Source organism: Anopheles marshallii, chromosome 2 (genome assembly GCF_943734725.1).
Source record: "Anopheles marshallii chromosome 2, idAnoMarsDA_429_01, whole genome shotgun sequence".
NCBI classification, from domain to species: domain Eukaryota; kingdom Metazoa; phylum Arthropoda; class Insecta; order Diptera; family Culicidae; genus Anopheles; species Anopheles marshallii.
Window position 1 is genome coordinate 15,114,949 of NC_071326.1, and position 144,179 is coordinate 15,259,127.

General features: G+C 43.8%; 7 protein-coding genes across 7 annotated transcripts; 5 read left to right on the forward strand and 2 right to left on the reverse strand.

The window, feature by feature from the left end:
* Positions 1-5,069: 5,069 nt before the first annotated feature.
* LOC128719424 (uncharacterized) lies at positions 5,070-56,226 on the reverse strand. The gene is made up of 7 exons (XM_053813049.1): positions 56,050-56,226; positions 23,783-23,904; positions 8,618-8,816; positions 8,416-8,501; positions 8,208-8,337; positions 7,995-8,120; positions 5,070-7,916 (listed from the first exon to the last, which is right to left on the reverse strand). The coding sequence occupies exons 1-7, from the start codon at positions 56,224-56,226 to the stop codon at positions 5,070-5,072; spliced, it is 3,687 nt and encodes a 1,228-aa protein (XP_053669024.1).
* A 6,791-nt stretch (positions 56,227-63,017) lies between these two features.
* Positions 63,018-63,441, reverse strand: LOC128707589 (39S ribosomal protein L55, mitochondrial). The gene is made up of 2 exons (XM_053802546.1): positions 63,247-63,441; positions 63,018-63,164 (listed from the first exon to the last, which is right to left on the reverse strand). Exons 1-2 carry the CDS (start codon positions 63,439-63,441, stop codon positions 63,018-63,020), a joined length of 342 nt encoding a protein of 113 aa, XP_053658521.1.
* Positions 63,442-64,275: 834 nt separating this feature from the next.
* On the forward strand, positions 64,276-65,596 carry LOC128715987 (uncharacterized). The gene is made up of 3 exons (XM_053810911.1): positions 64,276-64,525; positions 64,601-65,469; positions 65,543-65,596. Exons 1-3 carry the CDS (start codon positions 64,276-64,278, stop codon positions 65,594-65,596), a joined length of 1,173 nt encoding a protein of 390 aa, XP_053666886.1.
* Positions 65,597-73,554: 7,958 nt separating this feature from the next.
* Positions 73,555-75,080, forward strand: LOC128715998 (cystinosin homolog). Its single transcript, XM_053810922.1, has 4 exons — positions 73,555-74,274; positions 74,348-74,636; positions 74,728-74,830; positions 74,990-75,080. Exons 1-4 carry the CDS (start codon positions 73,555-73,557, stop codon positions 75,078-75,080), a joined length of 1,203 nt encoding a protein of 400 aa, XP_053666897.1.
* An 814-nt stretch (positions 75,081-75,894) lies between these two features.
* On the forward strand, positions 75,895-77,222 carry LOC128716008 (cystinosin homolog). Its single transcript, XM_053810935.1, has 3 exons — positions 75,895-76,882; positions 76,949-77,051; positions 77,135-77,222. Exons 1-3 carry the CDS (start codon positions 75,895-75,897, stop codon positions 77,220-77,222), a joined length of 1,179 nt encoding a protein of 392 aa, XP_053666910.1.
* Positions 77,223-85,408: 8,186 nt separating this feature from the next.
* LOC128710499 (G protein-coupled receptor kinase 2) lies at positions 85,409-127,637 on the forward strand. Its single transcript, XM_053805554.1, has 11 exons — positions 85,409-85,460; positions 103,024-103,119; positions 108,710-108,830; positions 114,494-114,807; positions 114,981-115,080; positions 122,877-122,982; positions 126,181-126,370; positions 126,446-126,694; positions 126,774-127,135; positions 127,210-127,473; positions 127,536-127,637. Exons 1-11 carry the CDS (start codon positions 85,409-85,411, stop codon positions 127,635-127,637), a joined length of 1,956 nt encoding a protein of 651 aa, XP_053661529.1.
* Positions 127,638-133,742: 6,105 nt separating this feature from the next.
* On the forward strand, positions 133,743-135,593 carry LOC128719747 (lysyl oxidase homolog 2B-like). The gene is made up of 2 exons (XM_053813377.1): positions 133,743-133,950; positions 134,245-135,593. Exons 1-2 carry the CDS (start codon positions 133,743-133,745, stop codon positions 135,591-135,593), a joined length of 1,557 nt encoding a protein of 518 aa, XP_053669352.1.
* The last annotated feature ends 8,586 nt before the right edge of the window (positions 135,594-144,179 follow it).

Below are 144,179 nucleotides of genomic sequence, written 5' to 3' on the forward strand. Positions count from 1 at the left end.
AGCCCTGTCACAAATCCCTCCACCACTGCACCAAACTCTCCCCTTGGCCGGGGACACACGGACGGCTAAAACGGAAACACTCACAAATACGCACTTTCGCATACACAACGCACGGCCGCAAACACGCGCACAGTGGAATTTCACCCGAACTGCTTCAACTATTTTTCTTCGGCTCTGGTGGCGCGTGGTTTTCACCTGTAGCACACTTCGATTCGTTTGGTTTCCCGTGTGTGTGTGTGTGTGTTGCTTTCTGGCTGGAAGATCAGCGGTTAGATTTCATCTTCTGCACGTTGTTCTGTGGCGATGGAACACTTCCAGACACGTATACACGCTTGGGGCTTCAGCACAACACCGTGCTGTGCCACTGCTTGTTAGCGACGAGCACTGCTTTACGACAAAACGACCGCACCGGACGGCGGATCATCAACGAATGGCGCGAACCCGTGCGTTGAAACTTTCTATTCTGTATGATCCATTTCTCCTTCTCCTTCCTGTCCGTGGTATGTCTGTTTGCGCTTGCTGGCTTCGTGCAGCATCAAGTCAAGCAGCAGCAGGGGAGGTTTTGTTTACATGTGCTACCGTAGTCAAGGGTGTCGAACAAAGCAAGCTTTTTATTGGGTTTTTACTTAAAAAGTACTTTTAATCACTATCTAAACTTTATGACAACAGTTGGTATTATTGCACGTGAAGAGGTTAATATTTTTGTTTTAATTTTAACGTTTATATTCCATTATACCGTCATATTACAAACCAATGGTTGTGATTAAACAAGGCAAACAAATATCAGTATGTATGTATGTCTGTCAGTATGTAACTAAACATATTTTTAACGTCGATTTTATATAAAAACGCGCATTATTTGAACCACACGCAAAGAAACAACTCGAATATTGCTCGATTTACCTTCAGCTGTTCGTAGCGTTACGGGTATAACGTATTAGCCATGACACACTAACGCCAAACACGTGGTGCAAAGCGTTACCAGTGCGGAAGGCAAAACTTTTTTGTGTTTTATGGTGATTTTTACAATCTCCATAAGCTCAATAAAAATGATTTCATGCTTGTGATTATTTTTCTTTAAGAGAAAACCATGATTTGGGGTGGCTGTATTTTTTACTGAAATGTATATTATTTCAAGAAAATGTTAAAATAAATTATGGAATAATCCAAACAACCTTACTTCAAAAATTTGGCACCCAAAAATGAGAAAATATTGTGATAGAGGGCACTTAAGATAAGTACTTTAATGCCCGATTTTAAATCTGTAAAAACTAGAAAATTTAAAGTTTATGACTAAAGAGCGAATGTCAGATGTACATAACGTGATGCATATGACATAAAATATAGCAGTAACATATTACCTAGTAAAACAGAAAGAAATTTATTTGCTCGAAAATATTTCACCAAGCCCTGTAACATAAGTAACATACACTGTTTGTGGAAAACTTCATGAAGTTTTAAACTTAATCAATGCTCCGATCTTCGTACGGTGGCGGATACTAATGTTCCAAAGCTAGTTATGTAAAACATTTAAAGTTTGCACTTTGCTCTCTAATTTTCGCACTTTGAGGTAAGTGATATTTATGATCCTTTAACCGCCCAACAATGGAATGAAAACACTCCAAGTTTTTTAAAGATGCTCACTGTGTTTTGATGGTGTTTGCAATCTTTCTTTCAAAGTTCATCGCTTATGCTTCGAATAAATCTTTCGCGTAACAAGCGACAGTGATAAGTTCTTCCCTCCATCGGCGAAGGCTCTGGCATCGCGAAACTCCAAGTGGTTTATTTTGTATGTTGTAAATTGTTTTTTCTCATGTAAAATTTGTACCCATTTTCAAAACCATGCTGTCATTTCATCATCTCGTATATAAATCCACTAAGTCATCCACCAATCCACCGCTTATGAAAAATAATAATAAAACACACCTGTTTAACTGTTTGTTTGTTTGTTTTTTTTTCACTAATGTTTATTAACATTCTGTTCATTTTTTTCCATTTGACACAGTTTGCAACCCTTGTTCAACGTTTTGAACATCGAAAAATTGAATGATTTCCATCACGGACTGTCTGTCGCGCTGCTTTTTCCTATTTCGTTTGATTTTGTTACCAATAAGGTGGCTTTATCGGCAGGTCGACACCTGCACCAATGGTTGGTTCTAATTGTTTTGTTGTGTACTCGTTGCCCGCCCCTTTTCAATTGGTACGTTAATAATTACGTTCAAATATATAATAAATTTATATATGTATAGTTCTATATACAAGCGATACATTTGGAACGAGGTTCGGTAGGGGTGCAGGAAACTTTCCTTCACTTTGCACCCAATATTGCAACACAGTTGTGTATAACGCTTTGTGACAAATTTTGCTCCTGGCCGGTTTTGCACAGTTCGTTTCAAACACATCTACCTCCGTTCCTTGCCTAACCCCTGCATACGTGACCTCCTTTCAGGTGGTAGAAGAAGAAAACATTATATCTGTGTTTTACATTTACTAGAGTTAAACCTGTCCTGGTAAGGGTACCTAAGAAACGTCAAATAACAGTTTGCTCTTTTATATAAACGAACAGCGTGTTGTACTACGGTGTGACACCGCTTCTATGCAGTATGAATATATACCTACGCACGGTTTGTTTTTGTTGTCTGGATGGATCAAAATTTGAAGACCGCACGGACACGTTTTTCAAACCAACACGAATTAGTTCACTAGGTGTGCAGCAACTCGACGCAAATCGTTCCATGCAACAGGTTAAAAGGATCGAGAAACTGAATTCGCTCGTCCGTGTGGGGTTTGTGTTTGAGTTTCTTCTGTTACAAACGGCACCGAACGACACGCTGCGGTGATAAATATAATGTACGGTAATACTTGCTGACTTTCCTGATGATTGTAAAGGGGTTGTTTGTGTGGTTTAAAACTTAGTACGCACTGTAATGGGGCGCACGTACACTTTCTAACTGAACTATTTACACAGCACATACACACAGTAAACAAACCCTAAGCATGATTAAACCAACGCATTAAAGAATACGGGGGCGTAAGATGCATTAATTTGCACAGTTGCTAGTCAAGAAAGCGCGCATGCGCTTTAACGCAAGGAAAAAGTGTAATCACTTTGTAGTGGCATAGAGGTATACTAGTGTGACAGAAGGGTAGCAATAAATAATCTCATCCCGGAACCGTGGCACAATATGTTCTGCCATAAGTAAAAAAACCAGTCAGAACAAATGCCCACTAAAACAGTGGCACTGCACTGTACCAGAGGGCGCGAACACCCTACAGCATACGCACAGCACGTTCACTGCGTACTATTTATAAACACGGTGTATTCTGCAAACTAATTAACACTAACTTATTGTACTTGTAACAAAACTAATCCCTATACAACTATACGTAGCTAAATCAGTATATTGCAAACATGCCCATCTTTACTAGCTGGTAAAAGGAAATAAAAGAAGGAAAAGAATACTTGTACGATATTGGTTGGCGAAGGTTTCGCCTTCGCAATGCTGGAGAATAAGAGAACTAGCAGCAAAAGGTTGCTTTGGAGGTAGCAAATGGATTAGTGGCGTACGATATGATAAAATAGATACTTCCCGATACGATACTGTGTGTCTCTTCAACTTGTTTGCGTAAAATCGCCTATCGCTTTCGTTAGTGTGCGTTGTGGAAATTGCAACAACACCGAAGCACCTATACTGAATAAGGAAGACCTAAGTATGCCCATGGCTACTAACGAAAACTGATAGTCGTAGGTGGTTATGCGTGTGTGTGTGTAGTGTTAGTAAACGCATACAATGGAGAATGGGAGGAACAGACGGGCCCTTTCGTACCACGGTACAAATGTGTGTAGATCGCATTTTTTGGCATTATTTCTTCTGCACAGCTGTGTTGTTGCTACATCCTATCATTCAGTCCTTTCATCAGGAGATATCCGAAAAAGAAAAACAAAATCAACGACCTTTACAACATCTCACAATGTACAAGTCGTGTATCGTCACCTTTTACAACCTTCAGCTTCGACCACATCTGATTCTTATGTCTTTTCTACTTCGCTCCATGTACATTGTGTGGGGTTTTCCCCTACACGTTCTGTGTACTACAATAATGATTAATTGCTTTTGTTAAAAAATGGACGTCAAAAAGTTTACGAATTGATTCACTCTTTCAGACATTGGCCTTTCAGACTTTGCTACTAGATCCTGGGGTACATCCTTCACGCATCCCGCATTATAGTTGCCCTATGTTTCGCTGTTTCGTTAACGGATTGTGTCTTTGTCTGTTTAAGTATGTGTTTGCTGTTAAGGTTGTACGTTAAACGCCTCTTCTATAGATAGTATGTTTGGCAAAATGATTACTTCATGTAGTTCTGCTACATACCGGAACTAGATCGTTCAACGCTTTCTTGATTACTTCCTCCATTACCTTAGGGGCACTTTGTTCACCACTGACGGTATGTTAGAAGATGGAAGTTTTGCATCTTGGAGAAGGAGTGGCACCGGCAGCATGAAGCCCGTTGTGCCGACACTGTGGGATCGTATTTGCACCTACGACAATAACGACTACAGCGTCCTTGGACTTCTCCCGATCCAGGCTCTATTACACGTTAATTAGCTATTGCTCATAATTGGCTATTGCACAGGGAGGGATGCCCGGAAGGCAAGTGTGGCCCGATGGCGCGGTGCAAAATTGAAATATATATATATATAACCTTTACTACATGCTCTCTTCGCTTCAACAATACGGGTTTTTGTTTGACACATCCAATCAGGTTCTACGTTAGAATTGTTTGGCGCATTTGTTTGCATTTCGATCTGTGTTTGATGAATTTATATGCTTTTGTTTTACCTCGTCACTGACGGTTAGGACGGAGAAACGTACATAACAACATATCGTTTTTTTCTAGCTGCTAATTTTATCTAACCGTCTTTTTTGAACGCATGTTACGTAGGTAAGTAGTTCCATAGTACTACTGTTATTACTACTTTGCAATACCACTTTGTTAGAGCTAATCTGCTTGCCTAATTGCTATTTACCAACGGCTGCCAACGACCACCGTTCCGTATCCCTTTTCTCTACTTATCTATTATGGTTAACCCGTTCATGTTGCTGCCGGAAGCGGTACAATTATTACTGCTACCGGCACTGCTGACACTGCTGTTGCTGATGCTGCTCGTCAGTGGGACTCCATTAGCCGTGGCGACCGTTGCGGCCACACTGCTGCTCTGCTGTTTTAGCTTATCGAACAGCTGCAACTTCGAGCGAACGTTTCCCTCGCAGATGTTGTTTAACCGAATTTGGGGAGCGTTTGCAACAGCTCCAGAAGCTTGCTGCTTGCGTTCCAGCTCCAAACAGAAAGCTTCATATTCGAAGCGCTGCTTCAGTTCGGCCTGTGATAGTTTTGTGTTCGCAGCGGCAGCAGTGATCACCGTTGAGGTGCCCGCATGAGTTCGCCCACTATCGCTAACTGTTCCGTTTGGTGTTGCTGTTGGTGTGTTTGCCGATGCCGTTGCTGTGGCACCGTTCGTTACCGTAGCGCTCAACGCGATACAGGATGGTGTAGTCGTTCCCGTCGAATAGGCCGCACTAGGACGATGGTAATGATGGTGATGGTGATGATGATGCTGCAGATGTACCGAGCTGCCCGCACCACCGCAGTGACTCCCGGAGGCGGACGCGCCCAGCTGAAGCGAATCAGGTACAGTGAATGGTTTAAAGGTTTGCCCCTTACGCTCGAAGTACTCGACGATCTTGGCGATCTGGGCCGAGCGTGTGTTGGGCATGTTCGTGCATGAACGATCATCCCACAGCAGCGAGTCCGAACCGGCCAGGCTGCTGATATCGTCCGAGCTATCGGTGAAAATCGATGACGAACGGTTTTTACAGTACAGCAGCTGATTCGTGAACTGGTTCTTCTGGATCATGCTGCTAATTTCCGAATCAAGCGCTAAACGATTAATCAAACCCATATCTATCGAACGTGCATCGATGTCTACGTTGCTCAGTACGTGATGGTGCCGGCTGTGCAGCTGATGATGCACCGGATGTAAATGATGCAGGTGATGGTGATGGTTGAAACGTTTGCGTATTGAATCCGACAGCTCCAAATCGTCCATGCTTCTCAGGGAACTGACCGTGGTCGAGCTGTCGTCGAAGAACAGTATGCTTGAGCTATCGTTCAACGTCTGGTTGGACATCAGACCTGTCAAGCCGTCGGCAGGCGTTCCGCTCGATGCTGTACCAGGTCCTCCACTGGGAAGCGTCGTAGCTCCGGCGTATATGCAACGACACATGGACAATCGGTCGGTCGATTCGAAGTGCGCTATCTGCTCCAAGCAGCAGCAGGGAGAAGATTTGTACGTTCCAAAGTCTTCATTGAGACAAGAGAAAAATCCACTTTCGGTAGATCCTCGCCTGGTGAGAATACGTGGCGTCTCCAACACTCCTTCTCCTTCCGGACAAACATCCTTCCCGCTGGGATCTATCGTACTCGGTTCACTGTTGATGGTTGTACCAGCAGTGGCGTTTAGTAGTCTATCTTCACCATTTCGCTGCTCGACATCATGTTTCTGCCTAACAACCACAACCTCCTCCTCCTCCTCCTCCTCTTCTTCATCCTCCAGCTGGGTTGACTCTCCATCACAGCTTGCACCATCCTGACCTTCTTCCGTGCCACTGTCCCCGTTGTTACTGCCACACAAATGAACCAAATTGCCACCAGTGCTGCTGCCAGGGGCTTTCATACTTTTACCAGCTACATTAGACTCCTCCTCATTCAGTTCCAATTCCTCATCTGCCGGATCCTCCGATACGATGGAAGGCATTATGGGTTTAACACTACCGTTGGACATTTTCTTGCCAGTTGTTAAATTGACCGTATTTGCGGACGCCGCAGCACCGATACCGTTCATTGCGTTCGCCGTCTTCGCCGACGGCACCGCGCTGTTACTCGCTACTTCAGTCTCAATTTGGCCACTCTTGTACAGTGGATGACTAGAGAGTTCGGTGAAGCTGGCTCGATACTTTCGCACGTTTCCGAGCGACACTTTGCGGTACTCGTTCGCTAACGCACCACCGGCCGTGTGTTCGTCGTCCTCCTCGCCATACTCCTTGCGCGGTGAGGTGGGCGAGTTGGGCAAACTTTTCGGTTGACCCTCGCCATTGCCACCGCCCAAGCTGGAACCGCTCGAGCTTGCCAAACCAACGCAGCTTCGACCATCGCGCGCATTGCGCACGATCTGGTTTTGCACCGAGTTCCAGGCCCGAAAGTATGGGGCCGATATTTCGAAGCAGGAACTAAACAAATCACCCGAACTGTACGTCGTAACGGCTGGCTTGGGTCCGAGTATCTTTTTGACGCCCTTCAACTGCGACAGCGCACTGAACGGGTTCGCTTTCGTACCGGCACCCTGTTCCGTTTTCGCGCGCGGTTTGTACTGCGAATCCTTGAGCAGCATCGTTTCCGCGACCTTCCGGAGCGTTTGGTTTGAGTAGGTGGGCGTTTCGGGAATTGCTGGTTCGGCCGGCCGAACTACCGAGTTGCCCCGCTGGTACATATGATAACGCGCCTTATCACTCGGCGTCGTGTGCGGTGGAAATACGATCACGTTCTCCGACAGTGAACGCCGATGGTGCAGCGGGTTTTGGGAATATTCGCCACTGCCCGACGGTGTAGTAGATGTGCTGCTGCCCGCCGAACTGTTTTCACTCACTGCCGGCACCGGTTCGGAACTACTGCTGGTCGAACCGTTCAACCCGTTCACACCAACACCGTTCGAGATCGCGCTTCCGTTAGCTATGTTCATGCGATAGTGTGCCTGTTGCTGCTGCTGCAGATGGTTGTAGCTATCCTCGCACACATCCGACAGCAAGGTGCACTTTTTTACACACTCCGTGAACGTTGGTCGACTCTTTGGATCATACTGGAAGGCAAAGAAGGAACAGCGAACATTAGGCTTATTAGTAATGGATCTTCAAAAGCTAAAGGCATCTTTACTTACAGTACAACAGTAGAAGGCCAGTCTTAAAAACGCTGGTGGCGTATCGTTCGGACACACATCAGCAAAAGCAATGTAGTCCAAACCGAACGTATCAGTTCTGGGCATGATGTCCGGATCTGCCTCAATCTGTGGGACAGCGAAATGAAGTTCAATCGTTAGCAGGATGATGGGCAATTTATGTTTTGTTTTACAACGATATTGAACAATATTTACCCGAGCTATTAATTCACACAAGATTATTCCATAGGAGAATACATCACTGGTTTGATCGTACCACTGTCCTTTGAGACACTCCGGACTCATCCAGTACGGTGAGCCAACAGTGTCAAGGCGAGGTTTACCACTGGAAGGATAAAAACAGTAGACATTAAATGAGATTATTGGAAATAATTGTCGTTGCTGTCACTACCACGATACCAACCACTTTCGGGGGATGTTAGCTGCTAGCCCAAAATCTCCGACCACTGCATCGAACATTCCATCCGGTAACCGTTTCACAAGCACGTTCTACAAAGTATAGATATACACAACAGAAAGAAACATGATTGATATCCAGTTTCGTTACAGATCGATCAAAGAATCAATTTAGCCAACCAGTGGAGAATTGACAACAAACAACATACCTTGCTTGTGAGATCGCGATGAAAGATACCGACATCGTGCACGTACTGCATTCCACGAGCTATCCCCAATGCGATTCTTATCTTCCAGAGCGCCGGTAGGTACTGTGTCTTGTTCGCGATCAGCTGCTCCAGCGAACCGTCCTCGATGTACTCTGTGAGGGCGTGTAACTGTCCTTCCTGCACGCAAACGCCCATAAACCTGATGACGGGAAGAAGAATGTGTGTGGTTAGAAGCATGATCATACGACATACCTCACTTAACATATGGATTATCTAATGAAACATTTTGATAATCTCCCAGTAATATATTTGGCAATTAATCACACCTTGTCCGAACGCTTACATAGCATTGCCCAATCAAATAATCTAAACAGAAAGTCTTTAAATATGGACTATTCGTTAACCGAATCGGTGAAACATACATAAAACATTAAAAATCAACATTTTATAACGCTTGATCGCAAACGCAAAGAAAGTGTTCGGCCGGAAGCGGAACTAAGCGCGCGTCACTTATTGATTAAATGGGTTCGATCAGCGTGATCTGATTGTTTTTCTTGGTGAATTCGCCATAACGAACAAAGCCGCATTATCTCGGGCCACTTACGCCATACGTCGAACGGGAGACACAAGAAGAAATCAAAAAAAACCTTCCACCAATCATTTTCGGCACAAATGAAGCGAATTTTCCAAACAGCCGTACTCACGCGATCCCTTCAGGGCACATTTGGTTGGTCTCGCCTTTTGTCAGGTTTGACCAGTACGCGGGTTACATAACACTCCAAAGCGCCCGTCCGTCAATTGTGGACTTCATTAATCAGGGTGTCGTTTCGGAAGCAAAACAAAAAAACGAACACGACTCTGCTAAACTGCGGAAAAGTGAAAATTTTTAACGACGTTATAGGAGATGAACGGGCAACGGGCTTAATGTTTAAACAATCGCATCGTTTTTTATTGACGATAGGTTTTTGGTGCCTTCATTTGGTTTTACAATGGTTTCTCAATCGCATAATAAAGATTATGTCCATTTTTTTCCTATCGAGGTGGATTGGTACCTTTATATAATATAGTATTACAAAGAAACCCGAAGAACAACATTATGGTGTACGTTTTATGACACTGTGCCTCTGCTGCAACGGAAACCACTTTGAACAATGTTAGCGGTATTTGCAGTAGAGTACCATAAACACCACACCAAGAGAACGATCGACAGACGAGTCGTAATCGCGTCGTCTTCTCGACGAGATGTTTCCCACTGTTTTACACCACCGACCGTTTAGCCGGACGGTTGCAGACCCGATCTATTTCAACCCTTTGCTGGGAATTTAAAGAATCTGTGTTACTTAACGGATTCTCCGCTGACCTCCGTGCGAATTTGTACTCCAGTCGGTCGGGAAGCGGCCGGTCCCAACGGTCAACGAACGTCCGTCGAACATTTTCCCTGCCAACGCTCCCTGTGTTGCTCGTCTAACAACAATAGCAATGTCAGCTGCTTCCGACTTTCGCTCACTGCTGATGCTGCTGATCGTTCGTAAACAATGGAGCGTTGCACGTACGTCATCTTCCTGCCGCTCTGATATGGGAAGTATTAAAGTTTTCTCAGCAAATAGCAACAGCACCAGAAGCAAACAACATCCGGTCTATTTACGCCGCCGGAAGTCACACCTCGGCATCGACGCTACCCGAAGACACAAAAAATATCATCTTCTTTTCCTTGCGCACCACCAACTAAACACGGTCTTCGTCAGAGTTAAGTTAAACTACATAACAATGGACATACGCCAGCTGTGAGACGTCGTGGCGATCATGATGGTGCGAAGGTCAGCGTGAGTTTTCGGGGCGGGAGAAAAAAAAATCTCAACCCTTTTTTCGTCACTGTCCGCTAGTGTATAAGTAGCATATTTTAACACATTCCGTCATGACCGAATTATGTTGTCGTTGAACTTCCTCGACAGTGGGGTACTGGGATCCCATCGTTTCGGAAGCCCTTGCCATGCCGGTAGGAAGGGAAGCAGGCCAAATTTATTCCGAAAAAAGTAACATCCCAAATATGGTATCGCCCCTCATCTGGGTCAAGGGAACCTCCGCGCATGTCGAGATGAAATATGGCGCCAGCAAGACACCCTCCAGCGCAAAGCCACTGATCGGTTAGCTTTATGAGTCGTTGATCGTGTTCGATCACATTTTCTCACCGTGCTGGGAACTATACGCGTTAAAAAATTATGTTCAAGTAGAGGCAGATGAAGCATGCGATCAGACTCTTTGATCCTTTTCATAAAGATCGCCCATGTTTCCTCGTCGGAACTTCCAATTCAAGTTCTCAACTAAGTTCCCAAAAAAATTTAACACTTCTTGAAACAATATTCGTAAAATTTGTAACGGCACACCCGTTCCAACAGCAGGTCAGTAGCAAAAGATCGGTAATAACTTGTTTTGCAGCTCCCAGTTACTGCATCGGGCTAGCACATGTGATACCGTGATTGAATAAACACGTCACAGCTGCTTCCGCAATTCCAAATATGAGGTGCTTCGTGCACACTGCACCACATTAGAGCTTCGTGGCAATCATACCTGATGCTGCTGCCCAAGTCCATCCATCACTGGAGCACAGCGCACACTTCCTGATCGTCTGTGAATGTTTGCAAAGACACACACACACACACACAGGGCACACAATCCGGAACAACCCCGGAAAACGGTCGGTCGGTCTACGCCATACGTACGTGCGCACAAGGCAAACTGGTTTTATTTTCCGAAACATCTGCGGAAATCGCAACATCTTGGTGCCAGCGACGACCATTTTTCCGCACCCGCAAGTCGATAGGGTCTTCGGCTTTCGGTAGGAAAACTGGTCATGTTCGTGACTTCGTGACATGATTCACAATTGCCATCGGTGGAAATGTGCTAACCGAGTGCCGCTTTCGCTTTTGTTTTGTTTTTTTTTTTCTTGTGAAAACTGGAAATCTCTGATTATGCGGTATGTTTGATACGCCGCTTTTCTTTCCTAACATTAGAATTTTAGATGAGCACTAGCGATCGTTTAAAGCAGTTTTGTTTTCGAACGAAAAAAAATCCCCATCACAGTTAAAGTATTTACGAATTCATTGGCCAATAGTTGGTTTGCTGTGTACATAAGTATTTACATCCAACACTTCCCCATCACGAAGATTGCTGCCGGCCTACACGATTAGCATTAGTCTCTGAAGCTTACCGACAAGTGTTTCCTTGCCCACGCCTTACTTACCTTTGGCCAAAACTTGCCTCCCGCCTCCCGCTATACGGTATTCTTCCGCATGCGGAAGAAAAGGAGAATAATCCGTCTAGGCAATGCACGATTCTAGCGAAAATCTAGGTAATGCGGTAGTGGCAATTTACACCATTCTCCAATTTCCACCGCTTACACGCGGAAGCATCGAAACTTTGTTTTGGTAATTGGTGGCGGTACAGCGCTACGAGTGCGCCCTCGAGAAACGTGCCTCGAGAGCCTGTTGAACGCTCTCAGAACATATTTCGCGCCACACACTGCGTTTACGCTGGACACAAGTGCTTGTACGCCACGTGTTTTCTGTTCACCTCAAGTGTCCAGTGCTGTAGGTAGGATTGTGCAAGAAAGCAACATGACGAGACCAAGTTCTAACATTTCCATCCAAACGACCGGACGTGTGGGAAACAGTAATTGGACGGAGTGGATTGTGCGTTGGTGATAATTGATACAATTAAGTTATTTGAGCTTGAGGTATGGGAAATAACAATTATTGGCAACACTAGGGAAGATGATCCAGTAAAAGATCATTTGTGATCAATAGGAAACAATCAATGGGTAGGATTAATACATAAAGCAAATATACACTCGTTTACGCGATAATTCATAGTTGTTTCAAAATGTTTAAAATTGCGAAACTTTTAATACTTATTAGAGAACTGTTTGACGTAGTTGGTACGAAAATGAAGTTAGAACTATTATTGCGCTTGATCAAGTATATCATATCCGATAAAAAACCCAACCGGATTATTCCCTCGTACACATGAGTAAGTATCCAGCTACAAGTAAATAATGTAAAAGAAAGCCTTATATGGCGAGCCCTTGAAGTTGTTGTGACACAAAAGAAGAGAAAATCAAGTGTAACAAAATTCCTGACGTTCATGATTCTTAATCAATAGATCTTAAACTCGTACTGGGCGAAGTTGAATTAGATTTATCTAAATCTCATATCTGAATTGAGGTTTGAGTTAATGATGAATTAATTAATGATTCTGAAGCCCTGTTATGAGGCTTCACGAATTTGGAAGTTTGCTCAACTTATACCAATACATGGCTAGAAATCTTCCCCATTCCAGTTGAAAGCTCTCACGCAAGGAAAGACAAATGCAAAAGCCCACACGAGTCCATAATGCTCATGTGTCAACAGTGTAAATTATCGTCCGACGTTTGAGAGCCATGATATGGACCATTATACAGCATCCTAACATATTATTGAGGTTCCTTCCAACCCTTCGGCTACATACGAGCAATCAGTTACATTAGCACATCGCGTAGCATAATAAGTACATTTCGGCCCACACAGCGCACCTCTCGGAAGGCACCTCTGGCACATTCGACTTTCTATCTTTTCTTCCCATTTTCTTCGGCCACCCGTTCCCTACACCTCAGTTGACCACCCAGCCGGCTGGGATTTTCGGTCAGTTGTGTCGGTTGGCCCAGATCGAGCGAGCCCCCGCCTGATGCTGACGATCCTCCCTGCATGGCGCATCAACGCAGCATCATTCGAGCGCAGGTGTTGATGAGATAATTAGAGTGCATTTCTTCTGTGCCCACGCCGTGATGATGGCGGGAAGGAGAGATGTAGCGAGATAAAGAGAAGGTGGAACTATTTCGACATATCGTTCGTTGGCTCTTATGTCGGTCGGAGGCTTTTTTTTTGGCTGTGCCTTTTAAGAAAGACTACCGAAACGGCAATGGTAAAAAGGAGCCAAAGAAACCATCGTGATGCTGCCCTTGTTTTTTGGGGGCCGGTGACGCATCGGCAAACCTGGCCGGTATGCAACAACGATATGTGTTAATGTTGGCATTTTTTTGCTACTTAAGCTTTTGTTATTGTTTGCCATTTGCTTTTTTTTGAGCGCGAGCGCGCTTAAAATCCCTCTCATTAGGGGGAAATGACGCGATGAAAATGACACAAATTGGGTCAGAAGGCTCGCCGTCGTACCGTTTGTTGGTCACGGTCTCCCGGAAGTGGGTCCCGCGAAATGTTTCTGGCCGAAAATACGCAATTCGCCTTTTTGTCATGTTTGTGCTTCATTCAAGCATATAACCAGTGAACCAAACCTAACCAAGCGTTGTTGTCCTTTCTTTATGGACCGCGAAACATGGTCGGCGGCCAATGAAAGCTTTTTGCTTGAAGATTTTCCTTCCCTATCCAGTCCGAGTCTGACCGGCTCGAGCTCGTTTCCTCTTGGTGTTTCCTTGGTGTTCCTTGGCCGATTACGCCGAAGGCGGTCAACCGGTTTTTCTTCCCATTGCCTTTATTTTCCGCTGGTCAGGCTGCTTCCCCACCCTATCGAAGCATCTTTTCCGCCCGATGAGGCATTTCTTTTCCACGCCATCGGGTTCGGGGGCGACTATGGTATTATGGCCATCGCAGTGCCGACAAGCACCGGTTAGTTGGCAGGGCAAAGTTATGCGGTTTTGCGATGGATTACATCGCATCATGCAGTGCTCCCGCGCCGTTCGCGTAACCTCCCTGCAGCACGCTGATGGCAGACCAGCCCGTCGACATAATCGAACGAAACAAAGTAGATATATAGTAGGTGTCATTGTGGAGCCGGTACTAAAAGTGTGGAGGAGCGCATCGAAACACGCCAACCGAGTCCTAATCACTGCACTTTATTGCGGTTGGTTACACCGTTGCAGCCAAACAACCATAATGCTCAGGTTGATGTAATCGAGATCCAATGACGCTTGCCGTTCGTCAGGGCCCTAGCGGTGGTAAGCAGGAAGCGATAATTTTCCCGATTCGGTACGAGGAACTACAATTTGTTCGCTTCGGGTCGTGTCTATATGATATATTTCTGCACTGAATGAACATTTATTTTGGTCTAATTAATCATTCTATATCATTAGACCAAAATAAATGTTCATTATAGACCATTACAAGACACTTTAAAAAAACCTTGAAAATTCATAAGAGAATTCAGAAGCTATTGTAGAATTGTTAGATTGGAGTATGTATGCAGAAGAAAGCGCATACACTCAACAGTAAGTTAAAATAAGTTTACTAAAATATCTTTAAGTTCACATTATTATGGAGCGTAGAAAATATACTCAGTACCAACTGACATGTTGTCAAAATTTACCAGGAACTAACAGCTGAGACATGTTGTAGGAGAAGATACTAGGACCTAATACTTTAAATGACGATCATTTTATTCGGTGACAAATTATTAAAAGTTGTAAAAGCGGTTATCCACCTAAATTTTGTAAGTATTTTGACTATAAAACTTTAACTTATGAAGGAGTAAATTTTGTCAACAGCTCTAAGGAATGCTAATGCTCTAAGGAACTTTCAAGTCCCTCGGTTCCAGAGTTTTCGAGTAATTATGAGTGCTGCTTGCAGAATTTACATTTTCGAAGAGGTAAACTAACTCTTTGGGACTTTTTCTTTTACTTAGTAATCAAGACTTAAACTAGAGCATCAAGAAAATTAAAAAATATATGGTATTTCCTCGAAAATACAGCGCTAAATGCAGTAAACGATATAATTTTGAAAATAACTTCAACAGTCAAAGCAAATGCGCGTATTTCAGAAAAAAAATCCAGCACAACACAATCTCCAAAGCAGGCTCACCGCCGACAACGAAAGCAAATAAATGCAATGCTCCACTTATTTACCCGCCCTGATTCGGTACGCCGCATTACGCTTACCGGTTTTCCAGAACTAATCCCTTCTTTTATTGTTTTAAATAATGCCTTTAATCCACCCAAAAACCCGACCCAACCCAATTGCATACCAAAACCCATTCGAATTGTTATGGCGCACAGTTCGGATTTCATCTCGAGACGTTCCGCCCGAACGGTCCCATTCGTTGGCAGCGCCCTTGCAACGGAGCCGGCCGCGGAGGGTTTTCTCCCCCATTATTCAAATGATGCTTGTTTATCGCTCCATTTTCTTACAAATGTTCCGCGGCTCCACGTTTATCCAACCGTGATCGTATTGATTGAGATTTGAAGGTAAACCAAACCTCGGTTGGTTTGGTTGAAAGATCGATTTTTCCCCATTTTTGCAACCAAAAACACAATCAAATGATGCTTTAATTTCTGTGGAATTTCCACTGCTTCATGCATGTATCGCTGCAGCAACCCAACCTGTTGTTTTGCTGTATCTATTGAATGAATCAAATTTGTACATCGGCACATTGCTGCCAATTGCACGAATCCCCGTTACACAATCACGTTTCCTGCACCTTTCCCATCCGGTAAATGGCTGACAAAACCGCGGCAGCTCGCGGCCATCGAGACTGCATTGAATGTTATAATCTCGTTAGCCGAGAAACCGCTTCATTCCTTTCCTGAGGCGATTATTATTGCTTGCCTGAGGGTATCAGGCATCAGGCTACCCATAAAGCTCATCATTTCGTGTGAAGCGTATCTGTGGCTGATGGATGAAGGTCTGCGGGAGAAATTTCATCCGTTAGGCCGAAAATTAGGCACGTGACACGCCGGCGACTATGCTGGCGTTCATGTCTGTCAACCGCAAGCGCAACCCTAATCTTCTCCAGGAGCAAAGCGCAACAAAGTGCGCCTGATCAGCTCTCGGGCGCCTACTTTCCTTCCGAGATGCTCGTGAAAGCGGAAGGAACCGTTATGGTCGGTGTGTTGGTACAAGGGAAATATGTTGCGTCGTTCGAGTGTGCTTTCGGACGCGGCAAGCTTGGGGATAGCGTACGAAAGTACCGGTTCAGGTGCGGAGAGAACTGTCTCCCATTGATGCCTCAGGGACATCGTGGTGCTGATTTCGCCCCGATTGTCCAAACGGTGCCGATCGTATGTTGATTGCCAGACGAACATCATTTTCCCATCATTCTCGCGCTGAAAGCTATCAGCTAATGATTTATGGCCCCACAAAACTCCCGTAAGCTGCCAACTTGCGATCTTAAATCGATTGGTGGTCAATTGGTGTTCGGTTTTGGAATGCTTCTCTACCGCAAGTTGAACGAAGCAGTAGACAACCGTAATTGGTGCTTCAGGTGATCCTCTATGGTGGCAGTTATTTGGGTTATTTTTCTCGATCGATGAAAGCTATTTCTCCGCAACATTGGATAAACGATTGCAGTGATACAGTGAGTAGTTTTGAAGAATTTTCCAGAACGATGATCGCGATTTAAGTCGTCGAACCTGGCGCCAACGAAGTGTGAAACGTTTCAAGAATTCCTATTGATGACTTGTTCTCAAAGGCGACACCCAGTAGACATTCAGACGCAATCAATTAGTACAGAACGTCTCCAGTACCGTTCCATCATGCTTGGTGACCTTTCTTCACTTACCCTGCAACCATCATTTGACCAATTGAGGTCGATCATGAGATCTAAACGATCTTGAGCGTGTGTCCATATTGGGTTCCCCGTGTTGTTACCACGTCGGTTGCAAAACCGTTGCCGTACGCTTGATCCATGACCGCTACTTCAACCGGTGCGATGAAGAATAAGGGATGACATGGTGAAGGTGAAGCAAGTCGCTACGCAAGGGAGTAAATTATTTACCCAAGTGTGCAATTAAAGCAAGCAAACACGAGCAAGTGTCAATGGGAGACACTACGAAACGCTATCTCTACGGAAATGGAGCAGCAGCTTCGAAAAGCGGCAATAAAACCAATGGCGATCAACATCAAATCAATGATTCGGTTTCGCTTTTTTCTAGCCTTTAAAGCGTTCAGAAAAAAAGAAACTATTTTAGAAACGGTACAACAACATAAAGGCAAGCGTATTGTGATTGCATGATTTAAATTTTATGCGATGTTGTTTTGCTTATTCAAGAGATGGTAAAGCGTTTTTTTTTCACCCTAAGCAACATCGACAGGTTTGACACACGTCACGAGTGAATGCAAATCCGCTAAACGTGTTGCGAATTCTCAACATAAATATGCACACACCTACGATCCGCACATTTCACCCGATTCGATCCAACATCTTGTACCGGTAACAAAGCAGATCAGGTTGCTTTCCAAAAACAAATTTCACTTTCGATGCGCAAACGGTTTCGATTTTATTTCCCTACCGCGGCAGCGACACATGAAACGTGTTGCTCATGTATGCTAAATCACCAATCCCTTGCCGCTAGTCGGTGGGATCGATACGAAAGACACAAATGGAGCAATGTCCAACGGCTTTTGTCGAACATCGGCGAGAGGCCGCGAACGCGCTTCCATCCGAGCGCTGTGTCGCTGGTGGTGATCGTTTTTGTATCAGCTGTCCGACTGGCAACGATCAAAAGCGATGCTACGCGACGAAATACCGGTTCCGGGTGACCGTACACTATCCGCTTCCGTGCAACGGCCACGAAGACGACGAGATAGCTTCAATGTTTGGCAGATTGTAGTTTTTATGTTCTCGCGATTATGTTTTATGCTTACTGCTTCTTTAAGTCTTGATCACCCGTTTTACTGCCAAAACATGGCCACATTTACGCGCTGTGGCGAGCAAATAAAAGCACCAGCTGATGGAAAGCAGCACGGCAGCAGGATGTACGAAGACATGCCTTTTGCCTTGTGTGTTGTGAAGTAGCTTGAATCTGTCTTATGCAATGAACCATACTGACCGGCGTAAGGCGAGAAACATTATGCCCATATTTTCGTTGCTGATTGCATCGAAGTTTGCTACATGCAGTATCGATGCATTTCCGGGCACGAAAACTACCCACCCGAGGGGTACGAGCGCACAAATGAAAGTGATCGCACAATATTTGGGAGGGTTTTTTTAATTGTTGCCTTCCAGTAACGATTTTGCATCACGTGAGTACGCTTATCTGGCGATACCCCGCGTAAACAAATTTGCGGTTGTAGGGTGAGCGAGAGGCGTTATGCATTCGCATGGCAATAACGAGTTTTAAGCAGCGATATTAAAATGCCGAAAAGCGAAAGTTAAACAGTCGATCAAAATAATGAATTATTGTTGCGGCGGGAAAGGTAAATCCACCCGGCAAACATAACAATAACGAACCATTTCGACTGTTTATTATGATCTTATCGCGTATTTCCATGGGTACACGCGAGATAAGGCACCGTATGTTCCTGGGTTAGGGTACCTAATTAGCCAAATTGAACCAACAACATTACGACAAATATAGCCCTCGCGCGATCATTATTATAATGATATGAACGCCAAATTATAGGGCGAAATGGCAGGAATGTATACGGTCCGCGGAAAAAAAACATATAAATAAAAGCCAGTAACCGAATTATTCACATTTTTCCTGCTCCCAAAATAGCGTACAGGTTGTTCGAATCGGTTCCAAAAATAGCTCCCAAACAGTCACCCACGTATATTTTCGGCAGCGAGAAAAGAAGTACACAAAACCATCACAAAATGTAGTTGAAAAGTAAAAAAAAAGAAAACAAACGTCAAACCAATTCAATTTTCACGCTGAAAGCAATAACAACGTCTGGTGAAAAGGTGAAAAACACGCATATGTTTCTGGTCGAAACCTCTTCGAAACCGTCGGCAGATGATTCAATGTGATATGTTTGTATACCAAGGGGTCGTTATAATAACGGGCCCCACGCCGATTCCGCAGAACCATGGCGAAGGCAACAAAACGATCGCAAAATTGAAATGGTTGTTACAAAGCGTTCAATCTTGTACATCCAAATGGACATGGCCAAACGCGAAGATTTAACGTTTGAATAATTGATACTAACGGTTACAAACCGATGGGGATGACAGTGGAAGAAAAATGATTTCACTGTTGTTTAAACAACCACATTTCGAAGCAGATTTAAGGACGTCCTCCAACATTAAGCAGCGCAATAAGGGACCCGCGTGCATCATATAAATAGCTTCCGAGGAAACTCATCTCGACAAATTCCAGAAAGCCGGATAAAAATCTTCCTTATTATAATATTAATTAATTACAGTTTGTGCACTGCTATTCTTTATTACTATTGGAGTCTTTGCTCGGCTTTTGAAGTATTTCTTGCTGCAATAAAAACCATTCAAACTCGAAAGGAAATTTTCTTCTACACCCAATTGGGGGTGGGTGGATGACGACCACGATCGCTGCAGTTCTAGATCACGCCGTCACAAACGAGCACACCTCCTGCAACGAAGCCTTTTGCGCTCGCCGTAACCTTCAGCAAGTTCATAGACCCACGCCGTGAAAATCTCAACCACCCACCCTCCCCCCGAGGCGCCGACTTGCAGCAAAGTTAGTTGGTGGCAACATTGACTGCTACTGCCCTACTGGTACTCGTGCGCAAACGAAACATAACATCGCTCATCGGCTACAGTTGGCAAGCTCTGCCGTATCTTCGCCCCACGAAAGAGACTCTCTTTCGCCTCCTACAATCTGTGCCGAGCGGTCTCCTCATCAAGTGCAAACCTAATCGAAAGGTACGAAGGGGAAACAAACGCCTAAGCGTAAAAATAACAACACAGCCAGCCAGTACCCGCCCGCTCGCCAAATGTAAACGTGATCATTTACGCACCCTCGTACCGTTTGGACCACCACCCATCACCCGTTGCTTGGGGTCTTTGTTTTACGATCTGCGATACTGCGATACTGTATGTTAAGCGGGTCTTTAACTTCGTCTGTTGTACCTCAGCGAACAAGCAGGGGCGCTACAAGCGGCAAACACGTTTGCAGCTCGTGACGATCAAGTGCAGTCGGTGCAAAACAAACTGTCAATGATCGTAACATAGCTGCGATGGGATGCAGGCATTTTCGAGTAAAGCTGGGTAAAGTTGGAGCCTTTGCTGGACTCTCTTCAGGCTGAATTAGAATGTGTCCGTATGTTTGTTCAAAATAAGAGATTTCTCGATTGGCACGTTGCGTTGCGTTGGAGCAAACATTTAAAATGTACTCCAGAAATCCAGTAGAAGGGGTAAGAAATGGAATACCTGAAAAATTATAAAAATTTTCGAGAATATACAAAATTAATGTTTAATGTTTTCATTAAAAAAAAACTTCAAAAAATATATCTAAACATACAAAGACAAGAAGAACAATCAATAGGACTTCAAAAGTACATTGCAAAAGCATAAAAAACCCAACTCTTTGGAGACAACGATCAGTATATTGAAGATGAAGCAAGCAAGAAAATTGGAAAGAAAATTCGAGAAGAAGCACAAGGTGCGTTGGCCGAATGAGCCGACGAGTGTACGGAGTGCTTTCACTCTCGTTTCTTAATTTCCTTCCATGTTGATCCGACGCACACCCGCTAAAGATCGGGTGGCATCCAACCGAGGCGCGAACTCTCGCTTGATGCCACGCCACGTTCATCAGGCGTCTCCTCTGCCAAGGCTGTCCGAGTTTGTGTGTGTGAGTGTGTTTGCAAACTGTTGTATAAAGGTGTTTTCAGGTTTTTCATCACCATTTTTTCTCCCTACCTTTCATATGATTTCATTTGTTTTGATTTCATTACAGCGGCAGTGCGCGCTGCTCGATGCATACTGAACATGCATTGCTTCGAGAGATAAATTTCTCCACCTTTTGTGGCGATGCCAGCAGCAAACAGCAATGGCTGTTGCAAATCGAAGGCAATGTTTACCGATTCGGGAGCAATTGTATGTAGGAGAGGCAACACACAAAAAAGGAATACAGCAGCAGGAACGCAAACAAACAGAGGAAAAAAAAAACGCCGAACGAAGTGAAAGACCCATTGCAGTTAAGAGTGACTGCAAGAGTCGCTTAACGTCTCTGGACCATTGCAACAAACTAAGAGTACTTTGCGTATCGTCACAAAAAACGGTGTGTGAAAACAGCGTACAAAACAAAAGCAAACAGACGATCGTTCTACCCTCGCACCTTTCACCGTGTAGCTCCTGGATGGAGAAACTGAACACTCATTCCAGCGGTCCATATTAAAGATTGCAATTAAATAAACAAAACAATGTTCGGCGGCGTTCAGCGGGCTGTGTGGCTGTTTTGCGGGAATCATGAAAACGCTCTGCATAGATGCCCGCTGCTCACACGGCCATTTCCGGCTTAGGGTTTACGAAGATGAATAAATTACCGCAAAACACACAACACTCACCGATCGCGCGAGCATAACAGAACGAAGTATCAAGGCCAGCCAATGCACGAAACACAAAAAGACTGTACAGCAGTTACCCACAAAACGCTCGGCTTCAACGCTGAATAGTTTATGCGCAGGGGACAACAACAGGAGTCGGATGTTGAGCAGCAATAATTCATTAGCTTCACAGGGTAAATGGATTTAAAATACCACACATTCACCAGAACCCTTGTTCTAAAACTCTAAAGTTTTTAAACATTATTTTAAAACATTATACTTGTAACATTGGGCATAAAAAAATATTTAATCCACACTGAAACCATCTTTATCGTTGGGAAAATCTCCCCCAAAAGACGCTGGTATCGGACGAATTGTCTTGCCCACTCGAACCATTGCTGAGCAAACGAAAACTCGTTCAAACCGTAGGCCTACCAGTTTCCGTACACCCATGCCAACGTTCAGCATTGGGCGTCTTTTCCGCATCGTATAGGGCCACCGACCCTTGAACTTTATGTGCCCTCCAATGTGCCGGGGAAGCGAGCCGTGTGCTCGGTACTCGCGATCGCGTTTTCCACGCCAATGTGAAAATGGATGCTTTGGTGCTCGTGTGTGCGACTGAGCTACCCATACACAACAATAAATCTTCCCGCTAGGAGCTCATGCCACGGACCCGCGTGCCACAATCCGGTGCACCGAAACGTACGTGAGATTCGGTTTCTCTTTTTTCGGTCTTTTCTTCCGCCTGCTTGTTGTTAAGTGTTTTCAGTTCAGTGCTAAGAGTTCAGATATTTAACTCTAATTAAATATATAACATAGAAAACTAACAGCATGTACAACATTATTTTGAAAATATTAACATATCCAAGATATTCCAAAAAATCCCAATTGCCATTTAGAACACTAATGTTTGTGAAATGCTTAATTTTGAGTCCATTACCTGTTTGAAGCTGAGCAAAACATTTCCAAGCATATAAAGGTGCCGTATGCATTTAAATGCCAACCCTTTGTAGACAAATTGACCAATTATTTTCAAAACCAGTTCAAGATCACACCAATTGAAAACGACTCATGCAGAGAAACAGTTTCATTTTACTTTCGTTGCGAATATTGATTTTCCCGACAGCATGCTATTCACAATCAAAATGCGATTACACCGTCAATCACGACATTCCATGCCATCATAAGTGCGCGTAAAGGATTTGTGGAATGCAAGGTATGCCACCTCGCCCACAACGGAGCAAATGGTAAACCAACCACCAGCCAGACAATCGGTGGAGGTTCAGCCTTGTAAACACAGACGAACACCCTCGTCTAGACGATGAAGGAAGGATGCATTTCTGTGCGCGTTCGTGTTAACGTGTAATTTTTACTCGCCCATGTGTTTGCTTCCATGTCGCGATATCGGCGAGCCCCTTTTTTCACCTGATGCTAGAATAATAAGGAGGTAGTGGGGGTGGGGGTGGACAAACCCTTCTCCAAGCCGGAAGTTCATATCAACGTAAATCCATTTCTTCCAACTCAGGCACCGCAAGAGTCAACAGCCAGTAGGCAAACCAGCAACCGATTCCCGGGCATTCCCTCGCCATAACGTCCATCCTTATATCAACATCGATAGAATCGTCAAGATGTTGGTCTGTACACCCAGTAGAAGGTAAACGAACGGATGGTGTAGGAAAACACGGCTAGAAATTGCATTGACCCTACGGTCGCTCCGTGAGACTGGAATGGGAAATGGCTTTTTAAATCAATTACACTGCACACCCATTCTTTCGACAGCTTCCCACAGGTGCCGCTCACTTCCGGTCGGTACTACTCCAGACAACATTGACTAGACGCTCTTTAAGGTCGTTTTGCAGCGGTGTAGTAACTTAAGGCCTCGGTGAATGAATGGACGAAGAAGCGTTCGATGAATGCAACGGTATGGATCCATCGTGTCACTTACCTCAGGATGTTCGGGTGGGACAGTTTGTTCAACAGCTGAACTTCGCGCAACATGTTGGGTCGGTTGGCACGCCGTTGATTCATCTTCAGCACCATTACGTCACCGGTAGTCCGATGTGTCACCTGGTTGAAAAAATTATGCAAAAAAGAGAACAAACAAATAAATTGAGGTAATTAGTGTATGGGAGTACATACAAACATTACAACAAACAATCTAGTAAGAAGCGTTCAAACGTACAAAGCCATCGGTACACTCTGCCGTTTAAGATGGAGGCTTACGGGTGAAATAATAACTGCCTCCAGGGGTGGCAATTAGACCAACGTGACCAAAGAGGAGCACTGTTGAATGTTGTTTCACATAATGCAGATAACGTTCTCGTGCACTAGCCTGTTGGAGATGTCCGGCAAGCGAGCGACCAACTAACTGCATAATAAGCGTTTTCAGAGATGGCAATTTACCTTTTATCTGAATGACGTCAGGCCGGGTTGTGTAAATATGTTTTTGCATTGTTTTTTTTTCGGTTAAATCACGTTTATCATTAGTGTGTGATAGCTTAATCTCGAGCAAAAGCGAATGTAGCTTAAAGTCATCTGTCTCATGACACATTTGGAATTCCTGACGAGTTAAGAAATCCCACACACAAACAAACTCGTTCCCAACCAACAATAATAAATGAAACCCCATTTATGGGACTCGTAATGGTACCCTTTTTGCCATTTTCTACTTAACGTCATGTACTCCGATTAGTGGAAGGAATTTATTTCTACTTCTTATCTTATCCTATTCGATTGGAGCTATTATCGATTGCTTTTTTCATTTGCAAAATGTCTATGTAAACTGATACGACCAACGTTCTAGATCGTTCCAAAGAAACTGCTGTAAAGATAGAAAAATGTGTCAATGACGAGACTCTCTTCAATGCGAGTTGCTCAGTAAATACGAGTTGACAAGGATATCAAACGCCTGTGTAACGCTTTCAATTGCTATGTAAATCCATCAACGAAGCACATTTTCCATATTGTAATTAGATCTTCTTCAGGAGATGAGATCTTCAGATGGGGAAAAAGACTTATAGAGACAATGATAATTTTATTCTATTATTTCGGAAAGTGGTGCCTTTAAGTTTACTGCTATATGAGCTTCGGCTCTAGGTCTATGCAAATTCAATTACTGACAATTATTGTTATAACCAAACAACATGCGCGTCACGACATCACGCTAAGGCAATAATAGTATAATTTATTCCAGTCTTTTTGTCAAAGATACAAATAAACCGTGTACCGCACAACAGTTCATAACATCATAAACTTGTATCTTTTTTATAAACGAGTGCAGATAAAATACACAGATTCGTGCCAGTCATCCAACGTCAATGTTTGGTAAATAAATTGAACCGTTTTGCATCAAACTGAGACTCGCAAACGACCTTTTGTTGCGACTCTTACCAATTACACATCGCAGCACTGTTCGCAATCGGCATCAAAACAATTCGTTAACCGATCATTAACACCACAACGAGAGCAACTAATTGATCACCTCGTGAGGATGAACGTATCGTTACGATTCCGTTCGCGATCGCTGGGAGCGCTGCGGTGTAGAGAAAGTCCCCGAATCTGCACCATGGCGAGACACTCTTCGAAAACACTACACCGTGAGCCTTTGATGAAGCGACCCACACGATAAGATGCTCCGGGTGGCAGCTGTTGAGTATGGGCAGCCAACGTGACACGCCCGCCTTCACAGATCGCAACACCGAGCGTAGGCCGCATGTCCACACACCTTCCCGCTGAGCACGTGCGGCGGAAAACGAGATGATAAGAAAGTGAACCATAAATTCCCTCCGCAACGACTTCTGGAGACTGCCCACGACGATAATGCCGGTGTACGATCGAGGTGAGTCTTGCACTAATTGGCTCGCTCACAACAGCGGTTTCGGTGACTTCCCACTCAATCATGGTATAAGGCTTATCTTAATAGTTCCCCATTTCCCTCACACCAACTTTGCATCCCTTTTGAAGCGTGAATGTAAATCGCTCGTTTAGTGCAGGCAAATGGCGATTCGAGGGTTTTTTTTTGCGCGACATCATCTAGCCGAGCGTACTGTGAACTGTAATCTTCGCTAGCTGTCACATTAATAATTGCCAGTTGTGAGAGCATCACGATAGAGCGTTTTCCACCTGCTATGCAACCGATCGGAGCGAGCATTGCGGCGTAATTTTCACGCATTTGGTTTTGGTAAATGGTCACCATTCCTGATCTTGATCATCACAGGTCTCTGGTAGGCACAAGCATAGCCACCAACCATCCAACAGCCGCACCGTGCCATCGCTGGGGAGCCGTTCGAAAAGAAAGCTTTTGGTGGTGCATAATTTATGCGCCTCGCCAGCTGATGAAAATAACACGAAGAAAGCATTTGGTGGTGGTTGTTGTTGTTGTTTTTTTTCTTGAATTAAGGTTGGCTGAAGTGGCGGGAGATTATTTTTCCGATAACATCTATCCACTCTCTCACGTGTCTAGCGTTTGCCGCACAAACTTCACGGCCCGGTTGATTGTCTTGATCAAAATTGGGCGAGAGTTGGCCAGTGGCCGTGAATCTCGTGCGCGTTCACGGTTGCCTAGAAAGGAAAATTAAGCCTCCCCTACCTGCGATGCTCCGATGGCAGGTGAATGATCATTGGAATGGGGGGGGGGGGATTATTCGGAGGTTCATGAACCCTGCGGCTGAGCGATTCGCATGGTTGCAGTCGTAATGACTATTCCAGTGATAGATTTTAAATGTGATTATTTTGAATATAATTCCAATAAGGATTCATTTCTTCAACCAACCTTTTGTTACCAGCTTGTCCTGAGCGGTCCTTAAGAGGCCGTACAACTTCTATTTAGCACGAACTACCTCTTCTAACGTGCTGTAGATCATGTACCCCATAAATCGTGTATTTCCATCATATTACTTGAGTATCCGTGGACGTTGTTTTTTGTAACAACCTGCCCTTTCACGATTAAACATAATCGTTATCGTAACGCGCACAGCCAAATATCTATAATTAAACCGCAATCCTAACCTAATTTATACGCTAATAGTTACCGATCATTTACACAACATTACCGGGTGACATCCTCCATTGCTCCGTTCGACAATCACCACAAGGCAATGTAAAAAAAACCGTTTTCCATCGTCCAACCACCGGTAAACAACAATTTCCGCCCATTGCCAACCGGCGCGTTCGCGAGCCGGTAAAAGTAAGGCGAGAAAAAATAATAAAATCACAAACGCATCGATGACAGTTACCGAAAACCGGAAGCGAACACGATCCGGTCCGTGTACGTCCAACCAATCAATCAACACGCTCGTTCCCTGGGGTGCCAAGATCGATACGCCCTGTGGCGAGATGGCGTACCGTTGAAGGGCAACTGTATGGAACACGGCATCGCGTACCAGGTGCCGGTGTTTGGCGTGGTACGGGCTGCGGGAACCTTATTCAATCCCAATTTCCGACCCTGTATAGCGCTAATCGACTTCCGCCTCAGCAACCAGATAGTGTGAGGTTGCGATGGGCAAAGCAGCGATTAATTCTGCGACACGCAAGATACAGTGCGCCTCTTTCTGTTGTTTCGACTAATCTTTCTAACGCACATGAGAGGCTTTTCTTCCGTCGGTGTCAGCTAGCTTCGTTTCCCATCGGTTGGAATGCGATAAATTGTGGTCGAAACCGGAGGGGAGGATAAAACAAAATAAATCAAATAAAACAAAAGCACGCTCGTCACCCTTTCAAAAAATACTTTTCCTTTTACCAAGAAAAAATAGTCAACAGTAACGGCTTTCGAAAAAAGTGGTGCTAGGCATGAAATTTTCATCTAATTTGCAACAAAATCGAGCAAAAAAGGAAATGTACTTTAAATGTACCCACCCATAAGAGTCGCTTGCCACTCCACATGAGAGTGGCTTTAGGTAAAATATGCATCTGTACCAAAAAGCTTCAATTTCGATTGATTGCACCCTGAAGTTGATGGGGGGATGCAGTTGGCACTTTCGATTTTAACGTGCCGCGGAATGTGACATTGTGCCTGCATTATGTTGTTACTTTTCTTTTGCGATTTTACTCCTCTATTTAATCAAAATCCATTTTCTTCTTCGCGGTAAATGCATAGAGAAAGTAGCAAACAAAAAAAATAATAAGAGCAGTCAGAGCATCCTGCCGCGATGGTTCAGGTGAATGTGAAGGGAGCACAATCGAGCGCAGCTTATGTCACTTTAAGTGAGGTGAATTTTCTCTCAGCTCTAACCCAGGCCCGAATATTTGCTTGTGCGTTTTTTTGCGGTTTCCTGTTGCATGTCTACGTACACCGTCTGGGAACTGGTTTTCTACCGTCAGGTTCGAAATTGTTTGGACATTTCCTTCCGCTAGCAGGATGCGACACGCCGAAAGCTGTTGCCAAAAATCGAAAGTGAACGCACCGGTAAGTGGATCGCTAATTGGTCGCATAATGGGCGTGCCGCCCAATTGTTGTGCCGCGGGTTGCTTGGTCTGCGAACACTGCGCCCCAAAAGCCATTTGGTGTTTGCATATTTCGCGAGTAATAAAGGAAGCAATCGAATTTGAGCGTTTACAAAAGAAAAACGAATAGGTCAATTAAATGAAGGAAAATTTTGGTTTTCTACCCACTTGCAGGCACGTGTCAAACATGAACCACTAATGGCATTGCACTGGTCGAAACCGATTCCTATCACGTCAACCATCGGAGACTATTGTTAACAGTTAATTGTTGAGTTGTGATGCTGCAACAGCGATTATCGACCGATCGGAAAGGGACCCTCAAACGTAAGGGGAGACCTCCAATCACTTAATCATAACTTGTTTGCCCTCGCTTTGCCGTTTCCATCGGTCCGTTCCATCCTATTTTCCCTGTAGTCGCTACCCACACTAATTAATTCGATTGCTTACGAAATGATGGATGGAGCAGTGGATGTGTAAAAAAAAAGTGAAGCCTCCACGCAAAACAGACTATTGTTTCAACATCAATCTTTTTACGAGTGGTGAGTCTATAAACATCGATCTTGGGAAAACACAGATTTCATCCTAATCACTGCACTGAATGTGTGAATGTGATGCGAACGTATCGATACCCAGCACAATGCTTACGAAAGCACAATTGGTCTGAACTTTGTTAATTTAAACATTTTCAATGCATCTATAATTTGTAACTTTTAACGCTGTGCTAATGATTACGGCGGGGATGGAACTAAACCGGCCAAACAATACCATAAAATGATGAAACTATTGTGTTTGCTGATGTTCCAGTAGTCGATACAAATGCTGCAACAATATACAGGTTTGACGATAACATGGCACTAGAAAGGAACTAAATTTTAATATAAGATACTGCATTAAACGTGCAAAATCTTGTTTAAAATCTTCTTATTCTCTTCTCATTGAAGTAATGTGTATGAGAATTGGTTGACAGATGAAGTAGAATTGTCGGAACTAAAGGAGCATATTCACTGAAGTTGGAAGGTTTTTATCCCCACCTAAAAAGTTCGAAATTCGATAGTAAAACTGTAGTTCTCTAATTGTAAATCTGACATTCAAAAGATAAAAAAATAACCGTTAAATTAAAGTACAAAGTTTAATTATTTCTTACATCACTGACCAAAGATTCCATATCGCGATGACAGGTTGGATCAATCAAACCAACACAAACGCATCGTAACGGCAACTGAACTATCGATACCACCGATGCGACCTCGAACAAAACGCAACATGCATTTTGCGCCAATGGGGTCATGAGTGCAGGCTCGCGAACTGACAATGTGCCACGTTCATGCCCATGCATCGTTTCGTCTGCGTGCGTAACGAAGACGCACACTACGATGGAATGTGCGTACTTATTCGTGGTGTATCGTTGGCCGCCTTACCGCCTGCGACGAGCCGCCTTCAGTTCCTCGCGCCATGTGACACTTTGTGGTCACCGCCCGATTAGCGGCAGCTGTCGCGAATGTAAGAAGCCGGATGAGTTAGACAGGCTATAGAGACGGTAGGTTTAATCGACGGAATCCGCCCCGGCGCCGTTACGCATTACCTTCAAGGGCGAAGGCGTCGGGCGTCGATCAAATCCGACGGATGCGCTTATGAGGCACGGTGAGGCTTCTTCATTCCCCATTAACTTAACCACCCCCAAACCAGATCCGCCGATAAAACGTCAATCCGAACCCGGCTAATGATGTAATGATGCAATCGAAGCAAGCGAATCGAGTTGATTCTCGACAGTTCTCGGCTGTTTCTGTAAGGGGCTTCCAAGCGAAAGCGTCATTTGCGGTTTTGCTTTGTTGGCGTAAAGTAGAGAACCCATCATTGGCATGACGGTTTTTGCCGTGCTGTCCCTATTCTAGCACTTTGGAACAGAACTCCTTGGACGAGCTCTTTCGCACTGAAGGCATTCTGGTTGCAATCCGTACTCTTGAGTGAGGGTTTTGATCTAAACAAGCTCTTTGGATATCATCTTCAACAAAACCTTTGCAATGTATGCTTTCCGAAAGCTAAAAGCGTGGGAGCTCTCGTTCGAGCTTTGTGCAGATTTGTAACACTTTTACCGTGCCGAATTTACAGTGTCCCACCCAATCCACGAAAGCCTGCCTCGCGGGAAATATATGCATGTCGTTTACTTTAACCATCTTGCTTCCCATTACGTTCCAGTCGGATGGGCCGTTTTCTTTTCCGCGTCGAGCAGTTTGTTTGCTTTTTGCTTATATTTTTATCCATGCTTTCTGGGCTATGCACATACACACACACACAGAGAGCCGCTCGCACGCGCCCATTTTCGGGGAACGCGAGGAAAATTTATGTTTTTCTTTAACGCTCGTGAAAATCCACTCATCGGAAATCATCGGAAAGTCCCATGGCGTTTTGGATGGGATCCATAACCAGCATGGCGGAGAGATAGACAGCGAGCAAACGCCCGAGAACCGTGTAAGCGAGCGCAGCAGTGGGTCAGTGTGTCGATGGATGTTACATTTTCCTTCATTCTCATTCGCTCTCCTAGCTCCGGAACATACCCCTCTACGTTCGGCCAGTGTGTGAGGATAAGAAAACCAAAACATGCCATGCTTTCACGACGCACGGGGGTGATTGATCACGTCCCACATGCACAACCCGGATGACCGCGGGAATGTAGCAAGAATGTCGGCAGGCAAATCGTACCCGCCCATCAGCCGTGCCGGGCGGTGCCGGGCGTTGCGTAAGTTTATGCAACGGGAGCACGCCGGGTAGTTTTATTTTTCACGCCAGGATGGCCATCCCTTCCGGTCACGCTAGGGCACGGCTTATCGAGTCGGTCACAGATTTTGTCTGGGTATATGCTACTATTTGGGGATTAGCATGGGGATGATATTCGATGCGCTTTCATTCTCTCTTGCGGTGCGGTGACCAACGCATAGTGTCCCTTTTCACTTTGCTCTAGTTTTTCGGTGAAAACATAACGCAACCAGGCGAAGCTGCACGCAATACTGGGGCACAGTGTGGACGGAAACAGTTTTTGCTTTTAACTTAATTATTTTTTCTGTCTAATATTACTTCAGATTTAATTATTCATGCTGTTATAATTATTATAATTTAAGTTAAAGTTGCTTGACTGTAATCTTCATACATTAATCAGTTACAAGTACGTTTGTCCCAGTGATCTTCCATCTATCCATAATAGATATCCAGAAGTTGAATAAGATGAATCTCAACATTTTTTGGTTAGCATAATACACATGTTCAGCAGTATACATAAGCAATAACACATGTTTGATGTCTTAAGTTGCTCCAGATGTTCTGGCAAGAAATGATCAATGATCAAAGACTAACTTGAATTTCTCAATATGCTACAATTTAAGCCACAACCGTGTATTTTGTGCAACAAAAAGTAATGAAAATCCTTTTAAAGTATTACGAAGAGCATCCATATTTCAAAGTGATCAAACATCGACCTATCTCAGACAAGAAAAGAAAAGACAATATTTTAATACAAACACCACAGTACAAGTACAAACAGCGTTCCCTCAACGTTCCCTAAAACCGTGCACAGAAAAACACCATCTGTACTACGCGACTGCAACGATTTATTTTTCCAACCCAACTACGCTTCTGTCCTTGATGGAATGCAATCGCGCGCCGCGATGATGAAGACTTCAAACTAAAAAAAACCTCCGCCTGCACTCAGTCACTTGGTAAAAGCGTACATAAACACAGCCGGTGTAGAAAAGCCGCCTACCCGTGGCATAAATAGCACCGCATGTAGGACACACGAGCCATCGCACCCGTAGGTTCAGACCGGCAATTTCATCTTTCTTCATCCGTCGACGGCATGCTGACATCTCCATATACCTGCACGATTCTCCAGCCCATCTGGCAAAAATGGGCGCGTATAGCGAAGTGCCCTACGGGTAATCTGATTTTCTGCTCATCTCGCTGCACGTTTGTGTCACGGTTGGAGTTTACCTTGCATTGTATGAACGCGGCACAGCCTCATTGTGCTGAACCGGGGCAAAATCGGGCACGGATCCCCTGCGCATGTCGTCATCTTCCACGCGTGCGTTTCACGGACAATCTTAATCCGTCTCGAATCACTACCGTTTGCTTTCGGTTCTTTCTGTCTGAAACCGAAGAGGGAGGGAACAGATGCTATTTTTAAACACTGCATCTCTCCAACTGGTGCACAGAATCTGCAGCCGACGCGCATCCGTCACGGGCTCGTCCAAGAATTCTTCCCATTTTCCCTTCGTATAGTAAAATTGTAACAATATGGTAATAATCTTCAAGGCAACATATAGTCATGTTTTTTTCCCATTCACATAACGATCAACCATTTCCGTGATCTATGATCATGGAAACTAAAACTAATCCACCCAAATTTCATGATACTTATTCATCTCTCATCCAAATCCAATCTTTTGGAAATTTGATCGTTAACTGTACCAATGTCTCTAAACGGTTAGGGCGTGGCTGCTTTATTGGATGTTATTAAGCCGAAAGCATGTCACAAACGCACCAATAATACACCTCCAGCATCGTTTCCTCATCATTGCGATCGTTAAAGTCGGCAAGGAAAAGATGTTGACAAAATTGTAAGGTTGGGTTTACCGTTGAAGCCATTATTTTTTCAAGAAGGAAAGCCAACACAGGAAACAAAGTTACGAGTAGGAACAAGAAATAGTATCACTAATCTTTACAAATGATCGTTCAGAAAATTGTTGCCGAATATTCACTTAACCTACCAGGAAATTTCGAATAGCGGTGACTGCAAACACAAGCGTAAACTACCTTTAATAGCAAGTCTTTAGTGAATTGTTGAAAATTTAAATTTCAAGAAAATAAACATTTCGTGCAACTGATTTCAAAAGAAACTAATTTCACATGAATTCAATTTTACTTTCAACCCTACAGCAATGCAAGCCCCGAATTAGCAATTGATTACAATAATCACCAACCAACCTCGCAACGCCTTGGTCTCTCTATTTTTTATCCAATTTTCCCTTCAATTTTCCCGCACGCTACGCATGAACCGTACGCAAATCAGACGCAAATTAACATTCCCCGATTGCCGATTGACATTCTTGCCGATACGATGCGGTGAAGTAATTTTACCTCCCGCCAAGGTAAAATGATGTCACATGCCGCACGCCCTCCGCCCTGCACACCACCGTATCGGTGGTGTGCTTGATCACCAAGGCCTAGATCATGGTGGCGGCGGGGGCGACGGCAGTGGTGACACTATCCCTTCCCAGAGTGGGTGAGAAACTGGTTCCCTTACGCCATCGGTAAAGCCTCCCAAGAAGCAACATGACACCGGCTGTAGATGGAGTGTCGAGCGCAAAAAAAAGAACACTTCTCCGGGAAGAAGGAAGGAGTACTCTCAGCCCTGTAGTGGTTGCATTAAAACCATCGGGGATCACCCTGGTAACATACCCTTTTTTGCCCTCGGTAAGATAGTTCGTCCGCATGAGCGACAATTGTGGAATTTCATCATTTCGTAATCGCAACCCCAGGAATATACATCTCTTGCCATGCTCTTTCTTGCAATAAACACATCTTATCATATGGCACAACTGTGTGCACCAAGAATGCCTTCTAGAAGATCAATTTAGGGTAACTTGTCGAAAATAAAATAAAACGTAAAAGCCAGCCTCCGAACAACGAGTTGCCACGGTTTCGAAAATAGCAGTTGAGAACTGAAACACACATCCGCCGGTAACCTTGACGGAATAGCTTCACGATTGCCTTCGTTGCTTTTCCTTTCGTTCGCAAAGATGTGTGCGCATGTCGCATATCCGAGAGTTGCGAAAGTTACACTTGAACCCTTTGGCTACGCGACTACTGACGAATCCAATTCCCACGCTCGATTTACGCCCATGCCCGCAGAGGATAGGGCACGCCACACTGCTTAATGTCGATTCAATTGACGGTAAACGATTGCATCTCCGGTTGGGTCCCCCGTTTTTTACACATAACAGGGGCCCCCGCGCTGCAACGGAACAGGGTGTGCGTGAGGATGGAGACGATTGCTGTTGAATTCCTGCGCCATATTCGGTGGCCCAGGGATGGTCGCGCATGAATGAGCATTATTTCATTAGTGTAGCGTTTGGGCCCCCTGCCCATGGCGGCGACATTAACATGGCGGCCCTGACGGTCTCTACTGATACTGGAGTGCGTATGCGTGAGTCAGCGTGATTGTCACAATGTCCTCATCCGTCATGCAAACTGGAAAACACACACAAAATTGTCCGCGTCACTAATGGAAGCTTGAAGCGAACGAAAATGAAAGCATCGAAAGGTTTGGTGACCATATCGACCATACGCCGCTTGCCCACCACTTCTCGGTTGCGTTTGTAATCCATCACTCAGACGTCTATGGGCTTCCAAAATGGAGCAACGCAACTGCGCCCCGAAAAAGAAAAAAAGAAACACACATCTTCTAAATCAGTTTGAGTGGCCTTCTGCCACCATATACAATGGCTCCAATGAATTATGCTGAAGGAACATCAAGTCCCCTTTTGTCAAAGATGCCTTCGCTACCTCTACTTCTGCTAGCTTTTTACCACCGGATGACTTCCTTGCCACGACAAATTGGCTTCTATTAACCATCGTTGTCGAGGTAACATATCTTGTGTGCATCATTCGAAGTACTCGTCCGCGTCACAACATAGCACGGGAGCAATCACCATCTACCATACCGGAAAATTGGCAAAGGACCGTTACTCGGTCAGCACTCGCACTTGAATAATGTCTGCTCTCTGCTGCTTCGATGGCAGAGCAACAGAGACATTCCGATCGGTTACACGGTTAGGCGTCGGGATAGCCAAGTTGCCGGAAAATGTAGAGCACCGCAGAAGACAGCGCAAAAAAAACTCCACCGTGCAAACACACAAACCGAAGAGCTAAGGCTCGCTTGTTCGAGGGTGCACTTGTGTGGTCCTCGCCTCCCGCAGTTCACCGCAATCTCCTCGTTGAGGGAATAATTCGCAAACCTTAGCGTAAATTCCACCGAACCGAAAAAGCAACGCAAGTAAACGAACGGCGTATTCCTCGCGGAGAAAACGAAACTGGAGCGATGGTTATGAGGTGATGCACTTTCCGTGTCGAACCACACACAGCTACACGCTCCCGGGGGCTGCCCTGCCGGCAGAGCAATCTGGCGACTGTGCGAATTTTTGATCGCCCCGAAACGATTCCCCACTGCCAACCCGCGTGATGTCGATACTGCGGGATGCTTGAGAGACCGGATACTATGGAAGATGCTTTCCCAGTAAATTCGGAGCTAACGGGAGTACACCCGAGCACGTTGCGCTACGGTGAAGTATCATTAGGCGTACCTTTTCAAAACGTGTAATTAAAAAGTGAGTAAAGAAATGGAAAACAGCGCAAAGGAAAGCAAAATCAAGAAAACATGAGTCGATTGTAGGCAAATTTATAATTTGTAGTTTAATGTATAGCAATAATGGCTAATATATATCACAAACGTTTCCCTATCGTGGGGTCTGTTGTGAGAAAAGTTAGAAAGCTGAAGTTTGAAGACGACATCTTTCAAACAATCGATCGGTCCACAAATGTTGGTATGATATAATGTTATACGATCGTACCGAAGAAATTTTGTTGAAGAACTTAAGTGAAAATAACTTTTAAAATCTAATTATGTTCTAACAAATCTAAAACAAATGATCACTTAGAACAAATGTTCAGTGATAGTTGTTTTCTGACACTTTTCTAGAATATATTAAACATATGCTAACCTTGTCAAACAAGTCACAATTTCAAGTCAAACAATTTGGACATGAGAAGAAATCCCTCTAAGCCAAGGTCCATAGAATATACTGATCTCGCAATAAGAGCGCTCTGGCAATTTTTAGAATAACAACGAAAAATAAAATGACGGATGGGAGTCTGGTATACACAATGTCTAGAAGATGTTAAATCTACAGTAGAGATTTCTCCGAAAAACATATTACCAACCAAGGTCACCTATCAGTTTAGCAGAATTAAAATTACGATTGCGTAGCGCGAAACCTTATTATTCAACAGACGTTGATCTCTTCTTAAACGCACAAACTAACTTCTATTTTTCTTGAGAGAGTTTGTGGAAACTTATCAGCAAAAGTTGAAGAAAAAAAAAAGGATTAAAAAAGGGTATTTGAGTCTGCTTAATTTGACAGTGTAACATCAAATTTGTGCAATGTTTGTCCAGAACTAACAAAACATAACTTCTGTATTCAATTCCATCTATCTTGTCTAGGTAAAAGTAGAAAAATATACAAACAAATTAAAGAAGCTTTGCTACTGATGACGAAAAGTGACCTGGTATGCATCACAAACCACTCTAAACATTAAACATAAAAACATGACACGCATTCGCCATCGGCTGCCTAATAATGTACAGCACAGTGGACGTATAAATAAATAAACATTTCCGCACAAACCGTCTTTTAAAGTGACCAACGGGGGCCAATTTGAGAGTCACAAAATCAATACAAAACACTCCGGCAGCTAACACTTCACTTTATGGATGCGATATACGCCTGAGCGGAGGAAAGGCAAACACCCATTAAAGTGCATTTGCTGGGCCGGTGGCAAACATTTACCAGCAAGCCGGAGACAACGACACAAAGGTGACCCACATGGGTGGATTGTCTACCGTGCGATATCGGTATGGCCCTACCGATTGCTTTGCGACAAATCGTCCGTACAACTCAATTAAACGATAACCTTCTTCTTTAAAAACAAACTGCCGCTGAAACCTGTTAGAAAAAAGCTACTAATTAGGAAGGTTTTTTATTTCAATTAAATAAATACATAATTTGTACACCATATCTTAACTTCCATCTAATGGTTATGAACTTAATTTTAATACACTGAGCTGTTTCAACGTTTCAAACGCATAAATGTAAAGCACTAATTAGTGTAACACCTAACCGATTGCATAAACATGACCACATAGCTTTTCACCCGCTTTAAGCGCACGCATGCTGCCGTTCGCTTTTCCGCCGCTGTAACCCAAAGCCCTTTTGGTGGTTGCGTTTTTGTTTTCGGCAAATGAAGAAATTGATCAAAGCCTTAACTGGTGCGGGAAAACCTAAACGGGAAACCTTTCTCCTTTCGTGCGTGCGTGGGGTAGGAAAAATGGGCACAAAAGCGAAATGGACGAGTTGGCAAACTAAGGCAAATGGAAAGAAAAACTAACTCCCCGAAACGACTCATTGACACCGGCAAACGAACAAACAAACAAACAAACTAACTAACTAACCAACCACAACCGAGCGGTGGGCCACCTCGCCTCGGTCAATCGCACTCCGGGCAAATACGTAACACTGCAACCGCAAAACTTATTATGACAATCGCACCGGGTGCGCGCTTTTACTTCCACCTGTGTGGCTGAGTCTTTGAACTTTCGTACTGATTCATTGAAAATATCTTCCCCCGGGGGAGGTGGAGTGTGTGTGTGAATAAAACTAGCAAATAATTAAACGAGCACATTAGATTAGGAGGAGCTTAACCAATGCTACACGTTGGGGGAAACAAAACAATGACGGAGTGGCATAAACGCAGAGGTAACGATAACAAACAACTGTAGCTACAATGTAACATGATTTAGCACAAAACAGAGAATGCAATTTTCCGATCAATATTTCACGAGTTCTTGCTTTCAATTTGCAAGCTCATCCCAATCACTAAAATCTTTCCTCAATCGACATGAGATATTTTTGGGGAGGAGGAAAATCACTTCTACGGATTTGTTGTTATTTGTCTTTAATTGCATAAATAACCTTGCCCACGAGTGCCTCTACGGTGTTGTTTTGGTAGCGGCGTCGGGCTTCACACGACAGGACCGGTCCAAAATCCCATCCGGACCAATCCTCCGTAGCAAGGCCTCACTCCCCAGTTGCATGGTTAAAATAAGTCTAGTAAACCGGACATAGCAGGCTATGATCTAGTAGGTTGTTACGCCAAGAACAGAGAGAATCTTGCTCTCACTGCTCAGAACCTCTGCCTCAAGTAGAAAAGCAAAGGACTTTGTATATATAATAAATGATTATAAACTAAATTCACTCTGATACTGATAGATGACAAATTAATATCTGCGCAGTACTTCTGAAAATTGCTTGATCGATTTAAGGAAAAAAAATCTAGGATTAGTTTATTTTACATTAACAAATCACTTTGAATAACTCCTGAATATATTCTACTTTAAAATAAGACTTATGTGTAAACATTTAAAAATTAACGATATTTTTTCTATTTCGTGCGAGTCCAATATCTCACTATTACTAAACGAATACAATAAAACACTATTTTATTGTGTCATAAAATATATTCCCTCCTATTAATGGGTGTTACATGATGGTTTGCACGTTGGACGAAAGATAAGAAGACGTCTAATACACGATAACTTCAAGTGGTAATTCCCTTCAAAAAGCTCCCTTCATTTTTCATGGTTAGCTAGATAACAGTCCCAGGCAAAAGACACTCTCGATCAAGGTGGTGAAGGTGAAAAAGATCACCGAACTAAATGCGATTATGTGAGTGACACAGGCGCACACAAAAGACGTCCGATTGAGTGGATAGAAAGGTTTGCTAATCGGGCTGGAACCTTTGAAATCCTTGCGCGGGAGATTACGTGCCGCGGTCATCGGATGAGTTCGCTCTTAACATTCGAAGCTATTTCCACAAACTCCACGTGACGGCTCGATGTTAAGACCCGATTGCTCGTTTATCTGACCAACGGTGACGACCCAATTGACTTCAAGCGTTGCTGTACGCTTCGGAGCAGAGAGATGTGTGGTACACACAAGGAAAACCCAAAACCTTCCGTGATGAGACAAACGTTTGACACTAGATAATAGATAATTTACAGCCGAAAAAGATGAAAAAGTGTGACAACGTACGGTCGGACACGTATCAAACCAACGGTAATAAAAAAATGTAATAAATGTAAATGCATAATGTAAATTAAACTCAATAAGCAGTTACATGAATACGCGCTTTGGGTGAGCCGCGTTGACCCTCTCAAATACCCACCATAAAACATGATTTATCTTCATTTTGTTAGCTGATGCAGTGTCGAAAATGTTTATTCGCTAGTAAAGGCTTTATATGTTAGCGTTTCCACAGAGGAGGAGATTGCACAACAAAGAATCAAAACACTGGGTTTCATTAGTCACTGCGCTGCGGTACCGAGCACCATCGAGTCACGTAACAAGTGGACATGTCATATCTCTTTTAACATCTTCAAAAATATTCTGCCCACCCCCCTTAGCCAAGAATGAGATCGCCCACCGGAATTTTAGCTCGAGCGGTTCTACGGTTTCTACGCCATCACCGTCACAGAGAGCGGAGTGTTAATTGCTAAATTCTTGAACACACTCCAACTGTCAGTCAAAGTGGGTTTTTTTGCTGTTGTTTTTTTCTTGCCTTGGTTACATTCATTCATGCACCAGTTAAAAGTACCGTGTGCACCCCTGGTGTCATTAATCCATGCAGTATTAGACGGTTTCAGAGCTACAGAATTTCTCCGCCACTGCAATTGCAACAAGCACTAGAATTAATCGGTCCCCTCCTTTTTGAAACAAGATGAAACACATTTCTCGTGGTTTTTTTTTTCTCGCACAGAGGGTTTATTAGCATCACCGCATCCGATTGGCTTGAACCGGCTATAGGCGATAAATTTTAACGTCCTATTTTAGAATTGAGCAACGTGGATCACTGTACATGAACGTTCTGGGATTTCCACTTGAGTCAGAGCTTCTCAGAGCGTCGATCGATCGTGGTGCAATCGAATGAAAAGCAATAGCGTGTCCAATACTGTCCCAAGTACAGGATTATATGCTTCTTCTGTGGTTCCGCGAATTCCACCGAGAGTCTCACCATCTTAAAGCGATGTTGTTTTCCCCTTATTTCGCTACCATCATCAAGAAAAGGGGAAAGCGCTCGGGACGGTGCACTACATTGCACGTTGAAAACGGTACCATGCAAGGTGTTTGAAAGCAACGAAATGACCAAACGTGCGGTGGACACTAACTGGTGGTGTCCCCATAGTTCACTGTAGTACCACCCCAACACATGCACGTTGGTGGCAAACGCATCGCTGATCACTCGTTCGGGCGCATCGAAACCGCACACACGTCAGACCTTCTGCGCAACAGCACACATAACATGCAAACAAATGCATGCGAAGAGTTCCCGCCGTAGAGTGGAGGTTTTGATGTCTTCCTGGGTCTTCCAACTATTGATTATGCCCCAAGACGCACATGTTTCCTGCTTTCACCTCCAACATCTATCATGGATCGATAATCGTCTCGTAATGATTGCTGTTTTTATTTCATTTTATTTTCTATACTTTGATGGCTTAAGAAAAAAGTACCCAGCGAATACTAAATTCTTGGAGAAATCTGCACCGCCACCAACTTTGTACTTTACTTTCCAAGTCACATGCGTGAGATCAGTTATGCAATGTCTCCAAGATGTAACAAGACTGAAGAAGTAGTAGCATTTCCCAGATCTTCGAAAGCTCTTTCTTTTCATTTACTGCGTTGTCCATTTTGTCTGCTACCTAAAAAAAAAGGCAAAGTGACCAACAAGTGACCGGGTCCCCTGCTGCCCAATGCCCAACCATCGGCGGACGAGTGATGCGAGTGCTTGGTGCAAAGAAAAATTTTCCCAAATCATAAGCGATTGCGCAAGACCACCAGCTAAAGATGGCCGCATTACTGGCACTGGCTTGTTCCGGCGCGGTTGCCATAATTTAAGGGGCAGGGAATGACATGGAAAACCCATTTTCCGTCCATTTCTCCATCAAACGCTTTTAATGAATATGACCGCCTTCAATCGACCGTCGCGGTGTATTGGTGGAATCGCAGTATCGCCCTTTTCTTACCGCCCGGGATGCTCTGGGAAACTTGCCAATTCTTCAATCCATCGTCACCGTCAAACGGCTTCCAATCTGTTTCGTGTGAAACACTTACCCGGCTAAAAAAACGAGCAACACGCCGAGTTAGCAACCGGCATGCAACTGCAAACCCAGTCTGCATTTATGATGATACTTAATATTTTTTTCGCTTTGTTTTGCACCCTTTCGCGGCAATCCACGGCTAATGGTAGCGTAAATCGTATAAATGTGGAATTAGTTTATGGACGCACCATACACATTTTCGGCGAAGATGGGTTTGGCAGCAAATATCTCGGGCAACAAAGCAACAACACCCACACGTCGGTGGAGATGAATCACGGACATCATCACCGACACCGTTCATACAGTTTGGGACGGGCGCGAAGATGTTCCTAAAATAACGCACCGCTGGCTAGGGGTCGGAATGGAAAGGCGCAGAATGGAATATTGTGCAAAAACAAAACAAAAAATCCGTACTGCTTTGCTTTTATTTTAACCAAATAAACATCCACTCAGCCTCAGCCGTTACATTTTGTTTTCATACATCGTGTTGATGCGATTTTTATGTGCTGCCAAACATCCAATGGCATTAACATCTTGAACCGTTCGCTTATGTAAGTATCGGTCGATGAAGATAAGGGTAAGATATTCCTTTCCAAAGGAGTTGCATTGTAAACTATTTCTTCCACTATTCGCAAAATAATGTCTCAGGGGCTAGTGGTCAGAATCTAGTAGATTATTAAACACAAAGCGTCTTTCCACCATCAACACCTGTACGGCTCACTTAAAAAAAAAACATTACTAATGGCCACCTAGACGACCGTGACTGACAAACGCCAATTATTTGCCGTCAAAATGTTGACAATCGTGAAAGACTTTTACCCACGAGAAGTATTTTCGTGCCCTTCCCAACCGCTAGCAAATATCGACGTTGCGATTGGGACCAACCTGGTTTTGTGCCGACTGTACCACATCTGGGACCATCTCTCCCCAAGAATGTGACTGATTTCTGCACCACACGCTACCGACAAACGGTTCGGTCCGAGGGCAAAGTCACGACCAGGTGGACTGTCATAACCCAATTACTCAACGTCGACAAACTTGCTCACTTTCGTGCAGTTTACGCTGTTCCTTGTTAAGCAGGTCATTTTGTGCCAACTTGTACGACTTCTGGCATCGCGGTTCACCTGTTCGGGACTTCCTAGTAAGAGGTTAGGTTTTCGTCTGCAACGGACAAGATTGCTTTTGTCCCTGTCAGTGCCTTCAGAACGTAGCAGAGGGAGTAAAAAACACAATCCATTCTGTCCGAACCACCGGCAGCCCGTTATATCACGTGGCGGAAGGATAATAAATGTAAAACTCAATTTCCGTCATGATAGACTGCGGTCTACACGAACACCGAAAATCACGAACGCGAACGAAACTAATGGAATAATGTTATGTAAACAAAGGTGAAGTAAATTCGGGTTTTAAGCCGTTTTTTGAAGACTTAACTAAAAGCCCACTTTGTCTAGAATTTTGAAGCGGAAACCAGTGAACTGCTTCCATTCTCGATAGATCAAACATGTGTGATAATAGCGATAAGCATATTAAAGCTTTAAAATATTATTGTAATTAGATTAAATTTCATGTTTATTTCCTGAATAACACGGAAGGAAAACCAGAATGTAATGTAAAGGAAAAACAAAAGTAAAAATGAAAAAAAGTGTAATCATACACAAATTATATGAGAAAACAACATAACATTGAAAGGAATACCCAAAACAGAAAAGAAAACAGTAGATAAATAAAATGACAAATATACTTTAAAAACTAAAATTTATTCTCAAAGTGTGAGTCAATCTAGTATAATAAGAGTAAAAACCAGAAAAAAAACAGAAAAGAATAAATGAATTGATTGGAATTGGAGTTTTATCGTGTAATTCCGTTGTTAAAGATGAGCATTTTACAATAATGTTCAGTTTAGTAACATAAACATAATGCCCAGGAATGCATTTATACCATCTGGTTTTAAAACGCTTCCAAAGACGATCTTCCGGAGATAAGACCACGAAGCAAACTGTAATCATTTCCCCTCCCAAAACAGCGGAATGTGCATAGCGTTCGTTAGGAGGCAAGCACCAAACGCTTACAGCAGCTTCCGGTTAACGAAAAACGCGAGCAAGAATGGACCTGTACTGTTCAATAGCTCAACCAAACGTCAATGACCGTGCCCGGTTTAATCAAGGTACGAAAAAATAAAAACGAAAACACAATTCCCCAACCCAAACATTTCACGTACGCAATCAAGGTGATGAAGACGAACGACGTGCGAAACAATGCGAACACCGCGTCATTGTGTCATGTGCTCGATGGCACGTGACGTCCGAACTTCCAGTGCTGATGTGAAGCACTTCCTCGTTGGTGGATGCAATGATGGTGTCGTGTTTTGCATGAGTTGACCCACTCGACTCCAACTCCATACCCTCGGATGTCGAGTTGACTGCAACTCCACGCGTGCAGGGTTATTCTGACACGCGCCCAAACACCTTCCCGGGCGGCATAATCTCACGTTCGGCTAGTGATAAAGATCATGCTATCGTCAGCGTGGGCCGTCTAAAGACCTTATGACCCAAGAACCTAAAGCGTTTTTGTTTGTTGTCTTTTATGAGTAAATTAACACCAACGCTTCTTCCTCAAAGTATTTCCTTTACAATTCCGCATTTAATGGCGATAGGAGAAAAAAGACACCCTCCCAAGTTTGTGCTCTCGCAATCAATCGCCCCTCACGCCATTAGAATGGGAACACTTTGTTTCAAGTTTCTTAATTCCCGCAGGGTGATGCTAGTTGTCTGAATTTAAAAAAAACATAAACAGAATCAATAACGAAACCATTCAAGCGTTACACATCGACCGGTTGCATTCGATTGTTTGGTAGGCCTTGTTCTGACTGTCGATTCTGATGCGATCTATTTCTGCTTCGACTCCCGCTTACATACAGCGCCTTCCCAACGCATTCAAGGGGTGCTGTGCGCGAACCGGGATTAATGGCCGTTGCTGTATCGGGAACACATAAACAACGACCACACCCTCGCATGATGCACTTTTGCACCGCGCATGTAAAGAAGAGCAATCGGTCCGACCCGGTCGGCAAATGTTTTATTGCGACACCTCACGGGTAAACGTGCAGGCAGCTACTTATTCGACGGCGGTTGGTACGTATATTTGGCGCCCTCGCTGGGCGCCAATGGGTGCTGCGCCCGTGATGATGGACGGTTTGAAATTTATGGGCATTACAATGTGCGCGAAAAGGGCACGGCCCAGGCGCCCCAAAACAATGCCACGATGCAACGACACCACCGAAAGAAACATAAATCTTTAACGCATTGCGATTTATTTCTTGCGAGTAAATTGGAATTTTGTATACTAATATCAGAGCATTGACACTCTTAGCCATAAGCATGAAAAGCTCACAATATACACTTCCACGTCTGTTATCGGATCGTTTGATAGCATGCAAAAAGTCAAGCGCACACTGCTAACAGATGGCATTGTTATCGCAGATCTTGAATCGGAAAGACAACCAACATTAGCTAATGATTCGATCACATGATATGAACAGTGGCGAACAATTTGCAATACATTCCGATACGCATTCACTTCGCTCGTGTGCCAACCACGTTGGATCGCATAATCGAATAACGAAAAAAAAAACCGAATGGCGAAAAGAAAAAAAGGAATTCGATCAAAAATCATGATCGCAATTGAGTATCGGGAGATTCCGTACTGCTCTCGTTTAATTTTCTGACCGTTTGCAAACCATTTTTGCAACAGCTGCTACATCACCGATTGTCTCGCACCGATTGTCGTGTGGTGCTTGTGCCCGGCAGCAGCAGGGATCGCAACATTTAATTACCCCACGCGATCGGGCGCGCACGCTCTTGCCCCATCGATTAGTTTGCATTAGTACACCGGTCGCGGACTCTATCCTCTTCCCGAGGTTGATTGCGGACGGGCACAAGAGTGAAGTGAAACGGCCAAACGCATCGCAGACTTGGCGTACACTTTCGGCCTCCCGGCACCGGGGCACCCGATAGCGATCATAAGGTTTTACCAATGGCGTTAACACTTTCGATTTAATCACACGCGGCTATGATGCGATTAATTACACGCTTTGCTTTTGGCACATGTTTTGGTCACCGCTCATCCACACACCTCGCGGGAACTCGCAGCCACCGTCGGAAATCGCCTACATTCCGAACGGCGAGTGATCGCCCGGTGGTCCGCAGCCGCATCAGTGGACCGCTAGTAAAGAAAGTAGCTGTGAGCCAATTATTATTTTTGCGTGTTCTGTTACTACCGACCACCAAACAGATGCCTGAAGGTTGGAGAGAAAGGTATGGAATTGGGATTTCTCACGGGAATGTTTCGCAAAAAAAAGTCTGCAAATCTAATTTGCTTTATATGGTTAGATGCAAGACTATTACATATGCAATAAACAGGAGAATTCTTTACATTAATTACGGTTCTGTTGGTTTCGTCGACGTATTTACTCAATCACCTTCAATAGAAGTGCTCTCTGCGATGCGCTATTCGCGCCTAAATAGTGATCCTCTACGTTAATCACTTCCATGACCCATAAAAACAAATAACGCTGAGATAAAGCAACAGTATTTGATGAACATAATAACGTATGGAATAAATAGGCTAACTAACAGATACAGGGTTTGAAGTCATGGTGTATAAGACGCTGTTTTGCTCACTGGTTATGGAGGGAAACCCTTCCAATAATTAATAACTTCTACTCTTTGGAATTAGACAAACTCCTGAATGATTCAGGTGCATTTTACCTTTGCAGCGCTATATTCTTTCAAAAAGCACAAGCTCTACCTCAGAAGCGCAAACCATTGCAAAGTCACAAATCAATTAGACGCCTCAGTTTACTATTATTTGGCGGATGTCGCCAGTGCAACCGCCTCATGGTGCATCACAAACAGACGTCAGATGGAGGGTACATCCAGACCCCAATTGCACAACCGCAACTACTGAGGTCGATTGCATCCGAGACATGATTACGCTCGTCTAACGGTTGTGGAAAGATCGCTGGATCGCAGGATAAACTGCACACACATGACGAATGCGGTTGAATGCACTGCACTGCATCTTGAAACACCCCACACATTGCTGCACAGCAAATGCACTTGTCTCTCGGTGTGAAATGCTGTCTCCCAGGTAGTGAACGCCCCCGAAACGAGTTCCACTAAAAGATTAATCTTCAGCAGCGAGTAACCTGATTCGGTTTACGTAATTTGAAGGTTATTGCACACCGCTACACTGCACATTGGCAAAAGAAAAGTATGCAGCAGAAAAAGGAAAAAAATCCGCGATTCTCGCGGTTTGCGAGGCCTTTTCCGCTAACCCTTCGAATCGAGCTGAAGGTCAGCCGGCTTCGTGGCTCATTCATACTGATCAGGCAGAAGGGAACGCTTCGTCCATTAACTAGACGATCAATAAATCTCTGATGGTTCGTAATTGACGCAAGTTGCTGCTGCTGATGATGATGATGATGATAATAGCACCAGCTCAACTATACCTGCAAGATACTGCCAACTTCTTAAGATCTTCCTTCCTGCCCTCGTATAATCCAACTGTACCGTTCCAACAAGTGACTGATTCAACCTGCATTTCCGAAGCAGGAGAAATGAATGGAGAGAAAGCCTAGATAGATTTTTTTTCCTTTTGCTTTGATTGTTTTTTTTTCCAATTTGGTTTTATCTTCCACCATTAATGCAAGCGAGCCACTTACAACGATATACTACGGTATGTTTTAGGTACCTCCGTGTGCACGAGATGAGCTTGAAGGTTTTGGGGAAATTCGGGATCTTCGCTTTACGCAATCACAATTGCCAGTATTGATCAGCTTCGATGGAGGTTTCTTAAAGAAATCTTACACGTATCTGTTTCTGGGTCAGTAGCGTTGCATGTTGCGATCATTACTACTCAAACAACAGTTTGACCCGTATTCTAGCTGCATCATCAGTATGGAGTTTGACACAGATTCTCAGATACTCTAAACATAGATCATATATAGATCAGGTTCATCACAAGATCACTGTTGAGGAAACGAGTTTAATACTAGCATATTGCTGTTTTGTACTGTACTACGTATTACTTCACCGAAATAATTATTTATTCTCGCTGTATATTCCACAATACACCTTTATCAAATGCAATCGTTACATCTCGGAAACAACGAAAGATCAAAACATCATATCATTTTATTGGAACTCTCATAAAGCGTTGTCAATTGAGCTAATTGGAAAACCAAACATTGGCCCTCGTAACATTTGATCGTGGCAGATCACGTGATAGCGTTACGAATAAGAACGATGACAACGAACAAACACGAGGTGGACCCCTTTTTTTGCTCTCCATAAATGCAACACGCAACCGTACGATAAAGGCAGTTCTCGATGCACAGAATATTTACCTTTTACGATCACTCGCTCTAGGAATTGCACCGTGATCTCTTACTGAGTACTCCCTCCTGATCGCATCTACACTTCTCTTCCAGTGCTGCAGACTAATGGGCAACAGTCGCTGGATAATCTTGCACATTTGGAGCATCAAGCATTGCTAAACTTCCGATCACGACTTTGCGACTTGCGCGATCGCACACGATACGTGCGGCACGATCGTTCTCCTCCAAGGTCTCCACGGTCCGGCGTTGGGTACGGCGATCAAACGGCGAGACTTTGATGTCATTCGAGCTCAATGACCCTGTACGGGCGGTGTAGCACCCGATCAAGTTCACGACCAGCCTGGCGTTCTTTCCTCTAATCTCAGCTTTATAAATAACATTCTAACAAAGGTGGAGCTTCTGAAGGGCTAAACGTAACTAGACATTACAGCAAAGGCACAGTTTCACGCGGAGGGGAGTTTCAAATGCAAAGATGGGGTAAACACTACCGCCTGCAACGGAAGTGGAAGTAAACAAAACCACTAACTGGGCGTGTGGGTACAGATTGCTTTTGGACGAGCCACCCTACGGCAGGTACCCCACCCCATGTTGCATAAATTAATTCCCTCGCGAAGCGTACACGATCATTCGCCGCACACTCAGCATACCTAATCGAGCCGCAACTGGTCGCACTCCACCAGGCTTGTGGATGGAAAATGTCACCAACATCTATGGTCCGTCCTGACGGACTGCTCTAACAGGCAGTGTAGTTGTGAGCCGGCTAACCATTGCTTTCGCTCTCCTTTGCCCGGTAGAGATGCCGTCACTGATTATGGCTGCCAGTGCATTTATCAAACCTTGTGCGGCGATGCACTTCAATTAAGATGGTGCGCGCATTGCACTTCCCCGGTGTAGATGATTGAGGCCGACGGTAACTGAAGGACGCCGTGATCAATATCTCTCGGCTGTAGGCCGGTGTTCCAGATGAAATCCATCCTTCAATCACCGCTTTTGACTGGTGTTGTTTTCTTTTCCTTTTCTCTGCTGTTTTTAACCACAGCGCAAATTATATCATGCAAAGCAAATCGAAGAGCACATGGCGTAACTTCCGTTCGTCCAATTAAACGTGTAGTAAATGGGGAGAATATGACGAAGATATACAAAACATGAAGGTATCTTTGGCTAAGGAAGGAAAACATCAAGGACTCATAGGAACTTAATCTTTTCCAGTTCAAACGTGATGATGATTTAAATGATTTATAGTTATAGCTCTAATCAATCTATGCTAATATTAAGACTTCACATCTGGTGTAGTATTATTATAAAATAGGTTTTATGGACTAGAAAATATTACTAAATTACAATATTAAACCATATTTATTTGAAAAAAGGTCGCAGTAATTATCTTTCACAAAACAGGAAGAATGTGGTGCGTTAACCATTTAAATCCTAATTGTTTTACGACCACTTATCGTGTCTACACCGTTATCAGCAACAAACATCACCCATTTTCGTGCGCAGCGATTATGCGATCTCATTTAACATTGTACAACGCAGCAAACAACATGGGAACAGTTTCTAGTGGTTTAGGCTTATCGGGAGCCATCCTCATCCAATTCGTTAAATATCACCTTCTGGGGTTATTCTTGCTAAGGCCATAACTCGGACATCACTCAAGAGCAGAATGAAACTGAGGCTCTTTTTCTGCTTTTTGACGATCGTTTAGGAGTAACAACTTGATGGGGCATATGCATGCCATATGAAGTAGCCGAATCGGATGTGGTGCCGGTCCACTCATGTTGAAGACCGGCCGCTTAAGCTCAAAGTCACCAAAATATTGCATACAACAACTAATCGCCATTACAAATCCGTCTCACAAATGTGTCGCCATACAAGTCGGCAGCACAAAAGAAGTCAATGAACTGGCAAGCACTTGCCGATTGGACATTTTTTCGTAACCAAAATCCAAAGCGATCATTGGTGGTTTTCCTTGGTTCCAAATTTCCCGCAATGCAGTTCCAACACCCGTGCACGATCTGTGAGAAATCAATTTGTCCATTAATTTAATTTTATGCACCCCCGTGGGCCGACAACAGGCGGAGAAATTAAGGGTTCCATTTTCGAAGCATAATTGCATCGCGCCGTACCAAAACCTTCCGCCGCTACATTCGGTGCCGAAACGTGCATTAAAGGGTCCGACTGCCGGTTGTAAATAAATCGTTCAAAGTTTCACATTTTCCGATTTGGCTTCCTAACGTGCAACGATGCAACGGGCCAGAAAATTCGGGTGGAAGTGGTGGGGGAAGGTTGCGCACAGACCCATTTCGCCTCCTAATGATGTTCGAGAGCATAATAACGCATTGTTTTGCATCGGTATCCACCGAAAAGGTGCTGCGCGGATGCGATCGGAATCGCGCGCTGGGGCTTGTGTGTCGTATTTTTGCCCTCACCCCCTCTTTCTGTTGAGAAAGTGAATGAAAAATGATCTTCACACACACACACACACACACATAGCTCGGGAAAAACTATTCCAATAATGATCCGATATCGTTAAAATCGTCGCTACGGCAGGAATTATTGCAGCGAAAGTTTTCGGCATTTCATCAAGCCAAGTCCCGGGATGTGCGAATGTGAGGTTAAAAATTAACGAAAGTAAAACTAAACCTGCGTCGAAACGGAATGGCACTTATTTATAAGCCTCGGTTAACATTAATCACTTTTTTTTTCGGCGCCACATATATGATAATGTTGTTGCGTTTTGCACTTTCTTTTAAATACTAATTATGTGTAGTGCAATAATAAAAAAAATCGTTGGAAAATCGTTCACATCCGCGGAAAGTTTCTAAAGTTTTTATCAGAGGTTTACGATTTTTGCACCCTTTGTCTATTAGTTATTATGAGCTTCTTATCCATTCAAATGGGTCGTCATGCAATCGTTCGCAAAACGTTTTGCGATAAGAAAAAAAAACAATTTATTGTAAATCGTCAGTCTCAGTTATTCCAACAAGTCCTTAAATTGATCTTATTTCCTTACAAGCGTTCAACTTCTGCTCTTTTAAATCAGAAGATCTCTGATAACAACACTTGTCGATCTTGCCATTTCATTGACGGGTCATCAAAAGTGGATTAAGAATGCTAACGATTACAGCCCTAGTCTCGCACGTGATACATTCGATTTAGCAACGGCCATTATGGACGATTTGTTGATCAGTTACAACAATCGTTCCCCAATTCGAACCGTAATCTTACATAAACAAAGGGGGCCCACTGGCAACTCTTTTTTTGCTGTTTTGCTGCCATTTTCTTGTTTATTGATTATCCACTAATAAACCGATTTCGTCGATGTTGCAAGTGAGACAGCGACGCACGGTGCGGCGCGGTACGGTATACAGCGCCACGCAGCTGAATTAAATTATTGTGCTTAATTATATTCGCTGCTAAAAGCGAACCGGCGCGAGCCTTTTGCGGTGAAAGGAGCACAATCAACTTTTCTCACCTCGTGCACGCCCCGCGCGTATGATGCGCGTGAGAAAGGGCTTTATTTCGCGAGTTTTGCGTAAGCGGCAACGTGCCAAAATGCCGGCACACGCACGCACATGTTCGGCGCACGGCGGGAATTTGGGCATCTCTGCATACCCCTTCCCCAGCACCCGACATTGGAAGGATGGTCCGATGGGTGGGCTATGATAGACAACAAGTGCCATGATTTTTTTTTATATTTTAAAAGGAGGAAAAGCCACCGAATGTGCGGTTTGTGCGATTGACAGAAGAAAGAGTGCCCATTACTTTCACTTTTTTGGCTACGGTCCCAAAAAAAAACACATTCTGTTCCGACCAAAACAACGCACATCGCCGATTGCGATGTTGTCATGGCGTGTTAATTTGTGTAACAAAACGTGCGTACATCGTCAGCAGGACATTACCTTTTGAGATAAGTGATGCTCGCTATTTTGCTGTTCCCGGTTGTGCAAACAAAAGGGGGCAACTTTGCGGGGCAAATATGTCACATTAATCATTGTTGCACATGAAGAAGGGCGTGCGAAAATAGCCCAATCGAAACCGAACACAAACACTCCACCCTGAGTGCTCGTGATGGCAGCTGATAAGAGCACCGCATCCAGAAGGTGGCAGTCATGTGGTCGAATTGTTTTCCTCACCTGACAGTAATATGACTTGGCTATTCGTAGGACAATAAAAAAAAATATATAATGATAACTACTGCTCGTTACAGTGGATTTTATATTGGTAAACAGAAAAAATAAGGTCTTCATTCCTTGGCAGATGACATCGACATCGTCGAACGAACATCTGCGGCGGTGCGCGAAGCGTACACCCGACTGAAATGTGTAGCTTTAAGGATTGGATTGAGGATCAATGCAACGAAGACAAAGTAAGTGTTTGCCGGAGGCTCTTACCATGATAGGGCTCGGCTGGGGAGCAGACTATTAGTGACGATGTTGAGGTTGTAGAGAAGTTCTGCGCTATCTTCGTACGATCGGTGGGAAATTATGATGGGAAAACGTGCATACTATGGGCTTCACAAACTTATAACATCCATACATACATCCATCCATACATCCATAACAACAACAAATGCAGCATGTATCGTACACTGATGCGTCCGGTAGTCCTCTATGGTCATGAATCTTGGACAGAACCTGCGGAGGACGCCAACGTTCTCGCCATTTTCGAGCGACAGGTGCTATGGACTATATTTTGAGGTATTTGTGAGCAGGGCGTGTGGAGAAGGAGAATGAGCCAGGACGTAGCTGAGCTGGTTGGCGAAGCAGACATCCTGACGGTGGCAAAGGCCGGAAGGATACGATGGTTTGGGCACGTGATGAGGATGCCGGATTCATGCCTCACCAGGAAGGTACTCGCCAGCGACTCGTTCGGCATAAGGCACAGATGAACGCAGCGAGTTCGTTGGCTGGATCAAGTGGAGTTGGACCTGTCAGAGATTGGGTGCAGGGGGGTGGAGGAGTGCAGCCCTGGACCGAGTTTTCTAAAATGTTTAATCACAATTGGGATCGAGGTCGATCGAGTTAAAAATTAATACACCAACAATGCATTGCAATTGAAACGAACAGTGTCCCCAATAGCCCACACGTCTCAATATAATCAATGATCGCGGATTTTACTCATCATTTTCACCGATTTTTTTTTTGTCTTCGTCTAAACTATATCTACTTTTTGGGCATAATTTGGAACAAACAAACGAAACAAAAAAAACACAAGCGCAGCTTCCATTTGCCTGGCACATTTGATGTGTGAACACCGTTTTCAAACGAATCATTTCCCAACGGCTAATGATGTATCATTGTATCAAGAGCAAACGAAAAAAAAACTCGTAAACACCAATCAAATGCCCTTAATGGGGGAAATGTGCAAGTAAAGTATGCATTTCTGCTCTGCTCCCTGATAGTACAGCGGCAAGATGAGAGCCGATGGTAATAAAAAAAAGGTGCATATATTTTGGAAAGCGTCCATCCGACTTTCTACAACATTTAAATGATGAGCCGACAGAAATGATTTCCTAAGGACGCCGACATTATTACCATTTTGCCGAGACGTGCTATTTCATGCACGGAGTCATCTTTTTCGCTTTTTAGTTATTAAAATTCCCTTTGCCACCTTCCCTACTGCACGTATCACGCGCGCATGTGTGTGTGTGTACTTCATCTTTAACAAGACTTCCGGACGATAAAAGTGTTCCCCTTATTTCGATCATCCGAATCAAGCACAATTGTTGTTGGGAAAAAAGGAGCGCACAGCAACCGAAAATCCAATCAACACTGACCCGCTAAAACATCTCACAAGCGGCGTGAAAGCGGCCAGATAGAAGAACCGAACCCTTCGATCGGCCAGAGTTCGATCGGATCGGTCGCTGAAGCGATTGGGGAAATCTGAGCCGCAGCAAATTACACACACCTTAAGCTCAATAGGCAGATACGTTTAATATTTCAATTAGGTATCGTACAAATTATTGGCATGGTGCGTGGAAAATTCGGAGCACAACACCGTTCTCCCAGCGGGGAGCGAAGTTTATTCGATGTACGGTGGAAGTAATTGAATTGGAAACGACTTTCGCTCGAATTTTACTACCGCTCCCCATCAACCACCATACTCCAGGGGGAGAAGAAAAACGGTACACACCAAATTAATCAACCTGTTCGTTGACAAACGAAATGGAAACAACGAGCACCGCAACTCAAAAAGCGAGTTGTGTGTGTCGCGATTTTTGGAGCTTGTAGTTTTCTTCCTTGTTTTTTTTTACTGCCAAAAAAAAACTCCTCAACGTTACCCAACACCAACCCCAGGGTCCGAACATAAAAACGCACCCCAAACCGGTGCACTGAGCATGACCACCCCGGGGAGTTCACATCTTGGGCACCTAACGCCGCGTGAAAAGTAGATCGATTTTCGCAACACCAACTAAACAGCAACCAAATACAGCCTCCACTTTCGCCATTAGGCGCTGTGCGCTGCACGCTTTTGCGCGGTGTGCAATTGCTCCAGCGGCTTCGATTTGCCTATTTGCGTCCAATTTCGGTCAATTTTCGGGCTCCCCGTATAATCGGGAAAATCAGCATAAATTCACGCGCCGGGAAATTACCGCTGCTGGTGCGGAAAGGAAAAGTTGTTTTCTTGGAAACGAACTAAACATTTAAAATATTCATTTACCTTCAGCAGGTGTTACGTGAAAGTATGGTGTACGTAGGTAGATTGGCCCGGGTGGTAAGGTGATAGTCGAAATTGTCACCTAATGTTGTGGATCATCGGAAAAGGGGCTGATTTTTGACTCTTTAGAATACAGAGAACAATTCTAAACATTCCTACTTTTTTGTTGAACTCTGCGAAACTTTAAAGTTACTTTGCATTCGTCGAGATCGGCTGCCTCAGTTATCTAAGGCTAGATAAAATTAACAACAACTTGCCTTCACCAATGCTAGACATCTGATTTCATGTATTCTGCAGGCAAAGATTAGTTGTTTTGCCCAGTAAACAAGCAAATATTGCACACATGTATTGTAATTACCAGAATTGCTTTCAAATTCTTTAAGATTTCCCTTACTTTAAGACCTTGCTCAGAAATATTGAAGATCTCGCTCATTAATTTTATGATGTTTTTTAATTAGAATATCGACGACCTGTTCAATCATTTACTGCACAGGGTGTTCGAGGGACTTACGATAAGACAAATAATAAATAAACACATTATGACATCATCAACATCATAATTGTGGTTTTTAGTTTAAAATATTCACGTGAAAATTAAAGTTTCAAGTTGAAATTTTTCTGTACTATCTCTAAGATGTTTATAAGATATATCAGGACCACTAATGTACTACTATCTCAAAGACAGATCCAATCAGATAGATGATCAGACTCATTGATCAATGCCCTCGCGATCAGTTGCCAGTCTCATACCCGATTAATGGTTTTATTTTAAAAAAAATTACCAAATATTTGTATTTTTTCGATTTATCTTTTTCAAAACACACCCCTAAAACGATGCACCTGATACCACGGTGGTGCAGAAACGCAAGAAACAAGGGACAAAAGGGAAGGGAGCAAAAAAAAAGTGAAATGTAGCATCCCTTCCAACCAACCCGGTCTGGGGCACGGCCGATCTTTTATCCAGTGCGGAAAAATGAAAACATTAGAGGCATCTGCTGCACAACCGTCTTGTTCGCAAACGGTCGCACACGGTGGACCTCGCCGCTGTTTTCCAGCAGAAAAAGAGAAAATTTCTTTTATCTTCGCTTACTATCATACCGTGTGCTGTGTGGCTGTGTGTACGGAAGGACGCACATACGCACAAACACACACGCACACACACACTCACTAGCTGAGTGTGGTTTGATACGTCACGTTTTTGTTTCCATGATTTTGACGCCACCTTACACGGGGTTTCGGTGTGACGTTGTGTTTATTAATTACTGTTACTGCCATGCACGATCAAGATGCTGCTTTAAAGGAGGAAAGTGAGAAAACAGCAAAACAACAGCAAGCGTGGCTGTGTCGGTGTGGTTTACCTGTACGTTTGTCAAAAGTGGTGGAATTTTTTGACCTTTGCACGCATAATCAATAAACCCAGTAATTAAGTAGTGGCCCCCGTGAAGCTGTGTGGGTAAGAGGTCTGATTTCACCGGGCAATGCTCTTTTGGGTTTTCTTATTCGACGGCTGGCTGTTTTGGTTGCAGTTGATTCGATTGTTGACAACAATTTTATCAAACAACAAACAGGTGTGGGCAGCATTGACGCTTTATTGTATTTGATAAGGTTTTTTTTTACTGCCAAATACTTATAACAATGAAGAGAGATTGTTTGCTGGGGTGGTAGAATATTACTGAACAATTTTGAAACACAAAAGAAAGAAATTATGACATGTTTTGACAAAAAAAAAACTTACCTTGAACACTTCCGAGAAGAAACCGGACCCTATGTGTTCGCGGTGAAAATCGTCCAAACAGTAGAGGGCCGATACGGCGGTCCGGAGCGCCCGGCAGGACGGTCCGGTGACGGAACGGTCCGAGCAGCCATTGCGGCTCAATGGCGGCCCCGGACCGGTGTGCTGTCCAACGTTCATCTTTATCAGCTCACCACCCGCAGGTTTGCTTGCGTGTGCGTGCGCTTCGTATCAAGCCGTTCGACGACAGCGACAATGTAGACGCACATCGCTCGAAGGCCGTCCGTAATGGCCCAGTGCTCACAGGGATGAGGCAAAAGTAAAAAAAACAACACACACAAACTTAAAGTGCGTAAACACAAACTTGCACACCTGTGACCGGGGGATTGTAGATTGGAGCGCTATGGAACGCGCTCACACGAACCCGAGCAGTAAGGAGGATGCGTGCGCCACAATACTACACTCTATCAAAACCCAGCGCACTTTACACTATTTACTGCACTTATTTTATGAACCATTTTTCATTTCTTTTGCCGTTGTTGTTGTTGTTGCTCACTGCAACATAGACACAAACACACATCCGGTCACTGGCACGGTACAGCACTTGATTGTGTTTAATTGCATTTTATGCAAACATCTCACGCGCACCATACACACACTGGGCTAGATGTTCTCGGTACAACACGCGTCCGGATGCTGCTAGCCTTTGACACGTTTGCCGGCGATCGTTCGAATGTAACCCGTTTACGTACACCGATCGAATGCATTCATCTTACGGGTTTGCGCCAGACCGTGGCTTAGTTTTGGAAGTGGCCATCTCGATCTCTGTCTGTTGTCTCCCACCGCCGAAAAAAACGAGGCACATATTTTCATCATCTGGTGGGGTTTGGGTATGGGACGGGCTGCATTTTCGGCGCTAGCCGACGTTCACCACAGAATTAAAGTGCTGCTCCTACCAAGTCCGTAAATAGTTTGTTAGAGTATTCCCTCACTACCTCCACCTGGCGGCGTCGTGTCACCTGTGGGTAATGGAAAAATAAAATGGTGGTGGATGGAAAACATTAATGTTTCAACTGCAAACAAGGCACCGAAAAAAAAACCCAAAGCATACACAATAACACAACATTCACAACACACACAATTTACTCCCTCCTCACGGGTAGTGGGAGAGGGAAAGGAGGGAGGGGGCCGGGTTTTGGATCCAACCTGCAGTACAACGAGACGCGGAAGCACCACCAAGCCTTTTTGGCCACGAAAATATTTGGCTGCATGAAATCAAAACAGCAAAAAAAAAAACCCCAAAACAGTGTGCCCCGGGAAAGTCAACGTTAGCGCTTCCGCTCGGTGTCGTGGTGCACGCTCCGGTGTGTACCGGGTGTTACTAAACGCAGCCGACGCTAGTACCCATCGGCGAAACCTGCAACACGCGCACGCGAGACGGATTGCGTTTGCACGAACACACGCGCGCGGGTGCGCATACGGAAATCGGCGCGCTAAACGTGTTCGAGCGTCATGATTCGATGGCATATCGGACGCTTATCCAGATTGCGGTGCGGTGTGTGCGCGATAAGGCTGCATGCGTGGGTGTGATACAGCGTTTGTCCCGCAAACCCGACACAGCTGATAACAGTGACGCGAATGTGCGGGGAGCTCCCTTTTAGGTGGGAAGAAAAGTGTTTTAATTATTTTGTAACCAATTATTTTGCTAGTAATATTAGCAAATATATAACTAAAGCCAAAACTAATAGAAGAAAACAGCTGAAAGAGTTTGGGTTTCGATTCCCTCAAGCATAATATAGGTCTATAAAAAAATTAAACAATTAAAATTTTGTAATCGTTTGATTCAACAATCGAAGCAAAATCATATCACTCAATATTTTATTGCAATGTTTTATGTTTTTGTTATATTTTTTTTTTTTAGTTAGAATATTAATTTTTGTTACAAGCTCTAAAATTATGTGTCAGCCAACAAAACAAATCTCTTCCTTGGAATAAAAAAAACTTATCACCACAAGCACTGAAATCACTTTTATTTCAATAAAAAAAATACTTCAACAACTTGATAAGAGGCTGCTGATATCATGTCACTTTTTAAAAATGCTTGCCGCAGCCACCATATTATCAATTGGCCTGTAACGAGAGGCACTCGTTTTAAGAAGCACGGCATTCCAGGGGGCAATTCATTCGGGCCCAAAGCACGACGTCAGCACCCTCACCCCCTCACAGAGATAAGATAAAGCAGTCAACCACAAGCATGAGCGTGATGTGCGAAGGGTTGCTTGATTGAGGTGGAACAAGACGCGACTTCGATAACGAAAACCGCACTGTCAGTGGATTGCGATCGCACCATTTTGTTGGGCAGATCGTGTTTGGAAGATCAATTTGATCGACCTGCTTTTTCGACACGCTTTTGATATGTGTGCACAGATTAGAGCTTGGTTGTTTTTATATAACTATCAAGGTCGTCCTATCACCTACTTCTCTATCTCTCTTCCTCTTGTTCTCTGTTTTGTTTTGATCATAAATCAACAATCAATCGGTTGTTGATAGCATGTTTTCGTTAGAACTTTCAAACGAAGACTCCAACAACTCTACGACGAAAACAGATCAAGGTCATGCATCGCACACCGATCGTCAATTCAGTCAACAGGTTCAGGTTTAACTGTCAGAATGATGATGTTGTTCCTTGTCGCAATCCGAAACGATAATAAATTTTCAACATATCATTTTTACAATGAAAGTTAATTGTTTCAAGTTGCGTAAAAACATCTAGGATTTTTTGTACCCAATATAAGTATTGGGTGTACAAGTAAGTTTCCAGCTCTTTTTTCTGCAAAATTTCATGAATTATTGAGGCATGTTGAAACAAATATAATATAAAAATATAAAATATCAAATATAAAAATATAAATAAATATAAAATATAAAAAATCAATATAATCAAATATAAAAAAAAACATGAATTACACAAATTCATTGATATAAATGCAAATTGATTGAGCATATTGATAGAATGCGAAAGTTTGCCCATCCAATAATAAATCCCGTTTTGTTTTTAAGGCGGATAAGATAGATTTTCTTATCGTCTATTTAAATTTTTTTTAAAGAAGCAGCATCATCGGGTCTTGTTTTGTTATGTTGGGCATTTACTGACTTATGGTCTCATATTCTGGGCGTTTTTCCTTTTTAAGAATACTTTAGAAAGCAGTTTGTAATATATCTCCTTCTGATGATTCTGATAATTATTCTATCTTTGCAATATGATCTCTTTCTGATCCCACCATATGTAGATCATGGCTGTCGATTGGATTTGCAAATTAAACTGGGCATTTTAATTGGGTTTATCTTTAATTCAGACCTAAATTTTCTGGAGCAAAAGACAGACTGCGAACAAGGGAATCCTCATAATAAAGAATACAGTTAACGCTTCATCCAAATTATGCATTATAACTGAAAACTGGCCATAACTTCGGTAAAAAATAATAGCCATCGCTACTATAATAATATAAAATAAATATAAATAATAGCATTCACAACTATAATGATGCGATATGATCAACTGATGTTCAATAAATAAAGATGGCATTGCTGCCCGAAATGTACCGTATGACGATAATGTTTGTAATATGCTAGAAACTTGCTTGTAAACCCAATAAAAGTCATGCATCGAATGGTAAACTCCTTGAAGAATATTCTTTTAGAAACTTCCATTAGAAAGATCCTGCTTTTAGTTCTACCTTAAAAAGAATTGTCTGCTGAATCAAAAATCTCTGCTCAATAAACTATCATCTGGTTATTGTCTGCATGTCTTTCAAATATTTTACTCTATTCTTTAAGTGATTTCCAACTTCAAACTGGAACGGAAACGGTAGAGCGACGCGATTGGATCCCAAATTTTGAAGCATTTCTCCTCTCACAAAACGCTTTAAGCAAAGAACATTTACACTAAGAGTTTTGTTTCGCTAGATCCAAGTTCAAGTAGTGTCGAGAATTTTCTTTCTGGACGATGTCTTGGCATTAAAAGTAGGCATTCTGGACGGCGGAACAACATCATCTTGAGTTTTGGCAGGAAGCCCAAACAAAAACCAACATCTTTCGCGGTTTCTAACGTCAATTGCGATTCAAAACGGAAAACAGGGCACAAAAAAAGCAAGAAGAAACGGAAAAAGGGTAGCAAAAGGTATGTGGAAATCGGAAACGATGCTTGGGGCGGTGAGGAATCGGATCAAATCGGCTCACCAACCGCCCTTTAAAACCCCCACAGGGGTGATAAATGTGACGTAAATCTCATACCACAAGCATCAAACGGGCGGTGCCAAACGGTTAAGCCGGATGCGTCCGGTCCGGTTGCACCACGAACTTCCCGTTTCTTCGTTAAAATCCCTTCACATAAATAATTGTGTCTTCGTGCGGCATTCCGGGAAGCTTACTTCGGATATTAACTCCCACAAGTTCCCGGGTATTAAGGGGGTGGCCCCCACGGGGATGGGTTTGTAGCGAATTCCACAACACAAAAACCCCCAGCCCAACCATTCCAGCACGAGAACAGATTGACGGATTCTCAAGAGCACAAAAGGGGCGATGGTTTTCGGGGGGGGAAATTCTAAAAATAGTAGCCGCAGTCGCACCGAATGCATCGACGCCATTCATGCTATCCACCATCCATGCTGGGTGGATGGTGGAGCGATTCGTTGGGTTTGGTTGCGTAGGGCAGCATCCGGCAGAACAAAAACAAAAAAACACTCTTCAGCGGAACTGTAAACAACAACAATCTGACATTTGCTGACATTTCCTTTTCCCCCCTTCTTGCGGCGTTCTAGATCAATCACGCTCTCTCTCTCTCTCTCTCTCTCTCCCACGCATACACACACTCGCTTAATCTCACGCTCTCGTTGGCTCTCGCCCGCTTTTGGGCACACAGCAGCATAAACTACAGTTTTTCCAACTCTTGAACACATTTTTCCCGTCGCACTGATGAAAATCTGACCATTAAGAAAACAGAAAGAGAGCTACGGCGAGGGGGTTTTATCTCACTCTCTCATCTCCGTTTTCTTTTTGTCACACGTGATGCTGGATGGGTTGGTAGGAAGGAAAACGGCCCGGATATTTTCTTCTTCTCGTGTATTGTTTTATGTTTCTTCGCTGTGCTCATTCATTGCTTTTCCAAACATATTTTTACTCCACGTCTTTCTCTCTGTGGATATCCCCCATTGCCCATCTCTCCTTAGTAGGCTGTTTTTCTTGGAATTTTATGTGTTTTCATTTTCCTATTCACTCACACACACGCACACAAAAAAGCACGCACACACATGCATTCACAACTCTTGCTTCCTTATCAAAAGCGTTTGCTGAATGAAAACCAAAGGCGAAAATGCATTCCTCCGGTGCATTTGTTGAACCGATGGGGACGGGCTGGAGGGGGTCGCTGCAACTGACCAGTACATTCACTAATACATTTTCACGCGCGCGCCACACCACCACACCGAATTGACCTTTTCCATGTTGCGCTTTTCCACTGGCCAAAGTGTTTTGTTGCGTTTTCTTGCGTGTGTGCTCTGTGTTTCATTCAGGTTTTTTTTCAACCCTACACTCTTTGGCCTGCCTTATTTTGCTAAAGGGATTACACGATCACTAGCTCGTTCGTTGTTTGCTTCTTATTTTCCTTTAGCAACAACATTTTCCACCTTGACCACTGCTAGGGATGGGTCACGCGCGAGATGGAAAGGCTCAAGCCGAACGCTGTTGAGACACATTCCGTTGCACCAAATCGTTACCATCGCAGGCAAGTAGGCAATGAATTCGTTATATCGCTTCCCCACGGGCAGCTCTCGCACCACACTGGATCACCCGTTGGAAAAGAGAGCACAACACCATACTGTACACACAACACAACACACCGAAGTAAAAACACTTGCAGCACGGTAAGGCTGTATCCGTCTGTAAAATTGTTACCAAAACTCTGCACCCGGATTGTTGAATCAAATATAGCAAATTTATCTTGCATGCAGTGAAGGAATAACACACGGTTCCGTCGCACGTTTACTGACCGATGATGGGGCGATTAGGATTTTGCCTGCACAACGAGACGAAAAAAACACTGTACGCAAATGGTTGAACCGCACGATTTGTTTTGCTGCTGCTTGGCGAATGATGTGTGCGTGCTATTTTTCACTAGCACTAACCCCAGAGTCGTTCACAACGCCGAGTCGCATAACCGTACGGTGCGAGCGAGAGAGCGAGAAAGGCAGAAGAGAAAATTAAAGGTATTTTTATGCTTTGCTATGCTACGGGTTGTACAGCATCTCGTACGCACACGTTTGCACTATTGCGTTGCATGTGAAGCACTGGTCAAACGTACGCACTGTGGTACGGTACCAGTCGATGATCATTTATTTGTTTCCATAATTTTCTTTGAATTTTTATGCAAAAAAAATGCATTTCCCAAAGTGATATATGAAAAAGATGATTGTTTCATAAAAACTATTAGTTTATCTTTTAGATCTAATTTGACATTTACAATTGGGTGTGTTGGCATCCGAGCTACTGTAAAAACATCGCAGAGAACATCATTTGAGTTAAAATGTTTCTTTTTTTATGAATTTAGCTTAAAATTAACCTTCACAGTAATTATTTTGATCCATTTTTTCTTTTTCTATCAATTTAACGATGAAAATAGAAGTAACTTTAAATATTAAGAGAGTTTGAGCCAATGATTCATCCTAATCGAGTTTTTGTACTGTACACAAAACTATCAATAATCCATATTTCGGTAAGGATCGATCGATTCCGTATAAATTCCCCTTCGTGTTACCTATTATACTTTTTTATTATTGAGTTTTTAAACGCACGGTAGTTGTTATCGCTATGACTGACTTTATTAGCAATCATGTTATGTTTTCCGTTCCTACAATGTTCTGTTTCCTAATTACAAACTACCCACCTAACTTCATCAAAAACTACCCGGAAAAGGTTCATTTCTTCTTCAGATATTTCAAGTATTTGTTTGCGTTGAATGTATCCTCTACATCATCGTCAATACGGATCTTTTGCTTTGGTTTGCGCTTTTCGATGCGTGCTTTCCGTTCCGCTTCCGACAGCAGGCTCAGATCAAGCGGAAGCTAAAACAAACAACAAAGCAATTAATTCATCGTGCCACCTAGCTTTTGTTTTACCTCCGAATATCATTAACACGATACATACTTTGATTATCTTTCTTGGCTCGTGATAGCTGAGGTTGATTGTGGCTCCATTTGGCAGCACCACTACGGTGGGATACCGTCGGGCGTAAATGCTCCGGTGCACCTTCACTATGGCGGCAGTGTTTGATGACAGGCCGCGTATGAAGCTGCTATTTAAACTAGTTGCAATACCAGTAAAAAGATTTGTTGACTGCATTGCTAAATGTATATAAGAGCAATTAGCTCCTTAAAGTTAAATAACTCCCCGTTGCACCACGAGCAATGATTTGTGTTGTTATTTTGAAGATTTTTTTTTCCGGTGCCGTACTTGACAACCAACTGACATTTGTGACACATACAGTAGAGACACGCGATGTCTTGCGAGCGAAAACAACACACTGCTCGACATTTTGAAAGCTTCAAATAAATATCGGTTAAAATTGAAATGAGTTCGTCATAATACCATTGCATGTCATGACATTAAAAAATCGGCTTATTCGTAGTTAAAAGCATTGTAACTTACGTTCTAAAGCTTACGTTCTAAAGCTTACGTTGTAAGCTTAGAGGAGTTTAAACAACAGAGTAAGGATTACCTACAATCTCTTGCGTAACTACTCCGTAGAACTGAATTTTAAAAGGTATTACGTTGCCACTTCTAATTTTCTATCAAGTGGGATATGGTAGATGTTCTATCTTGTGAGAATCAAACGTCACTACTGCTACATCACCGTGCCGCCTCCAACTACTATAACCACCACGAGTTATAAATAGTTAATGTATTGCTGTCCAGCTGACAAATTGTTTAATAACATCGGCCCTGTAACTAACCCTATATCGATCCAATAGTATGCATCAATTTAGCACCGTATTAAATATTTCTCTAATCAATCAACATACAAAGCTCAAGGTCCCGACATTTCCCGAATGGGCGGCATTCAATAATTAATATCAATTGGTGATGCTCACTTTGCGTTAATCAAAAGGGTATATGTTTTCTATGGCTAACCGCTCAGTTTGTTGCCATCCATTCAATTCGGTAGTAGGTTTTAGAATGGTCAACCCCGGAGCAGCAATTATGTTTCAGCGCACCAAGCATAAAGCGTTTCTGAACCGTTTACGGTGGACGCTATGGGCGCAAAATCTTTTCGGCGTATCTTCACTGACCATCGACGGACAGGGAAGGGTTGGATCGGGAAGTGTGGCACCGAAGCTGATTCTGACGATATTGATATCGGGTGTACTAGTGTCCACATGGCTAGTTTATTACAACAACGAAACAGCATTGGTTTGCAAATCTAATGGTAACACGTTACAATGAATTGTTCTTTATTCCGATGGCAACACATTCAAAAGTTTGTTCCGTTTCTTTACGACAGCACAACAGATTGTTCTCTTTTATTACTTTATCATCATTGAATCGCTGGTGGCCATTACATTTAACATGGTAAGCGTCATTAAGATTGCCTGGCCTTCTTCGCAAAGATCGTTGGCACAGTGTTGGGAGCAGCTGATAGCAAAGGTGCAAGACATGCAAACTCTGTACAATTGCAGTATCGAATCAAAACGATCGTTCCAACTCTTCTGGCTGTGGCTGTTCCTATTGTCGATATCATACTGCATTTTTCTAACCTTTATGGTTCTGTCTTCATCGGTTGTGTTCATAGTACAGGCGAATCATTTTATTCTGTACGGGATGCGTATATATGCGTACCTGTCGCATACGACTTTATGCGCCTCGTTTGGGCTATTCGCAATGCTGTTAAGAAACGTGATCGTTGAGATGCAGAGAATGGTACGGCAAACCGTAAGCGAAACCCAGCTACGGTCTATGATTCAACTGTATCGACACATTCTTCAAATCGTAGAAAGCTTCTGCACTGTTTACGGTTGGGTTTTGTTGCTTATTTTCTTCGAACATTTCCTGATCCTGACGGATCGTTCCTTTTTTGCAATACGTATGTACCGACTTCCGAATGGATTTTCCATGCAGCAAGTGTTGTCCATGTTATCGTCCTGGGCGTTTCCATTGGCTTTGAACGATATGTTACTCATGGGTGCGTGCGCAGCAACGGAACAGGCATTGCGTGGATTCGAAAAACAACTGTGTGCCGCTGGTAAAACAACCCCTGGTGACGAAAGTGACCTTATGTTCATGATCACCAGCTTCAGTCTGTACGTGGCTGAACGGAAACCAAACTTCCGGATCCTAAACTCACTCAACTTGAACTTTAAGCTAGTTTACGGGGTAAATATATGATGGAAAGATGGACAATATCGATACAGTTTACCAAAACGCATTCGCTATGTTTCCATTCCAGATCTGCGGAATAATTGCAACCTATTTGACAGTGTTTCTGCAGTTCGATGGTTGAGCTACATTATCAATTGCATGTTTCATTGAAACTGGATAGTAATTTAATGCTGATTGTTCAGGATCTGTTTCAGCACTATAATAAAAACAATCTCTAGCCGTGGTAAACAGCAGGTAGAAGTATTGCAATCGCATCTGTTTGAATTATTAACTACTCGAATGCTGCATTCTGCTCGAAAAAGGCATGGGGCGAAAATGGGGCCAAAGCACGAGCAGCTGTCAAAAAACTACCGAAAACAAACAACATTCCGGAACGAACAAAACATGCAAGAGCCGTACTGAGTGTATTTTTATTAATTAGTTTTGTTAAAAAGAAGGGAATAATTTTGTGTGTGCCATTCTAGTTTATTCGTACCTTCAGCCTTAGCGTTAAAAAAAAACAATTTAAGACATAATTAACGATGACTGTTTTGCGGACTGGTAAGTGCAAGACATTTCTGAAAACATTCACCTCTACCTGAACACGATGGCCACCTTTCTTTCTTATCAGTTTAATTAGCCGGTGTAGTGCACGTCACACTTAACACAATTAGCGTATATACATTAATCATTTCTATTTCGCCATCAACGCGATTCGTGTGCCGCTGACTCACAACCATACGGACGAACATAGGACCACTAGAATATCGCGTTCTGTCTAGTCATGCTTACAGCGAAGAAGTTTCCACTGATCATATGGGTACCCGTGACGCGGGTGTAGGGCATTCACTGTGCATGGAAGAAGGATCTTAACCGGCACATGAACCGCGAAACACAACCGATTCGGATCGCGTGATTTATTTTTAGTCCCGGATGCTGCGCAGGGGACTGCAAAGCCGTAGGTTGCAAAACCCACCAAACCGGCGCCACCGTCGATCGTTGTTAATCAGACTCGTAAATGTGGCGTATCTCTACGCGTGTACCGCTGGCTGCAGCAATCGCCAGCAAATTGAATGATACCGTCTTCATGTCGACCGTGCGTCTTCGGTAGCGGATGTGCAGCCCGAACGTCGGTCGGTCATGGTGGGTGCAGTGAAGTGTTGGTGTGTGTTAACTGTCGGCAGCGATCTCGATGGTAAGTAACGTTGGTATCAATGAATCATATTGTTAAGCCATTTCACTTTCCTTTAATTTATTTTGTTTCCTACACCCCCTACGTGGGGGGCTCCGTGCAGCTTACTAGCACCATGTACGAAACTGGGGTAGTATTTAGATTAGATAAAGTTCGATCTTCTTGCGCCCATATCAGTGGTCCACTTGGTTAGTGTGGGTTTTGTTTTGACTGTTACGTTTTCCTTTTGCTACTCGTTACAATTATTTCTGCTACATGGACAAAAACCTTGAATGCTGTCTTGTTTGCTACGTTGCCCAAAATCACTAGACTCCATCGGTATGTCCGTCGCCAGATCCGATCGAGCGTGCTGTATCGATAACATTGAATCTACCCGACAGTTGTCTTGATGTTGTTTTTTTTGTTAAAGTTGCTTTTATTACAACCGTAACCCGCTCAAAGGCGAACTCTGCCGTAGCGCACGTCACGAGGTACAAAACGTTGGAAACATTTTCGAAGTCGCAGAAAAGATACCGCCCCTGACAAGGCGCATCGATGTGCGAGTTCGATAGTGTTTCGGTAGCGCTGTGTAGAGTGCCACGCACCAACGTGGAAACGGGAAGAACCCAGCATCACCAACCGGGACAGAGCTTGATTAATTGGAAGGTAACAAAACGACACATTGATCGCACGAGATGCAAAGCTGCGGTTGTGTGTATTACTAATTACGTAAAGCTTTGAAACGTGCTACACTGGCGGTGAAGCATTAGCAACGGAACCGCGACTACCCTGACTGGTCTCCGCGTCCAAGTGCTTATCGCGGTGAAAGATCTTTCCAACTCATCCCGGGGATATTGTCGATTAGAATGGGAGCAATGAAACCGCGAGCTCTTGTTATTACAGCTGTGACATGTCAATGGGAAAGAACTGGTACGGTTGTGTGCGGCCGCGCAAGAGATGACTGCTTAGTGCCACCGGAAATGTTACACTATCCGTGCATATAGTAAAGAAAACACCCCGTGCACACACGGCAAAATTTGTGTGTTTTTTAGTTTTTAAGATTTTGGTTGTATTGTTTATAAGAGTGCCATTTTGTCACTTCAGTTGTTCGACTGTTATCGACTGCCAAAAACCAAAAAAAAAACAGGTTCACCTTCTCTCATTCTATCGCTGTGATCGGTGGTTTGGAAGTGTGTCATCAAAGTAGGTAGGCTGATAGGTTTGAAAATCATTCTGCGCGATCGAAGTGATAAAAAAGAATCAGATCGAAACAGACATCGCGAGTGTCTGACGCAATGTTGATGTTAAAATCGGCATAAGGAACTCTATTTGTGGCACACCAAACGGTTCACGTTTCACAAGGTTTTTTTCGCCCTACTTAAAGTGAGAAATTCTAAGCACTTTGGTCTCTTTTTAAGAGTTCAATTCCACTGAAGAATACACCATGATGTGCATTATTTTGTATCGTTCTAAAACAGGCAGCGTTTGGCCACTTTTAGCAGGATGACGAACAGGGGGAAATTGTGCTGGAAAATACAACTCCACATTATTTGCTTAATCTTACCGACGATCGTTGCAAAACAATTGCGTCAGACGGAGGATGGAATTTTGCAAATTGCGATCCATGAACGTTGCCGGTGGCGCATGTGTTGTCAGTGTCGCCAATGCCAATCCGTTCTACAAGAGCACCTTATACGATTAGAGCCGAAGTGTTGTAAATCATTCGCGACGGTATCTAATCGTTCGGCGAGGGTGGTAAAATCACCCACAACAAAAGCCTTCCTGCAACAATCATCAATATCTAGAACAATTGACAATAAATGACCCTCATTGTCAGGCAAATTGTCTCGTAGGATATGTGTTGTACAACCTGATAAGAGTTACGAACACTGGTTGTTCGTTGCCTGTAGTGATACAGAACAGTGACACAGCAGAATTGGAACTCCGGTGCGTATTAAGGTTTATACCGCGGGTTTAGTAATTGTAATAACATCGATTGTATTAACGTATAATCCACTTAAACGGTGCCGGGGGGGTTATAAAGTCCAGCACATGTCGAAATCAGTACAAAGCTAATAATCCTATTACATCGTGTTCTTCGCAGGGAACCAAAGGAACTGATGCAATTGATATTCCAAACGGTCAATAACCGCCAGTTCTGGTTGGTTTTTTTGTGTATGCTTTGTTCCGGGTACCATCGTGCTCTTCTCGGCGGTGTGGAACTCTTGGAAACATGCCAACCGTTGGAGGGTATGGGCACAATGTTGAGCCCAATTGTAAACGAACCCGATGCCGGCCACACTAATTGACCACAAGCACACACATACGCGCACACACACACACACACACACCGCGCAGAGCGTAATTATCGATCGGGACAGATCAATGATGATGGATGGACGCAAAGCGGACGCAAAAGTGTGTGCGCGCGCGAGACACACTCAAGCAGTGATTGGTCCGATAGTTATCATACATATTTCCTTCCACCCGGGGGTGGGCCCCACGGGTTCGCTGTGTGCGTTCGCAAATGATGCAAAGTGTGCGCACGGTTTCGTTTTCGCGTCCGGGTATTTAAAGCGCACAGTTGGCAAGCGGGTTTCGCATTCCGCTGTGTGGTTCGCATCGTGCAACTGCGTCCGTGTTTGCCCGTGTGAAGGTGATCGGTGATCTGTGCGCAAGTGGCACAAGAGCGGTAGAAGCGACGTCGACGCAGTGTTACCTTTTTCACATTCGGAAGAATATCATAGAAGCAGGTTGGTATTTTGAAGGGAACGGGGTGATCGTAGAATATTGCCAGCTGCAGAGCGGAGGCTGCCGGGCGCACATTCACCGAAGGCCCGGAAAGGAATTGGTGAAGCCAAGGTGGTTTGCCTGCGCTCGCTCGTTTTTGTGCCGTGTGTCTGGTTTGTAGGTTAAGTTCAGGGATGACGATTCCCATAGGCAACACGGTGGACAGATTTTCGGTTCCGGTTTTGCCACGAGGCCACTTTGGTGCTCTGCGAACGTTGAGCGGAACAGGTATGTTCCATTTCCGAACCGCAATCAGCGGGTTCTCGCGTTTGCCTTGCCGGCCCTTGCGAGCCCGACCTCACCGTGTTCAATGTCAGGTAAAAGCCTACGGTGCTGTTGGTTGAAATCGTTCAGAAAAAAGGGGTTTTAATGCTGGGAAGGGAGTGGGGTGGCGGGGAGGGAGGTGGGGGTGAAAAGAGAGAGAAATCCCAAACACTACCACCAGGGTCACATCGTTGCACCTGACCACCTCCGTGCGTTTTCACCACTCGTGTTCGCATATTATGCAACACGTGGCTGCTGCTGGTGGGTTGGCCTCCGAGCACACGCGGCTCAACACACGAAGTGGTTGAAGTTGCAATCGGTCACCAAAAGGACCGCACGGGCTAAAGGTGTTTCGAGTCCGATCAGTGTCGCGTCTCGAGATTGGCTGTCGGTGTGTTTTAGCTCTGATCATCGCATCCCCCTTTATGTGTCCGGTACGGCTATCGGGGGGGTTATTACGAAGAGTCGATTGTACTGTACTGTCCCTTACCCGGCATCTGATAACATTCGAACGAGGTAATAAAAGTGATAAGTTTTTTTACTACAGTCTCGAGAGGCGAGAGCGTAGTCCTTCCGTATCTTGAGCACGCAGAAAATAAAACGGTTTTGTCATTCAGCTTTGTTGCCGTGTGTGTGTGTAGTGCAGGTGAAAGAGAGCCTAGTAAGATCCCTAAAGCTGCTCCAATTCAACAACAATAATCCGTGTGTTGTGAATGGGAATGTTTTTTTGCTGGTTGTTGTTTGTTGCTCACGAAAGCGGTTTCCCCCGTGTTGCAGGAGACGATGCCCATCACTAGCTCGGAGCTGGGAATTCCTGCGATGCACCGCGAAGGTGCAGGAACACTGCATGCACGATAGTGGGCCGGTATTACCGAGGCCCCAGTAACTAACGACCAGTGCAACTGTTAACACGTTCGTTACCAGCACGTTAGCGTTTCTTCCGCTTTGATTAACATCCTCTGTAAGACAAACCGGTACGTGTGTTTCGTTAAAGTGTTTATTGTTTGTTGATTTCCCTCTCCGTACTTCACCGGCTGCTCCCGGGTGTGTTTGTGGCTGTCGTTGGATATTTTTTTTTGTTTTTGGATGGCGCCATACATTATTGGTGGACACCGTTAGAACACCACTAACCCAATGTTTTGGGTGCTTTTTGTTTTCCCTGTGCAAGCGACATACAAACCTACTTATGCTGGGCGCGGAGATGCAAAGCAATGCAATTATTTGTGGTTAGCGAACGATGTGCCGGCGGTACAAACATGTTTGTTTTGTGTGTTGTGCTTTCTTAAAGTAAATTAACGGAATTACCGGTTCATCGACTTTCAGGAAAATATTGAAGAGTTGGTGATTGAATAGTTGACTGCTTTTAAAACTAGAACTACGAGGTGTATTGTGTTTTCTATATCGGGATTCTATAAAGAAGTTTGCAGCAGCTAGACTATGCTTTTTTATATGCTTTGAAGTTCGTAATAGAATTATTTAAAACGAAAATATTAACACATTATATCCCAGCGGATGAAATTGCACAAAAGTACTATTTTTTAAGGAGTTTAAGAGTATGTATTCGTACAAAGTTCAATTTGCGCGAAAAGCTTAGACGTAAAAATTATTATCTAAAAATTCAATAAATTGTAACTTAGCTTATAATAAATTGATTAAATTTGTGATAAAATGACCAAAGATATGCTTTCGAATATATTTTTGAACAAAATTCGAAGACAATCAAGAAAAAGTCTAACCATTTTATGGAAAATTTGTATTTTCATTCAAATATCTCGAGCAATGTTGATGGCTAAATGAAAATAATGTCCTAGCCGACCTCATTTTGGGTCATTTCTAGAAGGACTGCAAAGTTTCTTGCCATTTAAAATAAGATTTCGTGCCCCCGGGATGTAATGGGTTAATGTGAATAGAAGGAAGCGCACCGAACAAAATAATTGGTCCGAATGTTTTATATTTGGAGGAAGAAGAAAGAAGCGAGCAAGAAGAAGGCCAGAAATGACGGGCCTAGTCCTCTTGAGGTCGTTAAAGAACATGAGGTTTCATACCATTTACTAGTACTTGTCGAACGCTTTTATTTTAAATTGGTTGTCATGTTCTAGGCTATGTTTTATGCTTAAAATATTGTCAGAATTTTCAGCAAAAAATCATTTTTTGAACAAAACCGTTCAGATCCAGATCGACAAACACTTATCTGAAGCATCGTCTTTCAAAATACGTAAACAATTTATGCCCTCCAATTAATGGACTGCAATGATTTTCGGACGGAATGCCAGTATGGTTTGTAAACTATGGGTTCTCACGGTGTTCCGAAGAAAGACCGGTTAAAACGTTCAATTTTTGAAGGATTTTTAATTTGCTTCCTCTGGAATAAGAATATTTCAAAATCGAAATACTTTCCAATAAATGTAAAGGTAGATTTTTCTTTTAAATTATCCTAAAAATTACCTTTTTCTCGCGCTTCTGCGTGACCTATAAACTCCCTTAACGTCAGGATTATCGGCGCTTGAAGCATGTGAAGTGGAGAGCTTTTACATGCGTACGTTGATCGGCACCGGTCCGGTACTTGTCGCTATATCCAATTACCTCGCAGAGCCCAGCTTACAGGGTATTTCCAACTCATCAACCTCTCGAGTGCCAGACACCACCGAAGTGTCCAGTTCAATATTCCAATGTTCAAGTGGTCGCTAGACAAAAATGACTCGTACACCTGCATGAAAAAAAAAAACAACTGCGCTGACCCGGAATGCTGAAGATGTAAGCAGGCCTTGAAAAGCTTCTGTCAATCGTTTGACACTATAGACGGAGCTTAATTGATTTGAATTCGTCCAATTATGGTCGTCTTATCAAGAAGTCAAAATTAAAAACTGAAGGCCAACGATAAGCGTTATGTTATGCAATATTTTCGGTACATTTAATGTAGATGAGCATTTGACGTTAGTAAGCAAGCTACAGCCCACCACAAAACAACCCCCGAGCCGGTAAAAAAACGGAGGGAGGGCGGTAGTGTAAAAGGTAGGTGACCTTTGCTGGCGCCGGTGGTTTCCTTCCGTTGTGAGCCGGTTCGCTCGGTAAATCCCCATCCAGCGTGCGGTGTGCGACATTCGCAAAACTTTTCGCCGCCATTGCTGGCCTGCCGTGCCCGATTTTATAACTGGGCAGGCTGAAGAGAAGCCAACACCGACGACACCGCCAAGCCATGTATGCAAAAGGGTTACACGCAGTTTGAAGTGTGTCTGCGCGTCAAGTCACGGTTACGTGGGGGAGGAGGGGATTGGCTCTAACTGGGCAGTCGTAGTGTGGGAAGCACGCACAGGCAACTTTTACACGTCAAATACAAAACCAAAAAAATATATAAAAAATAAAAATTCCCCCCTGCGAAGCAATCAAGCAGTGCTGCGTGGGGCTTTACCAGTCGATCAAGTCGTGCGGTCTTGGTGGCGAGGTTTGGGTGTTGGAGCGTTCGGGGCCACAACCGAATAACGTCAACTTTCGCCATCTACCAGGAGGGTGCAAAACCGTGCGAAAGTGACGAGCCGCGCGAGCGTTATGAATATTCCGATGAGTGCCATTTGCCGGTGCTGGTGGCGTGCGGTTTGATGCACGTGTCCCTGCCATACGCTGAAGGTAGGATTGATTAACCACCGGTTGTCTTTCACCGGCGGTGTTGGGTCTAACGGTTTAATCAATCCTTCACACACGATCGCTCGTTTGTCATACCGATTCCTGAAGCACTGTTTGGGCAAGGGGACAAGGGCACACACACAGTGTTAGAGAGATTGGATGTCATTGCATATCATTAGACATATTAACGGCAACTTCGATATTTGTCCCCGCAGGTTTGGCCAGCGCAGAAAGCTTGCAACCATCGGCTGAAGATGACGAGAACGCACCCGATATCGGCAGGGATGTTATGGCTGCTGCTGCTGCTAGCGGCCGATCTTACCAACGCACAAACAACCATCGGTGCGAGCGTAGTTCTCGATCCGCAAGATGTGACGGTGATCGTCGGCGAACGGGAACAGTTTCTGGCCAAGGTGCGCGGCGTACTATCGCAGGACGTTAGGCTTAATTTCTCCAAGGAGCACAATGACTTGGTTGAGGTGGTGCCAGGTTCGATAGTGATGAGCCCGGACGACGGTGGCTTTATCGATCGGGTGTACGAAATCGATCTGGTCGGATTATCGCCCGGTCAGTTCGATCTGGAAGCGGCAGTGATACCAACCGGGCTGATCGACGACGCGGCAGCATTCATTCGCGTCACAGTCGCCAACTCGCAGGCCATCATCGTGATCTCGAGTGTGATTGGGTGGATCTACTTCGTCGCCTGGACCGTGTCCTTCTGGCCCCAGATGATCATCAACTATCGGCGGAAGAGTGTGGTGGGCCTTTCGTTCGACTTTCTTACACTGAATCTCGTCGGCCATTCGGTGTATGCAGCGTTCAACTGTGCGCTGTACTGGAGCGGCTACATCGAACAGGAGTATCTCGATCGTAATCCCCGTGGGCTCAATCCGGTACTTACGAATGATGTCGCTTTTTCGATACACGCCACTATTGCGACACTGCTCACAGTGGCACAGTGTTTCATCTACGAGGTAAGGATGCAGTGAATGTTTGGCGAGTGGAAACGAATGTGTTATCTAACTCTTGGGTATTTTGTGCTTACAGCGTGGCGAACAAAGGGTGTCCCGAATTGCGTGGGGAATTCTCGTGATCTTCGTTATTGTCGTCATCGTGGCGGGTATTCTCGTCGGTACGGAAACCTTCCACTGGCTAGACTTTCTGTATGTGCTGAGCTACATTAAGCTCTCGGTGACGCTGATCAAATATGTACCGCAGGCGGTACTGAACTTCCGGCGCAAGAGCACTGTTGGCTGGAGCATAGAGAACGTGCTGCTGGACTTTACTGGCGGTATGCTCAGTATGTTACAGATGTTGTTGAATGGATACAACTATGGTAAGCAGACAGATACCCTCTAGACAATAGGACGGTTATAGAGGATGTTTAAAATTTAAATTGCCAACTAAATTGTATTATTTATTTTCAGATGATTGGGGCTCCATTTTCGGCGATCCAACCAAGTTTGGGCTTGGATTGTTCTCAGTGCTATTCGACATTCTGTTCATAGTGCAGCATTACATCCTCTACAGGTATGGGTGTGAGATCGTGTACAGTTCGATCGCACATACTGCTCACTATTACATTTCTCTACCGCTAATAATACCCAAACCAAGCTTCCGATGCTGGTGGATAAATTATACACATTACCCAAAACATAACACAACATCTCCAACATTCCTTCCTTTCAGAACACCGAAAAAACGGATCGATCCTATCGAATCGAATCTAGAAACATTGCTCAAACAACCGCATGTTATTACCAGCACTGATACAGAATAATCTAACACGCCAATAACACACCAAACACCAAAAAAAAACCTGTTACAGCACAGCACAAGAGCGCGTTTACACGGAACAATTATACACTACTCACCCAGCATGAAATACAAGTAAAAACACTAAACAAACCGTACGGTTCGTTCGGCTAATACGCATGTTCGATTGACCCTAACCGTAACATCTATACCCAAATGTGTGTCGCTATTTGTTGGCAATGAAACTTACAGACAACTGTTGTATTTTGCAGAAATCGTGCGGATGCCAAAACACTACAAGAGGACTCCTCAACGACTAATACCACCGTCAGCAATGGAGGCAGCAAGGATAGCCTTCCATAGTTGTAGTACGTTTTGTGTAACGAGGAAACATTAGCATAAGCAATTTTAAGGCATCTACGGCTACGATTAAGTACATCTAGTTGTAACGCATTTCCCCCATTTTGCTTCGAGTGCGCCTCATCCGCCATAGGTGATACGTTAGAATTAAATCAATCCGCCTTACGGCATAAAGTATACTGATGCCAGTTTGGTGTACACATATGATTGGAGTGATTCTGTAGCATAATTTAAGCATAGTTTGAACGTTTTGACAATAAAAGCAAAGATCAAAGTGAAGTTGTAACAAGAACTGATAAGAAGTTTACATTTATTTGTTGTGTTTATGTTTTAAAAATAACTTTTTAAACTTTTTCAATAACATCAATGAATTGTTTCTTAAAAGGATGTGTTGTTCTGTTTTTACAGCATTATGGATTTTGGGATCGCTTTTCATTGGTAAGATAGTATTTACGACATTTTAAATTCATGCTATAATAATGATCATTACTCCTATTTCAGTATCGACAGTAGCTCAGAGCAACAAAACGCAACTGCACGTGCAATTTGGACCACAGGATACGACCGTTATTGTAGGCGATAGTAAAAATGTAACGCTACGACTGCACGGACCCCTATCCGTGCGAGTAACCGTCAACTTCACCCAAACGAATGTCACTAACGGCATGGACTATGTGCAACTGACGCCCGATACAATCGAATTCGATCCTCCCACATCGAACTTTATCGATCGTTCCGAGCGAGTGACACTGCGCGGATTGCGGGCAGGAATCTTCGACCTGCTGGCTCACCTATCGCCGCCTAGCGAACTCATCGACCTAAGCCAAGCGTTCGTGCGCGTGACCGTAGCCAAATCGTGGACCCTAATCAGCGTGTCGTCCGTGATCGGATGGTGGTACTTCCTAGCCTGGACATGGTCATTCTGGCCGCAGATATGGGAAAATCGTACCCGTGCCAGCGTAGTGGGTCTTTCGTTCGATTACCTCGCGCTGAATTTATTAGGCCACACAATGTATGCAGCGTTCAACTGTGCGTTGTTTTGGAACGGTTCCGTACAGGCGGAGTATCTGCGGCGTAATCCAAGAGGGTTAATACCGGTGCTAGCGAACGATGTGGCCTTTTCGTTGCATGCCACATTCGCCACTGGGCTAATTATTGTGCAGTGTTTCTTCTACGAGCGTGGCCAACAGAAAGTGTCCTACATAGCACGTATGCTGATGACTGTCTTTGCGCTGATTGTACTGATATCGGGCGTATTGGTTGCGACCGGTACGTACCATTGGTTGGATTTCTTCTACAACCTCAGCTTCATCAAGCTCGCCGTAACGTTGGTGAAGTACATACCGCAGGCCGTACTAAACTATCGCCGCAAAAGCACCATTGGCTGGAGCATTGGTAACGTACTGTTAGACTTTATCGGAGGATCCTTTAGCATGGTGCAAATGCTAATCAACGGATACAATTATGGTAAGGCGGGAGGTCATCAGGCGAGCGGAATGATCAAACTGATATGCGTGCTCATTTGTTTTGCAGACGATTGGGATTCCATCTTCGGGGATGGTGCCAAGTTTGGGTTAGGGCTCTTCTCCGTTCTGTTTGATGTGCTGTTCATCGTGCAGCATTACATCCTGTACAGGTTGTTAATGTCTTCAGACAAAAAACAAACACAGTTTTATAAAATTTTAATTCTTATTGTACATTTTGTTGCGTTTATTTTAGAAACTCCAACTACATTGAACTACAAGGCGAGAGTTACCCCGGTCCCGGGAGTGTTACTACCGCTCCCAGACAGAGTGTTTCTACTTAAGCAACAGGCAAGCCGGCAGTGCTGTTCGCGTGTGCAGTAAATGGACTGGAATTACCAAGGAACTAGCTAATCATTTGCTAGCCATATTGATATATTCGAAAGACTTGCTACAATGAATAAATTTTACATTTAGAGGCTAACTAATTCGGTTTGTTTTTTTTTTCGGTTTTAATATTACGTTGGCTTTATTGATGATATACGAATAGTAAGGAAATATGCATGAAGAGTATTATCTAATTAAGATTCAATGGAGTGCTTCGACTTCGACATCCGGAACAAGATTTTTTCCCATTCTATTCAATTCCTTGACTTCGCGGGTGACATCGACGTTCTGACTCCTGTTGCAGGAGTGTTCTAAAGCGCTCCCTTTTCCATTAGTTATCCCGGGATTTCCGCCAGATACATCAACGTCATCATTCCATCTCAATTTGGACCTACCACGCCTCCTCTGCGGACGATCTAACAGGACTTTATGACATTTTCCAATGGCATGAAATCGACTTTGTCGAGTTCATCGTACAGTACTGTTTGACATAGTAACGGCTCCTTTTTTGTCCTTTCACACATCCAGGGCCAAAAATCCTTCTGAGCATATTCCTACCGAACGCGTTTTACATTACTTTTGGATTTGGCCATGTTTCATAGGCGTATGCGAGTACTGGAACTATATTAGGTCCATATAGTCCCAGTTTCGTTCGTCGCGACAGGTGTAGAGAGATTTATCAGGATGTCTACTTGCCAGCCAGTATCCTAGCACATACCTCAAGCTGTTCTCGGTGACAACGGTTGACCCAACATAGATATAATATAGGACGACTTCAAAGTTACGATCACCTATCTGTTCGACACCCCTGTGCTAAACCTGTTGGAGATTGGAGAAGATTTGAATTGAACTTAATTTGCTGGTAATGGATTGGTGATCTGCCCATGTAAACAGACGTGCCTAACTGTCTAGAAGAAGAAGAATGCATTTTTAAAGTGATTTTCTCGCTTGATATGAACTTATCGTTTTATGCATAATTTAATAATAATGCAATATGCACCATATTGTAATATTTACACATTGTAAATAGAACTTTTGAATTTGGCCAAATTTTGTGATTTTATTCCCACCTTGTTACAGTTTGCTGGACCATCGCCTAATCTATCGTACCTGAGCGTGTGTGCGTGCAATCGGCACCGCGTAGCATAGGGAAAAGCATTAGCAGTGAAAAAAATAAGTTCTCTCTTGACTCTCAAAGCGTACGGATGTGCGTCTCGTCGTCGTCGTCGTCGTCGCGAGTCCACGGAAAGTTGTCGCGATCAGACTAATCGGTTGTTTAACAAGTGGAAGTTTCACGGTAGGCTAATCTGCACACATTGGGCCACATCAATTAGAAGCAAAACAACAGGTGCACAGCTTATTGGCCGATTTTGTTCGACAACCCCCCTTCCTTCCCCGTCATCGATCTTTGGTGTGTTGGATGGAAGCTGGTCGTTGAACCACCCCATCACCTTGCTCCATACAACGGGGAGCCGCACACACACACATCGTCGCGGCAATTCATTCATCCGACATTCCGTCTGTTCTGGTCACTGATACTTCCGGATCAGGATATCGTTCCCAGGGCACCATAGTTCGTATGGCAGGAGGGTGATTAGAAGGAAAAAAACCCACTCCGTACTATGCAATTGAAGTGAAAAGAGTGAAAAGAGGGAAAACAAGCGAACGAAAGAGTGTCGTTTCGGGGTCACTTCCGCGGTTGCTCTGCAAACCAGCAGCGCCTTGTATTATTTATCTTTTTGTCCACTGGACTTGTTCGCCTCCGCTCGCTGTGTGTCAGCCAGTGTCGGGTTCTGAAGCACGACCGGAGTGCGGTCGTATGAGTGTGTGCGTGTGTTGAGCGCAAGAGTGTGCGCGATCTTGCTCATCTCAGTGACGCGTGCGTACGTACGTACCGGGCCCCCGTACGGTGGTGTGCGTGCATATGCGCTGCTAGTGCAATGTGTGTGTGTGAGGTGCGGTGCGCTTGAATGGAAAGCAAAGCAAACCCAAAGAGTCAGTGTGTAGGACGAGCCAACACGGCGTTTCATTAATACAAGCGCGCGACATGCCAAGCAGCGAACGAAGGCGAGCGAACGTATCTTTGCGAGGCGCGCAATCGAAAGCGAAAAAGAAGTGAATTCGACACGGAAAAAGTGTGTGCTACCTGGCAAGGTCCTTGATTGTGGTGTTGCTCTATTGTTTGCCACTGTGGGATGTCCAGTTTGGTGGATCGCAATATTTAAAATCAGATCCCGCAGCCGTGCCGTGTGGATCTTCCGAGCTCGAGTTTCGAGTTGTTCGGTGCTGAAAAGTAATGTGCGAGAGCAATCGAGAGTGTTAAACAATAGTGTGCCGAGTCGAAAACCCACGACACGACAGTGTAGCCACGCACACACATACACACACACATACACAGGTGGCAAAAAGTGAAGTGCTGTGTGTGGGAGGGTAGTGACCAGTGCACGGAAAGGAATGCATTTCGCTTTTCTTCATTGGCGGCCGTCAGCAACACCGTCTTTCACGGACATCATCATCGGTACCATCATTACCACACCCCTGTTGTTGTTGTTGTTGTTGGCGTTACTGGACGACAAGTAGACGACGACGGGTTGCTAGGATTGTTCATTGATTGGAGCGAAAGAGAGAGAGGACGCATTTGACGTGTGTGGAACAGAACAACCGACATCAGGATAAAATATACGGCTCCTACTACCCACCATCATTACCCCCAATCGGGATAAAACAAGCCAAAAGTGGAGTTCCTGAATGGTGGCGTTGAGCTGGCGTATTGAAAGTGAGTAATGAGGACGCAAACGGATGGTGCAAGTGCATCGTATTGAAGGAAAGATCCTTTATTCGCATTCCTTTTTGACGGATTATGTACATCATTTTGACAGCTTGAGAGTGCGAGAGGGAGAGAGACCGTGTTTGAGAGTAAATCCATTCGAATGGGAGGAAGTGAGTTGTACAGGATTTAAGTGGTTTTTTTTTACGTTTGCATCACTGTGTTGCCTAGTTTTTGTCCAATTTTTTTACCAACACCGGTCTATTATTAAAAAAAAAACTGAAATCTTGAATTGTGATATAAAAATTATCCCAAGTTAACAAATGTTGATGTAAATAATTTGTTGGTTTGAACGGACATAAATAATATAATTTGTTCGCACCTGCGTAAAATAGTTCAATATAGTGGCATATAAAATTAGCTTCAGAATTCCCGGTAAAAACAAATCTCAAAGTCGAATTCCTTCCCCAAGTCTTGTTCACAATCCCTTCGAAGCCTACGGGATTGGCATAATGTTGAATTTGCACCTAATAGTGCTTCATCGATCGTAATTATTTGCGGCGTATTTATTGAGCCACCAGGTAAAGGTTGTGCAAACACTAAGGTCCATTTGTCAATTTTGAAATCCCAAGTGCTGCACGGTGGAATCTTGCAATACATGAATGACGAGAATTTTATGCAAATGCGATTGTTTCGAATCGATTTATTTCAAGCAATAAAGAAGAGTCGCTGTAAGTCCTTGGGCGATAACAGGCCTCAGTCAAGCGAACTTTGCGTGGAACAAGCCGTCCCACTTCTCTTCCCAAGTAGCAAAGCTTTTCCAGCTCGGTTTCATGTGGCCCTGCGAATGTTTACTTGCCCGGGAAACATTTAACTACCGAACTCCTCCGGGGTCAGAAAATTGGAGAAGTTTTAATGTGCGTGGTGAAAGGATTAAATTTCATCTGAAGGTGGCAGATCTTTTCTCCCACCAATGTACAAGCGTATGTAAGCGTTTAACCTTTTGTGACACCCTAAAGACTACGGGTTACTGGCAACCTATGGGATTTAGTTCTACCTCGTATGTATTTCAAAATGTTGAATTGTTTGCACTTAATTGTTTGGTGCCAAATACGAGATGTGTTTGTATGGTTTAATTGTTTAGTTGACAGCAATTACTTGGAGCTCCCGTTTACTGTTGCCAATTATCCAGACATGAGAACTAAGGCCTACAATAATCATCGCTATATTTGAATAGTTTTGTTTATTGTCTATATCTTTTTCTATTTGGACTAACCGTCTATGTCTAGACAGGATTTTAGAGCCTAACTTTCAGAATTGGAGTCGTTGGACAGATTGGATTTCGACATTTTTGCGACGTTCAGTGTGTCAGTTGGATAAAACTTGGAACAGATTCAACATCCTGAACAAGATCCCGAAAATGAGAAAAATTCTAAATCTACCTCAAAATCTAGAATTCTATCGAACCCGTAAAATGGCTACGAACTTGCCTAATAATCTCTTGCTATCAGAGTCTTAGCGATCTAGTTGCGACGCGATCCACAATCTTCGGAATATTTGTGCTAATTTCGTGGCATCGCACAACTTGCCGATAATAAGAGATCCGATATATATATATGATAATAGCTAACATTCTGCTTGTGGACATTGGATTGCCTCGCAGGCAATGTTATGCTCAGCAGTTGTTTCTTCAATATTATCGTATGTCCGTGTTTCTAACACGTCCCCTTAGGAACAGAAACGTTCAAGCTGGAAGATGCTGCTTCACAGGCAAAAGGGAAAGATATAAAACCCATCTCCAATCGCAGCTCACGCACCATAAGGCACCCATCAGCGTTCCAATGCACGGATTTCAACATGAACTCTCCAATGGAGCGGCACACCATATCGTAAATATGCTCCCCTAGCCTCGTTCCGAAATTGGAGTGTTTGCGTTTTTATTTAGAAAAATCAGTTCGGAGGCCACTTGAAGTTGATCTGCGGAGCACACAAAGCGCGGTTTCGAATACTGGTTTTCTCAGCTGCTCAAAATATCCACCTTCCACCAATGCGGTGGAATCGATAGATGGAACGAAATAAAGTAGAAACTGTACGATCAAACAACCGTCGATGCTCGCGGCGACCAGATTTTCAGGTGGCTTACCGATTGGGCCATACATTGCTGGAACTGGTTTCAACTCGCCCCGTGTACATCCTCCCCACCAGCAAAACCACCAGGTATTGCAATACGTTTGACCATATATATATATAAATTGGTTGATCACAAGACGTCCGCCTCTGCGCTTTCTTACTTGCAATTGCGCGTAGAGTAGATCGGTGTGCCCGGACCCCTTGTCAAATTGCGGAACCATATCCATATGCGCTGCCCGTGAAAGGACGGTTGTTCATGTTGTTTGTTTTTCTTATTCAACCTCCCGTTGAACCTCCCGAGAAGCGAAGTGGAAGCCCAAGCGGATGTGGATTGTATCCGAGTGTCCGAAAGGGTGCACCGCGAAACCTCGAGATGGCTTGCGTTGGATCGGTGCTGCCCATTTGTAGCATTGATTGACACTCCCCACTGGACGGTGCACGCTCCACGCTCCACGCCAAGAATGCACCGGAACCTCTACGATCGTGTTGCTGGTGCTGTTCAGGGTTGCCCCGATGTTGCTGCACGCCAGGGGTTTTTTGACGACTCGTCAGAGTGTAGTTGTTGATTTCACTGCCAGGTGGAATGTTCGAAAGGATGGCTCCATGATGGATGGACTTCCAACGCCAGATCAAACTTCTCAAGCCGTTTTTGCTTTTGGACAAACAATGGAGTGCCTGCGCTTAGTGAGAAAAGACCGAGCCAGTAAAATATATTGTCTAATGCGAATATCTAAGGCTTTTCAAAGTTTAATAATTCACTTTGTTTGGCATATTAAGCGAATTTGTTGCAAAATCCAATTACCGAATACATGAAGGTTACGAGCACCAGCAAATGCTCGCAAAAAGAAGCGCGAAACAAGATTGTTCTTCGAAGCATTATTCGAACAGGAGCCTCACACGACAAGGTAAATGCAACAGTGTTCTGTTCAACGTTCCGAGTTCGGCTCGCTGACCTCGCCCTAAGCAGGGGAGGGCGCACTGAATGGTTCAGACTGGGCCTCGCAACGTCAGCATCATCGCGTCGGAGGCCTATGACCGGACACGTTAACGCTGCCACCTCATCGCCCCCGGTCGCTCCGAGATTGGATGACACTTTGACAAGGTTTCAAAAATAGATAAATCAGTGCAACCTTCCAGTGTATTGCCTTTCGTTTGCTGCTTAGACACGAACAAAACCTGCCAACCGACCGGGGAGGGGTCCGTCCGTGTACAGCGATGGGGAGTTTTGCACGAAACACCATCTGACACCGGCGGCCATAAGTTTGCTCCGGCGCTGCATGTTGCCCCGTCTCGGGCGAAACTTGTTGCAAACTTGGTTCGGGCCAATGTCGACACAAACGGTACAGCGCGCAAGGGGTTTGCTCAGTGGTGCCGGTGGATCTTGGGTCATGCAATGGGAGCGAGGTGTACATTACGAGGTGGGTCAAAGGCTGCAGACGGGCGACTTGTACTAGCAAATGCGTGGTGCCGTTATGAGTGAAGGAAGGGTTTTTGGGGAGTTTTTGGTAGAACGAGGGCTAGCGAAACAAGGTAATTTTCTTTCGTTGCTGCCCATCCACGGGAATGTGCTAGCACGGCAATGTGGATGGCCATCGCAACAGTGGTAAAATATTCACTACATTAGGTCCATCCAGACAAGCGTTTAATCGACTACCCGGTTACGATAGAATAATTATGCTGGTAGGCAGAGAGTTAGGTAGAAAATGGGTATATTTAACAATATGGCAGATACATTGGTTTCGTTGTACGTAAATTTCTTTGTACAATTGACATTACTCTCCAAATTCTCTTCGTTTCTGTTCGGTTTGAGCCCAAATAAATAGATGATGGAACATTTTTTCTAACGTTTAATGATTTCACGCAATGATCTGAATCTCTGTGTGGCTTTTTCGTTACTTTAATGTTGGGCTTGACTGGTTTGATTCCAAAATCAATTTTTTAAATAAACAACAACAATCGCAAAAATTTGACAGTTTGTGTAATGTTGAATGTGGAAATAATATTTTTATTTGTCAAATTTTAGATTTTCCCAGGAATTCGTTTGCGTCATGAATTTCGAAAATCGTTTGTAGATTTGTGAAATGTACTGCTTTTTAAGCGAAGAAAAGTAAGAGAGGTTTTTATGCTAAAAAAAATCACCTATAATTATGTTACCCACTGTATGCACAAGAGATCTAAGCATCTCACCATCTTTCTAAATTGATTATGTTTTCCTTCTAATTAATTGTTTGATTCTGAATGAAATATTCTTATCTTCTTATTTTTTCTTCGTTTCGTTTTAGATATTTCTGTACTGCTGAATGAAATGAATGAATGAAAATGAAACAATAAATCCGCGTTTTAAGTAGTTATCTACAGCAGAAAGCAAAACGTCTTTGCAAATCCAAAATTCTACAGTGCCCGTCAGATCTCGACGTAACTTGCAAACCAACTTCACCAAGAAGTTCCATCAAATATCACTGTTTCTGCGTGAACTGTATGTGAATATAACCTCACCCTAGGGGACAAACCACGAGGGTCCCTGGAGCTGTTCAGTTATACATGCGCGATCGCGTGATCGAATGTGCGGTGCGTGCATCCACCGATTGGTTGTACTGGTGTCCAGGTGTGCCCCGATCGCAAGTGGTTCGTTTATTGACGCGGTCGTTTGCTTTTGCCGAGAGTGTGCAGCATAAGTTGGATAGAAATCGACGGTAGAGCACCGTCGTACACTTACCGCCGCTACTCTTTTTGACACACAACGTCCCAGAGACGTCAAATGTGCGGTGTTTTCGGTGCGTGTCGTCTTTGTGGAGTGGATCGGCGGACACACAGCTAAAGGGGAGTGAAAGTGTTGCAGAAATAAAAATATTCGTACCAAATCTCATCGGTCCAGTAAAGCGAGCTGGTGGCGCGCAGCTCAACCACCCCACCGCAGCACGGCACATCGAGGAGCAGTGATAGAAACCACTCTTTAGCACACCCGATCCACACCCGAAAACACTCACAATACACATGTACGCACGCACTTACCTATACTAGTGCTCGGGTACGGTGTGGGCGGTTTGAAGAATTTTTCCGCCGGGTTGGAAAATTTCCGCGGCAACCACCGGTACAGGCAGATTCGAATTGCGATCGCGCCCAGCACAGCACGGCAGCAGCTGATCGCAAACGGTACGGCAACGGCATATACCGGTAAAAACCGAATCGGTACAACTACATTTTGGGTCGCCATTCGGATAACAAACAGCCGCCAACCTGGAACTAATGGAATTAGAGAATATCGTGGCCAATACGGTCTACCTGAAGGCGCGTGAAGGTAAGTGTGCTAGATTACGTATACGGGTGTTGTCTATTTTTGGCGCACCGCGAAAAGCGATCTAATTTTGGGACTCCACAATTTTGTTTCATGTTGTTTTTTTTATTTCTTCCCTTCGGTCTCTACTAAATCGTTATGCCTGGTTTTTTTTGTTGTGTTACTGTCTGTATTTCCCTGTACGCGATGGTAGGGAGGTTTATTTGATTGGTCCTGTTTGGCGGTTTGTTTGTCTGGTTGTTTGTTTGGTTGTTGGTTCCGTGTGTTTGGTATTTTCAAACAACCCATTATGAGATGTTTCTGCATGGAAATTTATCCCATTAATGCTGCAGCGCTTTACTTAGTGGGGTGTATTTTACGTCAGTCCGAACGTACATTACGAGAGCTTGAGGAGGTTTTTTTTGCTTTGCTCACAAAGACCGGAGATAAATAATATTCTCAAATCGGTTGGGTTTCATGTGCTCGTGCTGCTATGCGCCGAAACGGTGTTGCTTTTCCAGCTGACCCCGCTGAAAGGGAAACGGTTCTGGTTGATCGGGTTTTTTAATCGAACCGCACACACAAACACACACACGCACATATGGATGATTGATAGGCACCCATTTATCACGAACGTGCGCACGTTCTTGGCCGTATTTAGGGAGGGGTTTTTTTTTTCGGCGGGAGCTCTGGAAACGATTAACCGATGATTTGGGCAGGAGGGTGGGAATGTCTTGTCGAAACTTTGTTTATTTTGCTGTTTGTTTAACACCCGGTGCGAATCGTTGTGAATGTGTAGAATCGATTAGTGTCGTGGCTAGTAGGAAGCCGGCTGTAATCAGATGTACTTGGAACCTTTTGGAAACAAATCAAGACTATTTGATCGTACCATGGTATGTTAAAAATTATGTAAAAAAGTAGAAATATTTCCAACTGCGATTTGGAATAAAATTATGCTGCAGTTAATTGACTGCATTCGACTGTATGTATGGGCAAAAAGTTATATCCGATCAGTTTGCCAAAACGTCAACAGGCAAAAGATGACCCAAAGAAGTCATAAAATAAGTTTCCTGTACAAAACTTTTACAATGCACTGATTCAACCATGGAAAAAATAGTATCAAAGGACATTTGAAAGCACAGAAGTCAATAGCAGGGTGTACCCTACCAGCTTAACCTCATTTTATTGCCAAAGTTGGTCCGTGTGAAAGGATAACCTAGCAAGCAAGCGAGTTACATTTCACATTCAAATTTGATTTACTGAACGTCTTTTTGTGTATTTGGTCTACTTTTTTTTTGGTAAGTTGTAAGTGATAAGTGGATTTTTTATGTATGAAAAAAGCAACGGATGCTTTTTGGCCAAGGGAAGCCGTATCGATCTATGTACCGAGAGACTTCATAAGTCCATGTAACACAGCATTTGGCGCATTGGCGTTGTTTGCATTCCAAAATGGGTTTATTTCCTATATTGCTGCGCACTGTGTATGTACTGTGGAAGGGAAGCAAATAAAGCTTCCTTTTTTTTGTCCGTCCAAAGTGACTTTACGGAAATGAATTCTGTCGGAAGATGAATTGCACCTCATATTTGCTCTCGAGCAATCATCTTGGACGGTTCAATGGTCGTATGCCAAGTGTTTCTGTATACTGCTCCCGAAGGTCGAGTTTCGAATCGCAACCGAACCCGAGGACAACCTCGTTGCAACCAAGGACTGTTTATGTTGGTAACGAAAAGTTGTCTAATTTTTGGTAAACAATTTATGTAAAACATATGGGAACCGTGGCTTAGGGGGGAGATATTTTAAACTTCAGGGCATCATCAGTAATCAAAATGTCTCGATGTCTAGAGAACTGCGAATTTCTGGGTAATGATTGACTTAAAGCCCTCTTGAGCAAAAGCGCTTTCAAACTTTGAACTTATACAGTTTCACTTTATGAGTTAGCGATAAATTTACTCTTTGAACTGTAACTTCCTAATTTGCCCGTATTTTGTTTTGATTTTCCTGTTGTCAGATATTTCTGAAGCCTTAGACTTCGAGAAAATACAATAAAACATTAAAGTTTTTAGCGAACATGCAAAACAAGTATATATCCAATTAAATGAGAGTAATTTACATTTCGGGAGTTATGAAATGTTTTTTATCTGGTTTAAATTATGGAACAATGTGTCTGGATGACTCCGGACTACGACCCCCGCTTCTTTCAACGCTCTAAATGCTAATGCCATGTGTGCGCGGCTAAGTGTGCCTCACTTGAGCATAACATCCAAAGCAATCAATTATTATCAATTAAAGTATAATTTAACCTTTTTGACTTCTGACTCTCGCTGTGCACTCCAGAGAGAACACCGTTAGTGGAATGCCATCCAAAGGTAGGTAGGAGGTAGCTCATTTGCACTGCGAAGCATCATTGGCTCGTGGCACCACATTCCGGTGCCGCTTTTAAATAACACCAGCTGCCCATTTGTGCTTGGAAAGTGGATCTTGTTTGATCTAGTTTATTGCGTTATTAATTTTAGGGCAATGAAGAACACACTAACTCCAGTTCCGGAATGTATGATGTTGTTGTTGACACTACACTCTCCGTCCCTTGCCTTGGATTTCCCGCATCCACCCGTATCCAACAGCCAACCTGGGTTGGGTGCGAATAGAACGGATACCGCACACTCCCCCCGGAGTACCGGTCGGTCTGCAACAAAGGTGTCCGTTATGTCCGATCCTGGCCCCGCGCAGACATCCGGGACAGCGTATAGGCCGGTGAGTGATCCGATATGGCGTAATCGATACAACGCAACCGGGGGCAGCAGTGGAAAGGTGGCGCGTGGGTAATTATTTCGTCGAAAGCTCTCGTCAGTTGTGCAAACAGGACACATGGCGTCGTCATATCGGCCGTAATATGTGGGCCCTGGTTTTATGGCTGGTCTGCTCCAACGTTAACCCCTTTAGCGAGAGTATGACGTCGCACGAATGACGTAGACTATCGGGCTGTAGCAAACAGCTGCCAGGCTAAATAAAAACGGGGCTGTGTCGAATCCATAAATTGTTTTGGTTTGGTGGCTATCAATATGACTATGTCATAAAGAAAAGACATAATTTGCCAGACCAATTTCCGCTTAAATGGTTCAGTAATCATACCGTACCTACCTGTGGGCCATTGAGGATGGCTCCGTGTAATACGCACAAACAGGAAAATGGCCCAAAGCTTAGAGCGCAACATCAAACCTGATAGCAACAGAGTCCGTACCGGGTTTAACAATGGCGATTTGTCGATTGGTTTTGGCCCTCCTTAGCGGGTGGCGAAAGGTGGTCGAGGCCATTTCGTCCGCTGCTGCACATTGACAGCTGGTCCGTCCAGGGGCCGGGCGACACAGTGTCCGACATTGACAGATGGGGATGAAGTTGTCCGCTTACGGTGATGAAGTGCGTCGGCGCGTTCCATGATCGCATCGCACTTGTAGCGAGATTGAACACGCAATGCACACCAAGTTCCGGCAGGTTCCGCAATGGACAAAAGACGAGGCATCTGGATGGGTGCGGGTTTTTGTTCCCTTTTATTTTCACGCTGTAGTGTGGTGATGTCTTTAATACACCCTACGGACTACCCACTCGTGTGTGGGTCATTTTTGCTTGATACAGTCCTGAGGTCACGAAACAAGAGTGAAGATGTATGTTTCTGACTGTTATAAGGGTGGGAGATGAAGAAGCGGTTGTCAGCTATTGTTATATCCGAAAATCTTGTAGCACACGATACGACAGGCATGTGTTGTTTTGACAGGATTGACAGGAGAGCCAGCAACACTGGCAAACCATTTTGGGGGTAGATTGGTTTTTGTTCTTGTTTTTGTGTGGTTTCCGCATATTCCGTTCGCCTGCTGGTTTTTTTGAGGACACTGGGGAGTTCAAAGTGCAAACACGAACACGGCGATCATTGCGCGATGGCTATAGTTGGTTTTGTGGTGCGCGCGGTTGGATCGGTGATTGGTTTATCGCTCCAAATGACCAGAAATCCTGGCTGCGGGGCAAGGTCAGGTGTGGCAATCTATCAAGCCTGTCCGTGACACGCAATATGTAACGAAACATTGCAACAACAATTGAGAATGAACAACTTGGCAGTAGTCGAAATTTATGGGAAATGCTTGTGGCTTTGAACAAGTTCGCTGTTTTATGGACGTATACAAAGTGTCCGCAAGGGATTATTGTTTTAGTGATGTGATGTAAAATGGCACCGAAAATTTTAAATTCTTTCTAATTTTATAATTTCTAATTAAAGTAGTAAACCATAACATTATTTTATTTTCTCATTCATTCTAGTTAAAGACGCACGTCCAATTTGTTGGGGAAAATCCAACTTTTGGGTTGGGTAAACTTCAGAACAAGCCGGAGTCGAATCCGGAGTTACTTTCGCTTAATAATTCCATTACTCCTCAGGAAAAATCCGGAATCTGCACCACAGCACGGAGGAAACGCAGATTAATCCGGAGGAGTCGGATCCAGAGTAATCCGGAGTCAACTTCGGATTAATCCGGAGTATATTCCGGATTAGGATCCGGAGTAATCCGAAGTCAACTCCGGATTAATCCAAAGTCTACTTCGGATTTATCCGGAGCAAGCTCCGGATGTTTTCTGGAGTTGAATCCGGAGCTGAATCCACTTTGGAGTGCACATCACTAACCTTTATCTCAACCGCTTTAATTATCCCTCCAATTATATTAAATCTAATCTTCCTAGCCTGTTTATTGCTTTGTCCAAAAGATGGTAATAGAGTTGTATCAATCTGAAGTGAGTAAAACAGTAACTCAATCCGAATCTGGGTTAGTTTTTTGTGTAAAGATCGCAAAATTCTACTCACTGCCTCATGACAATAGTTAACATCGTCTCTCCAAATTCAGCTAATTTTACCCTCTTCCGAAAGCGTGGGCAATTTTTCTTCCGTCTGCTCTATTTTTTCCTTTTTTTTTAAAGAAACTTCCCCAACCCTGTGAACATGGCCCCGTTTGTTGTCACGGGATGAGAAAGAGGTTGTGACAGCATAAGCCCGCGGGCTGACTGACGAGATAAGTGATAATAAGCGCTATTTCCAGTTCCAGGGCTTATCTTGACCTAAACAACCGTAACACACAGACGACCGGGGGCTCTAGTCGGTCGGGTTCGTTTTTATTTATTCCCAGTGCCACATGCCCTCCGAGATTGGCGTGTGATTTGGTTGTGAGTAAACAAAGCGCCGCTTTTGGCGATCCTCCAACCTCCATCCTCGGTCGGTGTTCTTCATAACAACGCTTCGTAGTGATGGCGCGGTTTTAGTCGCGTCTAACATTAGCGTGCCACGATGATAATAAGAGCTGAACGTTAGATACTGGAAAGCTTTGTTTTCTACGTAATGTTTGTGCATGCGTGATCCCTAAGCTCCGGGATCACAGATATATTGGACTCGTTATTGGACGATGACATTCTTTTGACCAGTACCTCGAATGTATTGGGGAGTTTTGGAGTTTTAGAAATCGGAACTATGGAGCGTGTCGTTAAGATAGGACGTAGGATGCGTAGAACTCCCGCGGAAATAGTTATTATTCCGTTTCAATTCCCAACAAATAAACTGTCTGGGCTTCTAAAGAAAAAAGTTGCTTGCTCTTCTTGATAACCCTACCAGAAAGCGATCGCTCGAGGTAAAAGATCGAAGTTTGTAAATATGCGGCAAAGTATAGCCGACCGCATGAACCGCCCCGTTCCGGTTTTGCGGGACCGGCTGAGAATCCAAAGTGCGCTGCATGGACGGCGGCGCAACAATCAGTATCATCATCACGATCATCTCGTCCACCACACTCTCATTATCACCAGCACACCGTGCTCTGGTGGCAATCCAATAAAACCGCGCAACAGCACCCGCTTCCGAATGACGTCGGACGTTCCGGACGCTCGCTCACTTGGGCTCGGTGAGTTGATCATACGCGCGTTTCGCAACGTCAATCGCACCTTCGAAACCCTGTGCCGGGTGTGATGTTTTTTTTTTTGTTGTTGCTCTCAGCGACGTTCCAACATTCTCCAGTGTCTGGACGAGGTTTGACATCGTATGTATGTTTGTTTTGCATACAAATAAAATACGCACCCTGGCGTTTCGCACCGTCACCGCGCCTTGATGCTGCAAATCCGGGCCCCGAAGGGCACAGATTTTTCAATTGACTGGTAGATGGAGTGTTTACCGTACCATCCAGTCCAGTGTGGACAGGAGGACATCTAGTGGAGTGTCCCACACCAAGTACGCACACCTCTCCATATTCACTGCGACTGCGGTGCGTTCGGCGAAGACGGTGCGAAAGCTTTACAGCATCTTGCGGTACCGAACACCGACAACAACAAAAAAAAAAAAACGGAAACGAACCTCCTCCACCGCCTTGTGGTTGAGCGTGCGTCGTTGGTCCATTTCCTTCCTGTTCGATAGTGATGCCGCCGCCTCGTAAAATGATAATTTGATTCTCACATTTTCTATTCGATTAGCTCGCTGCCTTCGAAGCGTTTGCGACTGGTGTGTGACCGGCAGACACGGGCACGTTTGTGCATCTGCCAGGTAAAGTCGTTCCGTCGAACTGGACGGTGTACCATGCAGTGATGACGCGCGACGCTACGTAACCGTGAGCGCATCGTGGGTCGCCTGGTGGCAGAGGGATATAATTAGGTAAAATTGCTACGTTTATCACACCTTTGTGAGAGGTGCGGGCCGTTTACGCGGTCGAACGCGGCCGATGTAAATGAGGCAAAACGCAACGGTATTCGGTAGAGCGATATAAAAATAATACCGGGCTTTGACAACAACATTTGGATGGTTCGGACACATTTGGGCGAATTAGTTCTTGGGCACTGCTGGGAAGGCAATTGGGAGAAGTACCCTAGACAAAAAGATAAAATGCGATCATTGGCATATATGCTGATCCTATTTTGCCGGCTTTGCTCTGTTGATCAATTGGTGACAATTGATGCTAATCTTCTTTCCGTCAAACCTCCACCGTGGCACCGTAAACAGTTAATACTGGAGACCGCCGGTACCCTGAAATTTCGCAACAGAAATTTAGTGATCGATTGTACAGCTAGAATGTATTTTCCCGCGCCCGATTTGAGGTGTTGTTTGCGGGGCGGCACAAATCAAAGCAAAACGTGCAAATTCGTTAAGAAACTAGAGTGTGGACCGCGTTTGTTTGTCGTACGGTTTAAGCTTCAGGGACGGTTTGCTTACGCTTCGAAATGAATAAAGATTTCATCTACGAAAGTGATGATACTAACTCCACCGCCCGCGGGTCTCTCTTCACGTTTTTTGGCGCAATGCGTCCATGAGCCCGTTTGTCACGGCGAGTTGGCCAAAAAAAAATGACTCCCCAAAAGCCGCAAGTAAAACAAGTGCGCGGGGTGGCCACTCATTGATATGCACGAAATAAAACGGAACAGTGTGGCAAATCGTGGCAAAGGACATCCAGTTACAGCCCGCTATCGCTTGTGCGTTGTGTCCGCTTTGGCAGCCGTGTGTACGCTTGGCCAAGCATGAACCAAACGACAAGCGGATGGTTGTTTCCGATAATCGAAAGTGAATTCGATTAACTCGTCGCACTTGCTTCGTCCGCACAAAGACGCTGGAACCGTATTGGTTTTGGTTGGGAACTTTGCATGAGCATAATGCTGTGGAGCATTCTTGCCACAGAAATGGTGGCACAATGATGTTTTTTTTTGGTGCAGAGCTCGTAAGGATTCGGGCTATTTTTGGGTAACTGTGTAGGTCTGTAGGAGGGGAGTAGTCTTCTTGGTCCATAAACCGGAACCGGACCAAACTGGGGACAAACATCGTCCAATCCTCGATAGTCTCGTTCCTGCCATTCAGTCGGGAACTGTAAATTGCTCCCGCTCGATGAATTTGCTATGAATTTCCATTATGCAATTTGTACATGAAAAGTACATTTTTGTTACAACCAGCACTCCGACTCAGAATAATGAAATAATACATACAAATGGAACTTTCGGTTGTTGCTGGTTGTTTTTGCCTCGAAAATTGCTCGAAAAACGTTAAAGTGGAAAAAGGAAAACTGTTCAATTTTAATTTACAATTATGACCGGAATCATACTATAAGCCAGTTTTTTTTTGTGTATGCGTTTTGACGTTTCCAGGGTTATCCGCTTACGGCTCCCCATACAAATAGCAAGCTAAGTTAAGCCTATGACATAGATTATATTGTTTTCCTAATGAAAGCTTCGGTCAGCTGCTAGACAAATGTCAAAACAAACCATTTTGCTGGTTGGCCTGAACCAGGTTAGGCCATGTTTCCCGCAGGCAAAATTAAAAAAAAAACAACATTTTTAACGAAAACAGCTAAAAAAGGATTATATTAATTATCAGATTTATAAATTGGTTCAATGTAATTGAATTTGGAGCTAATTTTCTGAACTTTAATCGATTTTTTCTTAAATTGTGGTTTTTGCAAAAATGTCAATATTTATGTCAACATGCTATGTCCTTTACGAATCTGTTCAGAATTCTACAGCCCGGATTATTTTACAGATACAGTCTGAAAGGTTAAGCTTTCTAACTTATGGTATGATCGGCTTCTATGATAGGCTACGAGAAAAGCGAGGCTGGACGTAACTACATCATATCTGCACAGAATCAAGTTAAGAATCATAATTGGTAGCAAGTTGTTCGTGATAATTCGTAATAATTTAGAATCTTCTAATTGACTTAAGGAAGCTAGTTCAAAAATAGTGCTCCAGATTACCGAGTATACTTAGTCGTTGATTGATCGAACTGAACCTCCAGAATTTCTCGCCCTCGTCCACGGCACTTGCGAAAAGTGCAACAGGCGCGTTTATTTATTCATTGCACGGGAGTACCTTTTTACCGGTGGCAATTAGCGACGCCTGTTAACGAAACGACAATTTAATGTGGCCCGTGCTATTTATGCTGGCCCCGGTTTTACGACCATAGCACGGCGCAACGCACACCAACGCCCATCCACACTACATTGTGCCGATTGTTTGTGATTGCGGTGCGTTTCTTCTGAGCGATGACCGAAGTCGTCTGGCCAGGCGGTGGTCACTGTCGTACCGTGAGAACACTCCTTTTTCTTCTCTCGGCTTCGCCCTCACGCCGTGAAACCTCAAAGCAAAAAAAAAAGGGCAAAGCCCACCGTACAAACGGTTGGAGGGTGGTAATTAAAGGTATCGCCCTCCAATCAACGGCGCGAGTGTTTGGTGACCGTCAAAACGGTCGGAAATTGTAATGATGAGATCGGTTTGCTGACGACTTGGGCGCACTCTGCAACGACGTGGTGCTGTTGCTTTCGCGTCTATGCAATCGCGGCGGAGTGTTCGGAGTGTCTGGGGAGAAATTTATCACTAGCGTCGTGAGTTGAAGCGGGCACGAACTGTTACCCGCTGGACAAATTGGTGTTTTTTAATGTTTGTGGAAAAAGTATGCTCCAAGAGAAGAACAATCTACAAGAACATCATTTATGCCCTTTTGTACCACCATTGTTTAATTGAAGCGTGCTGGTGCCCGCACCCAATCGTTGACGGCTGTGTGAACGGGAGGGGGAGTGTTGCGTACCGCGTCCCTAACTGGACGACCTCCAGCAAGAGGACAGCGCAAAAACACCTTGGCGTTGGCGCAGTTTCGCGAAGCGGATAATTAAGTGTGTACGTCTTCATGAATTAAAGATTTGTGCTGTTGTCAGCGAGCTTAGGGTCGCGCAAATGTAGTACCGAGCCTTACACAGCGAAGGGAGCCGGGAAGTTGTAAGGATACTGTAAGTTCGGTCACTTCAGACGTGCACACGAACCGTACGGGTGTTTTAAGAATCGATCTCACAGAGAGAAAACCCTTAGGGCATCGGTCGGTGCCGCTGCTTCCGGTCGGTCGCTACTGCTGCGGTCGATGGTGTGATAAATGTCATTAGTAAAGTTTTCTTAATTATCCGCTGGATCTCGTTAACTCACTCGGCAAGTGTTTCATCTTTGATTCGGATAATTAAAAGTGTGGCCTTTTGTAGTACGACCGAGGAAAGAAAACCTGGGAGGCAAACCACGTCCAGCACCGGTCGCTTTATCTTCTATCACTTCAAAGTCACTTTAAGGTGATGAGGAGGCGTACAGCAAGATTTTGGATTTTCAGTGGAAGATTATCGCTCGGTAAAGGATAGATTACGGCGAAGGTGTAAATCAATCGACTGTTGATCGTTCGAGGAAGGTGGCGTTCAATCCGATATCCACATCTGTTAATGCACGGTTTGTGTTATACTTTCTTTTATTTTTGTGTAACAAAGTGTGTTGCCAGCCACGAGACGTTACAATGCCGCTCGTTACGATCGTACAAGCATTGAGATGCAAATAAGTGGGACAGGAAATTGTGCCGTCACTATTGCGCTAAGAGTCGATTGACGTTGTCCCTCGGTTCGAACGAGTTCTACAGGGCAACGTTAAGCAGAGCGTAGAGATGCCCTCTGGTAGGAAATTGTAATTAGTGGCGTAAATTGCATTTTGTTGATTTGCGCTCTAAAGCCCAACTGCTGGTCAGTGTGGCTACTGGAGACGGCGTACCCGATAGTATCGATTTTACACAACGGGTGCGATGAGTGTATAATGTGCACAGAGACCTATGACTGCTTCTAGAATCTTTTGAATTGCTCTGCTGGTACGGCTTAAAGCTGTTCGTTGGGTAGGTGTGTTTATTGGGTACGATGATTTGAGTATACTCAAACTCATACAATGGGGCAGATAAGTTAGAAAGCTCAAGCTTTCAGCCTGCTAGTGCCAACTTTCCCTGCTTAAAGTGCTAGAAAGGAGGAAATATTCCAATTCTACTGGTAAATGGTACAGTTCAACTACCAATTATTTAATAAAGTGATATCAACTTTCAGAATAATCTTGAAAAGTTTTGTAAAAAATTCTGTCATTAGTCCTTATCCTCGCGGGTTATGAACTTGAATTTATATTCTAACCAAATTATTATGATTATGTTGAAAATTGAAAGAAAAACTATTATTTCTTTATGGGCACAACAACCTCAAGAGGTCTAGACCTGCCATTTCTGACTTTGTTCGTATGTACCCGAAGCCGGAGAGTCTTTTCTGCGTCCGGATGGAATTTTTTACGAGTCCTGTCATGTGAAGATCGGTGTCACGGTGGCTCACGGTGGGGCAAGTCGTCGTGACCAGGCCCGGTCAACCATTATTTTCATGGATACTCGGATCCTGGCTGCAGCTTCCCATCTATGAAGACTCCCAAATTCCGACAGGTTTTGCTTCACCTGATCCACCCAATTAACCTCGTCTGTCGAACCTGCGTCTAGTGCCGAACTGAGGGTCGCTGTTGACCACCTTCTTCCTCATAACATGCCCAGCCATCATGCCGGCCTTCGCCACCTTCAGGATGTCCGATTCGTCGTACAGCTCTGCAAGCTCCTTCTCCACACTCCATACTCAAACACACCGCGAAAGATGGTCCGGAAAATGCGTCACTGTAGCACGTCCATAGCGTTTGCGTCCTCCGGTTGGATGGTCCAAGACTTGTGTCCATAGAGGATATATCTCACATTTCGTGCAGACTCAAAGTCTTCTGGGTCTCAGCAGATGGTGAAGCCCGTAGTATGCTCTACTTTGCAGCACAATGCGTCTTCAGATTTAGCTGGTGATGTCGCTGGCCGAAGTAAGGACCGTCCCAAGATAGCAGAATTTCTCTACCACCTTGAGGTTGTCACCATTGAGTGCTACGCTGCCTATCAATTGGGTCCTATCAAGTCCTTATTAAATGCGAATATGCATCAATGGATGTGGATGTTTAACACAAATATCCAATGATTATTGTTATTAAATTGTTGTTATACCAACAACTTACGTCCAATAGTGGATTAGAATTCCAAATGCTCCAAAAAATTCTTTTCGGGTGCACTTTTGTTGGATCCACAGTACAAGAGTTGCTTTTGCTGTACATCTTAGCCACGTAACGATACCAAGGGGGGGGGGGGGGGGGGGGGCTGTGTTGTACCGTTCGGTTTCCCTTTTTGGTGTGACCCGCTGACCATGGCCACAAGTGCACGCTCGTTACAGCGCTATTCCCGTTTCGCACCACCGTGTGACTGTGACTGATGGTTGCGTGCAGTTGGTACGTGCCTTACCAAAGTCAAAACATTCACCGAAGGTTCGTGGTTAGTGTTGCTTCGTTTTGCACACCATGCCGCTTGTCAACGGTTAACGGGGGACAGCCCGTTGCAGTAAGTGTGGCGTAATAGGCGAAACATTTCGCTGTACGTAGGTGCAATTTCGCCGGTAACGCATCACTGGGACCTATTCGGCGTTGTGCTACGAGCTGAGCATATTTATTCTAGGTCTATTGTGGATGTCCTTTTTTCCAAACGCTGGTGCTTAGATGATTTTTTCCTATAGTCCAAGTTGGCACGGATATAAAATATCCGCCGATATCTTACCGTCTCACCATCATTATAATCCTTCTCCAATAGCTGCGTGAATTTTAATAACCTTGCCAGTGCATAAAACCTGCCAACAATGGATACGACAAATCGAAATTTGATTCTCGCAATCGAAGCTTAAATCGACCGATCTGTTTGACGTAGAATCACACATGGTGTGGGTTTGTGAAATGGTTTCGCTTTCGCCGTGATTCAAATGTAAGCGCGGCGTACGTCATACCGTCGGCTCAAAGCTGTAATGGAAATTTATCCGCAATGGTTTTTTTTTATTCGTTACCGTTGTTGTGCAGTTTACTTCCCACCCCCTTTGGTAAGCTTTGCGGTTTTCAATGCACTGTATCATTCAAACAGTTGAAATTGGGAAAAAAACAACTTCGTTACACCAAACACACGGGTTTTGTAACAGAATGATCGTTTGCGGACGCGCCATACGTCTTGGCACGGTGGGGGTTGGGGAAGATAAGAGGGGTAGGAATTTGTTTGGACGTGGTAACGTGGTACGTGTACGGCAAAATTGCTCCCATCTCACCGATGACGCTGGGACGGTGCATTGTGCGCGGCATGTGCATTATTTGCACGGCGACGATCGCTGACGGCGATGCAGATGGATGCAGTTTTCGCAGTTCGTGCATAAATTGGAAAAGCATTTGCGCATTCCCCCGGCCCATCTGAGGCAGTGTATGAAACGCGCAGCACTGGTGAAAACTGAGCAATTTGTCTGCAATGCTTTATGTGTTGCGATATTTTTGGTACCTAGCGACACGACGGTTTGTAAAAGTTGCTGCACATATATCAATGGAAGGAACCATTGTTTTTCCGTGTGCCGGATTGGACAGTATTACAAAAGTGTTTTTACAAAATTTTAAAATAAATATGAAAGCACAACTTAAGCTATTGGCAAGAGTACGATCATAATTGCGAACTTGTAAAATGGATTAAAGTCGAGTTATATATGAGGTTTCTATGGTTCTGGCCAATAATTATGGTCTGTTCCAATGTTAGACGACCTCAAAAGCGTAACTTCTTTAATTAAAGGTTAAGTCTTTAAGGTTGAAACAAACCATTTTATAAAATTGTATTTTTATTACTAACCTTAAATAATGATTATTTTATACAAAAGTTCAATGAAAATTTGTTTGCATTACTAGGATATGAGAAAATTTTTTTACTTTTCTTGAGTGATAGATCGAAATTTAGAGGGTTTAATAGTCCAGAACACAACTGTCCACATGATTTTAACAACCGACTTTTTGACTAGACACCACTCTTTGACTGGACAGTTGTGTTCTGGACTGTTAAACCCTATAATACAGTGTAGTCTCTCTAATCTGCGGTCAACTGAAGGGATCTTAGAGAGACTTGAAGCCTTTGGAAACAAAAACACTGGGATGGTATACCATTTATGTATGGCAAAAGTCTTCAACCATACTCTGTAAACGCAGCCAGTCACGAGCTGTCATTGGCAAACAACAAAACAGGGCAAACTTAGAGAAACATTAGTGTACAAACATCATGTACAACTTTGAGAATGTGATGTTGAGGAGACTTTGACATAAAATGTATTGATAATGAAGGAACTGTCTAAGATGTACATCTTATAAAGACTTGCTTTCTTTAAGAGATAGTACCTTTGGAAGATTTGACTCTATATAGACTTGGAAATACTTGGATCAATATATGCCTAAATTTCACTTTCAAGCTTTTAAGTCTTCAAATATCAAAACGCGTACAAAAGCTGGTTAAAGATATCATAGACTCCATGGACAGTTTATTAAGGTAAGAGAGTTATCGATGGTTTCGAGGTTTCTACAGGACAGCACCGGTGTTGTCCTTTATGTTCAAAATCCCTTCCAGACATTTGCTTCCTCAGGCGGAACTGTCTATTTCAGCTACCGGAAAGTTAGATGAAGAAAACTCAGGTAAAATGTAAAGACCTCGTCTGAAGTCAAGGAAGTCTGATGTCAGGTAAAAGTAAAATAAGAACATCTATCTAACTTCTGTTCTTGTTTTCTGTGTTTTCTGTATGATGCCTTAAAAGGGCGCAACTTCAACGCAATGCTTTGGCATCGATTTAGTAAGGTATTTTTCATTTTTTTTCCAAAGGCTTCCGGTCTGATTTTCTCTTCAGCCATCGATAATCGTTTCGGCAACATGCCGTGTCGCATATTCAAACCAGCGATCGTTATGGATGTGTAAATGGGACTTTAAAACATCCCAGCGTTTATAACTTGTCCTTGCCAGTGTGTCCTCTCCGGTCCCTGCTTAGCGTCGGGTCACATTCGTTATCGATCGTTTCTGGGTTTTTAAATGGATTCCGAACACTGAAGAAAGCATCCGCGTGCAATCTGGTACGGGTGCTACCCGGCACGCCAGATTACGACGGGATTTGAGTTTTATATTACATGTTCCGTCAGTGCGTGTCCCCTGCCAGATTGCATGCTGTACACCCGCTTATCACTTGCGTGTGCCGGGTTTTCGGCAGGCTATATGCGGTTGCTGCCATCCCATGGTGTGCGCCATCCCGAAGCGCGGTATCATGTCTGATGGAGTGTAAAATCGATCGAGAATTTCATGCTTGTATGAGGCTCACGTTCAGTCAATCGTTAAATATCGTCGCTTGGTTTGATAAATGCCGTTGCTAAGAGTGACGGTTCCCGGTTCGCACTGTAGGTGGTTGCGAAACGGAAGGTGGTTCGAGTGTGCTGTTGGCGTTTTTGAAGGGGGCAAACTGTTCCAACCGGAAGTAGGTAATGTGGACAGCAGATAAACAACCCTTTGCCGGTCTTGTCCCGTGCTCTACAGTGATGGTTGATAAATTTTGAACAAAAAAAAAACGTAATAGTTTGGGTTTTGCCGGGCGTGACTGATTTGTGTCTGTACAGGGGTACAGGGGAATTGAAACTGATACACATGAAAGCCCGGCTTCCAAAGCGGGGTCCATCCGTGCCTGCGATGGGGTTTCATGGTTTGTGGTAGACAATTGATTCTATTGAACGAACTAAACGACATTTCCCGTCCCGTACCAAACACGTGGTTCAAAATTCCAATTTCTGTTGTGATTCTGTGCCTGCACTAAGTCAGACACGTCCTGCAACATGCACCGCACTAGTGGTGCCCACACAATATGACAGACTGTCAAAAACTGGTATCCCCAGGATGGTGGTCCTTTTCGATTGCAACATTCAACGGGGCTAAACTTTTGAAAGATTGACCATATTGACCGCGCGTGGTGTCCGCGTGGGGTGGAGGGTTACTGACCCGCTACAGAGTGATCCGAGCACTCTCCCGTTGTGGCTCTACGGCCATCCGCGCTGCTGCCGCGTACAAGCTGATTGATGAAATTGCTCCAAAAGCTAACGAAGCGTGTGACTAACTCGAGCATGGCACACAACCACCCACGGCCTCCAACCGTGGGGCTCCACGATGACCACGGCGAATGGTTGTGGAGCGTTTGGCAGCGGTTGGCGGCATACGGTACGCGTTGTCAATTTAGTGCTTGTAATTGCCCGCGGGACAAGCGGCCACAAGGTGTGTGTCAGCGTATTTCGCTTGCTTTTTGTTGTGTCGGGAACGATTCGGTGTTTTGGTGATGGAAATAGACGTTGGTCGTTAGTAGACCAAGCCACTTCAAGCTATATGCACAAGGTGAGCATGCAGGACACTTATTTCCATAGATGAACAAAGTAGTGATGGGAAATAATTTGAAGATTACCAATGTACAGCAGTTAATTCGTGGAGTTCGTTTAGATTTTCACATTTTATTCTACAACACTGTCATTAGTGTATGATTCTCTTCAATTATGAGATTTTCTTCTTCTTTATTGGCACAACAACCTCAGAAGGTCTAAAAGCCTGCTTTTTCTGACTTTCTTTCACTTTATTTACCCGTAGCCGGAGTCTCGCGTACGGATGTTTGGTCCGGATGAGATTTTAAACCGGTCCTGTCGTGTGAAGACTGGCGCCGCTACGCATATTAAAAATGTATTGTATTGAGCGCTTTTGCTTTACTTCATTTGAAGCATATTCCAATATTTACATAACAACTTAAACAAGTCGTATTTTTTTGAAACTCGTTCGTTGTTCGCTTCAGTTTGCTTCTTTACTTTTATGCTTTTACATTCAGTTTCATGTTTGTGTGTTGTAGGTTTGTTTTCATATTTAATTTATTCTCCAACTTCCTGAGGATTCACCTCAATCGGTTCCTTCCCTGTGGTGGCATGTTCTTCTGTTTCCGTTTCAATTACTTGCTTGTCGTCGCCTGTTTGCCACAGGGCGGGTTCGTTTGATTACTCTGTGGGGTCCTTGTTTACGGTCGTTGATTGTGTTTTGTTGTTGTTGTTTTTTTTTTTTTAAACTTTCATGTTCGAACATTTTGCAAGAGCATCTACGTACAGTGCCGCATCACCGTCCCCGTTCCAATATGGCGATTTAGTGGAGCATCTTAAATTTTGCAGGCTGTCAGTGATTTTGTTGCTTCGTTTTTGGCAAAGTTCAAACAAATATGTGTTATTTAACCTGCTTTTAACGTTGCTTCGCTACAGAAATGGGGGAGGAGGAATATTTCTCCAAACCTGCACCATTTTGTCATCCTATGTTCTAGGGAAAGTTGTCCGCACGGTGAATCCTTCCTGGAAATGAAGATGTCTTTTTTTGGGCTCGAGTTCTTTGCGAAGGTTCTAAGGACATTCAAAAATCGGATTGCACCTGTGAAGCGACGTAAAGAATAGTGAACCGAAAAACAAGCTGGCAAATTGTATCTTTCCTTTCCGAAAGGGACACACGACACGAGATGCGGTCGGGTAAATTATGTCTCAATATCAAATAGGTGTTAATGTTTGAACCATGTTCTTCATTTTTCCTCACATCTCTTTCACCGGGAGTAGGATTTGTGATGAAGGGGAAGAAAAAAGGGCAACAAAACGAGCGAAGGGACCTTTTTTTGTGAGCGTAGCAACTTATGATATATTCATTGTGAACTATTTGTTGACCCTTGCATCGTGTTTCATGCTCCACGCGTCGATATGATTTATGAGAATATTTTACCTAATGCTTTTTCAATTCATTCGTTTTATCTACACATTATTTGGGGGTTGATTTCCTCATGTTCTTTTTTTTTCTTCTTCTTGCCGTTCCAGGAGGCTCCGACAGCAACAAAGGAAAGAGCAAAAAATGGCGCAAGATCCTCCAGTTTCCCCACATATCGCAATGCATCGATCTCAAGAACAAAATAGGTGAGTTGTTGATGTATGCTTTTTCCTTTTTTTTCTGTTCGATGAAGCCCAAACTGCTGCGATAACTGCGTGTTACCATGACGGTGTGCCATTGGCATGCAAATTGAATCACCGGAAATTGAAGCAATGATGGAAGCATTTTCCTCCCTTCTTAGCAACAAAGTTATTGTGGGGTTTGCCGTAACTGTCACACCGAAAGAAAATGGTAGTGTGTCGCATGAGAAAATTGCTACCAGCAAGATGAAAGTATAAATATAGTTTAAGTGTGTTATCGGTTGAGCAAATTCTTTGTAGTTGATTCCTCTGAATCACCAGCGAATGTTGGTGCTCAGTTTGGGGGAAAGCGTGTCAGAGTAATTATCTTTTTCAAATAAAATTCGAAATCGGCTCATTCCGTGACTGTTTCTGCACGAAAAACGCAAGCTCGCAAGGTGGATAACAAAAAGCTATAAATTTTAGCTAATTTATAGCGCTTTTAATTAACAAAATAAATAAGCCTCGTGCGTTCAACGGCTTGCCCTTGCAATATCGATTTTAGCAAATGGCCAATGGGTGCCTTAAAAAATGGCGGCAATCCAAATGTAAGCCTTTGTGGGGAACATCACAATCACTGGTAGTGGGGATGAAAATCAGCCCCCGAGCTGTTCACGTGTTGGTGGAAATTCATACAAATCTAGCAAAAGCTTCCATTATCATGCTGCACACCGTCCCCTGGTTTGGCTGCTACTGTCATTCATTGTATCGATGTGAAACTCGTTGTATGGCGCTGTGCATTTGCTTTACAAACACGATGTAATTAAATGCGAAACATATCCTGCAGCGCTTGTATTACCACATTTCCTGGTAGAAGCAGTTGAACGGCGAAAGCTTCGAGCAAAGCTTGTTGATTTTTATGTTTTGGTACACCGATGGAAAGTTATGCGCATGCAGAGACAGAACAAATACATTTTCGTCCTTTCGATTAAAGGTTTGATGAGTTCAAGTGGTAAAGTTTAACATTTTTCTGGATTCGGTTCAAGAATGAAGTTAGAATCTGATAAATTCGGCGTGAAATTCTTGTCTATTTCGGGATCTTTTTTTCGAAATGAAATTGATGCTGTACGGAGCTTTCTCGGTTAACCCATTCAAGTAGAGTATAAATCACTTTTATTTGAAAAGAATTCTGAAATAACCCTAAAATTACCACTTGAAAGTCTCTTTATATGTTATTCGGTCTCCAGTTTCCACATTCTTACATCTTTTCATTTGCTTTCCCTTATTTGTTTTTGGGTAAATATAAAAAGTAATACTGAAATACTGGAAACAACAACATTGATGTTGTCCCAAGATTGCTTTCTTTCATAAAGTTTGCTAGGGCTAAAGTTGGAAAGATTTCTCCAACCACTGTATGCTTCCTTAGTATCCCAATGTGTATACCTGGTTGGGGGATTTACATGTGTTGAATAAGTTAGTGTTTTGTTACCGAAAGCATGCAACCTTTTTCCAAGGGTTGGCCGATTTCTAAATACAATGCTTGCAACGAAGAAACACCGGAGATGACTGAGGCGCTTTGAATCCTACATTAAAGGACGGAAGTTGAAGAAAGCAAATCAATTCTGCCGGTAGCAGCTTCCGCAGCAGTTGTAACTAAGCTAGCTACGGCTAGCAATAGCTGTTTTATTTGGTTGTGAACGCAGATAAAACGGTTGCTGGTGTATTATTTGCATTCTTTGGTAATACAGCTATCGAAGCACAGTTTGGTGAGCTGCAATACCTCGCTTCGCGTCAAGTGTGTTCGATCGTGGGAAGGACAAACTTGCCAAGGCAAGAAGAGTTGATAGAAAGAAGATAAGAAGTAAGAAGATTGTATTGTAAGATTTAGAAAGAGGGAGAGATATATATATACAGAGAGAGTTTTTCCAATGTAGCGAAGTGAATGCAAACAGCGTCATAGTTGCTACACAGGATCAACCAAACCACTTGAAGCAAGTGTGTGTGTGTGTGTGTGTATATGGTGTCCTGCTACATGAAGATGTTCGTTCGATGGCAACACGGCAACACGAATGTGTGCCGTTCCATTTGCAGGATTTGCGCCCCAGTGCGAAGCAATTTTCCCATGCTTTTCATCGTGTCACATTAATGGGATTTAGATGATCGAAAAAGATGGGAATTACACGCCCGATGTATCACCCTGGCCCAGTGTCACCCCGAAAGTCATTCGTTCGTTTGTTTTGCCGGCGAGACGCCGACCAGCATCGGCACTCAGCCGAACGTATCGATCGTGTGCTGTTGGGTGTGAATTTTCTCCGTCGCTGTGGCTTTGTTGGAAAATCTAATCAGCGCGCCTGGAAGCTGGGGTAGAAGAAAACACCTGGAAGGTTGCTATATTTCTTCCCGGTGCGATACCGAAAGGAGCACTTGCTTAGTAGCAACTTTCATCTTCGTTGTGCATCCGGCAGACGAACTTGTGGTGTTTAGTTCGGTTGCTGTTTCGATGCGAGATGGAAGTAATTTAATTTAATGACACAAACTAACTTTGACCCCTGGCTCATGCCAGGTCTTGAAGGTGACCACGAGCAGCCTAAAGATATGCAATGGTGTTGGTGGACATGTGGGACTCTTTGCACGGTTTGGTAAAATGGATGTGTTTTGTGCTTTAATTCGAAGCACATTTGTTGAACACAACAATCATTTACAGCTCAACAAACAGGAGATTGCAATGCGATTGTTATCTAAGTGCGGGCCCCGTATTGACAGACAAGCTTGCTCTTTACCACACTGGTACAACACTCGCCGGTTGTTATATCAGGGAAAATAGATAAGAGTTCCAACAAATAAATCGGGTACTTTTCCCCATTTCCCGTCGGTTGGTTTTGATTGCCTTTTTTTCGTATAGTACAGCGCCCTTTTCCGGGGCGAACTTTTCCGGACGCGATAATGCAATCAGTGTTGTTATTACTATACTGTAATGAGGTAATAATATGGTGAGCACACTCCCCGATCGGCAGGGGGAGAGCATAAGGGGGCGATTGAATGAACGCGGAATACAGTAGTCGGAATGAAATTATGTTCATTTGTGCACACAAACAGCGGTGCCGGTTCGGTGTATCTGGGAGCCGTCAAACCGTACCGAACGCACGCTCGAACACGGGTCATCGCCTAGAACGTTAATAATGCGAGTTGACGAAATTGATTAAAAGAAAGCGAACCGAACATCCGTCCGTTAGGTATTCAAAGGTGAAAAGCTTTTGAGAAGCAAAAAAAATGGAATCCGTCAGACATTTTCGCCTCGAATTAGAGCATCGAAGCATAGAAAGCGGTTGGTGGCGGGACGACGAGCTCGAACCCAGGACGAACTGGAAAATATGAAGGCGTAGAAAGTGGGAAGTATCTCATGACAGGGGGTACCAAATTTTTGCGATGTGGTGCCAACGAATCCACTGACGCCAAACAGATAACGACGTCGAGACCGGGGACCAACCCAGCACAGCTCATCAACGATGATGTTTTGCCAACTTTGCGCCCGAATGTTATAAAAGTCTGTACGTGTGCATGTGTGCGTGTGCGTGTGTGTGTGTGTGTCCAGCAAAAGGACACTGTTATAGCTGCCTAGCAACATCCTGCTTATGACACCGACGTAATCGACTTGGAAAAGCACTGCAATGGTTGAATAAATCTTGTACTCGACTTTCAGACTTTTTGCAATCAACAAACAAACAAGCAAAATGAGCAAAAAAAAAGTAACACAAGCTATAATGCATAAAGGGAGCGCAAATTTGTGCTGGGGCTGGTTGGAATGTGTCACGGACGGAAGTAATGAGATAAATTTTCGTTTCACTATCGTTCATCATCGTGTGGCCGGGTGTGGGGGGAGGGTGGTCCCTGGGTAAAGTGTCTGGAACGGAATGGCAGCACTGCGACAGCACTTTGCCATTTTGTACCGCTGCCAAACATCCGCTCTGGCCAGACCAGGTATTGAAGGAAGTCGTGAATGGAGAATCGCCGGCACGATATTCTATATTTGTGTAGCGAACCTTTCCGTTTCATATGTAGTAAAGTGTTGTTAGTCGTAAAAATTGCATATAAATGAAAGTACTGTGAAGGGTGAAGATTCACTTGAGTGACGTTCTTTTCGCAGCAGATAGTTTCTCACTTTCCTGTGGAGCTATCAAAGAGTCGTGTTAGCCGGTTCGGTTTGGTAGCATTTGCGACGATGACTCACCTGCAGAAAGCATTGTTAGCGTCCTCCGTGCGGTGGACTGCTATCACTGGTGGAGAGAGAATGCACCGAGCTGCATGCTCCATCCGGGTGTCATCAGAAAGGTGTCGTAAGATCGCCCGTGCTATGGGTAGGAAGCATCCTGCAACACCATTACTCGTAGCAAACGGTAACGACCATTTTAGATCGAATTGTCTGACCTACCGTACTTCCTTCCGGGAGTTGCAGTCCTGCACCGTATGGATAGCTTACATCCGGACGATACCAAAGCCATTAATATAGATTAACGTCAGCGTCTGAGCAGCGCAATGGCCCCAAGACCGTCGTTCTAAGACGGTGGTCCGTAAGGATGCGGATGCCGTGTTGCATTTCTGCCCATTGCCTCCGAACTCAATTACCCTCGATGCACTTACACGGTATTTGCTTTATCTATCGATTAGCGCTAGATTGGCCTTGGTGGCCAAATCGAACCAATCGCAATATTGTGAGTGGTTTTCAACGGTCTTGGGCATGGTTTTGTTTAACGTTTCTTTGCGATTATTATTAGCAAATGCTATGTGAACCTTAGTAAAGTAAATGCTAGTCGTATTTCTATTGTATCGCTATTAAAAACATTGTAAAATGATCATGTAGATGTTAGGTGCGCTTGTATATATTTCCTAGAAGTAGAACCTTACTTACCCCTTTAACATCGACAGCCGCTTCTGCATTGATGAACGTTATTATGTGCTTTGGAGGAAATGAAGTTAGAATCCTGCTTCCGGCCGAGCCTGCCTTTGATGTTTCATTTCAATGCGGTCATTCGAAACGCCTGGTTAATTCAATTCCCAAGTTGAACCCTTGAGTTTCGATACTGCGCATTGGAAAAGGCCGCATTGTGCAGGGCATTACGGCGGTGGGCTGAAATTCGTTTTAACCCTTCTTATGAGTTTTTCATTAAAGCACTCAAGGATTTGTCCCACGCTGTTCCATACATTATTGATGTCTTTAAGGGTTTCTTCACCAACAAAAAAACAGGCTCTGTCGCCGGATGGGAACTGTTGGGGGTTGAATATTTATCCTGGAAGTTTGAGTCATTATATTGAACAGGGGTTTGTGTATATTTATTCTGTTTTTCGTTTTTGATTAAATTTCTAATATCGATTGGTTGTTTTTTTTTGGGACTGTGCCCTGCCCAAACCATGCCTATACCTTTTACTGTATTGTCCGTCTATCCGTAGCGTAGTGGGAATCAATTATTGCTCATTACATCAATTTTGAAGCTAAGATGAAGTATTGTAAAAGTGAATATTTTAATCAACATTATCCCGTAGTCGTTTGTACATTTATTACTATTGACGCTAGAAACAGTTGTTTATTGCTACCTTTCTTCATTTACTTTCTCTGCTGCAGATGTAAGCTATGGTTATGTAGTCGATCAGCAACCTATCGGACGTGAGCTGTTCCGTCAGTTCTGCAAGGTGAAACGACCACAGTACTCCCGGTATATTACTTTTCTGGATGACGCCACAAGGTAAGTAGTAGTAGTAGTAGCAGCAGAAGTGTGTGTTTGCGTTTAATTTCACATGTGCGTCACATGTTTCATGTGATAGTTTCGCTCGGAAGCGAACGATATTGACGCGCGTTACGTTTTACTGAACCAGCCAGAATAGTTTTGCCAGAATAGTTCAGCTAACCCCATCTTTCTTTGCGCTTTCTCCATGAGTACTACGTACGCCTTAAAGCTTTGTGTTGCTGACACAGCAACGTACATAAAGCTTCGCGTGTGGATTACACCCGGCACACCATAGCCATCCGTACTGTTATCAGCGTGATGCCAACACTCCCTTCGCTGAAGCATAATCTCGCGGAAATGTGGGTTAATGGTGCAATCATAAAATCCAGAGTACTAACTAACACACATACTGGCGGCGACAGGAAGAACGTTGTGTGTTTTCTATCGGGACGGGGAAGGAACACGCGGCACAGAAATATATGCGAATTGCTGGTGAGGAAAATGCTAACCGAATCGCGGTTTTTCTCGTGCCCCCACCCTCGGCGGATCTTCCGGGGGAACACTGGAAAACAATGGGAATCGCTTTGTTTTTGGCACAAGGAGAATAGTACGTTTGTTTTTGTTTTTAAATGCGCCTGAACGGAAAACGAACCGTTGTTAGCAATGGAGCCCCGGGTCATGGTGGTTGGGTTTGGGAATGGGATGAAATATTGCCTTCATTCGATATTTGCACGAAGCACATATGAGCAGCCAAACACACACACATACACATATCACGGAACATATCGGGAAAATTGTTGAATTCTATGTGTTCACTTACTATTTCTGATTGTTGGCAGACTTTCTGCCAGGAACCAAAGTTAGAAAGCTTAAGCTTTTAGCCTGTATCTGTCGAATGATACTGGTAACGCTTGTCGTAAGCCTGGAAACGTCAAAACGCATATAAAAAAACTGGCTCAAAATATGATTGCGATCGTTGTAGGGAATTGAGAGGTAACAAAGTTATGAATATATCAATTTGGAAAATCTTAAAGGCAATCTATTAAACATTTAAACAATTCTTTAGTTCCTCACAGAAGATCTTCCTATTTTTATTGTATCTTCGCTTGTGAAACTCCATTAAATTTTGAAAAGTAATTCATGCTCGAATCTTCTAGTCGATTTCTCACATTCGATCTTTTCTTGTATGAAATGTTAGAAATGGTTAGGGAAAAATGCCTTACACGTACAAACTTAATAACTTCAACTTTAGTAACTATCAGCAAGGAAACTTTTCGTCATCAAAAAAGGGAATATTTACCTTTTGCTTTAGACATACCGGAAGAAAACAACCCGGACACTACCTAATACACTAAAAGACATTAATTATGTTGCCACAATATTCCAACCGCTAGTGCACTCTTGCCTTCCGGCTTCATGATTTTCCATTGGAAAGTAGGTCGTACGTTTGTTTGAAATCAAAATGAAAATGAGTTATGAGTGCACTCTGTTGGGTTGCCGATTGTTTTTTGCACTTTATGCTTCCGGTCAACAGATGACCCCCCCCCCCCCCCCCCCTCCGGTAGAGTGTGCCTGGATTCCTGGATTCCAAGCGAAACGATCGTACGATATATGTATAAAGTGCACGGTGGAGAACGATCGTTCCATGACGCCACATTGTGGAGCTTTTGTTTTTAATCACATTTTAACAATTACCACACTTTCGTCGCCTGCCCTTCCGTCGCATTTTCCTTTTGGTTGGATCGATGGTGGCCTGGTGACGTGGGACCTCCTGCCTGGCCTGAACCTAGACCAATTGCAATGTCGTCAAATGAGTGCATTCTCGTGCGCGTACGCTCATCCTCGGCTTCCCGTCCCATGCACATGGAGAGCAGTGTGCTACTTGTGGCAAACGTCAAGAAGCACCGGAACACACCAAACGGCAAAGTAGGGCCATAAATTTTCCATCCTTTTGCATCCTTGGGACACACCGGGAGTTTGGGTTGATGCCGAGCTGTCCAATAGTGCAACCGCTCGTCCTGTGCCCGCCCCAAAAGGAGGGCACCTGGTCTGGATGTAGCCTAAAAGGATAGCACTTGACGCAAATGCAATTTTGGCTGACGTTAAGAGAATGAAGCTGGCGGTGTCTTGGTTTGAACTTGGTTGAACTTTCCCATACCCGCGCAAAAGACATAAGACAGCGCTTGTGCCAGTGCGAACACTTTCCGGTGCACTTCATAGTGCGGGTCTGGCATACATGTTCGGGGAAAAGTTTTTGCTCGTTCCGCTTTTGCAATTGTTTGAACTGTGCGGACCCATACACCGGCACAGGCACTTGGTATCATGTGCAACCCTCGTTTCTGGCACGGTTGCTGGCTGCTTTCCCGTTTCCCGTTCGCAAGTCATTCCAAAACAAATTGGTTGTGACGGGAGGAAGGTGCCGTGGGGCAGGTTCAAAATTTGACGTATTAGCTCAAGGCCAATGAGAGAAACTTGAAAGCACGGCCGGAACCCTTAACGATCCTCAACGGTTGAAAGATACCGTTTACCAGCTGGAAAGCACTTGGCAACTGTATTAGCTTCTAGCTCGCTAGAGCAGCAACCAAATGTCGTGCATTGAATGTGCTGCAGTACGGAACTTTTAATGCACTTCTAGAGACGTTAAGTCAACAACTGTTAAGGTAGCAATTTTTGCGTGCTTTTATTTACCCTTTTATACAAAGTTTCATAATATGTATGCATACATCCAGGGAAGTTAAGACTTGTTCTTGCCATTTAAAAAAAAATACTCAAGGCGAACGTAACACATTTAGAACGAAACATTTCTTATCAAGAGTGATGGCAATAGTATTGGGGTAGATCACGGGATAAGCCAGTTTTTTGTATGCGTTTTGACGTTTCCAGGCTTATAAGCTTACAGCTTCCCATACAAACTGCCAAGCCAGATAAGCCTGGGAATCGATGGTTAGATTGTTTTGCTTATGAAAGTGCTCGACAGCTGCTCGACAAATATCAAAACAAAGCATTTTTCTAGCAGGTTTAAAGTAGGTTAGGCCATATTTCCCATAGGCTTAGGATGTTAAAAAAGGAAAAAAAATACATAAATACGCATAATTAATAAGTTTTTTTTTAATTTCTGGTGTTTTGGAGTTTAACAATAATTATTTTTATAAAAAAATCAGTTAAAAAAAAGGTAAATTATTATTTCAATTTACTTGCAGTTTTCCAGTTCACAGTTTACAAAGTCTTAACATCACTTAAATATTGCCTTGAAAATAACACGAAACATAAATTATGCTTTAAAACAGAACCGAAGTTTGCGTCCTCCGATTGTTTCTCTCGATTATAATAGCATACATTTAATTTAGCTCACCCTCGTAGCTTCTATCCTTTTAAAAAATATGGTGATGTATTACTTTCTACTTCATGGAACTGTTTCGTGCATTTATACATTTTTACCGCTTGATGTCAAACTTCAACAACACGGAACCCAAACTAAGCGATCTAGAGTAACTAACATTTTGTAGTCCTTTACTTTAATTAAACCCGTTGCGGTATACCGTTGTACATGGAATTTTATATAAAAGACCCCCTGGTATTCTGTTAGATTCGAGATTCACCGACTGCTTTAAAATTAAGCATGTGCTGTTAAGAATAAACAGAGATCTTAATTACCTGCAACATTTGGAATGTCAGTTTTGAAAAATGGGATGCTTGAGAGTGCTATACAATTTCTTTGGCTGAAGTATGCTTCTTTGATTGGTGTCCTTCCTTAATACGGCTATAGCACGAGGGGAACGATTCAAAGAAGTTTTCACACGACAGCGCAAGGTGTATGGAAATACATGTTCAACGAAACCTCCGTACTCTAAGCGTTGCCAGTTAGTTCGTTATAGTTCTTCTCTTCAAAGCCATGAACGTCCGTTCCTTATACTTCTCGACTTGGCTTACTCATGGTACAGCAATCATCGCTCGTAATGAGAACGTCATAACCATACTGACGGGAAGCCAGCAAATAATTCGTTCAGCTCTTATCAATCTATCAGCATTATAGGCTGCTTCGATGGTCAATCACTGTTTAAAAAAGTTTTTTTAGTGCCGCACCATGACCGTCATGATCTGGATTATATTCTTCGAGTCCGGCCGTATCAGTGTCTTCCACTTGCTATGTTCTTCATCGTTGATACAGTAAAATGCTTCGGATATATTCGCAACGTCGTTCTAAGGATCATGCTTCAAACTCGAACGTTTGTCAGTTAACACACTAAACACTCGAAAATGCGACATGCATGTGATTTCTCCTTTTATTTATACACCAGATTTAGCTACATACGGATCGCATACCAACTACACCGCCTACTTTGAACACAACTTTACTATAGAACGTTGCGTTCGCTTGCTATGTTTTACACGTTCAGCACCGCATCACTCGACTAAAGGTGATGCCAATGGTTAACGCCTGTATCACCGCCATCGCTATACAAATTGTAGTTAGTAGTATCGTAACGCCGTAACGTTTCCATGGTAACATCGTTTTTCGGTACACTCTTCGATCATTTTCTGTGTGGTGCATTCACCATTTCACATTTTTGCTGCAAAACTTACCCTTTCAATGCCTGCTACCTGATTCCAGCGCTAACAATGCAGTTTTCGATGAGTACTGTTGTTTTATCATTGGAAGTTATTTTGTATGTATCCAAACTTTTTACCGCGCGCGATTCGAGAGTGTTTTTAACTGTTTTTCTTGGGTATCAGTTGCCACGCGGTCCTCAACAGTTTTCAACCGGTATTTTAAAGAGATTTTCAAAATTAATTTTAAATTAAATTAAATTAACAACCTAATTGCTTTTACTTACATGTTGTCGCTAGGATCACAAAAAGGATGTTTCTTTAAACACAGTATTTAAACGAAAGAGAACGAAAGAGCGAATGAGATATGCATTGATATATGCAATGATCCATTGATTTTTTTTAACTTGTGGCGTGACGGGTGCCGGGTTAGTTGTCAGCATCGGATTGAATTCTTGAGTTCTTCGCTCGACTCAACAATTGATAATTTTTTAAGTTGAATGTTTTTTTTTAATGTTGAAATAAAGGAATTTCATCCTTTATAAATCACATAAAATTGTTTTTGACTCACGATACTTGAGGAAATTTCTTAGCTTGTATTTACGTATTCCCATAAGTATGAGTATAAAAAACGGTTTGAACATGCTTGAACCAATCTTTTGAAAGACATGTAAATACCGAGCAGGATTAATATGCTCATAAAGGTTTTTGAACCGGCTTTTCTTGTTGAGACGGCTCATTTGACTGAGATATAAATAAGGTTAATTATTATAAGTATCTATGTATATAAAAAATGTAGATACAATTTTAAACTAAAATAAAAAAATTAATATCCTGAAATTCTCGGTACAGAATACCTAATGTCATTCTTTATGTCAAAAATCTATGTCCATATGTGATTGATGCAACCCGTTACCGATTCGCCGCTCGAAATCTGCTCGATTATTTGACACATACCGGCTTAAGCTTAAGCTTTCTAACTTTTGGGATGATCTACCTCATTAATAGTATGTGATTCTACGTCAATAGTATGACGATCGTGCAGCCACCATTTGATGGATGCTATTAGCTGATTGCGTTGATTTTATTGTAGTAACGTTTGTTTCCATTTCTTTTTTTTTTTTTCGTTGCAGATACGAAATAGCGGCCGATGAACATCGGGTCGATCTGGCGTACGAGGTCGCGAAACGCTATCTCGGCCTTTGCACCGAAAGCCAGCGCGAGGACAGTGGCGGAGGTGGAGGCTGCGATAGTGACGGTGGGAAGTGCGATGATGACAGTGGCATCGGTGGCGACACGAAGAAGCTCAGCAACCACGACGATCCGGAGAAAAGTTTGACCGGCTCGAACTCGGTCACCACCAATACCATCAACAACGAGAAGGACGAGTTCGTGCTGGACGTGTTGAACGATGATATGGTGGCGCAGGTTCGAACCAAACTGTCGAGTAAGTGTGACAAAACGGGATCAGAGAGGGGGAGGGTGTGTGTGCGGTGTGCGATGACGATTGTGAGGAGTCAACCCCATCTGCCCCGGTGCCATTCAACTAAATGGCCATTTCCATTCGATTACCATCAGCAGCGCCCTAACCTTTCGTTTTCTATCCGTTTGTCGTTTCAGCCGGTAGCAAAGAGTTGTTCGAGGCTTCCATTACGGCGGTGCGGGCCTTCCTGGCCGGTGAACCATTCCGGGAATTTGAGGCTTCAATGTATTTCCACAGGTACGTCCGGGCGTGCGACGGAAAGGCAGCACAGCAGGATATGGTGCAGTGGAGAAAATAGTGCTTTCGAACCAATATCCCGCTCTACGTACCTTTGCGTCCGAAGATATTATCCGTAGCAGGTTCGGTTGCCGTTGATGTAATCATTTCGCTCGTTTACTCGACTTCTTTGAGGAGTTTGAGTTGTGTTTCGAAATGCAAAACTTGGCATACAGAGAGAATGGCAAGACGTTGTAGTAGAAATGCCAATGCATAGCGGAAGGGTGGCCAATATCATTGGGCTTTGAAATGTCGTGCCGGACGTTGAAAACATTGCCACAACAGTTGTTGAACACCGATGAACGTTTCCTGCCTGACGAGGTACGGTGTACGGAGTGCTGATGAAGACACTGTCGGAAAACCAAGGTCCTGAGATTAAAGGTGACGCCGGCGTTCGACAGAGAATGCAATTCCGGTCTGTTGTGGTATGCATTTCTCGAATTTCCAGTGTTATGTACAAGGGCTGTGATTAGGGTTTGCTTGTGTGTACCCGATAATGGCAGGTTTTTCGTTGGACATCTCTTCTAGTGTTGCCCCAACCATATTGAAGAGTGTTTCATGACTGCGTCTCATTGTTACGTTGTTTGGCTCTTTGGTTTTGTTGTTGAATATCGAATAGAAAAGAATGATTCCTTGGCAGATTAGTAGTATTTACGGTGTGAAAGACCATATCGCCAACGAATTTTGGATGAAAGCTTACGCATTTTGGTCGAAATTTGAATTTCAATAGAAGGACTAAAACGCTTCAAAGAACCGTTCTTAGTGTCAAGCCAGTAGCACATGCTGACAGCTCAAACATCTCGACTACCATACTCGGTGACCTTCGTAAAGTAACGCCTCAATTGCGATAAAAAACGAAAATGTGTAAGCAGCAGAAGCCTTTAACGGTGGATGAATAAGGAAACCTCTGCCGATAGAGAAGCGTATGTGAATTGAAATTGAATTTTCCAATCAAACGCTGGAAATAATATATTTTTGAGCGAAAATGGCTTTTTGCCTCCAAACAGGAAGCCTTTTCTCGATACTGTATTTTGAAGGCCGTACACTCGAGACCTCGAACGTTGAAAATAATTGCAAATATATACCATGCCTGCCACGTGTGTATTCTGCTCTGAAGGACGTACATGGGTGTGAGAGTGAGAGAAAGAGACGCACGTGGCAAGTAAGAAAAGCAAGCAATACGCGAGAAATCGGAAGGATTTTGTCCTGTTTCCAGGGCTGATCCTATTTCGCGTAGTAACTGACTAACTGACGACTGCCTTCGAGTGTGGTGTTTGTGTCAGTTGACACTTGCTGGCAAAGCAAGTTGCCCGGTGTCACGGTAGAAGCGGCCAACCGTTCAGCACCTGATTCCGTGTGCTGAGGAAGAAGTGATTGATGTGGTTTCGGATTCAATGTTTCAAGCGAAACGATTCTGTCGTCCCGAAGGTAAAACGAGTGCTCTCCACGGTGAGCGGAGGGAACCGAACAATGCAGAATCGAGTTTGCTTTTCCATTTTTCATGCCACATTAGCTTGTCGCGCCCGCCAGCGCACGATGGAAAAGCAGGCAAAACCGGGCACTCAATAAATTATGCCACAAAGGGCGTGTCGAAATGATGAAGACCGTGGAAAGGTTAGTAAACTGTGTTAGAAAAGCAAGCGGGACGTGGATTGAGTTGGGCAGGGGTGAAGATTTGGAGTTTTAGATGTTTTATTTTTTTCAAGACATTTTATAATGTTTTCAAACTCTTTATTAATGCAACCATGTTGCTTTTGTGTCTGATTTAGGGCTTGTTTCGGCGAAGTTCAGTCAATTAGGCACGAGAAACATGAGACGTCTCGGAGAACGGTTAAATATTAACGAGTTATTTTTTTTTGTATTACACCCGCAAAAGAAAAAGTAAAAAATGTTAAAATGTACAAAGTAAGCGCAAAGTGTTTTGCTAAACTTACAAGAAAAGTGTCTGGAAAGCGTTTCGTTCCTGTCAGCTCTTCAGCGCTAGATGATACATAATTTCACTCTTCTGATAGACATGCCCCTTGGGGTAAAAGGTGAGATGGTCAGTGAGTTTAGTAATCAAAAGTTACTCAATTGTTCCGGTCGCACGTTGGTTGCAATGTACCAATTAACCCGAACCGTAACATCTATCTCGTAAGCTGTGCCCATTGTAACGCCGGTTTGATTTTAACTATCACATTCTACGACGGATTCGATTGGTGAACGGACGTATTCATATGAACGTGAAGTTCCTCGGAGATCACAATGAAGGGGAACGCACTTAACCTCCAGTGTCAGCGTCATAATTTATTCAGCAGTCTGCGAGATAACGGGCCATCGATCCATTTAGTGATTGTTGGCATTTTGTAGCGATTCTTTGCCACGTACTAGGAACAAAGGCACAAATGTACAAACGAAATGTCCGCATCTATATTGTATGTGCAATGCATTCTTCTGCTGTGCTGTAACGCACGGTACACGTATCCCTATGTGTGTGACATTTCGATAGGTGAATGGAAACTAACATTGTAGCCTAAATTGTGTATCTCATGTCATGCCATGACTATCCGTGAATGTGGAAACCTAAAGATGACGCGGCTGTTCCATTTGCTGCTAATAGTAAGAATAATGCGCCAGTACGCTCAGACAGATCTCAAGCTCCCGCGTGTGCATCCCCGCTACGTGATGTCAATCTTCAGCAGTAACGGGATAATTTATAACGTTGGGAAGCTGTTTTTTTTTGGTTCCTCCTGTCCGATTCCTGCATTCGTGTAGCATAAAAAAGGAATGAAAATAAATAGGACAGTTTCGAGAAGTTATTTATGGTATAGCAGGAATGACTTGCAGCAGGTTCCCGACCCGTTCTGCTCGGTATATTATTTGACTTGCATGAGTAGTCGCTTCTTCCCCACTACGTGCACTGTCCCCGGACATTGTTAACCCGGAAACGAAACGTAAACTCTACGGTGGTGGCATTTGAATTGCAGAGAAATCCGTTTTGGGATCTGGAATTTCGTGGGTATAGTTGGTGTTGTATAATAGTTGTTATAAGTTGTGTTAAAATTACCAAATTATCTGCTTAAATTGACAATGGTCTCTCGTTGTTGGTTAAAAAACGGTCTCAGAAAATAATGATTCTCACTCCAAGTATGGAATGAAAAAGGGCACTTTATAGCAGTTTGCAATGTTGGTTCTTCTTTAATTAGCAACCACTTGTCTGTTTTCTGTTCAACATTAAAACACAACCCGCTCTCGACGCCACTCGAACCCCGCTTGGTTCGCTTGTTCTCGCTGAAGGTATTGATAAATGCAGGGCAATTAGAGTACGCGCTCGTAAAGTGTGGAAAGCGACTAGTGCAAACAATTGATTACAAAACTTTGAAGAAAACCAAATACCATTCCACCGCAACAGCAAAAAAACCGGGAAGGAGGACGCGTAACATCATTGATGAAATGGACGATAAACGATTCCGGACCGAACGGAATGTAATATCAAATTCCATTGCGCAGAGCAACAGCGGTGGAAAGGCTTTTAATGTCCTCGGATGTCGTACGGAATCTACTTTTGCCTTCATTCTGCGTGCTTGAACAATTCTCGGCTTTCCAAACACACACACAACACCGAGCAGAACCGAGGAAAAGCCAAAGAGGAAGATGGTTTAGCAGCAGTGTTGCGGTACATAATAATATTTCCTTTTAGTGCCATTACCTCGTTTTTGCTGTTGTCGACTTGAAGTTTTGCACCCCGTTTCTAGTTCCTTCCTAGAAGAGCATTTTCGCTGCATCTCTTTTTTTATTTAGTATGGAAGTTTCCAGTATTTTTTTCTACCATGGGGGCTAGTATGTAGTACATGAATAAAAAGCGAAAAGGAAACATCTATTGCCGATCGATATGGATTGCTTCGCGTTACAGTCCATGTGCTGGACAAGTATCCGTCGACAAACTCCTCCTTGCGCTGAATGTTCATTCCCGTTAGCCAATGTACTGATCCTAGCAAAGGTTGTGACCGCGTTGGTGTGTGGCGTTTAGTGTCACGCGGAAATGGAATTGCTTTTTGTGCTCTCCAAACGCATCTGTGCAAGACGTGAGGGCTAGTTGCAGTTGCTACCCTTCTGTTTTCCCGCGTCAGTGTGTTTCGTTTCTTGAAGCAGTTGCATCTTTTAACCCGGCAATGGTGTAGGGTGCAGGATAGGGAAGCAATCGAGCGATGGCAACTTTTATCCACCGTCATTAGCAACTTGGCCACAGGAGGGATTGGAGGGCGTCTACGTCCGGGAGATTTTGAGTTTGGAGAGTAATTAAATGACACTGTTACGCACTCGGGGCGTGGGGGAGAACAGTTTGTTGTTGAAGTTTGCGCTCGGTAAATCATTATTGGAAGACTCATTAGTGGTTCGATTTACTCGGCCAAGCTTCTTGGCTGTTGGCGAACGCTTAATGCACTATCATAGCGATATCATTGCAACGCGAAGTGCAACAAATGTAGCATTTGCTGGACATTAGTCTACGTCTGCTTCTTGGGTGTAATTTTTCAGTGTATGCTTAGCAGATAATACAAACTGAATTGTGTAGTTATAGTGTAATTGGTTGAAATAGTTCGCAGTATTTTAAACATTCCTTGTAATTCATATTTAAACTGTAACAGCTTTGATGTTCCGCCCAGAAAAAGGACCTGTACTCCAAAAAATGTTTAAAAGGTGCTATTAATACAAGGAAATATTTGTTTAAAAGCCACTGCACTTCAAATAATTTTCTAATCTCATGTACATTTTTAGGCGTTGCTCAGAAAGCTACAGCGAAAAGCTGCAACACTCTCCCGGAATCGGAAAGTGGGTCATCCGTTACACATCAAAAGCATTCCACACTCCACTACCGTACCATCGTGATTGCAAGGGAAGGATAACGAATGGATCAGTTAAACCCCCTTAATTAGATGCAATCCAGCACCGTACTTTACGGCGCTCATTATTTAGCCAATTTGCGATGAAACACTATCGCTAGCACGGCGCACGGCAACACAAACTGCACATTCCTTCTCCTACGCTTCTTTGATGCAGAAGACAACGTGTGCGGATTCAGACGTAAAATCAATAAAGACATAAACTTTGACGGATGACTTCCGGTCTTTGGTTCTGTATGTGCTGTACCGTTCGGTGGTGCTGCTGCTGTTGCTTCTATTACCAACCGCGTGATAAAGCGGGATAAGAAGAAATTGGCGAATGTTTGCCAATAGAGCGTTGCCAACGTGCTTTCCCGCCGTTGGTTTTCGATTCGTTTTCGGTGGGGCGCTTTTGTAGCAAACGAGCAGCACCACTATTTCCCGGACCATCCCGATTCTCACTTCCGGACGAATGTTTGTCAGCTATTAAACATACACCCTAGCAAAACATACATCATCCATGAATTAATGATGTTTGCCGTTTTTCCATCTCTTACAGACACACACACACACGCGCGCACCGTTCCGAAAAGCTCGGCTGGATGTTGGCAATCGCCCTCTCTTTCGCCTACACATTTGTTCACTGGATGGCAAAGCCATCCCATACTTTCAAAAGCCGAGCCAGTGGACGGGGAATTGAATCGCTCGTTCGCATGCAACTTGCTGTGTTTGTTGCCTCACAGCACCGTGTGGGAGAGGAGGAAACAAGTCCTTCGCGTTCGTACATGGTGCGAGTAAATCGCTTGTCAACTTGGGGAAGGATCTCTTCGCTGGTCTAATTCAATTATATCTCGATTACACGTATCGTGTTTGTTTGCTAATGTAGCCCTGCCCGGTTATGTCTGCATTTGCTTTAAGTTCTCCAAGTTTCTAACACATGGCTAGATGTGTGTATTGCCGCTAGCTGTGAACAGAAATACCGCAGCAAAATCATATGTCACTCTTCTCTGCTTGGTTCGATCCGGTCGAGTGGCGTCTAAGGGAATACATAATCATCGGTCGTTCGGCGTACTGGCGTATCGAATGAAAAGGAAGAGGCGGGCTATTTGCATCGAATACTTTGACTTGATTTACATCATCATTGGAAGCTTTCGCGTATTCGCATAGCCAAGATCTTCAGCGACGTCCAACACATTTTATCAATAATGGATCCTATGCAGCTAGTACGCACCGTATGACTTCCAGTGTTTTGGTAGGCTGTGCGAACTTTCCCGTGTGTGGTCTGTTTAATTTTGAATAAGTTCTATTGGAATACGCAGTGCGTACTTATATCTGATGTTTGTGATAACTGCCACGCTGCTGCCCGTCCGTACTGCAGTTTGAGAAAGTAATCGAGCTTTGCAACTGTGTATCCTTTCGATGGAACGATGGAGTCGTTTCAGTGCGTGCGTTCCGAAATTACGGTACTCGGATGTACTATAAATAGAGACGTATCACAATCTAAAACTATACTGCGGCCATGTGGTGATAGGCTCTAGTTTGTAATCCGGTGTTGGGTAGTTGGTAGACACGTGTCGTGGTATAGTTTGAGTTTGAAGCTTGGATGTTACTAATGATCTAGGCTGGTTCCTGAGTAGCTATGATTAGCTCGCCCGTAACAGCTTCAGTGTCCTTTGAATCCAATGTGGAATGTTTGACCAATGTAGAAGATTCAATTACTCATGGACAAGCGGCTTCGTTTGTCCAATTTTATATTCTGAGCGATGCCATTATATCACTTCAACTTGGGACTCTCCATCTTGGGACCAACAGTCTTCTGTCTATGTGAATCTTGAGCCTGTTGATGGGTTGAGTTGTTCTTTGTCATTCTAATAACAAAAGCATGTTAAGAAAATGCTAAGTCTAAATCGATTACTCAATACGGAACCAGCATTCCTTCTAGGCATTTTACTCTCCGCAGCAGAGAAGTTTATATCAGCTAGCTGTTAAACCTGAACTTCCTGGAGTGAAGAATTCCTAACGATACCTAACAAAAAACTGTAAAGATCCTTAATGTGTTTTATGGATGGACTCATATTCACACAATATTTCGAAATCATATGTAGTATCATTGATAGAAAATTATAAATATAATCACTCCACGATGTTGGCACATCATTTTCAGCTTCTATTCTGTTCAATCTCAGCTTTCTAAATAATTAACTGCTATAGAATCTTATCTGTATTCAATCAACTTCAGTTCAAACACAAGGTAAATATTTATTTTATCGCTATACCTTCCAACTGTAAGGGAGTCGAAGTGAAAGGATGGAAGAGATGCTTCACTGCACACAGATGTTTTTCGACGCGTTCGTTTCGGTCGCTTCACGTTGGCGCCTAGCATCAGCCCCCCCCAAAGTTCTGGAAAGATCGAGCACTTACCGTAGGTTGGCGGGGATACTTTTATGTCCCCTAGGATCATATCAAATCAGGTTGAAATTTATGAGATTTCTTTTATGCGAAAAGCGCGCTTGAATTATAAGCTGATTGTAAGTCTTTGGTGGCAAGTTGCCTTCACCGCTGCTGCTCTTGTGATAAGGATCGTGGTCCAAGACGGGTTACTTACTTACTATGACAAAGCCTTAAAAATCGTAAGACATTTCATGGTGTGTAATGTAAGCTTGACCGTCTCTTTGTCGCTTAACAGTATTGCGGGCTCGTACTGTGCGCTATGGCCCGTTTCGTACGATCTGTGATTCGTGATTACGCGAACCGAAAAAGGGGGCGATAAGTTTGGGGCGTATTAATTTGTTTGCTTGTTTTCAGGATGTTTTCCCTCGGCCAGTTTGGAAATTATTTCATCCCACACTGTATTTACATTTAACTTTACTTTCTTTCTCGCTCTCGTTTCTTTCGCAGATATTTACAGTGGAAGTGGCTCGAGGCCCAGCCGGTTACTTACAAAACTTTCCGCATGTACCGTGTCCTGGGAAAGGGTGGTTTCGGTGAAGTCTGCGCATGTCAGGTAGGTGTCGCTGGGAAGCAAAAGTTTCGAGCTGTCGGTAGCAAGTACCCGGCAGTTCGTGTGTTCGGTTTACGAGGATAAAAAAAAAACGCAAGCATCGAGAATGTTTCGGAGGAACGAATTGAACAAAACACAAAAGAAGAGTATTTGCCAAAAGAAACAGGAGATGGTATACGATTTTCCAAGCGAAAGGCTTTTCGGCTGGCTTTACATTATGTGCGAATTTTATGCAAAGTCTATGAGAAGAGCAGGACACATCTTCGCTCTCCTGTCTGCGTCCTGCTGCGATAAGCGAATGCAATTATGCAAACGCAAGTAAAACATGCTGAAATCCAGTGTAGTTTGTATTGAGTCGTGTCGTTTGGAAAAAAAAAAATAACAAAACAGGGAGTAACGATGGCGTACGGTACAATACCAATATTGTGTTCCCTAGTACAAAAATTGTAATTCCGACGACATACGGTTTTTGCAGGATCAATTTAAAGCATTTTTTTTCGACTTAGATGTAGTTACATAAATACAGGGTTTTACACTTTAGTTTTGGCTGGCAGCACAAATTTTTTGACGCGCCGCACTCGATTTCTTGTTGCCGGCGCACGTTTTTGATTGCAAACACCGGATTTTTGAACTGGAGCTTAATTGGATGTATGTCCAATTAACATTCCAATATCATCTTTATTTCGCATCATTTTTTTTTTAAGTAAATTCTATCGAATTCGAACGCTGCAAGGCACATGGTTACCGAGATTGTAAGGTACACTGAACAACTCGTCATCAAGTCGTTATCCAGCGGACTATGAAACGTAAAAAACTCTTGCCCTCCGAGAGGCATTGGCACGTTAGAGTTAGCGAAACATAATTATAGTCAAGTGAACAAGCCAGATACTTGATATCCCATCGAGTTTGTTGCAATTATGCGCCTTTAGTCTCTCCCCCATTTTTATGTTCATCCGACATACCGGATAGCCGAGCAACCTCGCATGCACATACGCCAGTGTTCAGGTATCGATTTTCTTAAAGCTTGTACCGCACGTTAATCCGGCCAAACGAACAAGAGACATCCCGCACCGTTTCCAACCAACCGGCGCCCACTGTGCGGCCGCACGTGTTCGGGTCAAGCAGCTGGAAAAGCAGCCGCTTTTGTGGGATGAAAGCATTTGCAAGGCAAGAATTTGCCAATCTTTGTTACGATTTCTTCGTCCTGTCTTGTTTCCATGGCATCGAAAAGGAAGGGGGAGGGGGGGGGGGGGGGGGGTGGGCGCACAGTGCCTCGGGATGAGGAAGCGTGTTTGTGTGGAGCGCGCGCGGAGTCCCCTATTCCGTCGGGCTGGCTAGATTTTATTGGCGAAAAGCTTGCGAAATCAGCTCCCGTTCGTTTGCACACGTTTCGGACGCGGCCCGACGGTGGTGGTTACGCCGATCGCACCGAAAACGATGGTGACTTTGACGACATGTAGTCTCTTTTTCGGTTGTCTTGCTTTTTATTCACCATGCCACTGGCTGGCACTGGGGGCTTTTTTACGACTTATCCTCCTTGTAAGCTTACAAAAGAGACACTATAAATGGCCTCGAAGGAGCTGTGAAAGCGCGCCCATGATGTACTTTTCGGTCGTCAGAATAGCGTGAGAGCTTGTTAACGATAAAAAATGAAGACAAACGCGTGGAAGGATTGTTCTGCTGTGGACGTACCGGGACGGATCCGGCATCGGTGGCGTAGTGTTATTAATATTAATTAGGATCCGCGAAAAGTCCCATTCTCGCTGTGACCGTGCTACCGATAGTGCAAAGTATTGCACTGTTTACATTTTATATCACTCTTCCTGGCTCGGCGAGCGATAGTCGAAGAAGCAGCGCGCTGGTGTTGGAATGATAGGGATGGAATTTACAAGATTGCTCAAGATGTGCCCTTTTCCTTTGATTTTGAATCGTAAACAACGAGCATCTTGTGCAAGAAACGGAACGATCCGTCCAACGGGTTCGACCCGTAAAGGATGGTAGATAGCAAATGCTGGAATGCAAGTAATTTGTATGCAAAAAGACAGCGGAGGTGAGTTCAGAATGTTAAGCTAATGGTAGGAATACAGCTTCTCCGTCTGCTCCATCCCCCGACGTGAATATCGATAGTGAAAGGCGGCTGCTAATGTTGAAATGCCGGTTTCCGGATGGTCGGATTCCGTTGCTTCGGCCACGTACCACGGAGGAAAAAAGGGTCACTCTTGTCAAGGTGGAGACGGTAGTGAATCTCTTGATAGTCGGTTGTTATTGTACCGTCGTCTGCTCGGAATGTTTAAGAAATCGCAAAGCTATCCCTAGGTAAGGTTCTACCGTTCGCAGTCTGCACTGTGATGAAAATGAAAATAAATATATAAGCACAGTGCTTCCGTCGGTAGAAGTTTCTGTTGGCTGTGTCTCGTTGCTGTTGAAGATACTGTCTGTAATTTAGATTTAAATGGAGATTTCTCAAACGGAAACAAAGTGTGACAATGTCGAAAGCGAATACAGAACCAAAATCAGTGGTGTCCTTTAGCATTGTTCTCCTTGGTGCAACCCCTCCGAAGGAAGACTTGTCATGGTAGAGAAGTTGGGGTTTTTTTTTTGGTATGAATAATTCATATCTCTTCCTGGATAGATGTGGATGACGGAAATGGAGCGTTGTGTTGTGTTGTGTTACTGGTAGAAATCCTTTCGAAGCATCTTTGTCTCACTGAAACAAAAATGGTCGTACTTAAATAAGTAATGGCAAGAGCATTTTTCCACCTTTAATACAAGTAGAATTTTTATAAGATCTGAACGTTAAGTTTGTAGTACAAAGTGTTTTTGTTTAATGTATTTTCTTATATTTAAATCAATCATTATTTAATGATTTAATGAAAATTGTTGAGTTAGAATGAGGAACTTCAGATCATTTTTCGGTACTTTGCACGTTGACGTGACACACGTTAGCGTAGTGCTTAATGTGATGTGTTAAGATTAAAATTAAATTAACCACTTCGCCTACAAATCCCATTTAACATGCCAACGCCATCCGATCATTCAGCTGATGATGTAAATTGAATCAATCAAAGAGCGAACGTCTAATTGCGTCTATTTGTTGCCTCAGTACCGGTTAACGTTACAAAATTGACCGCTCCGGTCGCCAATGATGCCAGCTCCCACTAACAATCGCATTGTTTGTTTGTGCACTTCACTTGCCAACAGGTACGGGCCACCGGGAAGATGTACGCCTGCAAGAAGCTGGAGAAAAAGCGCATCAAGAAGCGAAAGGGCGAATCGATGGTGCTGATAGAAAAGCAGATACTGCAGAAGATAAACTCCCGCTTCGTGGTGAATCTAGCGTACGCATATGAAACCAAGGACGCGCTGTGCCTAGTGCTGACGATTATGAACGGTAAGGGATCGGTTAGGACAAAACAGCTTCCGCTCAGGAGGTGCTAACGTAAATGTATGTTTTTGCTCGTTTCAGGTGGCGATTTGAAGTTTCACATCTACAATATGGGCGGCGAACCAGGGTTTGAACTTACCCGGGCACGGTTCTACGCGGCGGAGGTGGTCTGCGGGTTGGAGCACCTACACCAGCAAGGTATCGTTTACCGCGATTGCAAACCGGAAAACATTCTGCTGGACGATCACGGTCACGTGCGCATCTCGGATCTTGGGCTGGCTGTCGAAATTCCGGAGGGTGAAATGGTTAGGGGGAGAGTGGGCACAGTTGGTAAGTGAAATCGAATATGACGTTTGCATGCATGGTGTGGCGAGCTAATGGGTTGGAACGGTTGTTCAATTATCTGCAGGTTACATGGCGCCGGAAGTGATCGACAACGAGAAGTACGCATTCTCACCGGATTGGTTCAGCTTCGGTTGCCTGCTGTACGAGATGATTGAGGGACAGGCACCGTTCCGTGCACGCAAGGAGAAGGTGAAGCGCGAGGAAGTCGATCGGCGGGTGAAGGAAGATCCGGAGAAATATTCGCACAAGTTCAGTGACGATGCCAAAACGCTGTGCCAGCAACTGCTGATGAAAGCGGTTAAGAGTCGACTCGGTTGTCGCAATGGGCGGCACGGTGCGCGCGAAGTTAAGCTGAATCCGTTCTTTAACAGTATTAACTGGAAGCGGCTCGAAGCTGGTTTGAACGATCCTCCATTTGTGCCGGATGTAAGTGTGGGCCGAAAGTTTCAACGGCCAGTGAAAATGGTTTCATTCACATCTCTTTCCTTTTACAACTCTAGCCGCACGCTGTTTATGCCAAAGATGTACTGGACATTGAGCAGTTTTCCACTGTGAAGGGAGTTAATCTGGACGCAACAGATGAGAATTTCTACACCAAGTTTAACACCGGCTCAGTATCGATACCGTGGCAGGACGAAATGATCGAAACGGAATGCTTCCGGGAACTGAATGTGTTCGGCGTGAATGAGTGTCCGACACCAGATCTGCTCACCAACGCACCACCGGTAGTGGAGAAGCCTGGTTGCTTTCCGTTTAGAAGAAAAGTAAGTACCCGGTGCAAATCCGCCTGTGATAATCTAAACTAATGATCGTTTTTCGTTGGTAGAAAAAACAAACGCCGCGCGAGAAACCGGTTCCGTTCAACGAGAAACTGTTATCCTCTAGTCAAACAACGGTGAGCTGTAGCCAGGCACCAAATGAAAGTTGATAGGTGTAATCAAATGGGAGTTCAGCACAACAACAAACAACCACGCACGAACTGCGGCTAGAAGCTTGCGACCTTGACGCACGTTCGGTAAACAAACGATTGTACATCCTGGAGATGGTAAAAGCTGATAAAATAACCTTAGTAGCAAATCGTAGCAGCAAATGACGTACTAGACAATGGATTGGGGAATTGGGCATTACGCTCGCCAACCCCCGGCCAGTCGATGAAAACCTCAAGTTTGTAAACCATTCCTCAACGAGGAGTCACCATCGACCGACAAAGGAAGAATCATCTCCGCGTTGCTATCCGCAGCAATAGGGCGTGGCAAGAAGCCGGCCGCATCGTAATATCTGCGTGGTGTCCCCCCCCCCAGGTGTTTTAAAACACACTTCAAATGTAATGAATCTTTTACATTACGGAATCCACACTTCCGTCACCCAACTCACTCAGTCAATGGTACGCAATTAGAACAAGCACATACACATTTTCTCATACGCACAAATAGTCGATAAAGAACTTAGTAAGGAAATGCAAAAATGAACCAATTGGACGGAAATCTGTGTGTCCGATCGGGAAATGCGTGTGTTGGAGGCATTTGACTGTACTCTGTCAATACATCGCTTATATTTTAGAATTTGTTTGCAATGCGAGCCATCAAAGAGATAGACACACTGTACTTCGCTTTACAGAAGTATGTGTGACCTTTTTTTATCCTTGTAAATAATTTTCGATTATTTCACACGTTTTTTTTTTTTTTAAATCTAGGTGCGAGTTGTGTTTTTCTGTCTTCCTTTTTTAAGCGTTTACGTTTTGACATTTCGACATGGCTGAGTCAAACACGGACTTGCAGTCGCCAGAATTTGTCTTATGTTAATATTATACTGCCAGGTGTACAACACAATCAATGGATGCGAAAACACAAACAAACAGTGTAACAAAAATTCTTACCAAAGCCGATAGGGTCCCCTATTCCCGTCTTTCATCGCGTCGGTTAGTTTATGCATTTGGAGTTTCATGCAACCGTTTGCGAATAGGCTTGCTTTTGCATACGAAACATATTCCCCCGCGTACGGGCGATGCGGTTTTGTATGTATGTGTGTGCGTATGTACGTGTACAGTACTGATTTGCCCCCCCCCCCCCCCCCCCCGTAATATATTGTATTTGCGCTACGAGCTTGATGAGTTTTTGTATGAAAAACGGACTAATAGATCGCCCCCCTCATTACAATTGCTACATTTAATAGGCTATGAAGTTTGGTTACCTACACAGCACCAAGCTCAGACCGTGCAAAGTGAATAGTGTAAAATAAGTAGACAGTAAAAGAGATTAAACGTTTTACCAATGCAATATTTTATTTGGAAACAGCCGCTGTTGTTAGACGTGGTAATGTTCAGATGAAATTCATAAGAAGCTTTGTTTTTTTGTTTTTTTAAAATAGTCCTCTAAAATATTTGTATTCGATTGGTACAATTCTTTAATCGCCAGTGTTGTTTTTTTTTATCTGTTGCTATTAGAATTGTCTAATAAATGCTCATATATGCTCAGAAGTTTCGACGAATTTCTTCGTACGTTTGAATTAGCTTCGGGCACACGATACGAGGCTGCACAAAATGGAGTGCGTACATTGAAACTTTTAGCGTTTTATCAAATGGCGAGCAGCATTGTACCCAATTGTGAATGCAATTCCAGCGGGTAGCGAAAGTACTGTCATGGGGGAGGTACTTAAACACATAAAGAAACTCTTAAATATTCGAATGGTTGAAAAGGTAACTTTTTAACAGTTTTCATACTCATGTACTAATCAATTATAATATAAATAAAAGATTCTTCGTGGCGTGGCAAATGGCACAATGGGGGTGAAGAAGAAATCTCTATCGCGCACATACTATTCATTATATAAAAAACACACACACACACACTCCTCCCATATAAACACACCCAACAAAACACTGTTCTTCTGACTCGAAATGCGACATAAATTAAGGCGAAGCGAACTTAAGAATGTCAAATGCAAAACAAACAAAAAAAATATGATAAAATTAAACTAGTTACCGGAAATGCAAATGCTAAATGTGTAAAGAACAGTGCTAAACAATGAGGAACTCAGATGAAGGAACAAAGGTGGTAGAAAAAGTAGAACAAACTGTAACAAAAAAGAAGAAAAAAAACAACAAAACATTAAACAAAGTATGAGTGAAAGCAATCATTTACTAGGGCTGTTTTAGCTTTAATCACTGTGAGCGGTAGGAGATGGAGCGAATTGGTTACGCGTTTTACCGAATCTATAAAGTATTGTGTTCAAAACAAATGCAGCACCCAGAAGCACGAACGCGCAAAACGCCACGTGCGTGGCCAGTGAGCCGCCGCACGGGGGTGTGCTTTCGTTGGTATGTTTTATATATTTTAAACTTTTGTAGCTATACACACGCCGCACAAACGTTCTAGTTTAAGTTTTATGCGAAAGCACCCTGTAAACACTCGGTCCCGCTCCTCCATTTAGTGTGCCAGGTTGCGCGGTACCGGATGGTATGAACGTTTTATTTAAACCTTATCGTACAGAAAAGGAAGCACACAAAAAACAAAACAAACAAACAATAAACAAAATGTAAACAAATCAGTTCTTGTGATGTGAGCTATGTCTAATTGTGTTGCTGCAGTGAATGGATGTGCTTGTTTATGCAATTTTTGGAACAGCCGTTACGCGTTCGTTTTCCGAGATGTAGGAATAAGAATGTTATACTTACGTTAGCGAATTGAGCCCTCGACGCTTGTTCACCTTGTTCTCTGAAAGACAAAGCGCTAGCCGCAAAACATATACGTGGAGAACTTGGAACACAGTTCGCGTAACACATCTAAGCACAAAACTCTGTAGCACCAACAAAAAAAAAAAAAAACAACATCCTCTAAAGTGTTTTTTTTTAAATCGTATTGTATATAGTAGCGGTAGTAGTAGAAGAACAAAATACTTCCACCTCCCTCCGATTGAGTCCAGCAGTGATGAATTGGGCGCAGAAAGCGCGTGAAGCCACAGTGGAATGCAAGCAGAAAACGGCGTTCAAATATCCTCACGATCGCAAGATATTTACGATCTTCTATGTGTGTTTCATACCTTCACTATTTGACACATATTGGGAAGTACAATGAATCTGTATAACTAAACGATACATTCGATGGCTACTATATTGGATCGCTACTCCGGGATCGGGAGTCCTCCCGCGGCGAGGGAGTGCGAAGAAGTTATAGTCAAGGTGTAGCCAAAAATTGGCATCTTCAAGCTCATTTAATACGATCATACAAAATTTTGGTACAGAAGGAACGGTGGTGCCAGTGTAGCTGTAGCGGTAGTAATAATGTGCGAGCACATAGTTAGGCAGTGGTAATTGGATTGTATTTGCGTTAGTGCATTCTACCGCAGGAGCCAACCGAAGCCAACAATAGAATTTCGATGATAAGTATTAAGTGGCAACACAAAAACAAAAAGAACAAAAAAAAACACACACACACATGAGAAATATATGGAACTTTTTACGTGTAATATCAGCAAATGGCAGGCAGAGGGTGGAATAAATTCCAAATTTTTGAACAGACAGCGAGAGAAACTAAATGATCGTGTATGATGAACGAATGAATGAGTTCAGGGGACAGAATGCAACCTTTGTGGACATGTTGGTGTGTGGCTGGGCAGGGGTTAGAATCGTAGAAAGTGAGAAAATGCATACAACTAAATAATAAATAGAGAAATTTAAATTCAATATGTCTCCTTATTCGTCTACATGCGATTGATGATGATAGTTGATCTACTATTGCCTTTTTATAGACATACAATCAATTCAAACATCAAACATACAATTATAGACATACTTTTGAGTTTTATTTCAATTTTAGAATTTTAACAACGCGTATGATATTCTTTACGCATATTTTACGCATATGATATTCTTTAGCATTGTTGCCACATTTGTTTTCGCATTATTTTGCTGGATGCATGGACTTTAAATGATCTTAATAAGCAATAAACTTTTTGATCTTTTGTTATCCATCAGTTCATAATAGACGTACTATTCTAATCTCACCATATGAATTGTATACCTTTGTTGTAATGAACATCTCTTTTACGCGATAAAGAATCTGTGGGTACTAGAGAGAAAAGATTATTTATACCGTAGATGACTGTATGCTTGCTTTATCGACTGTTGTTCTAAGAAGCCAACACAAACTAGACCATCTTGTGTCTCTTTTCCAAGCTCGTCAGTACCTCTTAGAATGCTCCGTGACGCGCTAGGACAGTCGCAGATATCTAAGTCGTATTCCTTTGCAATTTGCAGTCATAAACCTAGTTTAAGTTATTATTGTATCTGATATTTGTGCTATTCGTTTGGCTTTAGATGGAAAAGAAACTCTTTCTGCCTCCGTCATTAGCCGCTCAGCAGGATATTAACCTCGTTGTTCCTTATCTGATTAATAAGTTTATTCTACAGATTCACATTTATCAATGGTACTCTCTTGGGCGATTCTGCAATCAGATTCTACGGTAAGGTGAACGTTTCAGTTCTCCATATGCACCACTGTGAGACTGATTTTACTTCTACTATTTAGTAACTTAGTAACGTCTCGGCCTGCTATTTCTTGCTTTCTTTGATTTTATTTACCCGTAGACGGATATTCAGTCCTGCATATGGTCCGGATGGGATTATGGACCGGTCCTGTGTGGCGACCGGCGCCACTACCAACACACAATCTCACTACTGTACTTTAGTTTTGTGATAATTTATAGTAAAATATCGCAGCCAATTTCAATGACTAATTAATTGTTGGTACCAATTAACAGTAATCAGAACGATTTGCTTGCAGCATTTGTACTACGGGAAAGCAGCAATAAATTAACAGTTGTTAGCATAGCGTACATAAAAAAAGCGAAATACTGCAAGCATTATAATAACCAACCACTATCGGTAGCCGAGAGAGACTGCATGACGTGCGGCACGTACAACAGTCATCTGTTTTATTGATAAGCGGACTGACACTGGTGCTGACGAAATTGATGAACGTGAAGCAGCATGTACATATGCACACATTTGTGGGAAAGGAAACAAAAGGCGGTACCCACATTGTGTACCGTAAGCCCACTTGCCGCAAGTCATTAAGTTAATCGAATCGCACACTCGTCGTATGCGGAATGAATGAATCTCAATTGAGGCACGGAATTTCATTCGCGCAGAGTAGCGACTAGTCGTCGTTCAACGGTAGGAAGAAAGTGCCGAACGATCATGACGTCATGGAATAGCGTGCAGACGAACGACCGATTGGCACGTTTCGGCACCTTCCAGAATTACGGTTCCTGGTCTAATTGCGGGGATCTTTTAAACGTTTGGTTTGTTCGATTAACAAAGTAACGAAATTGATGTAATAATTGATGGGGGTTTTTTTTTGAGTTAGTTAATAGTTAGGTGTTTTTCATACAGTTTTTACAAAGATTAACAATAAAGTTAATAGAAGAAATACTGCGATGAGAAGTAAAACAACTTATGCTGATAATTACCTCAATATACGGCAGACTAGCATACAAAAAGAAAGTCTTACAGTTGAAAAAAAGGATTTTTTGCCAATATTGTGCAATAATGATAAGCTTTTTATAGAATTAAAATCAAGCAACAACAAAAAAAGGAGGCAAAACGTTCTGGGTGCATTTTGCGCTCATGCTATCAATTTTTGAGACCCCAAGCAAACAGCCCAAGCCGATCGACGACCAGTGATTTGGCTCACTGTCGCTGAGACAGCAGCAGTTTGCTGATAAGTCCCAATCGGAGCATCATTGTGCATAAACAACGACACACGCAACGCGTGCCTTTCACGGTCCCTAATTGTTCGAGTTAAGTTGCCAACAACAAGCTTTCGGACGCAATCGGGGGTGACACAATTCTCAGCGTCCGGAGCTGACATTGGAAAGCAATTCACTGGGCATTTTTTTTTGGTTTTGTTCTTGTGTTGCGATGCCGAATGTTTGGGACGCGATCGTTCGTTGGTAATAATCAATGTGCGAACGATCAGGCGGTCGGAATTGATTGGACAGCTGCCCGCAGTTTAGTGTGGACAGCAGTAGCATCATGATGTCTCGGTTGGTGTGGTACGTACTGCTGGCGATGCTGACACTTACGCTACGCACCGGAGATTGTGCGATCGAGGACGGTAACCGTACCTCCGCGCTGGAAGAGGCTCGACTGCAGCGAGAAAATCTTGTGCGAAAGTATCTGAAGCGGTTGAAGAAGGAGGACGGTGCCCTGAAGTTGGTTGGCGGTCGGGGTGACTATGAGGGTGAGTCTTTGGGGGGAAGGGGGGGGGGGGGGTGGTTACAGTGATGGATTGCTACACTATGATGATTATGCGGAAACTACCGTAGAAGCGGATAGTGAAATTTTATAAATCCTTCGCGGACAATCGTGTGTCGGCAGGATGACAAGGTGAAAAGTGGCGCTGCTGAGAACGATTTATCCTGCCGTGTGTCAACTGCTGCATGATGCTGCAGTAATCAGTGCATGGGACAACATTTCACTGAACTGCAAAATTTGTGTCCTTTTTTTCCTTTTCTTCACCCCCGTTCACATGTAGGCAATGTGGAGATATTTCATGCCGGCAAATGGGGTGCCATCTGCGATGACGAGTGGGATCAGGCCGAGGCGGAGGTCGTCTGCCGGCAGCTCGGCTTTCCCGGGCACGCGAAACCAACACACACCGGTTACTTTGGGCGGGCGAAGCGAAAGTTCTGGATGGACAATCTGTGGTGCGGTGGCAAGGAGGCGGAACTGGCCGATTGTCACTTTGACGGTTGGGGCACGAACGATTGTGAGGCGGGTGAGGCGGCGGGCGTGATTTGCAAACCGCACGACACGGAAACAACGAGCAAGAAGCCGATTCCGATCGAGTTTAAGGTGCCGAAAGAGCGGTTTGGGCAACGGGTCGAATTACGGCTCGTCGGTGGGCGAGTGACGGGGGAGGGTCGGGTGGAGGTGCGGATCGTGGATGGGGAAGGAGCGGCCGGACCCTGGGGTAGTGTATGTGGGGACGGTTGGGGCTTGCTGGAGGGAAATGTTGTCTGTCGTCAGCTGAACCTTGGCTACGCGAATAATGCCGTCCAGACGGACTTCTTTTCGGAGGAATCGGAATCGAAAGCACAACTCCCGGAACGGATCTTGCTGAGCGGGACGGAGTGCTTTGGGAACGAGAGTACATTGGCCGATTGTTTGCATGACCCAATTGGTGAGGGTTCGGAAATTCGTTGTAGCGAGCGACGCGGCCATGTAGCGGCGGTGACGTGTGTACCACAAATGGCCGACCTTGTGTTCGATCACGTCGAGATGGAACAATCGTTACATCTCGAGGATCGTCTCATGTACCTGCTGCAGTGCGCAATGGAGGAAAACTGTGTAGCCACGCAGGCGTACGACATCCAGCGAGACAATCCCAACTGGCATCTGGAGTCGCGCCGATTGCTGAAGTTTACCGCACGCGTTGTTAACATGGGCACGGCAGACTTCCGGCCCCACATACCCAAACATCTGTGGGAGTGGCATCTGTGCCATATGCACTATCACAGCATGGAGGTGTTTGCGACGTTCGACGTGATCGACGGACGGGGCAAGCGAGTGGCCGAAGGTCACAAGGCGTCCTTCTGTCTCGAGGACAACCAGTGTTTGCCGGGTGTGGAACCACGGTACGCTTGTGCCAACTACGGCGATCAGGGCATATCGGTGAACTGTTCCGACATCTACCGGCACAACATCGACTGCCAGTGGGTGGACATCAGTGAGCTTGACTTCGGGGAGTACACGATGCGCGTGGCGATCAATCCCGAGTTTAAGGTACCGGAAATGCGGTTTGATAACAATGCGGCCACCTGTCGTCTGCTCTACACGCAAACGTATGCCCGAGTGTTTGACTGTAAGCTGGAACGTCCGTAAGGTAGGAAGGAATTCACCGGGAACTAATAGAACGGTCAGAGTGATGAAACGATAAGAAATAAATAAAATTATGTATGATTACGTTGTGTGAGTGTGTGTGTGCTTAAATTTTTAACCATTTAGAGGGTAGTACACCTTGTTGGTCTGATCCGAAAAGAGAGTCTTGGGATTTTGTTTTAAACATCACTAGAAGTGAGTGACGAAATTGGAGCTTATTCTGTCTTTCTCGCGTGAAGAACTGCCAGACTGAATGCCTTAAATTTATTTAATCTAAAGTACAATTCACATTAGTTCGAAGACATTTCCTTCTCCGAACGGCGAGAGGCCACCTTATTTCGGGTGTACTCGGGCGAATTCTGTATTTTCCGGCTACTTAAATGACAAATTCTCGATTATTTCTAACGTTGACCGTCTAGTCGGCGGACAGCCTAGAGGTCGTACGATTGAGGCATGGGAAAAATCAATGTTTCCCTAAATTTGTGATAAATCGGATATATTGTTCTCATTGAGTAATTACCAACTTTTTTTATCAGTTTTTCGAACGCAAAAATAGTGCTTGAAAGCAAGTACCAAAGGTAATTTAATTGTTTCCAGTGTAAAGCGTTAAGTCCTCGCTCTGGTACAATGTTTTCTTGTTCAATTGGAAACGGAAGAATTCTTTTACATTTTAAATTTATTTTAGATAAAATACTATTAAAAATTATGTAGCATAATGCCGAGGAATTCTAATAGTTAGTGAACTGCTCTTTTCTTAATTAAATACGCAATTAAAATCATTCTGATCGAATAATACAACGAATTCATTTTGTTAATCCTATGGACAATTTGATAATGAATGAAAATCTCTTAGCTTTTTCACACAGCATCATTCGATCGGTGTACAGAACTCCGCAAAAATTCCTTGTAAAACCGGTAAGTACATAATAAACTAATCATACACCGTGTTGGTAACCATTTTTAAATGTTGAGCAACTCTAGCGTCTACTTTCTTTCTGAACTTTAATTACGCTCGTAATTAAATTTCATTTCTTTCTCTGTAAAATACAAAAAAAGCCTATAGCAATTATAGGCACTCAAAAACTCATTACACTAAGAAAAGCAGAATTATGGCATGATGCGTCGGGTGCCATCATTATTAGTCCGGAGAAAACTAATCAATACACCCCCTTCCGTCCCGGGGCAATGAAAAGACATCCCCCCGGCAGGGCATAGGTAAACAGTTGCCACCTGTATTTTGTTTTTTGCTGATAAGCATCTAATAGCCTGAGCTAATGACTTGCTTATGCAAGCTAATTGCTCCCGCGTGTACTTAACAAAAGCTGCTTTGGTCACTCAACGCGGTTCGATGCCATTCCACCCAAATAGATTCCTGTCCGGTCGTCGTCCCGTCTTTACATAAGAGGTGGGTAAAACGGCACGGAACACACAAAACCTCCGGTTCGGTTCGCGCCGAGCCGCAATCAATTAAGCGGCTATAAATCAAACAACGCGTCCCGATCGATCAATGTTTCAATTTTGTCCAATTAACGCTGGTCGCACTTTTGAACCGAACCAAACACAATGGCCCAACCAAATGGTCAAAGCACATAAGCGGGGCGTTAAGAATATGCGTGGAAATGGGGATGGGAAGATTTTTTCCTCCATCGTGAAGCAATTAAGGGAAAGGATTGTTGATAATACAGCAAGTGTGAACAGAAATAGCGTTAACGTGCCACCAATCGGTTCCCTTCGGCCTGAGCAGCTGCAATACATCAAAGTCAAAAACAAGTTAAATATGCAGGAAACCTGAAAAACAAAACAAGGGTAAAGGAAAATTAATTAAACCCAATTAACAATTATGTACGCTAACGAATTAGTGAGCGCAACGCAAATTAAATTTGTAAGCATAAACGGGATGGGGGGGAAAAAGAACGGCCACACACACCTGATGGATGTGTTTTGTTGTTTTAGCACCCGTGAGTGGATGCACTTGGGTGAACCAAACAACCGGATGTTATTATATTTCCCGTACCTTTTTTTTCTTCCAGTCCTTCCATCATCGCTTGAAGCGTTCGTTTAGCTCCTATTGGTAGTACCAGGCGTCTCCATTAGCCATGCACGTGCCATGGTGTGGCCTGACTTCATTCATACCGGAACTGAGAGTACCCCGTGGTTGAAGGGTGAGAGCGAAGCGGCACATTGGTTATATGCAACTGGCTTTGTTCTTCTGTGTGGTTTGTTTGTGTTGGTAATATTCTCTTTTCTCGTTTATCAGTACTTACAAATTGGTCTGCTTGCACACGTGAAGGCGAAGGAACCCATTTACTAACATCAAAGCAACCTACTACCCTTATGACAGGGGTTGAACACTCACTAGTGAGTGGTTCACTCACCATCTCCATGTTTTTTTTTTCAAATGGTGAGTAGCGATGCGCATTACGGTTCCTTTTGGCGAACTGGAACGCCCCAGTTCTTTTTTGAACGAAAGAGCGAATTACGAACTGCGATCCGTGCTTTGTTTTCTTTGTTTTGTAATAAATTTTGTTCAACACCACTTTAAGTCCACGTTAATATCGCAAATTGTCCCATCCACGTCCCAAATCGGTAGATTTCTGGTGGTAAACAATCATTTGTTTTGGTATCATGTGCTCTTGTTATCAAGTCGTATAAATGGCATAAGAGGAGCAAACCGGCAAATTCTCCCCTGTCGGTGTGACCGGATAATTTATCGTTCTTCGTAACTTTGTTCTTATGTATGAGAAAATTAAGAAATGACTTGTTCAATTCATTTTTATATAACTAATAGCCAATAAAAAGCAACAAACGATTCTCCGAACTAGTTAAGTTTTTTCTCCTTTTGATACGGCTCTTTTTGATGCGGTTGTTAGAACGAACTATTTCAGTTTCACGTCTTTTTTACACATTGAAATACAACATTGAACTAGTTCAGTTGTACCACATTTTCATAAATTTTTTGGCACAAACCTCCTTTTAGAATTAAAAATTTCACTCATTTTTACCGAATGCAGCTCGTTCGTTCACTTGAAAGAACTGCAAATAACGAGCACGGTTCTGATCTATTTGGCACAACGCTACACGTGAGAGACTCGGTGAGTGGCCGTAATATGGCAGTCATAACATAAACAACTGCCCCGATTGCTGCGATGCTCCCCGAACCATCCTCCACGAACACTGCATTGGTAATTCAATGGGCAGCATGTGCTAACCAACACACGCGCATACGCACACGCAATAGTGGGATGATAGCGCGGGAGCAAAAGCAGCCGAGAGAATTAAATGCCGCCCGGGTTTTGGCTGGCGTTTCCCCTCCTCCCCTCAATGGAGAGCGTGCGACAACAAACAGCGAACGCTTGGAGCGCGCTGGAGCTGTGTTTTGAGACGCCAAACGATAGACGCCACCGTGAGCAGCAGACACGGGCGCGATTATACGCCAGTTTGAACGGAAGGGTCTTTGCGGACGCATCTTGCACGGACGGCACTGCTGGTTTTGGCACGTGTCCAATCGACGCAGTATTCGGAGGTTTATTCCCGATGGTTTTGTGCAGTGTATGTTGCTCCCCATTATCACGTGCATCAGTGTGGTTGTGTTCGGGTGTGATAGTGTGTACGAAGCAGTTAAAATTATGTCATCCCTTTTGCTCCCCGGGGATTTAGACAACCCTGGGAGTAGTGCGATCACTGCGCGATGAATTGGGCAATTCGAGTTATGCAGAAGTCCTCTTGTAAGTCATCGGGGGTGTAGCGCCGTTTTAGGTGACAAAACCGAACGGCTACCGGGAACGTTGGTTGTTTTGCGATGAAATTCGATCGCAATTACATAAAAGGGCCCCAATAATCACCACCCCACAGCGCCGGGTTGTGGGGTGGCAGTGAATAGGATGCTTTCATCCTATTATTGCTGAAGATGCTGCTGCTTCGTCGTTCTACCGCTTGGAACGTTTCTTCCATCTTCCCCCCGTCACTGCGCGTTCGTAATCTCGTACGAGGGCTCTCGTGCGAGTTGGAATATGGAACAACACCGTACCGTGAGCCCACTCACTCACTACCGTGAGTGACGAACGTGAGTGAGTGCACGCGTTAAAGGTGATTGCGATAACGACAACGCAACGGGACACGAGCGGGCACATGGTAAATATTGACAAACGGGTCGATTGCCAATCGCGGTCCAAGCGTCACCGATCAAGTGCAATGTAGTAATGTTGAATTGATGCGCCACGACGATATGATTTGCTTGCTTGTTTGTTTATTGTTTACTGCAAATGAGAAACATTATGCTTCACAGTCCATCCGAAACATGCCACTGAGCGCTAGTGTTGCGGGAACGTCACGTAAAACACGGTGTAAATGTGAGGTATTTGTGGTGGTTTGTGTGATTCAAAATACGTCTTACTGTGTGAATTGCAAGTAATCAGCCAACGTTGATAGAGCTGGTGAGAAGTGAGCGCTGAAGATCCTTCTCACTCTTGCTCTCTCTCTCTCTCGCTATAGATAGAGGGAGAAAGATTTCGAGCGGTAAAAAACGTAGACCCTACACGATTGATTAGTACAACGACAACGAATAGGGCAGTATGCAACAAAAAAAAGAAATCAGCACACACAGAAGCGTCTTCCATCGATGAGTAAGCGCGATTGTGGAATGTACGGAACGGGTTTTGTGATTAGATCGTCGCTGGCAGTTAGATTAATGCGAGTGCTGACACGATACGGGCAAACAAACAAACGCGGTGACAGATGTACAGATGATCGATTGAATAGGGAAGGTACGATCAAACGATCGATTCAAATGGTTATGCTGCGTGACGCACATAATTTCGATGCGCACGTTCGGTGGAACGTTCGTAGCCTGCTGCTTAAAGTTAATGGTGCGTGAACTTGAATGTTACATGCTTGAGGTTGCTGGGCTGACTATGCTGACGCAAATGCCCGTTATCGGGTTTGCATGCATACTGGAGTACGTGTTTTAGTTTTGAAAATCGCAAAATGAGAAACCGGATGAACCGTATTTCTGAGGTACAAAAACCTTGGCTATAGACAACATCCTTTTGTAAATTATAAAGTATTCAAACGATAGAAATAACTTTCTTGAACAAAATGTTTTAGAATAGAAGAATAATCCAATAGGATAGGATGATCCGTTAAAGGGTTTAACAGACCATCTTTGAATGACAACAGCTTTGTTTCATTTCCTTAAAAGTTTATTTCAACATTCAAAAGATATTTTCTAACTGTGAGTATGCATTTAATTTTAACACATTTCAGCGCAACTGTTAAATTGTGAGCGAAAGCAAATGTTAATAAATAAGCGATTAGAATGATGCTTTCTTAAACGTATTTTAACAGTATTACTCGAAAGGATCGCTATTCAATAGTGTTGTAGGCAATTGAAATGCTCGTTGTGTCTTGTTTTTATTAACTTAAGAGCATAACGCAGTTAATGAAGTTTTGGAAATTTGATTTGCATGATGTTGAAAAAGTACTTGACGGAACATAAATTATAAATTAAATTAGTTGCAGAATTGAAAAACGCTGTTGACGTTTAAAAATGGCTCGAAAAACCCTGCAAGGGTATTTATCATGACAGTAAATAAAAACTTTCTAGCAGAATCCAGCACATGTCCAATATATTACTCCTTTGTGTGACAAATAATGTCTTAAAATTTGATCTTTTTATATTAACGCGTCACAGACTCCTTTAGTAGAACTCCAGTTTTTCGTTTGTCTTTCAGCCGAGTCCCCGATTATGAATGCTGCGCAATTTTATACTTCTTCTGTAACAAAATCCATTCTTCTTCTTCTTCTTTGGCCCGCTCTTATTATTGAGCACGTCGTGCTGACATGGCCTGGTCACCAATATGTTCCATTATACAAATCCATTATATCCATTATATCCATTATATAGAGTAAAAACGTTCACTTAAAAAATATAAATCATATACCAATATTTATTTAAAATTGTAGATGTTCCTATGATACGTGCTGTCTACTTATCCGGACATGGATAAATGATCATAGTACTACCGCGATGATTTCCAATTTTGACCACCTAAGCCATGAGTTTCTGTACCGTTGTGCACGAGTGTGAATATGTCTCTGATTGAAACTCAAAGCACTCCCGTCACTCAGTAACCGCTAGTAGCATGCTGCCTTCGGGAGGAGAAAATTACTCCACGGTCCACCGTTCTCCGTTCGATAGTCAGTTTGAATGTCACCAAAACTGCGGGTGATGCCTTTTCCCCTAGCATTTGGGATTGTTTTTCTTTGTTTGTTTCCTTCTAGAGCGTTTCTAGCGCGTCTGTTCTATTTCTCTCCAATAATTCAACTAAAATATAAGGCACCGACAAAAACACAGCCATACAAAAAGAGACAATTCGCGGTGATTCGCTCCTTATTTACCGTCGCTCTCAAGTTCGTCCCAGCGCTGGCTTACGCACCAAGCGATTGGGCAGGAAAAGCGGGAAATGCCACTTTCCTTCTGTAGAGAGAGAGAGAGAGAGAGAACCAGACACCGTCACACGCAAAACTCACCGAATGTCCCGAATAGCGCCAGTTACGGGAGCTTACGATTCGGGCCAGGTCAGACTCGTGACAGCTTCCAACCGAAACGGTGGTGGTTTTGGGCGTTCGTTCGCTTCGCACCCCAGTCATCAGTGTGGCCGGGTGTAAGACCATCCTCTGCAGCTGGTGGGTAGAATATGTACACAAGTTCGCCTTGCCTAGCTTATTTTTGTTGCCCGCGCTTAGCTTCCACCGTTGTGTGAATGTGTACGTTGGTTTGCTAGCGCGCGTGTATTTGGGCAGGGAGGCTTTTCCTGCGGGGAGAGGGTGTCGAGACTTATGGGTGGTGGTTTGTTGTGTCCGTTTGGTGCAAAATAGCTGACGGTTAATCGCCGTCGGAACACGGTCCGCAGCAAAAGCTGCCGTGTGCGTGGGAGTGCGTGGCTAGGCGCCGAACCGAGGACGTCCGAGGTCAGCCGTGCCAAAATCCATTGATCCCCGGGCACAGCCATGTCGCGCCGTTGCTGTGGAATTCGATCGCACCGTGCACCACCGTGTGGCAGATGTGTTCTTGGTGGCACGAAAGGAATCGTTCTGGGTTGCGTAAAAAGCTCGGCGTGATTGAAGTGAATAAATTTCTTTTACATTTGTGAGTGTTTTTATTGTTTGTTTCCTGTGAGCGAAGGGTTTGTTAATGAAATGTTTTTAATTTACACTTCTACAGTTAGAAAACATTAACAGTGAAGTTTGTGATACAGTTGTTTGACTGCTTAGTACACGCTTTTCCTCCCAGTTTGGGCATTCGATGGGATGAAAAAATGGAAGTGATGTGATTCAAGCTCTGCGACTAGCTCGTCAATAGTGCAGTGAAACCGAAGCCAAAGAAGGAATGTTGTTAACCGGGTGAAGCGAAAGTGATGTGCTGTCTGCGTGTGTATTTCATGTGAGCACTGTAAGCAACCCCGAAGCGGAAGTGTGCCCTGCAGAAAAAGCTCCCCAAAACTAGGTAAGTGGAACCATGGCGCGTATGTTTGTGTGTATAACGTGTGGCTGTAGCGAGTGGAAAACAAGCACGGGCCAGCCGAGATTCGTACTGATTGGAGCCGCGAAGAAATATCGTCCCATTTCCCAGTGTCGCTTTGGGGCGCATGGAGTGCGCAAAAGATAAATTTTCACGCTTGAAAGATTATTTACAGTGGCATGTTTTTTTTCTCTCCTTCAAACCCCGCGCGACATTCCATTGTGCGTGGGAGTTTGGCATTTTCCGGTTTTTCATTTTCATTTTTTCTTTCGTTTTCTTGTGCTTTATTTTATTTTTTTCTATGGTTTCCGTTTGTTTGTTTGTTGACTCTTTCGCTGTGTGGCGTTCGGTGGTGGTTTCGGAAATGAAACTTCCGTTTTCCGCAGGGTCTGTTTTCGCTTGTGTCTGATACGCTTGTGTGCACTTGTGCTTTACATCGTGCACAATCGTGCTAATATGCTGCGAATGGGAAAGGTTGATAATATTAACAAACACCATAAAAAGATCCTTTTGAAACAACAAAAGCACACACACAAACACACACAAATTGCCCTGGCGCCACATGGAAATATCGAGCGTGTGTTTTATTCGATATCGATATTTTGCAACCCTTCTTCGGCGTCGGCTACACGCCGTACGGAAGCGAACAGTGTGTGTGAACGTTACACGTGACGCAAGATAATTGCCACCAACCACGTGTGCTAGTTAGATGGAAGCGCCCGGTACTTTATGGCGTACACATGGGACGTTCGGTCCCTCCCAGACACGGTGCGGCCAGTTGATGAGTACTTTCACGGACGTTCGCTGCTTTGTAACACCTTGTACTGCGTATCGCAAAAGTGAGATGAAAGAAGGCGAAACGAGTAGAGTGGTTGTCCAGGAAGTGGCAGGTACTGTTCGAAGAGGTTATAAAACACAAATCCCATACCACTTGCCACTGGTGAACGATAATCTTTCCGACCGGTACGGTATGTTTGCTTTCTTTAGCTCATGATGTTAATCCCAGCACTTGGTGTGTTGATGCTGTTGACGTAGTTGCGGATGTCTGTTTACAATTAATCAATTTAAAG

Bases quoted from the DNA above. Each gene is read 5' to 3' on its own strand.
- LOC128719424 (XM_053813049.1), bottom strand. From the start codon at position 56,226: ATGAACGTTGGACAGCACACCGGTCCGGGGCCGCCATTGAGCCGCAAT. The intron at 8,817-23,782 runs GTAAGTGACACG...TCCCGTCATCAG, and splicing joins TCCCACCCGAACATCCTGAG to GTTTATGGGCGTTTGCGTGC. The intron at 8,121-8,207 runs GTAAATATTGTT...GCTGTCCCACAG, and splicing joins TGTGTGAATTAATAGCTCGG to ATTGAGGCAGATCCGGACAT.
- LOC128707589 (XM_053802546.1), bottom strand. From the start codon at position 63,441: ATGCAGTCAACAAATCTTTTTACTGGTATTGCAACTAGTTTAAATAGC. The intron at 63,165-63,246 runs GTATGTATCGTG...TGTTTGTTTTAG, and splicing joins AGCCAAGAAAGATAATCAAA to CTTCCGCTTGATCTGAGCCT.
- LOC128715987 (XM_053810911.1), top strand. From the start codon at position 64,276: ATGGTCAACCCCGGAGCAGCAATTATGTTTCAGCGCACCAAGCATAAA. The intron at 64,526-64,600 runs GTAACACGTTAC...TCTTTACGACAG, and splicing joins ATTGGTTTGCAAATCTAATG to CACAACAGATTGTTCTCTTT. The intron at 65,470-65,542 runs GTAAATATATGA...TTTCCATTCCAG, and splicing joins ACTTTAAGCTAGTTTACGGG to ATCTGCGGAATAATTGCAAC.
- LOC128715998 (XM_053810922.1), top strand. From the start codon at position 73,555: ATGACGAGAACGCACCCGATATCGGCAGGGATGTTATGGCTGCTGCTG. The intron at 74,637-74,727 runs GTAAGCAGACAG...ATTTATTTTCAG, and splicing joins GTTGAATGGATACAACTATG to ATGATTGGGGCTCCATTTTC. The intron at 74,831-74,989 runs GTATGGGTGTGA...CCTTCCTTTCAG, and splicing joins CAGCATTACATCCTCTACAG to AACACCGAAAAAACGGATCG.
- LOC128716008 (XM_053810935.1), top strand. From the start codon at position 75,895: ATGATCATTACTCCTATTTCAGTATCGACAGTAGCTCAGAGCAACAAA. The intron at 76,883-76,948 runs GTAAGGCGGGAG...TTTGTTTTGCAG, and splicing joins AATCAACGGATACAATTATG to ACGATTGGGATTCCATCTTC. The intron at 77,052-77,134 runs GTTGTTAATGTC...CGTTTATTTTAG, and splicing joins CAGCATTACATCCTGTACAG to AAACTCCAACTACATTGAAC.
- LOC128710499 (XM_053805554.1), top strand. From the start codon at position 85,409: ATGGAATTAGAGAATATCGTGGCCAATACGGTCTACCTGAAGGCGCGT. The intron at 103,120-108,709 runs GTGAGTTGTTGA...TCTCTGCTGCAG, and splicing joins CGATCTCAAGAACAAAATAG to ATGTAAGCTATGGTTATGTA. The intron at 108,831-114,493 runs GTAAGTAGTAGT...TTTTCGTTGCAG, and splicing joins TTTCTGGATGACGCCACAAG to ATACGAAATAGCGGCCGATG.
- LOC128719747 (XM_053813377.1), top strand. From the start codon at position 133,743: ATGATGTCTCGGTTGGTGTGGTACGTACTGCTGGCGATGCTGACACTT. The intron at 133,951-134,244 runs GTGAGTCTTTGG...GTTCACATGTAG, and splicing joins CGGTCGGGGTGACTATGAGG to GCAATGTGGAGATATTTCAT.